Here is a 144,179-nt window from a genome sequence, read left to right on the forward strand (position 1 = left end):
TCATTACTATAATTATCATTAATATCAGTATTGTTATCATCATAATAAAATACGATTTCTATTACTACTAGTTCATTGACCCGTGAATTCACGGGTTGGCGAAGAAATCTAAATTATACTAATATTAGTGTTATTAACCCTTAGAAACCGGCCAAAAAATCAATTTCACTACACGTACAAACCGGCTAAAAAACTTGTTTCGTTTACCTACATAAACCAAATATGAAATTGTAGTGCATAAACAAAACCTAAAATTGACATTAGAACAAAACCTAAAGCATATCTATCTTCTAAATAACTGTTGTATTATCTAAGTAGCAAGTAACAGAAAGATATCTTGCATACTTGACATCTCAAGATCAAATGCCATCTCACTTAATATATTATACATTGTAATAAGAAAAGTTGCAAACAATTTTCTCCTTACCACATCAGAACTACACCAAGTTTTGACGCATAAAATGAAAATTAAACAGTTAGCACCATAATGTTTTTCGAGCATTCTGCATGCATAAACCTTATAAATCAATACATACATACAATACAAATATACCATGCTCTATTAAATGTTGAAAAGTGCATTATCTTTCGTGCTTTGCTCATACAAAACCCATCTTATATTATGTAGTCATATCTTCTAAGTTTACTTAATAGAAACTACAAAAAGATTTAATTAAACCACATTTAACTAACATTGACCATCTAAGAGTTTACAACTATGAAGAGAAAATAATTTAATATATACAATAACATCATGTATTAGCAAATGGGTCAAAGTGACAAACTAACCCAAAACAAAAACTACGATAAGATGAAATTTGAACAAATAAATCAAAATCAAGGATATGCCTATCCAGGTAATGTATTTGCAAAGCTATTAACAAAAGCACATGGTTAATAAAACATATAACAAAATCAAGCTTAATTACGCAAATCTATATCCATTATTTTTCTAGAAGTGGAATCTAATTCACATTGTATAAAGCTCATAACTCTTTAGGATGCTTAAGTAGGCACAATATTAACTTTTGAATCCAACAACTCTTTAGGATGCTTAAAATCTAACCAAAACATGTAGATGGAGATAAAATTAAGGAATGAACAGAGAACAATATTATACACTTGAAATCAAATGAAAATTTTCATCTACACATTTAAGCAAACAGCTGGTGTGCATCAATCGAGTGTTCATTTATAAGTAATTTATGCATAATCTTAACATCATTTTAACATAATAATTCGTAACTATCTGAATCTGAAAAAGGAAAAATTAGAAAACTTGATATTTACTGGTACTGATGTTTGAGCTAAGAGGTATATAATACTATTAAATTTTACAAGAAAATACTATTAAATACGATACAATTTTACACAAGATATTAAATTTTGCAAAGCTTCAATTCCCTTTTCATGCTTATTATTCTATGTTTAGTTCCGTATCTTCAACCATCAAAATTATTGCATAAGAATTTAACAATAATAAACTCTAAAAAGTTAAACACTAGCAAAGAAAAAAAGTTGAACTTTTTGAATTTGTACACATATAACAAATAACAATACCTCAGTCCAATTTCCTCAAAATCACAAATATTAGATCATTATAATCGAAACACAAAAAATGGTGAATTCACTTAAAAATGATTAAAGTGTAAACGAAAAAGAAGAATGATAAAAAAAAAGAGAGGAATGGTGATTTTCAAATGGTCTGGTTCAAATTGAAATTTTAAATTTTGAAAACTTATGGCAGTCAGATTTATTGGAGAATGGTGGTCAGAACCTAGAGTCATGCTTAGAAATCATTAAAAGTCTTAAATTTAAGGAAATTTTCTTATTTATATTAATCTTTAAATATTACATCATCAAATCTCATCTTACAACTCTAAAAGCACATATTACAACTTGTAGAAACACATAATGACCTCAGGCTTAAAAGCTGATTTTTGATCTTTAAGGAGATTATCCTTTCTGGGGATCTGATTCATTAGTCTTATCCAGCTAATTTGCATGGTGCCCCCCATTTTACGAGATAAATCCTTCTCATGGTTAGGATAAATCTGACCACTTGGCGACCCTGTTTAATGCTGAGGTCCGTGGATTTCCTGCTGATTTTAGTGATGACTTTTCTAGATTTTTTCGTCAACCTACAGCTGGTCTGGACGACAACTTCATGACCTAAATCAAGAAGCGCGTTTCTTTTTCGGAAGACTTTACTTCCTTTTAATGATGGAATTGATTCATCTTGTAGATCCATCTTTCTTACAGTAAATCAGGTAAAACTTTTTAGTTTAGTCCAAAGCAAAAGTATTTTCAGTTATTTGTTACAGATATATGTGACATATATTTAAGATAACTTGGTAAATTTTCCCACACTTGGCTTTTATTTTCCTTTTTATCGTCCTCTATTCCATTTTAAATGAATTTTAACATTTTGGTTTGTTTCTCAATTTATGTCCTTTCCGAGGTAACAATAATTTCGGTGTTAAAACCTAGTTTTATCGTTCATAAATATGTATAAACATGATTTTGAGTTCATTTAATTGAAAATTTTGTAAAATTTTACTAGAATTGGGTAGTCAGTATATAAGACTAGGGCTGTTCTTTATTATTAGAGAGCACTAGATTCTAATACAACTACTGCTTTACTAGCATTTTTAATGGTAACCAAGTGTTTAAGATAGAAATTATAAAATCCGAAAGAATTTAACCCCTTCCCACACTTAAGATCTTGCAATGCCCTCATTTGCAAGAAATCAGTAACAATTTAAATTATTGAGGGTGATTTGTGTGAAAATGATTAAATTTTTACCAAAGTTTCCAAATATATTGGCGTTTGTTTGCTGAATGATAAATGGTGCACATCATTTGTTCATTCCGTCTTGTTGTTATTTCACATATATTTTGCATCTTGTCGTCAAAATTAGTTGCTTTTGCTGAACTTAATGACAGTCTTTGAAAATGCGTCGTTTTACCCTGTTGTGTACATAAGATAAACTGCAAACATATATACATATTTTTGAAGTTTGGTATATTACCCCACATTCAAAAATTATTAAAATCTAAGAATAAAAATTAGAAAATTATAAAAACTATTACAATATTAACATAAGTATTAAACGTATCAACATTACAAATTACAAAATAAATAAAACTAAGTAGACTAGGGATGATATTGATACCAATAGGGGTTCCAGGCATAACCATAGGTGCTATAGAATGCTTCGGCAGGGTTATACGTAGGATACGGTGGTTGCATCTCTATAGACCAGGGAGGGAATATGGGTTTTGGTGTAGGAATATAGTTTCTACCTATATGTTGGCAATGAGCTATGATTTGGTTTTGATGAACTTGCCAATCTTCAAATGCTCTCTGTCTAGCATTTTCGTATTCCTGTGAAGCTATAAACCTTTGCATTTCTTGCATCTCATTTCCCCCTCCTACATTACCTTGCTGTTGGTTTCTCTCAACCTGTGGATGTCTACCATGGTATTGCACTGCGGCATTATTTCACCTCTTCAAAACTTTCGCACCATGGTATACATTTAAACCTATAGTATCGCGGGGTTCTGGTTCTTCTACTAATAATTCCCCCCGACTTATATCCACACCGAGATATTCAGCAATCAAAGTAATAAAAATACCACCTCCTATTATGCTATGTGGTCTCATCCCCCTAACCATAGCTGATAAATAGTAACCCACACAATAAGGTATACTTACAGCGCTTTGTGGGTCTCGAATACACATATGGTAAAACAAATCCTGTTCATTTACCTTTTCCTTGTTCTTACCTCTTTGTGTAATCGAATTAGCTAAAAACCTATGAATCACTCTTAATTCAGCTCTATCTATATCCAAATAAGAGTAATTTCCCCCTTTGAATCGGTGATGGCTTGTCATTTGACTCCATACACCATGTGTATCAAAATTTTCATCTATCTTTCTACCATTTAGTATCAACCCTCTACAATCGGCAGATGCTAACTCCTCAGGTGTATATATACGTAAAGCCTGAGCCATGTCTAGTAAAGACATGTGGCGCATCGAACCTCCTAACAAAAATCTAATAAAAGATCGATCGGTTAAACTAGCTACCCGATCATTCAACTCTATACTACACAACAATTCTTCACACCATACTTTATATACAGGTCTACGCATGGTGAATAAACGTACCCAGTCATTAAAAGTAGAATTACCATTCCTCTGTACAAGTAATTCTCTAATTGGCCCGGCCAATTCTACATCTTCTAAGGGTCCCCATTCTATGACCCTAGGTACCTCAATAACTTTGGAATGAAGAGTATGCAAACCCCTTTGATATTTTGGATAATCAATCTAAAGTCTGTCAAATCTCAGGTTCGGGTGCAACTCTTCCAAGTGCATATCAGAAAATGTCATGACTGGATGAGGTATATCCTGCTTGTAGTAGTTATCCACCTCCTGTTGTTCCGCATTCTCAGCAGGAGCATTGCGGGCTTGGGATGAAGATTCACCCCTTTTAGTCTGCAAAACACATCAAACACAATTTTTGTGCATCCAAATATGCATTAGTGTCGGCAAAATCATCAATCAAAATAATTACAATGACATGATCAATTTATATCAAACTTAAGCTCATTTTCACATTTTTATCAAATCTACACTTTTTCAAATAAGCATATACGAAAATGTTCGCCAAGTTCATAAGCATTCAACTCAAATAACATGTCAAAATAATCATTACTAGCAATTAAACAAGTCTCAAATGGCATTATCTTTCAAAAATCAAGTTCATGAATTTTAGACTTGAAAAAGTCCACTTTAATTCTCAAAATCATGTTTAGGCTCAAAGTTTGGATCATTTAACTACCTAAACATGTTACACTACTTAATTTAGCAACAATTCATAACAAAAATCGGCCATAACCTGTTTATATCAAAAAGCCCCAAATTTGCTCAAGAACACAAACCCTAGATTACTCAAAATTTGAAGTTTAAGGCTTCTAATCATGTTAAACAGCATCAATCTAGGTTATACAAGCATAATACATAAACAATTTAAGCATAATTACACTAAAAAGCATCAAAATCAAATTGGGGAAAAAATTGCTCAAGAACACTAATTTCGGATTAAATGGTGTTTAGGTGTAGAAAGTTACCGTTTTTCTTGAGTAATTCCTTGATAGCATCCTTCTAAACATGATTTTAGTAAAAGATTTGGTGATTAACGGTTAAAAATTGTGATTTTGGGGGTGTTTTTGGGGTTTTTTCGCAGTTTTTTTTCGGCTGTTCTTTGCTGTGTTTTACTTGTGGTGTGTGGACTGAGCTGTTTAGCTCGATTTTATGTTTTATGTATTTCGATCCTCCCGCGACTCGCGGAGATTAAACCTCCAAACTCCGCGAGTCGCGGAGTTTGGTTTTTTTTATATATATAATCTTTAACTTATAAAACAATTAAGTAATTAATTTTTAAAATTTTGTTTCCCTTGTTATTTAGGACGAGGTCGTTTCGGATCGATGTCCTAGTCCGTCCTTCGACAAAATTTTAAAATTTGTCTTTTTGTAGCGATTGTTTTAAAAGCTAAGATTTTTGGGTTTTTTTTATTGTTTTTGGCATACTTTAATTCAATAAGATTAAAAATAATGATAATAAAAGTTCTCGTCCCTCCGTTGGGTAAAGCAATTTCGGTTCAAAGACCTAGTCTTCAACTTACGACGAATTTTAAAAATCATATTTTTAACTAAATGAGATAAAGTAAATTTTTGTTTTTAAATTCACACAATTTAAATATAAAATTCAAAATTAATATTAAAATTCACACCAAACTTAATATTTAAAATGCATAAAATTAAAAATTCATATTTTAATAATTAAAAAAAAAATTCACACCAAACTTAATTTAAAAATTCATATTATAAATTCACACCAAACTTATATTAATTTTTCAAATATTTACAATTTTAAATATATTGTTTTTACAAAGTTTACAATATTAATTTAAGATTTAAATATTAATTTTAAAAATATGGTAAAAATAAAATTAAAAATCTTTTTGGCTTTTTATCCTACTTTAATCAATCAAATATTATCAAAAATATACGCCCCTCTTTTCGGTAAAGTAATTTCGGTTCCAAGACCTAATTTAACTCATGACGAATTTTTGAAATATTTTGGGTTGATTGATTAAAGATATTTATACCTTAAGAATAAACGTTAAATTTTGCAGTGATGTAATAAATTTTTTGAATGATATCAATAATTTCGGTCGCCAAACCTAATTTTATTCAATACCAATTTAATACTTTATAGCGAACAAATTAGCGTTTATTATCAAAAGGTTAAAAATAAAAAAAAAATAAAATAAAAACTGTACAAACATACCTGTGAAATAGATTTCTTAGTTATATGATCTATCCCATTCATAAGATAGTCGGTTTAATTGGTTTTCCATGGCTACATAGGCGTAACCTCGAGCATTCAGCGTCTTTTCTTCTAAACATATGAACGGTCCGTCTCTGCATAAAGTAACAAATTCGGTATTTGAATAGGTTTGATTATTTGAACATTTACCTCCATGTGACCATTTTCCACATTTGTAACATCTTTCTAGGTGTCGTGCTCTTCTTTTTGCTGCGGATTTTGATTTTCCTTTACCAAATTGTAACTTATTATCTTCGCATCTGGATTTTTTTCTAACTCCGTCCATTCTTTCTCTGATTACTGATACTATTTCACTCGGAAGTGTGTCATTATTACGTTTAGTGATCAAAGCGTGTAGCATTAGACCATGGTTTAGTTCACAGGCAGTCTTCATTTTGTAAAAACCTAAAAAAAATTAAAAATTCAGAATGGGGGGAGAAGACTAGTTCTTTAGGGTCTGCTAGGGAAAGACCATTCTGGTTCCATTTTCGAGAACTACATGAAAACAGACAATCTAACTCTAACAGAAATACATATTATCCTTTAAAGACTTGATTCTCCCCACATTTAGTCAGCTGTGGTATCGAAATTGTGATTAACTTCGTTGTTGACTTCCATCGGACCATGTATGTAATGTTTAACTCTGTGACCATTAACTTTAAATTCAATCCCATTTGAATTTATTAATTCTATCGTTCCGTATGGGAAAACTCTTTTGACTATGAATGGTCCAGACCATCTTGATTTCAATTTTCCAGGAAATAGCTTGAATCGTGAATTGAAAAGAAGAACTCTGTCTCCTTCTTTAAATTCTTTTGAACTTCTGATTCTTTTATCATGCCATTTCTTCGTTCTTTCTTTATAGATTAACGAATTTTCGTATGCTTCATGTCTTAATTCTTCTAATTCGTTTAGTTGACTTAATCGTAGACGTCCGGCTTCATGTAAATCAAGATTACATGTCTTCAAAGCCCAAAATGCTTTGTGTTCAATTTCTATTGGAAGATGACATGCTTTTCCATAAACAAGTCTAAAAGGTGTGGTTCCAATTGGAGTTTTGTAGGCTGTTCTAAAAGCCCAGAGTGCATCCTCCAATTTAATGGACCATTCCTTCGGATTTGATCCTACGGTTTTCTCTAGAATACGTTTTAAAGCTCGGTTAGTATTTTCAACTTGTCCACTTGTTTGTGGATGATATGCGGTGGAGATTTTATGAGTTACTCCATATCTTTTAAGAACTTTCTCAAGTTGATTATTACAGAAATGGGTACCCCGATCACTTATTAAAGCTTTCGGTGTTCCAAACCTTACAAAAAGACGTTTTAAAAAGTTGACTACAACTCGTGCATCGTTAGTTGGGAGAGCTTGTGCTTCCGCCCATTTAGATACATAATCAATGGCTACGAGTATATATAGATTATTATGAGATTTTGGAAATGGACCCATAAAGTCAATACCCCAAATGTCAAATACTTCACATACTTGGATAACATTTTGTGGCATTTCATCACGTTGACTTATTTTTCCAGCCCTTTGACAAGCATCACAGGATTTGCAAAGAAGGTGTGCGTCTTTGTAAATTGTAGGCCAATAGAATCCAGCATCATAAACTTTTCTTGCTGTTAGTTGAGGCCCATAATGCCCTCCTGTTGGTCCTGTGTGACAATGGTTTAATATTTTACTAGCTTCATCTCCAAATACACATCGGCGTATTATTCCATCTGGACAACTTTTAAACAGATGTGGATCTTCCCAAAAATAGTGTTTTATATCACTGAAGAATTTCTTTCGTCTTTGGTACGATAATCCTTTTTCAAGGAATCCACATACTAAGTAGTTTGCATAGTCTGCAAACCATGGAATTTCTTTATAATCTATCTTCAATAGATATTCATCAGGAAAGTTGTCTTGTATGGCCGATTCATTTAGAACTTCTAATTCGGGATTTTCAAGACGAGAAAGATGATCAGCGGCGAGATTTTCTGCTCCTCTTTTATCTCGGATTTCAATATCAAACTCTTGTAAGAGTAAGATCCAACGGATTAATCTTGGTTTATCATCTTGTTTTGAAAATAGGTATCTAAGAGCAGAATGGTCGGTATAGACCACCGTTTTTGCTAGAACGAGATATGATCGAAATTTGTTAAAAGCAAAGACAATAGCAAGGAGTTCTTTTTCAGTAGTTGTATAGTTCGTTTGTGCTCCTTGTAACGTCTTACTAGCATAATATATAGGTTGAAATCATTTTTCAATCCTTTGTCCTAAAACGGCTCCCATTGCAAAATCACTTGCATCGCACATTAGTTCAAATGGTAGATTCCAATTTGGTGTTATCATGATCGGCGCATTAGTGAGTTTTTCTTTAAGAATATTAAAAGATTTGATACACTCATCTGAAAAGATGAATGGAGCATCCTTTTCTAGGAGTTTATTCATAGGAGTGGCAATTTTAGAAAAATCTTTTATGAAACGTCGGTAAAAACCGGCATGCCCTAGAAAACTCCTAACTCCTCTAACATTGGTGGGATGTGGAAGTTTAGCAATTACATCTACTTTAGCTCTATCCACTTCAATTCCTTCTTTTGAAATTTTATGACCAAGAACGATGCCTTCTTTAACCATGAAATGACATTTCTCCCAATTAAGAACTAGATTTGATTATTCGCATCTAATAAGCATTCGTTCAAGATTAACTAGACATGATTCAAATGTATCACCGAAGACTGAAAAGTCATCCATGAAAACTTCCATGCATTCTTCAATCATGTCGTGAAAAATCGCCATCATACACCTTTGAAAGGTTGCAGGGGCGTTACAAAGTCCAAATGGCATGCGTTTGTAAGCAAAAGTACCATAAGGGCATGTGAATGTGGTTTTCTCTTGATCTTCGGGTGCTATTGGAATTTGAAAATATCCGGAAAATCCATCTAGAAAACAATAGTAACTATTTCCGGCTAATCTTTCCAACATTTGATCTATGAAAGGTAAGGGAAAGTGATCTTTTCTGGTGGCGTCATTTAATTTTCTATAATCAATACACACACGCCATCCTGTTACGGTTCTAGTAGGAATAAGCTCATTTTTCTCATTTGTAATGACAGTCATGCCACCCTTCTTAGGCACGCATTGAACTGGGCTTACCCATGGACTATCAGAGATTGGATAAATTAAACCTGCATCTAGCAGTTTAATAATCTCTTTCTTAACTACATCTTGCATATTAGGATTTAGTCTTCGTTGGCGTTGCACATACGTTTTATGACCTTCTTCCATAAGGATTTTATGTGTGCAATACGAAGGACTTATTCCTTTAATATCATGAATCTTCCATGCAATGGCTGGTTTATGAGCTTTCAACACAGAAATGAGTTGTGATTTCTCATTTTCAGTAAGAGAAGACGATATTATTACAGGTAATTCAGATTCACCATGTAAATAAGCGTATTCCAAATGGTTTGGAAGTGGCTTTAACTCTAGTTTCGAAGGTTCTTCTATCGATGATTTATATCGATATCTGTCTTCTTCTTTTAGCATTTGAATTTCTTCTGTTGTTGGTTCATATCCATTAGCTATAAGTGTAGCTAACATTTCAGCTTCATCAATTGGTTCATTACCTTCTCCTAAAGAACATTCTCCTGTTCCTTGTAATTCTGGGAATTCTTCTAATAATTCTGCATGTGCATCTATAGTTTGAATATAATAACATGTATCATCTGCAGATTGTGGTTGTTGCATTGCTCTATCAACTGAAAAGGTAACACTCTCATCCTCTATACTTAGGGTCAATTTCTTACCGAACACGTCTATCATTGCTTTAGCCGTGTTTAAGAATGGTCTTCCTAATATGAGAGGAACTTGAGAATCTTCTTCCATGTCCAGAACAACAAAATCTACTGGAAATACTAAAGTACCAACTTTAACTAGCATGTTCTCCATTATCCCTCTAGGATATTTTATTGATCTATCGGCTAGTTGTATGCTTATTCTGGTTGGTTTCAATTCTCCAAGGTCTAGTTTAGCGTATAGTGAATACGGCATTAAATTTATACTAGCACCTAAGTCTGCTAATGCTTCTATTGAACTAAGACTACCCAGAAAACATGGAATTGTGAAACTTCCTGGATCAGATAATTTTTCTGGTATCTTATTCAACAGCACTGCTGAACAATTAGCATTCATGGTAACGGCCGAGAGTTCTTCCATTTTCTTTCTATTTGAGATTAGATCTTTCAAGAATTTAGCATATCTAGGCATTCCTGAAATCACATCAATGAAAGGAAGATTTACATTTATCTGTTTAAACATATCCAAGAATTTGGATTGCTCGGCTTCAAGTTTCTCTTTCTTCATTTTACTCGGGTAAGGAAGTGGTGGTTGGTATGGTTTAACATAAGGTTTAGCCTTAGCTGTGTTATCTTCATTAACCTTTTCAACTACCGGTTCATTTTCCTTATCTTGATCAGGTTGTGGTTCTTGTGGAGCAGGAATAGCTTCATCAGAAGTTACAGGTATTTCAGGTGGTTTAAGTGTTGTACCACTTCTTGTGGTAATAGCTTTAGCTGTTTCATTCCGGGGGTTAGCATTTGTATCACTAGGTAGACTTCCCGGTTTTCTTTCACCTATTAAACTTGCTAGGTTACTTACTTCTTGTTCCAGATTTTGAATAGAAGCTTGTTGATTTCTAAATGCTTGAGCATTTTGTTCATTGGTTTGTTTCTGAGATGTGAAAAACTGCGTTTGAGTTTCAACTAGCTTCGTCATCATATCTTCTAAATTCGGCTTTTTATCATCGGTTTGTTGTGGTGGTTTGTTTTGAAAATTAGGTCTTTGCTGATTATAAGTATTATTGGATACTTGTTGATTACTAGGACCTTGTTGGTTGTTGTATAGAATATTTCTGTTATAATTCTGGTTTTGATTGTAAATTGGTCTTGGCGGTTGATAATTATTCTGATAATTATTTCCAGGCCTTTGGTTTATGTATGAAATATTCTCTCTTTGTTCCATTGTTAATTCAATACTGAGACAATCTTTTGTCAAATGTGGTCCTCCACACTGCTCACAACTAATTCGTATTGAGTGAATATCTTTAGTCATCTTTTCCATTCGTCTCTCCACAGCATCTATCTTTGCGGAAATGGAATCTAAGTCATGGCTAGAATCGGCTCTAGCTGCTTTAGATGATCTAACGATATCTTTTTCTTGGTGCCACTCATGTGAGTGGGAAGCAGTGTTATCAATAATTTTGTAAGCATCAGTTTCGGTTTTCTTCATAATAGAACCACCAGCTGCTATATCTATGTCTTTCCTTGTAGTGATGTCGCATCCTTGGTAGAATATTTGTACTATTTGACAGGTGTCTAAACCATGTTGCGGACATCCTCTTAACAACTTTCCATATCTTGTCCATGCCTCATATAGAGTTTCATTCGGCTTCTGTGTAAACGTAACAATTTCTGCTTGAAGTCTTACGGCTTTAGATGCCGGAAAGAATTGTTTAAGAAATTTTTCAACTAAAACGTCCCATGTATCGATAGCCCCTTCAGGTAACGATTCCAACCAATCTTTGGCTTCTCCCTTTAAAGTCCAGGGAAATAACATGAGATATATCTGTTCATCCTCCACTTCTCGGATTTTAAATAGTGTGCAGATCCTATTAAAGGTACGTAAATGTTCATTTGGATCTTCCTTCGGCGCACCACTAAATTGGCATTGATTAGTCACCATGTGTAGAATTTGTCCTTTGATTTCATAATCTAGCGCATTAATGTCTGGATGAGTAATTGCGTGACCTTGGCCAGTGCGTTTAGCTCTCATTCGGTCTTCCATACTTAAAGGTTCCAGATTCTCCATAATTGAATTTGTTGAATCGGAATCACTAGAGGATTCTGATTTAATGGTTCGTTCCTCAACAATCTCTGTTTGAATGATTGGTGGTTCCGGAGGAAAGTTTAGTGGTTCAGGATCTACGAATCGTTCCTGAATATTCTCCGGATTCTCAATTGTGAGGTCGGGTTCAAAAAATGGATTATCGGAAATTTGAACTGGAGTACTTGGTCGACTGGATGACGATTCTAAAGAAAAATCAACGGTGGTAATATTTGCTAAATGTCTTGATCTAGTTACAGGTGGTGAACGTACAAAAGGTGGTGAACGTCTTGCTCGGTGCATTCACTGAATATCCTATTAGTTTTTTAAAAGGAAAGAAAAATTATAATAAGTTATCCAATCAATAGACTTTTCTGATTTTGCCCACGTTTCGAATAGCCAAAAGATGCAGCAGAGGGGCAGGATTCGTTTGGTCTCAATATAATTGAGGACTGTTTGGCTCCAATAACCCGGTCCACGTACAAATTCAACTATTACTACGAACCAGAAAATTTTGATGTCTATCAATTTAACCACTTAAAATAAATTTTCGTAATTTTAAGAAATTTAGATAAGAAGTAGAATAAAAATCTATATCCTAAAAACTAGAATAGCGAGAAATAAGAAAGAAAAAGAGTTCGTCGGAAAAAGGTCGAAAAATAAAAGGTGACGGAAAAATAAAAGAAACTTATAAAACTTAAAAATACTTGACTAACCTAACCTTATTACTACAACTAACTTAAAATTATAATCGCAAATTGAGATTACTAATTGGAATGATAATTGATACATAGGTAAAAGTCGTCAAAAAATATTAAAGCTTACAGGAAAAACTATATCCCAAAATAACTTAAAAAGAAACTAAACTTAAAAAGGCGTCGCAAAATTCTAAAGCACCTAAATCTTAGTCTAAAGAAAAAGCACTTAAGGAATTCTACGGCAAAGACTAAAAATCTAGAAGTAAAAATAACTATGGCAAAAACTAAGTTTAAAACTAAATATGAGCTAAAAATACAAAAGTTACGCTAAAACGATTAAAAAGGGACAAAATATAAAAATATACAAAAAGTTGTAAAAAAATACAATTTTTATAAAAATATTATTTTTATATTATTTATTTATTAAAACTATTAATTTTACAATTTAATTAAACTAATTTAACTAAATAAAACAAATTAAATAAAAAGTAACTAAACTAATTAATAAATAAATAAAACCTATTTAGGGTTTTTAATTAAATAATAATAATAATAATAATTACACCGTAATTAATGCCTGATTAGGGCTTCTGTCGCGTGTCAGAGTACCTCCGCGACTTGCGGTATTGAAAGCATCAAACCCCGCGAGTCGCGGGGTTCAAATTTCAACTCTGGTACAGTTTTAATTTTTACGCGTTTTTTTTTATGTTTTCTAATTTTCTGTTTTTATATAAATAAAAGATATTTAAATAAAACTTATACTAAAATAAAAATAAAGAAACTTTATAAAACTTAAATATTTAACAAAATCTTAAAAATATTTATATTTTTGTTTTTCTTTTTATATTTTTGAATATTTAAAACGTATTTTTATAAAAACGACTTTTAATAAAAGTAAACTAAAAATCCTTTTTTTATATATTATATTAGCGTTGCGCTTCCGGCTTTTAAGAGATCCCCGGCAGCGGCGCCAAAAATACTTGATGTTTGAGCTAAGGGGTATAAAATACTATTAAATTTTACAAGGAAATACTATTAAATACGATACAATTTTACACAAGATATTTATTTATTTAGAGAATGGATATACTTAAACCTTGCTACAACACTTATAGGCAGTGTACCTAATCGTACAGTAGTGTAGTTTTTAGTAAGTCCGGTTCGTTCCACAGGGAAATCTTTAAACAAAGCTTAACGCTATATTAGTTTACTTTTATAAAAAATACAAATATATATATAAGTAATATTATTATTATAAAGGGGGGTTTTTACCGTTTAATGACCGGTTTGTCGATTTTAAAACTTTAGTCGCAGTTAAAACCAAATGTAAAATAATAAATAAATATAAGACTTAATTTAAAGCATAAAGTAAATAACGATAATGAAATTGCGAATAATAAAAGTGCGATAAAATAAACTTGCGATAATTAAAAAATGCGATAATTAGAAGTGCAATTAAATATAAAATAAAGGAAATTAAATATGAAATAAAAGAATTATGCTTATTTAAACTTCCGTAATCATGATGTTTGACGTGTTGATTTTAGTTTTATGCCCATGGGTTAATTGTCCTTTGTCCTGGATTATTTAATATGTCCATACGGATTTGTCCATAATAGTCCATCAGTCATAAATATAAAGAGCGAAAGCCTTCGTCAAATTATTCTTATTCCCGAAGTCAAATATTCCAACTAATTGGGGATTCGAATTGTAACAAGGTTTTAATACTTTGTTTAATGAATACACCAGGTTATCGACTGCGTGTAAACCAAGGTTTTACTACTTTGTTAACAATTACACCAATTACCCTTGAATGTAATTCACCCCTGTTTCAACAAGTCTATTAACTATTAATCCAGTTCCGTATCCGGTAAAATGAATAATTATTGGTATTTATAGATATCCCGCCCACCGTACCCAGTCAAGCGTATGTGGTTATATATAAATACGTCGAATTATAAGTTTGTATATTAAATTAACAAGGTATTGTTGAATTAATATAAAACCCATTAATAACCCATAGTCTAATTTCCACAAGTGTCGTTCTTTTATCCAAACCCCAATTATGGTACAAAGCCCAATTACCCAATTTTAGTAATTAGCCCAACATCATGATTACTTCGGATTAAATAAGCATAATAATAACTTAGCTACGAGACATTAAATTAAAAAGGTTGAACATAACTTACAATGATTAAAAATAGCGTAGCGTTACACGGACAGAATTTCGACTTACACCCTTACAACATTCGCTAACATACCCTTATTATTAGGATTTAAAATTAAAATTAAAATTAAAATTAAAATTATAATATATATATATATATATATATATATATATATATATATATATATATATATATATATATATATATATATATATATATATATTACGTATATATTGAGAGAAGAAGGAAAAAAGATGATAAAAATGATCAGAATTCGGTTTGCTTTATAGGGAGTTTCAAAACTTGGGGTTCCGCGACTCGCGGCCCTTTTGGCCTTCAAACTCCGCGAGTCGCGGAGATTGAAATTACAGCTCAGTCCCTTTTGGAGTCTTTCTTGCCGACGGTTTTAAATATTAATATAATATATAAATAATTATAAGAATTATTTAAATATTATATTATATTTATGTGCATAGTTGCCTTGTAATTTTTAGTCCGTTGCGTCGAGCGTTGAGAGTTGACTCTGGTCCCGGTTCCGGATTTTCGAACGTCCTTGCGTACAATTTAATATCTTGTACTTTGCGTTTTGAATCTTGTACTCTTGTAATTTCGAGACGTTTCTTATCAATAATTGGAACCTCTTTGATTGTCTTTTGTACTTTTGAGCTTTTTGGTCGTTTGCGTCTTCAATTCGTCGAATCTGTCTTTTGTCTTCACCTTTTATTATTTAAACGAATATTACTTGTAAATAGAACAATTGCAACTAAAAGCTTGTCTTTCTTGAGGAATAATGCTATGAAATATATATTCGTTTTTAGCATTATCAGGTACAAAAACCAAAGAGCATCAAATAGATCACCAACTAATTTGAAAGGTTGAATATAACATACCTGACTATAGAACAATTGATGTGTTTGAAGCTGTCTTCGATTAAGTGAGACACATTATCAAGCTTCAATTCCCTTTTCATGCTTATTATTCTATGTTTAGTTCCGTATCTTCAACCATCAAAATTATTGCATAAGAATTTAACAATAATAAACTCTAAAAAGTTAAACACTAACAAAGAAAAAAAGTTGAACTTTTTGAATTTGTACACATATAACAAATAACAATACCTCAGTCCAATTTCCTCAAAATCACAAATATTAGATCATTATAACCGAAACACAAAAAATGGTGAATTCACTTAAAAATGATTAAAGTGTAAACGAAAAAGAAGAATGATAAAAAAAAGAGAGGAATGGTGATTTTCAAATGGTCTGGTTTAAATTGAAATTTTAATTTTTGAAAACTTATGGCAGTCAGATTTATTGGAGAATGGTGGTCAGAACCTAGAGTCATGCTTAGAAATCATTAAAAGTCTTAAATTTAAGGAACTTTTCTTATTTATATTAATCTTTAAATATTACATCATCAAATCTCATCTTACAACTCTAAAAGCACATATTACAACTTGTAGAAACACATAATGACCTCATCTCAAACTCCCATTTATTAGATATAATAGATTATAAACGTTATTTTACCAAATAAATATTATTTATACGAAACTATACTTAGAAGTAATATTACATATAAATATGTATTAATCATATTAAAAATCTATATATATATATATATATATATATATATATAACAAATTAGGTATGTTTAAAATAATAAGTTATATATATTAATAAAATCATATAAATATTAATCTTTTTAAATATATACACAAAGTAAATATATATAATATATGAAATTATTCGATTACAAGTATATGTATTAATATACATATGAATGATATAGGTTCGTGAATCCGAGACCAACCTTGCACTTGTTCAATGACGACATATGTATTTTTACTACGAAATACAGTATTGTGAGTTTCATTACTCCCTTTTTAAATGCTTTTGAAATATATATTTTTGGGACTGAGAATACATGCGCTTTTATAAATGTTTGACGAAATAGACACAAGTAATTGAAACTACATTCTATGGTTGAATTATTAAGCCGAATATGCCCCTTTTAGCTTGGTAGCCTAAGAATTAGGGAACAGTACCCCTAATTGACGCGAATCCTAAAGATAGATCTATGGGCCTAACAAACCTCATCCGGGTTACGAATGCTTTAGTACTTCGATTATTATACAGACGAGAGGATTCTGTTTTGGGGATATTCTATATGCATTATGTTAATGTCGGTTACCAGGTGTTCACTATATGAATGATTTTACCTTAATTCAGACGAGAGGATTCTGCTTGAGGATTATGTTTATAAATTTACCTTAATGCAGACGAGAGGATTCTGCTTGAGGATTACGTTTATGAAAAATGAAAATCTTGTGGTCTATTATATTATATTATTGGAAATGATTTTACCTTTATGCGAACGAGAGGATTCTGCTATTGGAATTATGTTTAGTAAAAATCTTGTGGTTTATTAAAATAATAGAAATGAATGATTATGATAAACTAATGAACTCACCAACCTTTTGGTTGACACTTGAAAGCATGTTTATTCTCAGGTATTAAAGAAACCTTCCGCTGTGCATTTGCTCATTTTAAAGATATTACTTGGAGTCATTCATGGCATATTTCAAAAGACGTTGCATTCGAGTCGTTGAGTTCAACAAGATTATTATTAAGTAAATGACAGATTAGGTCATTTATAGTTTGGATATATTATGAAATGGTATGCATGCCTGTCAACTTTCAATGTAACGAAAGTTTGTCTTTTGAAAACGAATGCAATGTTTGTAAAATGTATCATATAGAGGTCAAATACCTCGCGATGTAATCAACTATTGTGAATCGTTTATAATGTATATGAACGGGTCCTTTCAACATGTTCTTCATCTCTGTTTTCTACTAACAACGAATCCATACTCTCTTTATCATATTTCATATAAACAGTCGTCTGCCCACAATTCTAATGAAGATTTTTATTATGGCCAAGTTTTAGATTATATGTTTTGATTATGGTGATGTTTTCATGGTTGATTTATGACTGATCCTGAATTCCTGAATAACCCGACCCGGTAGTCCCTACCCGAATACCAGTTACATGGTGAATAAAGTTTAAACTTGCTGAAAATTAATATATTTGTTTCCTAAATTATAGATTTAATTGCCACTGTAATCGCATCTTTAAATATGTAACATATCGGATTAAATTAATCCTTAGTAAATAGCCAGTTTTAAATTTCATCCTTATTTTTAGCAAAGTAAAACAAAAAATTTGCTAAAAAATGATGATATTAATAATGATAATTGCACGCGTTTAAACTTTTTAAACGGAATCAATTTGCCAAGAAAAATGAGAGACTTTCGTTGAGTTATACATTAGATATAGGAGAGAGTATCGATATCCATTTTGCATATTCACAACTATCAAAAATCTGCTATATCAACTATATATTACTTTTTCACATAAACCTACACCACTTAACCTAATCACCATGGAAAGCAGTAATTGCAAAATTAGAGTGATGGTCCACAACACATTGGAGAAGTATTATTATGTCAACAATCCAACAGTTGTGTCATTTAAGGGATCGTAATAGTTTGGGTCAGTTACTTCATGGTGGTTTTACCGACGTTGTTTCTGAGTTTATTGCAATAGATATTGACACGCATTGCGTTGATGATGTTTCTATTGTTACTGTTGATGATATTAATCAAGGTACGTTCGTTAGTTGTTTGCTTATATATGTTGCTTTGTTGGTAGCAAATGTCTTGCTGCATTTTTTTCTGTTACAATTTGATTCTTATGTATTTATAACATTGTTCGTTTTCAGGTGATCAACTTATGGTTTCTGCTTCGGTATCGAGTCAGAAATCTTCGATTAACCTGGAACATGTAGGTGAGTTATTCTACTCTGTTTTCTTATGTGTGGCAATCCTTTTTGATCTACATTAGTCACCGTTTGTTTCTGGTGTTCTTTTGTCGTTTTATACTGCTACTTTTTCATGGAAGGTTTTATGTTCTGAAAATGACTTCATTTTCTAGAATACCATATTTAGAAAGAAAGAAGTTTGACATGATGAAGTTTCATAGTTAACACTCGACTCTGAACAATATGAAATAATATACGGTTGTCAAAATTCTGAATGAAATTAAATATAAAAGTGTTAAAGATAGAATGAACTTAATTTAGTCAAATAGTGTCCCAGACAAAAACAAATGAGGATTAACTACAATTAGTACACAGAATATCTATATAAATACCGAAATATGTAATACATGTGCATAATCTTTGTTTCACATCTATTTGCATGTGTTGATTATGCTTTTAGCTGGCTATTTTCAGTTTCAAAGTTCTTTATTTGGGCCTGTATGGATGTACCCCTGATTCCTACATTGCTTTACATACGTTCTCGATTCAAGTATGTTTATAATAATTTTTAATTTCAAGATAGATTTAAAAGCTTTTGAATTTCAATACAAGTTTTCTAAGAAACGTGAACATGCCCCAGCTTTTGGCACATGAAAACAACTTAACCAGAAAACCCTTTAAAAGTATGAATTTGGGAAATCATTGGTTTGTACCCTGGAAATGTATCACCTTTTCAAGTAAATGGGAAACGGTATATTGTTAAGTGTGTTGTCTTATTGTGATTCTGTAGCAGGGTATATTGAAGATTGAGTACGCAGGGTTTCCTTTGATATGGAACAGGTGACTACCTTTTCGTGTTATTAAGCACTTCATAATGTATACGATTTTTTCAAAATGAACGGTCAAAGTGGTAAATAATAATTTCGTACATACCTGAGTTCAATGTTTTCTAAATTCAGTGTTTAACTTTAGGTTGTATTGTTGGTATATTTCAGAAAGATTGATGTCATGTTCACATTCAGCAACATACACATGTTGCCGAGTTACTGAAAATACTCATCTTATCTTCTAAGTTTTAAACAGTGATTGAGTATTGCTTTAAGTTAAACGGGTTATATGTTTTGAAGAAAATTTTATGCTAAAAATGATTCAGATGGGCCGAACTGCTTGGACAAATAAACGAGTTGGATGCCACTTCTCTTGTGGTGCTTCTAACACCCTAAATAAAGTATTAAAAGTTAATGATATATATTTAGGGGTATGGGTATGCAGTCAATACGGGTCCAAGTCAAATTGTGTACTTTATTTCAGAACAATGCTTCTTATTGCATCTTATGAGAATTCCGATATGAGCATTAGATGTGTTATTCTTTGTCTAATGTTGTTTTCTATTATTTAAGTATTAATATTAATATTATTTAATGTGTTTGTCTTTTGGTTAGTTTCCATGAGGTGTAGGCTGTGGAAGATTCACTTGGATTAAAAGGTTAGTAGTATATATCATACAATTTGCCATTGAAGTTTTGTAAGATCCTGTTTTCTTTTGGGTTTGGACGCCGTCCAACACTTTGGGACGTCGTCCTAGTTTGAATACCTGGACGCCGTCCAACGCTTTGGGACGCCGTCCCAGTTTGAAGACCTGGACGCCGTCCAACATTTTGGACGCCGTCCAGGATGGCTGGCAGGCATGTCTTTTTGTTTTTAAATATTTTAGATGGGTAAATTGGTAATTTCACTTGGTGGACGAATTAAAGGCCTTAGGATCAGTTTGGTGAGCTCATTACTTCATTTCTCAACCACCAAACATCATCCATTCATTCTAGAGAGAGAGGGGGTGGTTAAATGTGAGAAAGCTTAAATCGGGGAAGAAGAAGCTCATTTCGGGTTAGAACTTTGGAGTTAAAGTTGTTCATCTCCTCCTTAGCTACGTTTTGATTGTTGTGGTAAGCCCTAAACTTGATTACCTTAGTTTAATGTGTTTAAGGGTTAGGGTTTGGGTTAGTATTGCACATAAAACCCATTTGTGAGTAATTTAGGGTTTTTGGGTAAGTTTGGGTCATGAAGACCCAATTGGTGACTAACTTAGGGTTTTGAAAGGGTAAATGGTGTAAATGGGTCTTAAAGACCTAAGTAAATACTAATACACTTATAGTTAATGTTAGTGGGTGTGATTTGGGTTGTGGGTGACCCAAGTGGGTGTGTTGACCTAGAAATGGGTCAAATGGGTCTTTGATGACCTAGGTTGTCTTGCAAGTATGAAAACGAGTTAACTTTGTGGTTAAAAGTGTGTTAATACCTTAATTGGCTAAAGTTAGGGTTTTTGGTGAAGTTAACCCGTTATTAGGGTTAAAGGTGCAAAATGGGTCGGGATTGCACTTAGGGTCAAAAGACTCTAGATTGTTAAGTGAGTTGCTTGACCGACTTGAGTTGTGAATTGATTATGTGCTAAAATGTAATAGGTACGTTACATTGACGTTGCAAGTTCGGTTATCTTACACGAAGACTTTGAGGTGAGTGGAATAATTATATGCGTATGTATATAATGTATCTATTTGTTGTAGCGTGAAAGGTGTAGTGTCGAGGTGTTAAGACACCACGTTTCACGTGAAGAGTGTAGCATCGAGGTGTTAAGATGCCACTCGGGTGTAGCATCGAGGTGTTAAGATGCCACCTAGGAGTGTAGTGTCGAGGTGTTAAGACACCACTCCGTAAAATCATGAGTGTTGCATCGAGGTGTTAAGATGCCACTCGGGGTGATGTGCCGAGGTGTTAAGGTGCCACCCTAGGGGTTAGTGGTGCGAGGTGTTAAGTGCCCTAACGGATGTTACGAACACCGATGGCGTTTTCGCGAGCGCCGTTCCCTTGTACTATTGGTTAACCATGGTTATTTGTGTTGTAAGCATATTGTAGTATTCGAGTTACATTTATATGCAGATGTTATGCTACCTTGGGGGGTATTGGTGAATTATAGCTTGTTATTGCGACGATGAGCTAATGTTGTTTGCTAGCATGTTTGCGGTTGTGTAAGTGTATGCAAGTAGGTATAATTATATATGTATTCGTATAATTATTGCATTCACTAAGCTTTGCTTACCCTCTCGTTGTTTATTTTTTTTATAGGCTCGGGCATTGACAAGGGTAAAAGCGTCCAATTGGATTAGTGATCTCCCGCTTGTTTTGTTAGGGGATGCTTTTGGGTGTTAGCTTTTGGAGTTCGACCGAGATTGGGTAGTTTAACCCCAAACACCATGCTCTAGTGTCGTTTGGAACTTAAACTTATATTTGGTCGAAACTTTTATTTTTGAACGAAACTCGCAAAATGGGCGATGTGGGCCCGTTGATGTAAAACTTGATTTGATGATGAAAATCTCTTAGTTGCACTTATATTGACTTGTGGTAAAAAGGTTTCCGTTTGAAAGCGTCGGGAAGCGGGTTTTCTGCTCGTGTGAGTTGGACCCGTGATCAGTGGCTGGAAGGCCATTGGGACGCCGTCCCAATTCCATGGACGCCTTCCCAGTTGGTTGAGCTGGACGCCGTCCCACCCTTCTAAGCTGGACGCCGTCCAGGATTCTGGACGCCGTCCAGATGCACTGCCTTAAATTTTTTTTTTTTTTGGGTTTATGAAGTCGGGTTGTTACAAGTGGTATCAGAGCATGGTCTAAGGGATTTAGGCTACTTGAGATAGGTGCCTAGACTTAGACTTTATTGTGTGAGCGCCTTATGCGGGACTTGTAGGACTTTGGGTCTAATCGGGAATTGTTAGTGATTTGGTTTATGAGAATTAACCTTGTGCTAATTGTTTTGTGTTGTGTTTAGCAATCATCAAGCAAGACGGATGTTGTACTAGCAAGTGAATGCGACGTGCTCGCGTAACAACGAGTAGCTACCGTTGTTACGGGTGCAAATCGTGTTAAACAAGCAATGTATGACGATTGTTGAGAGAGATGGAGTAGTGTGGCATATATGTATATACATATGTAATTTGTCCTTTCGTTTTTGTGGTTTAACCTATTTCGTTTTATAGAATGAAGACGAGAAACGGTCCCGATCATGATAACGGAAGTACAAGCGAGGACGCCGAGTTTTCGGCCAAGGTTGAGGCCGTCTTTAAAAAGTTAAAAGGGGATTTTCTTACGGACGTCTGAAAGGTCTTTCAAGATTCGGTCGATGGGCAGGTGACCGATTTGATAAATGAACGAATGAAGGCCACTATCGAAGAGGCCCTTGACGCTAGGAATATCTACCCTCGCGGTGAAGGAGGTGAAGGAAGGCGGGACTTCCACTACAAGAACTTCAAGGATGCTCAACCCCCGATGTTTAATGGGGTGCGGGATCCTTTAAAAAGTACATGTTGGATCTCCGATATTGAGGGAGCTTTCCGTACCGCGGAATGTCCTCCCGAAAAGAAGGCGAGGTATGGTTCTAGCATGTTACGCGAAGAAGCTAAGTTGTGGTGGGACGATAAAATCAACTTGTATGGTGAAGAACAATGTATGGGCTTGACATGGGAGGAGTTCAAGAAAGAATTTTTCAGAGAATACCGAACTTCATCCGATCTCGATAGAATCCGGGACGAGTTGCACCATTTGCAACAAGGTTCCATGGATTTGGTTACCCTCAAGTCTACGTTCTTGGCAAAGACTCGTTTTTGCCCGGAATATGTGGGTGATGATAATAAGCTCATGAAGGATTTCTACCGTACTTTGAATGATGAGTACAAGGGGAAGATTAGTCGGGGTATGGCTAAGACTTTTGATGAATTGTTTGAGTTGGCTCGGGGTTTTGAGCCAGAGGTTCCAAGAAAGAGTGATTTCATGTTTTCCAAAAGAAAATTTGAAGGTTTTAGTTACTCTAACGCCTCAAGCAAGAAGAGCAAGAGCAAGAGGGGGGCCGAAAGTGTCAATAGTGCAAAGAAGGGCACTACCGGCGGGTTTTCTTATACGTGCTACAATTGTGGGCAACCGGGTCATATGGCTCGTGAGTGTCCGAAACCACGTTCCGGAAACAAAATCACTTGTTTTAATTGCGGCAAAGAGGGGCATAAGAAGCCGGAGTGTCCCGATTTGCGAAATGATAATGTAAAGCGGTTAGAGAAGGCGGCGGGTACGGCTAGGGGTCGCAACTATTTGATGACCAATGATGAAGCCAAACAATCGCACGAAGTTGTCTCAGGTACTTACATGGTTAATTCTAATCCGGCAAGGATTCTTTTCGATAGCGGTGCAAATTTGTCGTTTGTGTCTCCTAAATTTGTGCCTAAACTTAATAGACCGTTAGCTAAGTTAAGTCGTCCGATAGAAATCGAAATAGCGGACGGCAAAACGGTGCTAGTGGTTGATGTGTGTGAAAATTGTGATGTTGTTTTTGGTGCCGAAACCTTTAAAATTGATCTTATTCCAATGACCTTGGGCGACTTTGATATTGTCGTTGGTATGGATTGGCTCGATCGTTATAGAGCCGATATTGCATGCCATGATAAGTTTATTCGTGTGAAGACCCTAAGTGGGGGAGAGTTAATTATTCATGGTGATAAGCGAAGGAGACCGGTGCCGATATGCACTTTTGCACGGGCACGTCGTTTTGTTGTTACCGGTGGCATGGCTTTCCTTGCTCATGTTGTTGATACTCGCAATGAGCCACCACCTATTCGTGAAATTCCAGTTGTTAGTGAATTCGAAGACGTTTTTTCGAATGAATTACCGGGTGTTCCGGCGGAAAGACAAGTTGAGTTTCGTATTGAGTTGGTTCCGGGAGCTACTCCCATTGCTAAAACTCCTTATCGTTTAGCACCAACGGAAATGCAAGAGTTGTTAAATCAAACCCAAGAGTTGCTCGAGAAGGGTTTTATTCGACCGAGTGCTTCGCCATGGGGCGCTCCGGTGTTATTTGTGAAGAAGAAAGATGGTAGTATGCGTATGTGCATTGATTACCGTGAGTTGAATAAAGTGACGATCAAGAATCGTTATCCATTACCTAGGATTGACGATTTATTTGATCAACTTCAAGGTGCAACGTATTTCTCTAAGATCGACCTACGGTCCGGCTATCACCAAATGCGGGTCCGTGAGGAAGACATAGAGAAAACGGCTTTTCGAACGCGTTACGGGCATTATGAGTTTGTAGTTATGCCCTTTGGTCTTACGAATGCACCGGCGGCATTCATGGATCTTATGAACCGAGTGTGCCAACCTATGTTGGACAAGTCGGTAATAGTGTTCATTGACGACATACTAGTCTACTCGAAAAGTATGAACGAGCATGAACATCATTTGCGTGAAGTATTGAAGACGCTACGAAAGGAGAAGTTGTATGAAAAGTTCTCCAAATGTGAATTTTGGCTAAGGGAAGTTCAATTCCTTGGTCATATTGTGAACGAAAACGGTATTCAAGTAGATCCGGGTAAGATCGAGAAGGTGAAGAGTTGGGGACGACCGACTACGCCTACGGAAATCCGAAGTTTTCTCGGATTGGCCGGTTATTATCGTCGGTTTATCCAAGACTTTTCTAAGATTGCTTCTCCATTGACGAAATTGACAAGAAAGAATGCTAGGTTTAATTGGGAGAACGAGCAAGAAATTGCTTTTCAATTGTTAAAAGAGAAGTTGTGTCAAGCTCCGGTGTTAGTGTTACCGAAAGGTGTTGAAGACATGGTGGTTTATTGTGATGCTTCCTTAAATGGTCTCGGGTGTGTTCTAATGCAAAGAGGTAAAGTCATCGCTTATGCCTCTCGACAATTAAAGGAACATGAAACGAGATATCCGACTCATGATCTTGAGTTGGCGGCGGTTGTGCATGCGTTGAAAATTTGGCGCCATTACTTGTATGGTGTCAAGTGTACGATTTATTCGGATCATAAGAGTTTGAAACACCTCTTTAATCAACGAGATTTGAATTATCGCCAACGTAGGTGGATGGATGTGGTGAAAGACTACGATTGTGAGATACTTTATCATCCGGGTAAGGCGAATGTTGTCGCGGATGCGTTGAGTCGAAAGAGTCAACATCCGGCGATAAAAGGGGGGTCGTTACGTTTGATTATTACCAACGATTTTCTTGAAAAGCTTGGTGAGATTCAAATAGAGGCTTATGTTCACAACAAGCATACGGAGCGAATCGTGGGCCAATCGGAGTTTATTACTATGGGTCCGCGTGGTTTGTTGTCTTTCCAAGGAAGGGTGTGGGTGCCTAAGATGGGTGATTACCGACGAGTGCTACTTGATGAAGCACATAAGTCAAAATACTCCATTCATCCGGGCGCGACGAAAATGTATCTTGACTTGAAGAAAGATTATTGGTGGCCGGGCATGAAACGTGATGTTGTGAAGTATGTCGAGCAATGTGTCACGTGTTTACAAGTAAAGGCCGAACACCAAAAGCCGTATGGTAAGTTGCAACCGTTAGAAATCCCGAAATGGAAATGGGAGCACATTACCATGGATTTCATTACAAAGTTACCTAAAACGGCAAGAACCCAATTCGATTCGATTTGGGTTATAGTTGACCGTTTGACAAAAAGCGCTTTGTTTCTTCCCATTAAAGAAGCGATATCGTCGGAGACTTTGGCTAAGTTGTTTATCAAGGAAGTGGTCTCGCGACATGGGGTTCCTATATCTATTATTTCGGATCGAGATACCCGTTTTACATCTCGGTTTTGGGAAAAGTTTCATGAAGATATGGGCACGCAATTGAAGTTGAGCACGGCATATCATCCTCAAACGGACGGTCAAACCGAACGTACGAATCAAACTTTGGAAGATATGTTACGGGCGTGCATCATTGACTTTGGTGGTAGTTGGGATGAGCATTTGCCTTTGGTGGAATTCTCGTACAATAATAGTTATCATACTAGTATCGGGATGCCACCTTACGAAATGCTTTATGGGCGTAGGTGTCGAACTCCCGTTTGTTGGGGAGAAGTGGGTCAAAGAGAGATCGGGAGTACCGATTTGGTTTTAGAGACAAATAGCAAGATCGATTTGATTCGGGAACATTTGAAGAAGGCTCAAGATAGGCAAAAGTTGTATGCCGATAGACGTAGGCGATTGATTGAGTTCCAAGAAGGCAATATGGTGATGCTTAAGGTTTCGCCATGGAAGGGTATTATTCGATTTCGAAAACGGGGAAAGTTAGCTCCTCGGTTTATTGGGCCGTTCAAGGTTTCAGCTCGTGTTGGTAAAGTTACATATCGATTAGAATTACCAGAAGAGCTTGCGGGGATCCATAATACATTTCATGTTTCCCACCTCCGTAAGTGTCTTGCGGACGATTCCTCATGGATGCCTTTTGACGAGATCGAGCTAAACAACAAGTTAGAATATGTCGAGGAACCGATTGCTATCCTTGACGAGAAGGTGAAAATGTTGAGGAATAAAGAGGTGAGAACTTTCAAGGTTCAATGGCGGCGAAGTAAAGGTTTCGAGTTCACTTGGGAGCCCGAAGAGTTTGTCTTGGTTTATCTTCCTGCTTGTCATGCGGCGTGGATTGCGAGGTCGCAATCCGGTTCAAGTGGGGGAGAGTTGTAAGATCCTGTTTTCTTTTGGGTTTGGACGCCGTCCAACACTTTGGGACGCCGTCCTAGTTTGAATACCTGGACGCCGTCCAACGCTTTGGGACGCCATCCCAGTTTGAAGACCTGGACGCCGTCCAACATTTTGGACGCCGTCCAGGATGGCTAGCAGGCATGTCTTTTTGTTTTTAAATATTTTAGATGGGTAAATTGGTAATTTCACTTGGTGGACGAATTAAAGGCCTTAGGATCAGTTTGGTGAGCTCATTACTTCATTTCTCAACCACCAAACATCATCCATTCATTCTAGAGAGAGAGGGGGTGGTTAAGTGTGAGAAAGCTTAAATCGGGGAAGAAGAAGCTCATTTCGGGTTAGAACTCGGGAGTTAAAGTTGTTCATCTCCTCCTTAGCTACGTTTTGATTGTTGTGGTAAGCCCTAAACTTTATTACCTTAGTTTAATGTGTTTAAGGGTTAGGGTTTGGGTTAGTATTGCACATAAAACCCATTTGTGAGTAATTTGGGGTTTTTGGGTAAGTTTGGGTCATGAAGACCCAATTGGTGACTAACTTAGGGTTTTGAAAGGGTAAATGGTGTAAATGGGTCTTAAAGACCTAAGTAAATACTAATACACTTATAGTTAATGTTAGTGGGTGTGATTTGGGTTGTGGGTGACCCAAGTGGGCGTGTTGACCTAGAAATGGGTCAAATGGGTCTTTGATGACCTAGGTTGTTTTGCAAGTATGAAAACGAGTTAACTTTGTGGTTAAAAGTGTGTTAATACCTTAATTGGCTAAAGTTAGGGTTTTTGGTGAAGTTAACCCGTTATTAGGGTTAAAGGTGCAAAATGGGTCGGGATTGCACTTAGGGTCAAAAGACTCTAGATTGTTAAGTGAGTTGCTTGACCGACTTGAGTTGTGAATTGATTATGTGCTAAAATGTAATAGGTACGTTACATTGACGTTGCAAGTTCGGTTATCTTACACGAAGACTTTGAGGTGAGTGGAATAATTATATGCGTATGTATATAATGTATCTATTTGTTGTAGCGTGAAAGGTGTAGTGTCGAGGTGTTAAGACACCACGTTTCACGTGAATAGTGTAGCATCGAGGTGTTAAGATGCCACTCGGGTGTAGCATCGAGGTGTTAAGATGCCACCTAGGAGTGTAGTGTCGAGGTGTTAAGACACCACTCCATAAAATCATGAGTGTTGCATCGAGGTGTTAAGATGCCACTCGGGGTGATGTGCTGAGGTGTTAAGGTGCCACCCTAGGGGTTAGTGGTGCGAGGTGTTAAGTGCCCTAAAGGATGTTACGAACACCGATGGCGTTTTCGCGAGCGCCGTTCCCTTGTACTATTGGTTAACCATGGTTATTTGTGTTGTAAGCATATTGTAGTATTCGAGTTACATTTATATGCGGATGTTATGCTAGCTTGGGGGGTATTGGTGAATTATAGCTTGTTATTGCGACGATGAGCTTATAACGGTCCGTTCCTAATCCATTCGGACAACGTCCATATTGATTACAAACGAATTATAATAGTTGATAACATCGCGAGGTATTTGACCTCTATATGATACATTTTACAAACGTTGCATTTATTCTTAAAAAGACAATCTATCATTACATCAAAATTGATATGTTCGTCTAACATTTCACAATATCCAAATGACTTTATATTAGCCCTTAATGATCTTCAATGAATCTAATGCAACGTTCTTGTATCATGGCTTAAATGGTCCCAACTAGTATCCTTAATATGAGCTAATGCACAGCGGAAGTCTTAATTCGTACCTGAGAATAAACATGCTTTAAAGTGTCAACCAAAAGGTTGGTGAGTTCATAGGTTTAACATAACAACAGTTATCAGAAATTTCAATAGACCACAAGATTTCATAGTTATAAATATCTGTACACTCGCGAGTGTATAAAAGCATTCTAAGTGGTTGAGCACTTGGTAACCATACTTAACATTTAATCACGTCGCATATTCCCTTTAATATGAAATCTCACTACACTGTACCGAGTGTAGTCACAAAACGAAGTACTGTGCAACCGTTGAATACTGGTCGTCCAGCCCGGTTGGGGTTGTCAGGCCCGATAGATCTATCAACAGGATTCGCGTTTACAATACCGCTGTAAATATTAGTTACCAAGCTACAGGGAAGTATGCCAGTGGTACAACTCAACGTAGAATGTATTTTAAGTACTTGTGTCTATTTCGTAAACATTTATAAAAGCATCGCATGTATTCTCAGTCCCAAAAATATATATATTGCAAAAGCAATTAAAAAGGGAGCAAATGAAACTCACCAATTGTATTTTGTAGTAAAAATACATATAACATCATTGATAACTTATAAGGTTGGCCTTCGATTCACGAACATAATTAATTATATATTTATATATCGATTAATATCTAATTAACAAATAAAATCAAATTATAGTGTACCAATCCTAATGCTCGAGACTAATCTACAAAAGTTAAAAAGGTTGTATTTGACTCAAAATAATTTCCCAAAAATTTGTACATGCTTAAATATTATTGTTTTTACATTTTAAAATATTTTTACAAAATTTATCAATATATTTCTTTTAATAGAATTTTATATAAATATATTAAATAATAAAAAAAATGGCATTTTTTTTTATAATAACTACATTATTTTTATTTAAAACACTACTTTTAATGAATATGTTAATTTTAATAATAATAATTTAATAGTTTTAATAATAATAATAATCAAAATACTAATTTGTTAAAAATATGATTTGTTTTCATTTATCAAAAATAATCATAGCAATTATAGTAATAACATCTCTAAAAATTACTTTTAAATAAAAATGATATTTTTAACGTTGTTGATAATAATCTAATAATTTTAATAACAAATGCGATCAACATAATAGTTTGAAAATTTTAATAAGAATATTAATAAAATCGTAACTATAATAATTCAATAATAATATTGTTGATGATAACGTAAAAATAAAATATTCATTTTTATTAATTTGTACGAAAGTTCAATTGGCTATAACTTCAAATCTGTCCGTCGAATTTATTCGACATCTAAATGAAAAGTTTATAGTTTTTCGCCACCTTTCCAAAAACATATTATTCATATACCTTATCTTAACCGCAAAAGTAACTAATTCAGATTCTATCCTAAATATATTTTAACAAAAATAGATATAAAAATGTACACGATCCTAACCTCTCGAGCACTAGTCAGGGATACACTAAAAGTAAATTAAAAGTTAAGTTTAAAGTGCTCACGTATCAATATTGAGATTCAATATTGCAGGATATTATTCAGACGCAACGGAGATGACAAACACTGGTTTGTCTCACGAGCAAAACCCCCGATCCATACCCATTACTTCCATAATTTGACCCATAATCTTCTTAGTTTTATCCCACTCATAATCTTGTTTTGAAAATATTTGGGCAGAACCCCGTCATAGAATTATTAACACTCATAACACTTACTACTAATAAGATCATCATAATATTGATTTTGATAATATAAATCATAATATAATTAGTAGTATAGTTAATAATAAAAGTAGATATTATGATAAATTTTAGATAGATAAGTAGAAAGAAAATAGAAAAAGAAAGAGAAATAAAAGAAATAAATATGGAGTACTCATGTGTTTGTGTAAGTGTGCGTGTGTGATATATATATACATATATATTTAATATAATAATATAAATATAATATAATAATTAAAATAAAGTAATAATAAAATAATATAATAATATAAAATTTTTAAAACGTGTAAAATAAATAATATATAATAATTCAATTTTAAATCTTACGAATCTTTAGAATTTAAAAAGTTGTATTTCTCAAATACTTTAGGGGTATATTATGTAACTTATAATTAATAATTTCTATCATGTCATTTTCATGTGAATAGTAAATTAATTAATTTCATTTCATTTACTATTTATATAAATAGTAAATGAATTAATTTCGGTTCAACTATTTAAGCTATACATTGTTGTACGTTGTGCTTTACAAATTGTACATTTTTAATTTAACTTCGTTTCTTAAAAAAAATTACAAAAGTTATATCATAAAAATAAAATGACTTAATACGTAAAATTTTAATTTGAAATAGCATCGTTTAAGAAAGTAAATCGTATATATAAATCATGACGGTTTCGAGTTTTAAATTATAGGTTGTTCGTGAATCGTCAGGCAGGGTAAAAGGGTAACTAATCTTTCAGATATAGATTTCAGATTTTCTAGACTCAACATTGAGGTTTTTGCTTATCGTGTCGGATACATAAAGAGTTTAAGGTTTAAATTTGGTCGAAATTTCCGGGTCGTTACAGTACCCACCTGTTAAAGAAATTTCGTCCCCGAAATTTGGTAGAGGTTGTTATAGATAACAATGGAAATGTTTTCATGACGATTATGAGATGAAAATGAAGTTTTATCATTTTTGATAGATATGGATAAAACATTTCGATCATGTGAAGCGTACGAGCGAAGCTATTACAAAAGAGAGTGAAATGATTAAATATAGAATTGTTGTAACCGATGACGTGATTATGATCGATTTCCGGAATTTAAGGGTTTTGAGGAAAATCTTAGGTAATAAGATTTAGTTTTTGCGGCGATCAGGATCTTCTTTGATTTAACGCAGCAATCTGTTTTGATTTCTTTGTCGAATATTTCACTATAAATTTACCTCCTTCCCTTTCTTACTTCCCACATCTTCTATTCTTTCTCTTTAGTTCCTACTTTAAGACATTCGCTAAAATGCTCCATCCCATTCTAATCCTTGTTATATTTCTAACTTTCATATCTTTCATTCTTCTTTTTCATCTATCACCAGAAGAATCTATTCTCTTTTATCCTTTCCTTGGAATTATAATGTTTTTAATTCTCCCGTGCCTTTACGTTGCCATACGTATTGATATGCACGGTTTGTAGTTTCAGGGTTGTTGTTAGGTTTTATATCTTCCCTTATATTTCGATGTTCCTACTCCTATCCCTTAAAAATCATTGTCATCCACAGTTAATGCTCTCTCTTATTTGTTGTGGTTTATGTTCCCATTTCTATTCTGGTGTTTTGTCCCTACGTTTCTTCTTCCCGTCCTCGAACCAAGCGATTTGGAATGAATATAACTAATGCTATCAGAAAGAAATGGTAATGGCACGATTTTGATTGGTCAAATTACCAGGATATTTTGGAAAATTAGAACTATCAGGGTGATACGTTCTAATATGTTTGGAGATTGGATAGAATGTAAGAGCCGTGTAACATGGCACATGATGATGGTACTGTGAATCATCATGCTTCATTAGAAACTTAACATGACTTACTGTAATATAATGAAGTTGATCAAGTTTCATTATTTTATATTAATTCATGCATCAGTTCCCAACACTACTTCAAAACATTCATATTTTAAACTCGGAGATTTCAGAAGTTAGAAACTAACACAGTTTCTTTTATGTTGTAATGCAGATGTTACGGGGAGATAAATGATCGCAGATAGGAATAGTTGTGGAAATATCTCCAGAGATATGGAGAATATGTATAACGAAAGATATGAAGATATCTTATAATATCTAAGATAAGATGATGATGAAGAATATCATCTTGAAAAGTTTAAAAATAAGGAGTAGAGTTCTTACTAACGGTTTCAGCAGACGCTGGATCATTTGGATCCTTTAAAGACAGGTTCCGTTTTCACCATTTGTTTACGGCCTCCTTCATACTTTGCTCAATCCGTTTTCCAGTTCCAAACCTTCTCTTTTTCTCAGCTTTACCACCTTACTATTCTTTGTCATCAAACTTTTGACTGTTAAAGTCGTTTATGATCTTTGCTGCTTTATCAGCATTTTAAGAACTACTTCATAGTCCAGGGTGTTTTCCAGAAACTTCACATTCGAAATATGTAACTCTTAGGAATAGACGTTGTAGGTATGACGGAAGAATTTCTACGAGATTTTCGAAATTACTGATTGCGGATTTCGCCAAGAAGATAACGAGTTGCTGCTGGTGATGTTGTGATATATAAAAGATTCTCCGGTAATGACGGCGAAAGGACATGGTATAAATATTGAGGTTATAGTAGGAGTAGTCTTACTGAGAAGTCGAAGTGGTGCTGTGACAAAATTGGCTACTTTGGAAAGGAATTGTAGGGTTGTTTTCGCTAATAAATAGCATAGGATTCAACACGGTATGTGTTAAACTATGAATTTGGATTCGAGAGTTTGCAGGTGCATAAATATTTTCTTCTGTAGACGAGGTACAACGGGTTTGACTTCTCGATCGAAGTGTTTTCAAGTATCATGAAAAGTTGTGAATGCGATTTGTAATTGTCAAGATACGAATGAGGTTTATGATAGAATCAAGTGGCAAACTTGAATAATTGTTTATTTTCATATGTTATAGTCAGTATTTTAATTAATTTTTACTTGTCCATAGTTAGCAGTCTGTTAGTTCGATTGTCCAATAGTACAATAGTTAAATAATATATATATATATATGTATATAATATTCGAATTAAATAATACATATCGTGACCCGTGTACCGGTCTCGGTGTCGATCACAACTCAAAGTATATATATATTTTGGAATCAACTCCGACCCTGTATAGTCATCTCCCACCTTCACATATAGAGTGTCTACGATTGTTTCGAAATATATATATAGATGGGTCAATATGATAAGTCGAACCTTGTATACGTGTCCCGTTTATTTAAAGTGCGTAAAATAAATAAATATATATCATGACCCATGTACCGTGTTGTCTCAGAATTAATCCGTCGTATTGCGTACATGTGTCCCGACTTAAAAATGCATAAAAGTAAATAACAGAAATTAAATGACGATAAATAAAATTGCGAGAATGTAAATTGCGGAAATGTAAATTGCGATAAATTAAATGTTAATCAGTTAGCTGGGAACAGTTAGCCGGAACAGTTAGCGTGAAATTCTTAATAGATTTTCAATTAGTTAAATCGTGTGTTTCTAACAATTTTAATATATCCAATGTTTTCTTCATTATGCCACTTGTTGGATTCTGATAAGTCAAAATCCGAATATGAAATTTAAATGAGAATGGTTATTCTGGGATAAGCGGATACTAATATCGGTGGTTGTGAGTAGGATAATAGATAATCGTTGAATCAGATTCGAAGAATGTACAGTGTAACTTATTAATGTGAATTCTAATTATTCCTCGGGTGCTACCCACCCGTTAAAATATTCTCATCATTAACAGTTTGTACGAAAGAATTTTTAATTACAATCTTTATGAAAATATACTTGCATATATATTTTCTTCAGATGTAATTAGAAATTTAATGAGTCAATAGAATATTATACTCATTTGATTTATTGTTGGCACTTGATTACATGATCTCTAAAATATTAGAGATTACATAATTGCCCTGTCGAACGAAGATGTATGAGGTAAAACGTAAAGCGAAGGTAATCGATATAGAACGATATGTCGAACGAAAATTTAGTAGATAGAACAATACATAGAACGGTGAATATACTCAAGGTATAGTTTATGACATTGAGGTTTACGACGCGGTTGTGGCTGCTGCTGGTGTTTGTAACCGTCGCACATATTTTCCATAGCCGTCACACGAACGCGAAATTTGTTAACTTATACTTGTACACCGGAATGATTGGCGATTGAAGCGCGCAGATGTATAAAATTCGGAATATGAGATGGTATATAATTATGATGAGATATCCGTAAAAAGGGGAAAAGAAATGGTTTCTCGAACAAGTTCGTCGGTAAGTGTTTCAGGTTTATCGCCAAAAGAGTAATTTAGTGGATAGAAAGGTTCTCGATGTGAAATGATTTTCGGATGTCGTATGATATTCTAACTATATAGAATATCTATATATATTTCCAAAGATTTCATAGTCTTCAAAAGAATTTACGGCATATGTCAGGCAAATCTAGGATGCGCTAAGATATGAATTTCGTCTATACACTATCGATGCACTAAATGCAGTAAGACGTGTCTAGACTTAAGAATGCTAAGCAGGCAATTCCCTAAAGATGATAAGCAGATGATTTCCGACTAAAGTGATAAGCAAAACTTTTTTGACAGGCAGACACGGTCGAAGTCCAGACTCACTAATGTATCCTAACAGCTACCAGTTAGACACACTAATGGGTGACCTGGTTCGCTAAGACCAACGCTCTGATACCACCTATAACGGTCCGTTCCTAATCCATTCGGACAACGTCCATATTGATTACAAACGAATTATAATAGTTGATAACATCGCGAGGTATTTGACCTCTATATGATACATTTTACAAACGTTGCATTTATTCTTAAAAAGACAATCTATCATTACATCAAAATTGATATGTTCGTCTAACATTTCACAATATCCAAATGACTTTATATTAGCCCTTAATGATCTTCAATGAATCGAATGCAACGTTCTTGTATCATGGCTTAAATGGTCCCAACTAGTATCCTTAATATGAGCTAATGCACAGCGGAAGTCTTAATTCGTACCTGAGAATAAACATGCTTTAAAGTGTCAACCAAAAGGTTGGTGAGTTCATAGGTTTAACATAACAACAGTTATCAGAAATTTCAATAGACCACAAGATTTCATAGTTATAAATATCTGTACACTCGCGAGTGTATAAAAGCATTCTAAGTGGTTGAGCACTTGGTAACCATACTTAACATTTAATCACGTCGCATATTCCCTTTAATATGAAATCTCACTACACTGTACCGAGTGTAGTCACAAAACGAAGTACTGTGCAACCGTTGAATACTGGTCGTCCAGCCCGGTTGGGGTTGTCAGGCCCGATAGATCTATCAACAGGATTCGCGTTTACAATACCGCTGTAAATATTAGTTACCAAGCTACAGGGAAGTATGCCAGTGGTACAACTCAACGTAGAATGTATTTTAAGTACTTGTGTCTATTTCGTAAACATTTATAAAAGCATCGCATGTATTCTCAGTCCCAAAAATATATATATTGCAAAAGCAATTAAAAAGGGAGCAAATGAAACTCACCAATTGTATTTTGTAGTAAAAATACATATAACATCATTGATAACTTATAAGGTTGGCCTTCGATTCACGAACCTAATTAATTATATATTTATATATCGATTAATATCTAATTAACAAATAAAATCAAATTATAGTGTACCAATCCTAATGCTCGAGACTAATCTACAAAAGTTAAAAAGGTTGTATTTGACTCAAAATAATTTCCCAAAAATTTGTACATGCTTAAATATTATTGTTTTTACATTTTAAAATATTTTTACAAAATTTATCAATATATTTCTTTTAATAGAATTTTATATAAATATATTAAATAATAAAAAAAATGGCATTTTTTTTTATAATAACTACATTATTTTTATTTAAAACACTACTTTTAATGAATATGTTAATTTTAATAATAATAATTTAATAGTTTTAATAATAATAATAATCAAAATACTAATTTGTTAAAAATATGATTTGTTTTCATTTATCAAAAATAATCATAGCAATTATAGTAATAACATCTCTAAAAATTACTTTTAAATAAAAATGATATTTTTAACGTTGTTGATAATAATCTAATAATTTTAATAACAAATGCGATCAACATAATAGTTTGAAAATTTTAATAAGAATATTAATAAAATCGTAACTATAATAATTCAATAATAATATTGTTGATGATAACGTAAAAATAAAATATTCATTTTTATTAATTTGTACGAAAGTTCAATTGGCTATAACTTCAAATCTGTCCGTCGAATTTATTCGACATCTAAATGAAAAGTTTATAGTTTTTCGCCACCTTTCCAAAAACATATTATTCATATACCTTATCTTAACCGCAAAAGTAACTAATTCAGATTCTATCCTAAATATATTTTAACAAAAATAGATATAAAAATGTACACGATCCTAACCTCTCGAGCACTAGTCAGGGATACACTAAAAGTAAATTAAAAGTTAAGTTTAAAGTGCTCACGTATCAATATTGAGATTCAATATTGCAGGATATTATTCAGACGCAACGGAGATGACAAACACTGGTTTGTCTCACGAGCAAAACCCCCGATCCATACCCATTACTTCCATAATTTGACCCATAATCTTCTTAGTTTTATCCCACTCATAATCTTGTTTTGAAAATATTTGGGCAGAACCCCGTCATAGAATTATTAACACTCATAACACTTACTACTAATAAGATCATCATAATATTGATTTTGATAATATAAATCATAATATAATTAGTAGTATAGTTAATAATAAAAGTAGATATTATGATAAATTTTAGATAGATAAGTAGAAAGAAAATAGAAAAAGAAAGAGAAATAAAAGAAATAAATATGGAGTACTCATGTGTTTGTGTAAGTGTGCGTGTGTGATATATATATACATATATATTTAATATAATAATATAAATATAATATAATAATTAAAATAAAGTAATAATAAAATAATATAATAATATAAAATTTTTAAAACGTGTAAAATAAATAATATATAATAATTCAATTTTAAATCTTACGAATCTTTAGAATTTAAAAAGTTGTATTTCTCAAATACTTTAGGGGTATATTATGTAACTTATAATTAATAATTTCTATCATGTCATTTTCATGTGAATAGTAAATTAATTAATTTCATTTCATTTACTATTTATATAAATAGTAAATGAATTAATTTCGGTTCAACTATTTAAGCTATACATTGTTGTACGTTGTGCTTTACAAATTGTACATTTTTAATTTAACTTCGTTTCTTAAAAAAAATTACAAAAGTTATATCATAAAAATAAAATGACTTAATACGTAAAATTTTAATTTGAAATAGCATCGTTTAAGAAAGTAAATCGTATATATAAATCATGACGGTTTCGAGTTTTAAATTATAGGTTGTTCGTGAATCGTCAGGCAGGGTAAAAGGGTAACTAATCTTTCAGATATAGATTTCAGATTTTCTAGACTCAACATTGAGGTTTTTGCTTATCGTGTCGGATACATAAAGAGTTTAAGGTTTAAATTTGGTCGAAATTTCCGGGTCGTTACAGAGCTAATGTTGTTTGCTAGCATGTTTGCGGTTGTGTAAGTGTATGCAAGTAGGTATAATTATATATGTATTCGTATAATTATTGCATTCACTAAGCTTTGCTTACCCTCTTATTGTTTATTTTTTTTATAGGCTCGGGCATTGACAAGGGTAAGAGCGTCCAATTGGATTAGTGATCTCCCGCTTGTTTTGTTAGGGGATGCTTTTGGGTGTTAGCTTTTGGAGTTCGACCGAGATTGGGTAGTTTAACCCCAAACACCATGCTCTAGTGTCGTTTGGAACTTAAACTTATATTTGGTCGAAACTTTTATTTTTGAACGAAACTCGCAAAATGGGCGATGTGGGCCCGTTGATGTAAAACTTGATTTGATGATGAAAATCTCTTAGTTGCACTTATATTGACTTGTGGTAAAAAGGTTTCCGTTTGAAAGCGTCGGGAAGCGGGTTTTCCGCTCGTGTGAGTTGGACCCGTGATCAGTGGCTGGAAGGCCATTGGGACGCCGTCCCAATTCCTTGGATGCCGTCCCAGTTGGTTGAGCTGGACGCCGTCCCAAAACTCTGGACGCCGTCCCACCCTTCTGAGCTGGACGCCGTCCAGGATTCTGGACGCCGTCCAGATGCACTGCCTTAAAATATTTTTTTTTTTGGTACGCGTTTTTTTTTTGGGTTTATGAAGTCGGGTTGTTACAAGTTTCCATCAGGTCAATCATCATGAAGATAGACCATGGCTTAAAAATACTAAGTGGATGAATGATAGCTAGACAACCTTCATTTAGTGTTAAGTAAGAGATCGTCCTTACTACAAATGAAACATTTTTATTAATGCATTTTTCTTTTTCTTTGTTTAATGTAGTTAACTGAAATTATCCTTCTTCCTATTCTAAATAATTAACATTTTGTGATTATACATCACAATTGAAACTTGGTGAGATCTACATTGAACAAAAGTCGACTGAAACTTAGTGAAACAGAAAAAAAGGTTGACTTTAAAATAAGAAAAATGTTTCACTTTTAAACAAGAAAAAAGAACGTAATGTATCCCCAAGTTATGGTGATTGTTTGTTGGAAGTTGGCTTACATGATTACATATTACAGATGCTTTATAAACTGTTTTGAAAGATGAAGGATGGAAGGCATTATATAAAGTGCTGACACCTTCTTTTTCTGGTAATATATTAGATTGCTATTATATGTACATGTTTTGTTACATTAATTGTCACTTAAGAATTATCAAGATGGTCGACAGAGATGTGAGCTTATACGTGTATTTTTTCTAGATATTGTCTTATCTGATAACTTTTACTTTTTTAGATTAAGAATATCTCATTATAACGGGTTAATATCATGCTGCAAGTCACTTACCAGGCTATACCCTGTAAATAAACGGGTTCTGTAATAAAATTACCTGATGTTGAGTTTGATCATCTAGCATGGTGAAGTGAGGTAGATCTTTGTTCTTAGAAACTATTTTTTCGAAACATGCTTTTTTGAGTGGGTCGTTTTAGATAGTTAGAATGATAGGAACATGAAAGCTATAAATCTTATATGTACTTGGCACTGACTCCAGTTCTTTGTGATATTTATTGTTACTTTCATGTAAGCTTATAAATAATACTTTCACTACATATTTTCAAGATAATCTGCATGTCTCACAAAAGTAAAAATACCAATGGTCAATTGATGATTCTTCATGAAAAACAATCTAAGTGATTTCCCTTTCTATTTGATAAATGGTTTTGCAATTCACGTAGTAGTAATTTCTTTTAATATGATCAAGGGTATGGTTTGTATGATGAGCCTATCGAAGAATAGTATTATGTCATTCCGAGTTAATGCCATATTCATACCTATTGGTTCTGAATGGCGAGATTTCCTTGTATACATGTATGTAATTTATCTCTACTTATTTTCTAAAGAGTGACTAGCAACAAAACTCAATTTAAAAGTTTGGGGACCGGTCATGCCCTCGGATTGGTCCGGGCTTCCTCCATGACAGTAGTTGGGGCGAGTTATGCCACTACGGGAGATGAACGCGTAGGTGATTTAGTCCCCCTAGGTAAACTGAAATACAAAAAAAAAAAAAAACAAAGAGTGATTTAGATTACCTAGACCCGTTTGACATGTGTCAAAGAACTATATGGTTGAATATTGGTAGTTGCCACACATCTTTAATGAAGTCTGGTGTCTATAACTACGATTATGTTTCTCATTGCACAATGCATAAACTTTTAATTATTGATTTACTCTTTCTGCAAAAAAGGATCAAATGCCTTCGATATGGTATGCGTCTTCTTTAAAATTTACTTGGTTTTATTTGAGTCCTTATTTTTTAAAAATCATGTGCTCATTGTACTATTCTTCACTTATTGTTGATTCAGTTATAAACATATACATAAACATGGTTTTATATTGTTACATTGTAGTAGATGAATTAAAGAAATATTTGATGCTCCTTAGGGGAAGTGTGACACATCGTTTACATTTCACGTTGTGTACTAATGCTTCTATAATTTAACATATGTAAATGTGGGTAATGTTGGGAACAAACATCTGGATTTAGCTTCTTTTATATATATGTTATGTAGTTTGTTAGGTCCGATTACGTATGAATACCGTGTATATTGATATGAATATTGAGAGAATTAGTCAAATATACAATATTGACTAATTCCACAACTCTCTTGAACTCATTTAGGTACTTTGGCTATGTGTGATGGCTCACTTCCAAGGTTGCCTTGTGGGATATATATACCCCTCGTCTATATCCCACCTTTATAAGGCTTAGCACACAATCTATGCAATTTCCGGGGTTCTAACAATCTTCCCCTTTGCATTGTTTGTGTGCAAAAATTTAGCAACCTTACTAATTACATACAAAAGATCTAAAACTACAAGTCTAGTATTCGATTCATGTATGTAGCCGTTGTTGACGAACTTGAATTTCTTGAATTCTTGGAACTTCAACGGACTTCTTGAGAATCTTCTTCAAATTTACAAATTGCTGAAGATCTCGTACTTTCCCTTATATCTCCCCCTCAAAATGTGATTAACCCTTAAGCATATTTTGATCTGAGAGGGAAAGGGTATCAGAGCCTACGCAAAGATAATCGGCGTTGAATCTTCATGCATAGCTCCCCCTTGACTAATGCGGAAACTTAATCAAGGTATCAGAGTCAGGAATCGTGGTAAGCATGTGTTTACTCCCCTTAGAAAGAATAACCGGTGCTCCCCCTGGAAGTAAGAACACTTTCTCCCCCTTGACAAGTTACGTCGGTCAAGGTATATGATGTTTAACATCTCTTTGAAGAGCGGGTCCCATACTGAAGTATATGGAAATCGTAGTGAAGTTAAATCATCATCGTTTGAAATACCACTGGTAGGTATTATCAATTGCATATATGGATTCTTCACTCCACTTTGTCGGGACATTTGGTTTAGCTTTTGAGAATAGTTCCGGTGGAATTGAAGGGAATGAAGTTTTAGCCATATTCACGGATCTTGGTTTAAACTTGAGTAACTCTTGAAAAGAGTATTTGGTTGTTGTTGTTAAGGAAACGGGTGTGGTGCCAGCTTTGATTGACACTTGTTTCGGAAACTGAATCTTTGAAGTTTTAGAAACAAGGTCAACTTTGGTGCGAGGGGTTTTTCTCGGACCTATGGATGACTTCTTGGTTTTATGTGGAAACCAACCATATTGATCGCGATAACCCGTAATTTCTCCATTCTTTCTGTTTGTAGTTTTTAGAAACGGACGATTCACGTTGGTTTCGTAATCGGAATAAATCTTTTTGCTCGAGGAAAATGTTGTCTTTGGTTTAGGAACTGTAGGAGGAGTGGATTTCGTCTTGATGACCTTCTTCTCAACCGTTTGAGGAGAATTCGGAATCGTTGTCATTGATGCATCCACTACTGATATCGGATCAGTATTAACTCCTAGTGACACCATTTTAGGTTTCAGAATTGGTGTTGATTTAACATCTAACTCCTTTTGTAACTCAGACATGCGTTTCTCAAAGTGACACATTAATGTCCGATTTTGATTGCGAAGTTGAGTGATGATCTTTGAATCAAGCTCACGTTCTTTGGAAAGTATTAGTTTTTAAACAACCTGTGAATGAAGATCCTAAATAATGTGAGCGTTACTCTCATCTTTTTCTTTGTAAGTCTTTGCTTGACTCTCTAAGTCACTTTGAAGAGTAGCCACTTGCTTTTGAAGCTTTTCAGATTCAGATTTTCTGTATGCAACTTGAGATTTCAATTTATAGATTTGAGCTTGCACCTTGGAAATCTCTGAAGTTGTCGTTTGAACTTCTTGTTCTCGCATATGTTGAAGTTCTGTTTGAAGTTGTTGATGAAGTTTGTGTTGTACAAATATACAATTAGAACGTTCACTTTTGTTGTGGCATGAACAACCATATTCATAATGTGCAGTCTCTTCAACAAAGGATGGTTCTCGTAGAGTCATTAACAAAGCAATCGACTCAAGTTGTGTAGCTTTTGTATCTTCCACAAATCTGATAAAAGCACATTTTTCGGGAGTGTTGTAGTAACAAGAACATCTCTTGTCTCGATGCTTGAATCTCACAATGAAATCGGGTGTCATCATCACGAAATGTTGAATAATATCAAGTTTTATCGCCTTTTCTCCCCCTCAAAATATGATTCCGGTGAATCAAATTTTGTTTTTGAACGTTTCGTTAACTTTCGTTAAGTCCTAATTAATCTAGATTTGGTAAGGGACCACCCTTGTAAATTTTGAAACCTGACATGGACTAAAATTTTCAAATTATCACTCAGATTCGGTAAAGGACTTGTCTTGCAAAAATGTGAAACTTTTCAGGGACTGAAACTGAAACTTTGTCTCCTGATTACTAAGTAGACTCAGATTCGGTTGGGCTTTATGATTTATTGTGTCCACTATTAAAATTCGGTTGGGCCTTAGGCAGATTTGGTATATAGGACCAATGAGTGAATTGTATGAATCAGGAAAATAGATTCGGTTGGCCCAATGAGTAAGCTGATAGTCCAATCAAATATACCGAAGCTAGTACCGAGTGTTGTACCGAATCAGTAATGGAGTTAAATACCGAATGGATTACCGAATGAGATATCGAAGCCAAAATCAAGCCTGGATACCGAAGCTTATAACCAAATTATTATCTACCGAATCAGATAAATTGAAACTGAATCATCTATTCGATTTAAGAAGAAGCTGATACCGAATCAGTTTCAAGAATAATACCGAATGTGTTCATAACCGTCATCATCATCATGAATCCAATTCGATTTTGAGCAAAATTGAATAAATCAACCTCAAATCTCTTGCAATTAATTCCTTAACTAGCGATTAAGCATATGATGTGAGGATTTCATTTCAGAATAACAACATATTTAGATTCATCGATGAACAGAATCGGTTTTCCATGAAGAACACCAAAAATTTGAAGTTTCGATTGAGTGAGTTTTAGTATATGATTTCTTCACTAAATATGCTTCAAATGATTCGTCTAACGCTCGACTATCATTAAACAAACCTGAAAACAACTCGATCTTCTCAATTTAGTGATCTTTGACCTTTACAAAAAGTCAACATGATATGAATCCTTGATCAAATGTTGTTTATGATTCGAATTGAATGTTCAAGTAGCACAAACGAAGCACGAGAAACTTAAATCCACAAGCAATTTGTTCTATATCATGCCAAATCAAACTAGAGATCAAATGATTGAAGTATTATGCTCGACAAGGAAGAATCTGATAATTCATGAAAATTTTGATGTTTTTCAATATGAATATGTTGTTAATCTTTGATGATGAAGATCGATGAAATGATTGATGAAAAGATGAAGATTAGATGATATAAATCGATGTAGATCAGATGAGATAGATAGATTCGGTATTTTAATTTTTTTTCGGTCGATGGATGATAGGAGAGAGATAGAAAAGATGTGTTGACTGATCACGTGTACTGTATCTATCAGAATAATAGACTCGGTAATTTTGAAAAATAGGATTCGGTATACTATTTTTTTTTTATTTTGAATTTGTAATATGAAAATGAATTTAATTGAGATTTGGTTTCGGATAGAATTTCGGATTCGGTAAAAATTTTCGAGTTCGGTAAAAAATTTGATATGAAGATTCGAAGATTCGTTATGAATATTCGAAGATGTAAATGAAGATTGGATGAAGATTTGAAGATGTGTATGAAGATGGTTTGAAGATACACACGATATTCGTAGGGATCTCCTTTGTTTCGTTGAAGGTCCCGCTCTGATACCACGTGTTAGGTCCGATTACGTATGAATACTGTAATGACCCGGAAATTTTTGACCGAATTTAAACTATAATCTTTATATGTTTCCGACACGATAAGCAAAATCTGTAATGTTGAGTCTAGAAAGTTTGAAATCTATATTCAGGTAAACTTTTGCTTTTTGGTTAATGGTTGTCTAAAGTTGGTGCTTATGTTAGGATCCCATGCAACAATTGTGATTATGGTTAACAAAAATGCTAGTATGTTCCCTCTAATAAATGGGCATTTGTCTTACATTTATATGAGTCATAAACTTATTAAAATTGGGATAATTAGCTAGAGTAGGGTGGGCTTGAGTCCAACAAGGTAGAAAGTCCAACAAGACTAACTAGTGAACATAAGTAAATTACTAAGCGTAGTTAAGCAACCAAAAGCCCAAGTAATTGTTATTAGAAAATAACAATTAGTATTTCGTAGTCGTAATATTCTAATTACGACAAAAGTTAAACGTGTACCAACGGTCGTAAAAGCATTCGAGGATCAAGTTAAGTAACTAAGTACTTAATGGCACGTTGTATGGTATAAACGAAGATAATTAATCATGAAATAAGATCCCAGAATATAATATAGCTCAGTACGCACAAATACACAGTTTCGCAGAAAGTAACAAGCACAAAAGCAAGTCGAAAAAGTCGGGTCGTTACATTACCCACCTGTTAATGAAAATTTCGTCCCGAAATTTTAAGCTGAGGTAGACGGTAGAGTTTTGAAGAGGTGAGGATACTTCTGCATCATCTGATCCTCTTGTTCCCAAGTAAACTCAGGTCCTCGTTTAGCATTCCAACGAACTCGAACAATTGGAATCTTGTTGCATTTCAAGGTTTTGACCTCAAGGTCCATAATTTCAACAGGTTCTTCCACGAAGTGGAGTTTGTCATCAATCGTAAGCTCCTCAAGTGGTATGACAAGTTCTGGTTCAGCAAGACATTTCTTCAAATTTGACACGTGGAAAGTGGGATGAACTGCACTCAACTGAGTCGGAAGATCCAAACGGTAAGCAACGGGTCCAATACGCTCCAAGACTTCAAAAGGACCAATATTTCGCAGATTTAGCTTCCCACGCTTTTCGAAACGGATTACACCTTTCCAAGGTGCGACTTTCAACATCACTCGGTCACCTACTTGGAATTCGCGATCTTTACGCTTAAGATCGGCATAGCTCTTTTGACGATCGCGGGCTGTCTTGAGCCTCGCTTGAATTTGGACAATCTTATCGGTAGTTTCATGGACGAGTTCGGGTCCGGTGATTTGCTTTTCACCTACTTAGGCCCAACAGATAGGAGAATGACATCTACGGCCATACAAGGCTTTGAAAGATGCGGCCTTAATACTCACGTGATAGCTATTGTTGTAAGAGAATTCAGCTAGCGGCAAATGCTTCTCCCAAGCCTTTAATCAATTACACAAGCACGCAACATGTCCTCCAGGATTTGAATCGTGCGTTTGTTCTGTCCGTCGGTTTACGGGTGATACGCAGTACTCATATCTAAACGTGTTCCCAAAGCTTCTTGCAAAGAACGCCAAAATCTAGAAGCGAAACGGGCATATCGGTCTGAAATAATCGATAAGGGTACACCGTGTCGAGATACAACTTCCTTTATGTATAGTTGCGCGAGTTTCTCCATCGTATCAGTTTCCTTCATGGCTAGGAAGTGTGCAGATTTGGTAAGACGGTCAACGATAACCCAGATGGTATCATATCTGCCTACCGTCTTCGGTAGCTTCGTGATGAAGTCCATTTTTATTCCTTTCCACTTCCATTATGGGATTTTGGGTTGCTGAAGTAATCCGGATGGCCTCTGATGTTCGGCTTTGATCTTAGAACAAGTTAAACACTTTCTGACGTAAGTCGCAACATCCTTCTTGAGGTTTGGCCACCAATATTGAACCGTGAGGTCGTGGTACATCTTACCAGCTCCTGGATGAATCGAATACCTTGACTTATGAGCTTCATCTAGAATAAGGCTTCATAAATTCTCATAACTAGGCACCCAAATTCTTCCGGCAAAGTATCGGAGTCCAGTCTCCTTGACCTCGACTCGAGAAACGAGAATGTTCAAGTGCTCTTGAGCAATATTCTCCTCCTTGAGAGCTTCCTCTTGAGCTACACGGATTTGGATCGTGTGAATGGTGATGTTCAAGGCTCGAACACGAAGTGGTACCATTCTTTCCTTTCGGCTCAAGGTATCGGCTACAACATTTGCCTTTCCAGGGTGGTAGCGAAGTTCACAATCGTAGTTGTTCAATGTCTCGATCCACCGTCGCTGTCGCATATTCAATTGCTTCTGATCGAATATGTGTTGGAGGATCTTGTGATCGGTGAAGATAGTACTCTTGGTTCCATACAGATAGTGTCTCCACAGTTTGAGTGCAAAGACAACGGCTCCAAGCTCAAGATCGTGAGTAGTGTAGTTTCGCTCGTGAATCTTCAGTTGTCGAGAGGCGTAAGCAATAACCTTCTTCCGTTGCATCAATACACACCCAAAACCTTGCCGGGAGGCATCACAATACACAACGAAATCATCACTGCCTTCGGGAAGGGATAGAATAGGAGCGGTGGTCAACTTCTGCTTCAGGGTTTGGAATGCCGACTCTTGCTCGGTTTCTCAAACGAACTTCTTCCCTTTGTGAGTTAACGCTGACAAAGAACGCGTAATCAAAAAGAAACCTTAGATGAATCTATGATAATAACCGGCGAGGCCTAAAAATTGACGGATATGAGTAGGAGTAGTGGGGGTTTCCCACTTGATGATGGCTTCGATCTTAGCGGGATCAACCTTGATACCCTGATCGCTCACGATATGACCAAGAAATTGGACTTCCTTCAACCAAAATTCACACTTGGAGAATTTGGCATAGAGTTGCTCTTGTCTCAAGAGTTCAAGCATGACTCGAAGATGTTGCTCGTGTTCTTCTTCGCTTTTGGAATAGATGAGGATATCATCTATGAAGACGATAACGAACTTGTCCAGGTACGGCTTGCATACGCGATTCATGAGATCCATAAACATGCAGGTGCGTTAGTTAAACCGAATGGCATCACTAGAAACTCATAGTGACCATAACGGGTTCTAAACGCAGTCTTCAGCACATCGCTCTCCTTCACCCTCAACTGGTGATAACCTGATCGTAAATCAATCATGGAGTAAACGCTGGATCCTTGCAGCTGATCGAAAAGATCGTCAATCCTGGTAAGGGGATACCGATTCTTGATCTTCAACTTGTTCAGTTCACGATAATCAATACACATGCGGAAAGATCCATCCTTCTTCTTCACGAACAAAACAGGTGCACCCCAAGGTGATGAACTTGGTCAGATAAATCCACGGTCTAGCAGTTCCTACAGTTGACTCTGCAACTCTTGCAGTTCGGAAGGTACAAGTCGATAAGGTGTGCGAGCTACAGGTGCAGCTCCTAGCACTAGATCGATCTGAAACTCCATTGACCTCGGCGGCGGTAATCCTGGCAATTCTTCTGGAAAGACGTCGGGAAATTCGTTCACAATCTGTACTTCATCCACGCTTTTCTCCTCAGTTTCTAGTTTCTTCACGTGCGCCAAAACAGCAAAACGCCCATTTTTCATAACCTTTTGTGCCTTCATGCAACTAATAAGGTTCAGCTTTGGGCTACATCTATCTCCATAAATAATCAGTGGCTCACCATCTTCGCGAGGTATACGAAGAATCTTCTCACCACAGATAACTTCGGCTCTTACCTTGGACAACCAGTCTGTGACACCGCTAATTTTTTTTTTTTTAAATACGTGGCGGAAGAATAATATTAATTAAATACGATATCCACATTAACTATTGTTAATACAACTTGTGTCACGTGTCATCACAAGATACTTGTTTATACGGAGAAGACATATTTACAATAAGTTTACAAAAGATTATTGTTTTCATAAAGCAAGACAACATCAGAGTTGACTCCTGTCAAACATAACATCACCATGCCCGTCTTCTCCCAAAAGCAATATCTACAAGCTACAACCTGCAGGGAGGAGATGGAGGGGAGTTAGCACGAAGCTAAGTGAGTACGAATAACTACAGGCCATAGCATACAGAAGTGTTATACTAATCATGTCACATAGTCTAACACACAAACATCACCCAATAGTGCAGTCTATAGAGACTCCGGCGGTTCGGCCAAACGATTAACCTCCAGTTGATCGGGCTGGGGTTTACCGGAAGTTCCTCCTACATACCGTGCTGCATAAATCATCCACACGTGATGAACTCGTCATTCAAACATATACTACACGGATGCAAATAGGCTACCACATGAGGAACCCAACTCGCAGGTTGATCTCTCCTATCGAATTAGGCTACCACAAGATAGGGACGCACTGGGTTCCAACAGACAAGCATCAACCAACATGTAGTCATCAAACTAACTAATTACAATAATAAGTATATTTAACAAGCATGGCAATCATAATATAACATGCTACTATATACTATATTCTCCAGTCAGTCCCACTCACCGATTACCAGCAAACGAGAAGGTATTCAGCTATCTAATCACTGAACCTTCTCTGTCTCCTTTTTTCCTGAAAAAAACATATACACAAGTTAGTTTCTGTCCGTTAACCCCAAATAACACAATACAGAAATTTTTGTCAGAAAAGTGTCCGCTAAAATATTTTGCTTAACACTTATGCACTTTCAAAATAAATTTACATCAGATCATCAAAATACAAACGAGCAGCATAACGGTTAAAAATCAACACTTAGGTAAAATATTATGCCCCGGACACTCAGTCGGTCGACTGACTCTTACAGTCGGTCGACTGTCGACACAACCGGTCGACTGACCTTCCAGTCAGTCGATTCATTTGGTATTACATTAATCGGTCGAAGGTAAATCTCAGTCGGTCGGTTCACTCAACAGTCGGTCGGTTGTCTTCGTCAGTCGGCCGGTTCAACCCTCAGTCGGTCGACAGTCGGCCGACTGTGTTCATCTTCATCAGAAACTGAACAAAGGCTACGGACTTCACGATGAATCCTCAAATCTTGATCTAGAGCTCATTTTTAAACACCAAAATCGACCACAACTTGTTTGCTACTTGTTATAGACTCAAAACCCACAACAATTCGACCATAACAACACTTAAATTACTTGTTTTGACACAAATTTACACTTTTATGAAAACTAACACAAAACCTTAAATTTCACAAAGATTAGAGCATGGAAGCTTGTGATTCTTACCTTAAAAGAATCAGTGAATCACAAGGAACACAAAGATATGAACAATTTGAGCTCTAGATAAAGATTAAGGATTAGGGTTTGATTGTAGGTGGAAGGGAAGGTACGGTGTATGTGTGAGATGGTTCTGGAAAAAATGCAAGAGAGAGACAGCACTAGTCACTTAATTGGGTTTAATTCCCACACTGTGCGATACACGGGTATTTATCAGTTATCTGATATCTTTCGTACGTCATTTGGCAACCCAAACGGAGTCCAAATTAAATAAACAAACCTGTTTTGTGACCCTTGTCACAAACTAGTCCTAACCACATCATTAAATAATAATAAATATTAAATAAAAATAAAAGCATATAGTAACACAATACTAACTTAAGGGCAATATAGTAATCTTACAACTAGGCTCGATTGAGGATGTTACACAGTCCATACCGACTATCACATCAAAGCTTCCCAACTTAATGGGTATCAAATCAATCTCAAAATCCACACCAGCTAAGTTTATAAAACCTCCTCGGCCAATTTGGTCAACTTTCTCAAGTTTTCCATTGGCTACTTCGACAAGTATACTCTCATCCAAAGGCACTAACAACCAATCTATTTTAGAGCAAAAGTGTCTACATACATAACTCCTATCGGCACCGGTATCAAACAGGACAGAAGCAAACAGTTTATTGATAGTGAATGTACCTGTAACCAAGTCAGGATCTTCACGGGCATCTCTGGCATTCATGTTGAAGACTCTTCCACGTGCTGGCCCGCCATCCTTCTTCTTGTTAGGACATTCATTCTTGAAGTGGCCCTGCTGTTCACACTTAAAATGCTTCCTTGGTCCACTTGGGTTTGTCCTCACAGCTGGGGCGGTGATTTTACAATCTCTGCCGATGTGTCCAGTCCTTTTACACTTCTCCCACACTACGTTGCAGTATCCAGTGTGATGCTTGTAGCATGTCTTACACTAGGGAAGACTACCTTTGTAGTTAGGGTTAGAGCTAGGGTTCGGTTTAGGATTCCTCCAGTCATTGTTTCCCTTAAAATTCTCATACCTCTTAGTCAGGTTCTTGTCAAAACCTTTTCCCTTACTTCCGTCCCATTTACGTTTCCCATTACTAGCTCCCGATTCTGATTTTGCCTTCTCTGGCTCTTGGCGGGTAATTTGATTCATCAGGGTGTGCGCCATACGCATAGCTTCTGGGACATTCGCTAGTTTCGATGAAGTGACATTTCCTTGAATGTCCTTGGGGAGTCCCCACAGGTACCTCTCCATTCGTTTATACTCCGGAGTAACCATTGTAGGGCACATCAACGCTAACTCCAAGTACCTTCAGTTATAGCCATCAAGATCAGTTCCTACAACTTTCTATTCCGCTTCCATTTTCTGAATTTTGGTTCTGGGGCAGTACTCCTCGATCATAGCCCTCTTAAACTCCTCCCATGGTGTAGCATAAGCTTCGTCGATTCCTCGAGCCTTGGTGAGCGTATTCCACAAAGTCAAAGCGCCATCCGACAAAGTGCAGGATGCGAACTTAGTCTTATTCCCTTCTGAACTTAGTCTTATTCCCTTCGGATGCGAACTTGGGGGTTGGAATTCGCCATAGCTGCGGCTACTCGAGCGACTATCATCTCCTCAAGCTGTGCTGCGGTGGGGATTTCTCTTGGACCTCTTCCGTTAGCCATCGATCTTCCAAACAAAAATTTCGACTTAAGTCAAAATCCATTAACCAACAACGTCATGGAATACGGTAAACAACATGGAAGCATCACAGTACACGATAACTAAGCATGGCAAAAAGCAGCAGGTAGCACAGAAGCCAACATGTAATAAAATGCCGTACAATAGATCAACAACAGTAGTTCCATTCATAATAAGAAAATTGCATACAACGACATAAGGTTCGTACAATACATAAATGAAAAATAGGAAACTACAAACAAAAAACATAAAGAAATCTAATACAACGGTCCTAGGGCGAGGGTGGGTAAATGATGTCCATCAGGTGGGTCATCTTGTCCTCGAGCTCAGCTACCCGAGCAAGGAGGGCATGTACTTCCCTCGTCAGTTCTTCGACGATAGGAGATGCTGGTGGGACAGGTGGTGCAGATGGTGCAGATGGTCCAGATAATGCGGATGTAGTACTAGAAGTAGACGGTACTGAGTCGGCGACCTTATGCACAAATGGATCGGCAGGATATGGTACAACCCTTTTACGGGCGGTGACCCTAACCAACTGTCCATGTGCGTTCACGAACGGCTTTCTTCCATTAACCCCTAGAATAACAGTACTATCGAAGCGGTACCGCTTCTTCGGCGGGGTACAGGGTGGCTGCACGGGCTCCTCCTCGAAGTCCTCCTCAGAATCCTCCTTGAAATCCTCCTCACTGGTGTCATCGGATGATGATCCGTCTGAATCGTCGAAAGGTAGTGCGGGTACGTCACGGGCGGGAGAAAGCGTCTAGCCGGTGGTCATAAGTCGATATCTGCCAGGTGTAATCGGTACGACACGTTCGTTAGCGGTGCGTCTAGCCCAATGTCCATGCTCGTTACGGAAGGAACGTCTCCGTTTCCCTCAGGGATCACAGTGCTACTGGAATGGTGTTGTGGCTCCGGGAGTCTAGGGCTGAGTGGAGCTGGAATCTCCTCGGGATCCTTGTCTCCATCTGAGACATCCATCAGGTCAAGCGCGTGTCCACTATCTCTAGAAGATGAATCGCTGGAGTCGCTGGAGGGTAGTGGTGAGTCAGCAACTATAGTAGGCGAGGTAGCAGACGTATCTGAGTCGCTCTCGAAGTCAAAGGTCATGGGCAGCATGTCTGACATCTGAACAAGGAAAATAATTTTTTCCATGTCAGTAAGACATATAGCAAGCACGTAATCAGGCACTACATCATCCTAGCAGTACATAGCATGGCAATCGTAACAGTATTAAACAAAAGTAACATGCAATCAAGGACAGATAGTAGCATGCAGTAGCAAGAAAGTAGCAGCATACAGCAAGTTAACATAGCAGTAAAGGTAAGCAGTAGTGATGTGTTTTCTAGGGTGTATGAAACGGTTATCAGTTTTATATTATTTACTACAGAAAATCACCTAAATTAAACTAAAACACAAAAGGCAAGTATACCTATCGTGTAATAATATAGCTAAGGTAAAGTTCGGGAGGTCGATCCATGGACACTATTATTATGTGCTTTACTAGGTCAATTTAGTTAATTAAGTAATTAAACTAGATTTAGTAATATATAGTAATTATAGGTAACTTTTGGGGGATTTACCGTTTAACGACCGGTTTGTCTTTTTAGCTTTTCTTTTTAATTTAACAACAAGATAATAAATTTAAACTAGATTATAGCAATGTAGTAAATAAAAATTATTGCGGTAAATAAATATTACTTTAACTAAACGAGATGAAAATACAATAAAAGAGTATTATGCTTATTTAACTTCCGTAGTTACGATGTTTGACTTTTACTTTTTACTTTCTACCCTGGGTTAATTTTCCTTTGTACCCGTAGAATATTTAATATGTCCACCTGGAGTTGTCCAGTGCAGTCCTATAATTACAAGCATCAAATGCGAGTATCCTCGTCATTTTATCTTGTAACCACAGTTAAATATTCTAACTAATTACTATTTAGATGGTTTGACGCGGTTGTCACGTATGTCAATAATTACACCAGTTGTCACTGTATGTAACCCACCTTAATTTTAACTAGTCTTTTAACCGTTAATCCATTCACGTGTCCGTTTCAATGAATAATTTACCGTATATATAAATAACCCGTCTTCCTTGTCCGGTCAACGTATATGGTTATTTATGCATATAGTAAATTATAAGTAGTGGTAATTTAACAAGTTGTCACTTAATTATTTTACCATACTCATTAATAGTTAAAACCCCAATCTCCCTGAAGGTCGTTCTTTATCTAAATATTAACCGTTGTACAAATTAAATTAACTCATTTCCTATTTTTAATACACTAAATGGGGATCTTCTTTTTGGTATAATACACTAAAGTAGTCGACATCCACATATCAATGTATATAATACTCCATATAAATAATAATACTCCATATTTCAATGATCACTTTACCGAACTTTGACCATACTTCAATTCTTTTGTATTGAAAATATGGAAAGTAGTGTCCATTTTTTATATTTAATATTATTTTGGCTTTCTTTTGTGATGTATCATAAATCGTCTACTTATATGGATATTTTTGGGGTAGACATTCAAATCAAAGTTTTAGTGCTCTGAGTTACGAACGTCTGGGCTTTGGATTCACCTTTTTTCGAGTCCGGATGATTTAGTTATGATTTTTTTCGTGCATGCGAGCAAATTTCCATGTTATCAGTTTACGTCAGTGATCTTGTGATTTGTTGACTTGTACTTTGATGAATGATTTAGTTTGCAGCTTAACTCCCTTGTACACTTCACTTCTTCACTTGTACCTATTCATTTATGCTTTAAGAACTTGTACCTTTTGGAGTATAACTTGTACATAGAGCGTTTTTGACTGTTTTCTTCATTAATCTTCATTTTCGCACTCCGTCTTCACTTTTATTTATTTGTACAATTATAATGGAAATATAATACAATTACATATGAAAACCTATTATTTAGGAGAGATATTGCGACTAAATATATGTTCATTTTGAGCAATATCAAACTCCCCACACTTTGAACATTGCTTGTCCTCAAGCAATACAGAACTAAAAATACTCCGAAATAATAGGAAATCACACTTCACACGATTTATTCTTTTATTTTTCACACTCTATTTCACACTATATACAATGATGATGATTTAGTCTTTCAAGTCACGATACAAATTCCGTCAATTCATTTCAATACAACGAACAAGTTTCAAGTTAATGAAACTTAAGGGTCGTAGTTAAAGTCTTACGTGACTTAGAAAAATTTGGATCCTTAGGGAAAGTAGGAACCTGATGAAAAAGTTTTTTGTTTTGAAAATGCATGCTAGTTGTTACACTAGATACGTTTTGCGGATTAACCCATCACCGGTGTAAGTTTTCATAAACATTTTTGTGGGTTGTGGGTTTCGTATTTTCTTTTGATTTTAAGCTAAAAACTTTTGGTTTTGTGTACCCACTTGCTATCCCTGTGTTTGGAAAGCACACATCCAGTTTACTTGTTCCGTATATTACCTTACGGCAAACTACCGTCCGGTTGCAAAGGAGAGCGATGAACAAGAAACTGTTAAGGCTATGTTACATGAACATGCATAAAATCATGGTCAACATCGTGTCGGATGTAATTACTATTCTTGGTAGGAGAAATAGTAACGATCACCCTAGAAGTTTTTGGTCTGGCACAAGGTCCTGTCTCCGACCATGCTATGCAACCACCATTCTCACGGTTGACACCCGATTTAGTTCAGGTGATCTAATGAATTCCGTTGAATTCCTAGGATTTTACGTTCAACAGTAATGAACGTACTGAAAATAAGTTCTTTGAAAACAAATCGGTTTTATATTTTTTTTCAAAACATTTTCTCGGTCAAGTTCGAGTATAGATATCATCGAATTCCATGAGTTTGTAATTCTCAATCTTTAAGGTCAATATCAAGGATTGAGTAATATCAGGCTTAAATGCTAATTTTTAATCTTTAAGGAGAATATCCTTTCTGGGGATCTGATTCATCAGTCTTATCCAGCTGATTTGCAAGGCGTCCTCCCCATTTTACGTGATAAATCCTCTCATGGTTAGGATAAGTCCGACCACTTGGCGACCCTGTTTGATGCTGAGGTCCGTGGATTTCCAGCTGATTTTCGAGAAAACTTTACAAGGTTTTTCGTAGACTCTACAACCGGTCTGGACGACAACTTCTTGACCTAAATCAAGAAGCGCGTTTCTTTTTCGGAAGACTTTACTTCCTCTAGGATGGAATTGATTCATCCTAAAGACCTCGTGTATTAAAAGATTAATGTTTTTCTTAAGGAAAATAAGATTTTATGAACACATTTTGATCTTTTAAAAACATTTTGTACGAAGGGTCAGTTGGGTGCAATACTATCCCTTATAGTGTAGATCGCCCTTTTAGTTCTCCAATTGGCACATGTCTCGGTTTCAATCACTGTTCTTTATGGATTACAACAAAAGTACCTGCAAAACTTCGCACAAACATGTGATATACAGTTTTAAACAAATAGATTGGTTAATCTCCACACACTTGGCTTTTTCTTTGCCTTTTTATTCTCCTCTATTCTATTAAATAAATTCAACATTTGTGTTGTTTCTCAATTTATGTCCATTTTAGGTGACGATAGTTTCAGTAAATTTTACTTAATTTTACCGTTCATAAATATATATAAACATGATTTGAATTTATTTAGCAAGAAATTTTTAAATTTTTCACAAAATTTAAAGAATAAGCCAAGTGTATAAACCGAGAGAATTATAACCCCTCCCCACACTTGAGATCATGCAATGCCCTCATTTGTAATGAAATCAGTCAAAAATTAGAATTCACGAGGGCAAATAGTATAGAAAGGGAGTTAAAACCTCTTAGAGCTAGAAAGCCCTAACTTGCGCTGTTTGGAGTTGAATTGTTCTTTATTACCAATATCTTCTCTTGTTCACATGTTTCGTCAAAAATTAGTTACTTTTGCTGAACTTACTGTCAGTCTATGAACATGCCTTGTTTTACCTATTTTCACACAACAAACAAAACAAACAAACATGCACACAAAGACACACATTTTATTATTTTATTATTTTACAATACTTAAAATTAATAACTTGCAATAATAATAAAATGTGCGCCCCGTCCTTGGGTAGGGTAATTTTGGTTTTATCACCGATTCTTACCCGCGACAAATTGTTATAATTATCATTTCAAGTCGATACATAGAAAATAAAATCACAAAAAAGAATTAAATTTATTTTTGGTATACTTTAAATTAATAAGGATAAAATAACGACAACAAAATTCTCGCCCCACCCTTGGGTAAAGTAATTTCATTGTAAACACTTAATCTTAACTCGAGACCAATTTATAGCAATCGCCATTTTAAAGTTATTAATTAAAAGTAAATTTTTATCCCACTTAAGTCAAATTATCTTTAATAATAATAACAAAATTTTCCGTTCTAGCGTGATTTCAGCAGGAACTTAATTTCACTCATGAATATTTTGAAATCGTTATATTAAGTATTTGACTTAAGACATTTATATCTTCTCAATAAACGATATTCCCTAATTCAAAATTTAAACTTTTGTTTGATAACAGTAATTTCAGTTTTAGGTACCTAATTTTACCGATTACCAATTTAAACACTTAAATTAGAAGATTTATCGCTTGAAAGACGAAGATTAAATGCATTTAAACAAACAAACTTAAATTACAAATACATTTGTCTATTCAAAGAGACATACTTGTTTATCACACAATAGCATACTAAAATAAATCACACATTAAACTTGCACACTTGCACACTTGTGAGAATTTCAGAATCTCACAGAATTATCATCTTGAAAACGACCTGAGCGAATTGCTTCGAAAGCAAGTCGACCAAGTTGATTTTTCATAGCTTCATATGCGTACCCTCTCGGGTTTAGTAATTTTTCTTGGAAACACTTGACTGGCCCTTCTCGGCATAAAGTTACAAACTCGAAATTAGAATAAGTTTGATTCTTGGGGCATTTCCCTTCGTGGGACCACTTTTCGCACTTGTAACATTTTTTGAGTTGTTTTGCCCTTCGTTTTGTAGCAGATTTAGATGTACCTTGTGCGAAATTAACTTTGTTATGTTCTGCCCTTTTCTCTTTTCTAATAGCAGTCATTTTCTCCCTGATCTCCAACACCATATCAATTGGTAAGGTGTAGATCAGTGCGTATATGAGAAGAGAATGGTTTTGATCGACCGAAGTGCGCGACTTATGCATCTGAAAACAAATAGAAACAAAAATAAAACACACAAAAGAAAAGTAAAAATTTAGAATGGGGGGAGAAGACTAGTTCTTTAGGGTCTGCTAGGGAAAGACCAATCGGATTCCATTCTTGAAAAACTAAACAAGAACAGAATATCAAACACGAGATTTTTCTCTCTCTTGGAACATTCGACTCTCTCCACACTTAGTTAGCTGTGGTGTCGAACTTATGATTAAGATCATTATCAATCTCTCGTGGTCCATCAAAATAGTGTTTCAGTCTGTGTCCATTTACTTTGAATGGTTTATCATTTGAGTCCACTAATTCGACCGTTCCATAAGGTAAAACTCTTGTAACTATGAACGGTCCTGACCATCTAGATTTTAACTTTCCAAGAAATAGTTTAAATCTAGAATTGAATAGAAGGACAAGGTCTCCTTCATGAAACATTTTTTTAAACGTTTATCGTGCCATTTCTTTGTTTTTTCTTTGTAGATGAGTGAGTTTTCATATGCATCATGCCTTAACTCATCTAATTCGTTTAGCTGGTTTAAACGTAATCGTCCTGCTTCATGCAAATCAAGATTGCGTGTCATAAGAGCCCAAAATGCTTTATGCTCAATCTCAACCGGGAGATGACATGCTTTTCCGTAAACGAGTCAAAAAGGTGTGGTTCCAATTGGAGTTTTATAGGCTGTTCGAAAGGCCCAAAGAGCATCCTCCAATTTCATGGACCACTCCTTCGGATTTGCACCAACAGTTTTCTCCAGAATACGTTTTAATGCTCGGTTAGTGTTCTCAACTTGTCCACTTGTTTGTGGATGATAAGCTGTCGATATCTTATGAGTTACCCCATATCTTTTAAGAACTTTCTCAAGTTGAGTGTTGCAAAAATGTGTACCCCGATCACTTATCAAAGCTTTCGGTGTTCCGAACCGTACAAAAAGACGTTTCAAAAAGTTGACTACAACTCGTGCATCATTTGTTAGGAGAGCTTGCGCTTCCACCCATTTAGACACATAATCAATAGCAACGAGTATGTAGAGATTATTATGAGATTTTGGAAAAGGGCCCATGAAGTCAATGCCTCAAATGTCGAAAACTTCGCAAACTTGAATGACATTTTGTGGCATCTCATCGCGTTGACTTATTCTCCCGACCCTTTGACATGCATCACAGGATTTACAGAGAAGATGGGCATCCTTGAAAATAGAAGACCAATAGAATCCAGCCTCGTAGACCTTTCTTTCTGTGAGTTGAGGTCCGTAATGCCCTCCTGTAGGTCCTGTGTGACAATGGAGTAAGATTTATCTAGCTTCATTCCCAAATACGCACCTGCGTATTACTCCATTGAGACAATTTTTAAACAGATGTGGATCCTCCCAAAAGTAGTATTTAATGTCGCTAAAGAATTTCTTTCGTTTTTGATACGACAGTCCTTTTTCAAGAAATCCACATACTAAATAGTTCGCAATTGGTGCGAACCATGGTGGTTCTTCAATCTCAATCTTCATGAGATGTTCATCAGGAAAGTCATCTTGTATCGCGGATTCATCGAGAGTGTCTAGCTCAGGGTTCTCAAGGCGTGAAAGATGATCGGCGGCAAGATTTTCTGCTCCCTTTTTATCTCGAATTTCGATGTCAAACTCTTGCAAGAGTAAGATCCAACGAACTAAGCGTGGTTGAGCATCGTATTTTGAAAACAAGTACTTAAGAGCAGAATGATCGGTATAGACAACCGTTTTTGCTAAAACAAGATATGATCGAAATTTATCAAAAGAAAAGACTATAGCAAGGAGTTCCTTTTCAGTGGTTGTGTAGTTCGTTTGTGCTGCTTGTAAAGTCTTACTAGCATAGTAAATGGGTTTAAATCATTTTTCTATCCTTTGACCTAAAACGACTCCTATTGCAAAATCACTTGCATCACACATGAGCTCAAATGGAAGGGCCCAGTTTGGAGCTATCATGATTGGCGTATTGGTGAGCTCTTCTTTGAGAATGTTGAAAGATTTAATACATTCGTCCGAGAAGACAAATGGATTATCTTTTTCGAGGAGTTTGTTCATTGGAGTGGTAATTTTAGAAAAATCTTTAATGAATCGTTGGTAAAAACTGGCATGCCCTAGAAAACTCCTAACTCCTTTGACATTGGTAGGATGTGGAAGTTTAGTAATTACATCAACTTTTGCTTTATCCACTTCAATTCCTTCATTTGAGATTTAATGACCTAGAACGATGCCTTCTTTAACCATGAAATGGCATTTCTCCCAGTTAAGCACTAGATTTGATTTCTCGCATCTAATAAGCATTCGTTCAAGATTTGAAAGACACGACTTAAAAGAGTCACAGAAGACTGAAAAGTCATCCATGAAAACTTCCATGCATTATTCTATCATATCATGGAAAATCGCCATCATGCACCTTTGAAAGGTTGCAGGGGCATTGCAAAGTCCGAATGGCATGCGTTTGTACGCAAAAGTTCCATATGGGCATGTAAAGGTGGTTTTCTCTTGATCTTCATGTGCGATTGGGATTTGAAAATACCCTGAAAAACCATCAAGGAAACAATATTAACTGTTTCCTGCTAACCTTTCCAACATTTGATCGATGAAAGGTAAGGGAAAATGATCTTTTCTGGTGGTGTCATTTAATTTTCTATAATCAATGCAAACACGCCATCCAGTTACAATCCGAGTAGGAATAAGCTCATCCTTTTCATTTGTGATCACGGTAATGCCACCTTTCTTAGGTACGCATTGTACCGGGCTTACCCATGTACTATCAGAGATGTGATAAATTAAACCTGCATCAAGTAGTTTAATTATCTCTTTCTTCACCACATCTTGCATGTTAGGGTTTAGTCTTCGTTGACGTTGCACACAAGGTTTAAAATCATCTTCCATGAGAATTTTGTGTGTACAATATGAAGGACTTATACCCTTGATATCATGGATCTTCCATGCAATAGCTGATTTGTGGGCTTTTAACACGGAAATCAATTGAGATTTTTCGTTTTCAGAAAGGGAAGATGAGATGATTATAGGTGATTGAGATTCACCATGCAAATATGTGTATTCCAAATGGTTTGGAAGTGGCTTTAATTCCAATGTTGGTTGTTCTTCAATCGATGATTTGTACCTGTATCTGTCTTCCTCTTTCAGAACTTGAAGTTCTTATGTTGTTGGTTCGTATTCATTAGCCATGAGTGTAGCTAATAATTCAGCTTCATCAATTGGTTCTGTTCCTTCTCCTAAAGAACATTCACTTGTTCCTTGTAATTCTGGAAATTCTTGTAACAATTCTTTATGTTCATCTATAGTTTGCATATAATAGCACGCATCATCTGCAGATTGAGGTTGTTGCATGGCCTTATCAATAGAAAAGGTCACACTCTCGTCATCTATACTTAGGGTCAATTTCTTACCAAACACGTCTATTATTGCTCTAGCGGTGTTTAAGAATGGTCTTCCTAAGATAAGAGGAACTCGAGAATCTTCTTCCATATCTAGAATCACAAAATCTGCTGGGAATACTAAAGTACCAACTTTAACTAGCATATTCTCTATTATCCCTCTAGGATATTTGATTGATCGATCAGCTAGTTTTATGCTCATTCGTGTTGGTTTTAACTCTTCAAGGCCTAGTTTAACGTATAATGAATAAGGCATTAAGTTAATACTAGCACCTAAGTCTGCTAATGCTCTTATTGAATCAAGACTACCCATTAAACATGGAATTGTGAAACTTCCGGGGTCGGAGTGTTTTTGGGGTATTTTGTTCAATAATACTGCCGAACATGCATCATTCATTGTGACAGCTGAAAGTTCTTCCATTTTATTTCTGTTTGTGATCAGGTCTTTCAAAAACTTCGCATATCTTGGCATTCCTGAAATTACATCGATGAAAGGAAGATTGACGTTTATTTGTTTGAACATGCCAAGAAACTTTGACTGTTCAGCCTCGAGTCTTTCTTTTCTTTGTTTGCTCGGGTAAGAAAGAGGTGGTTGATATGGTTTAACGTATGGTTTAGGGCGTACTGAACCGTCTGGGATTTCAGCTTGTTGTTCATTGGCTTTCTCAATTACTGGTTTTGTCGCCTTCTCTGGTTCTGGTTGTGGTGGTGGAATAGGATAATCGGAAATGACTGGTATAACAGGTGGCGTAAGTGTTAAACCACTTCTGGTGGCAATTGCTTTGGCTGCCTCATTTCGAGGGTTGGTATTTGTGTCGCTCGGTAAACTCCCTGGCTTTCTTTCACCAATTAACCTTGCTAGGTTACTTACTTCTTGTTCCAAGTTTTAGATAGAAGCTTGTTGGTGTCTGAATGATTGCGAGTTTTGTTCATTAGTTTGTTTTTGAGATGCAACAAACTGTGCTTGGGATTCCATGAGCTTTGTCATCATTTCCTCCAGGTTTGGCTTTTTCTCGCCGGTTTGTGGTAGCTTATTAAGAAAACCAGGTCTTTGCTGATTACTAGGACCTTGTTGGTTATACGAGTTATTTTTGGGCCCATTTGGATTGTAAGGGGTGTTGTAAGGTCGGTTGAAATTATTCCTTGGCGGTTGATAATTATTTTGATAATTATTTCCCGGTCTTTGGTTTATGTAGGAAACATTCTTACTTTGTTCCATCGTTTGCTCAACACCGAAACAATCTTTCGTCAAATGTGGTCCTCCACACTGCTCACAACTGATTCGTATTGATTGAATATCTTTAGTCATCTTTTCCATTCGTCTCTTAAAAGTATCTAACTTTTCGAAAATGGAATCAAAGTCATGGCTAGAATCGGCTCTAGCCGCTTTAGATGAACGAAAAATATCTTTTTCTTGATGCCATTCATGTGAGTGGGAGGCTGTGTTATCAATAATTTTGTGAGCTTCAGTTGCGGTTTTCTTCATGATGGAACCACCAGCTGCTGTGTCGATGTCTTTTCGTGTAGCAATGTCGACACCTTGGTAGAATATTTGTACTATTTGATAAGTGTCTAAACCGTGTTGAGGACATCCTCTCAACAACTTTCTGAATCTTGTCCATGCCTCATATAATGTTTCATTTGGCTTTTGCGCGAACGTAACAATTTCTCCTTGAAGTCTCACGGCTTTAGATGCCGGAAAGAATCTTTTAAGAAATTTTTCAACTAAAACATCCCATGTATCAATCGCTCCTTCAGGTAACGATTCTAACCAATCTTTGGCTTCTCCCTTTAAAGTCCAGGGAAACAACATGAGATAGATCTGTTCATCCTCAACTTCTCTGATTTTAAGTAGAGTACAGATCCTATTAAAGGTTCGAAGATGTTCGTTTGGATCTTCTTTTGGCGTACCACTAAATTGGCATTGATTAGTTACCATGTGTAGGATTTGTCCTTTGATTTCATAATCTGGCGCATTAATGTCTGGTTGAGTAACGGCGTGACTTTGGCCTGTGCGTGTGGCTCTCATTCGATCTTCCATACTTAGAGGTTCCTGATTTTCCATGATTGAATTTGTTGAATCTGAATCACTAGAGGATTCTGATTTAATGGTTTCTTCCTCGACAACCTCTGGTTGAATGATTGGTGGTTCAGGAGGAATAATTAGTGGTTCAGGATCTCTGAATTGTCTTTGAATATCCTTCGGGTGCTCAATGATTGCTTATGGTTCAAAAGTCGGGTTTTTGGAAAGTTGAATCGGCGAGGACGCACGATTAGATGACGATCCTAACAAAAAAATTGTCGCAGTGAGATTAGTTAGATTCCTAGATCGTGTTACAGGTGGTGAACGTATTGGTGATTTTTTCAATTTGTACATTCATTACCTATTCAAAACTGCTTATTTAATTCTACCAATTTATCAAAAACATTTTTTTTTTCGAGATGTTTTTTTTTTTTTTTTTTTTTTTTTTTTTGGTTTTGTGACCTTTTTTTTATTACTTTTATCTTATATAACTTTTTTTTTAGAATGAGAGAAGGAAAAAAAAAATTAAATTTTTTATACCAAGTCACATGAGGAGCTAGTCACAAGTCAACATATTCCATGGACATCAATTACTTCCAAAAAGCTAGTTCCAATGCAGCTTGTATTTTTTTTATTTATATATATACCTTTTTTTTAATAAAAGTAGAAAATGAACTCGGTTTCACACACCTCTAGTGTGTGAAAAAAACGCTAATTGACTGTTCCTTTATGCATAAATGAAAGTATACAAGTCAACAAGCTCAAGGTACAAGAGATCGCGAATTGACTGGTAGATAGGAATGTTGGTTGAATCAAATGCACGTTCGATGGAAAAATAAAATAATAAACCAAATATAGTGGCAGACAAGAGTCACTTGAATTGGACTTTTGAGAAATGATATATTCTCTCAATTGAACAATTGAATGATACCAGATACTTGTGCTGTCAAGTTACCATTACAGTACCATTCACATTACAAAGTCTCAATTACTATTCCCAATTCACAAAAAAAAAAGAAATTGTAAATAGGTCCTATAAACTAGAGAAAAAAAACAATCTTTATGTCCTATAAACTACTTCGAGTCTTTTTTTTTTTAACTTTTATATACTACAAAATCTAACTTAGTTACCCTGTTAGACACCAAAAAGTATCCCCGGCAGCGGCGCCAAAAATTTGATGTGTTTTCTAGGGTGTATGAAACGGTTATCAGTTTTATATTATTTACTACAGGAAATCACCTAAATTAAACTAAAACACAAAATGCAAGTATACCTATCGTGTAATAATATAGCTATGGTAAAGTCCGGGAGGTCGATCCATGGACACTATTATTATGTGCTTTACTAGGTCAATTTAGTTAATTAAGTAATTAAACTAGATTTAGTAATATATACTAATTATAGGTAACATTGGGGGGATTTACCGTTTAACGACCGGTTTGTCTTTTTAACTTTTCTTTTTAATTTAAACAACAAGATAATAAATTTAAACTAGATTATAGTAATGAAGTAAATAAAAATTTCTACGGTAAATAAATATTACTTTAACTAAACGAGATGAAAATACAATAAAAAGAGTATTATGCTTATTTAACTTCCGTAGTTACGATGTTTGACTTTTACTTTTTACTTTTTACCCTGGGTTAATTTTCCTTTGTACCCGTAGAATATTTAATATGTCCACCTGGAGTTGTCCAGTGCAGTCCTATAATTACAAACATCAAATGCGAGTATCCTCGTCATTTTATCTTGTAACCACAGTTAAATATTCTAACTAATTACTATTTAGATGGTTTGACGCGGTTGTCACGTATGTCAATAATTACACCAGTTGTCACTGTATGTAACCCACCTTAATTTTAACTAGTCTTTTAACTTTAATCCATTCACGTGTCCGTTTCAATGAATAATTTACCGTATATATAAATAACCCGTCTTCCGTGTCCGGTCAACGTATATGGTTATTTATGCATATAGTAAATTATAAGTAGTGGTAATTTAACAAGTTGTCACTTAATTATTTTACCATACCCATTAATAGTTAAAACCCCAATCTCCCTGAAGGTCGTTCTTTATCTAAATATTAACCGTTGTACAAATTAAATTAACTCATTTCCTATTTTTAGTCAAACATCATAACTACTTGAGTTAAATAAGCATAATATTAATTTAGCTACTAAACATGGTAGAAAAATAAATAAAACTTACACAAAAGTTCTTAGCTTCCATTAATTCAATGTGGTAGCAAATTTCAAATTCAACACCCGTACAATATTAATTATAACACCCAAACTAATACTTAAAATTTAAACTTCGAAACATACGAACGGAGTAAAAATGAAAATAGTATGGAGTAATATTTTTCTCTGTCTCCTCTCTCTCAGCTCTCCCCCTGACTCCTTTGTCTCCAATATTAATACTCCGTAATTGAGATAAAACTTGGCCCAATATCCCCTTTTTAGTATATCTTCTGATAGTGCAAGTGAACTAGACCCCAATATCCCCTAAATTGTGAAATGGGGATCTTCTTTTTGGTATAATACACTAAAGTAGTCGACATCCACATATTAATGTATATAATACTCCATATAAATAATAATACTCCATATTTCAATGATCACTTTACCGAAGTTTGACCATACTTCAATTCTTTTGTATTGAAAATATGGAAAGTAGTGTCCATTTTTTATATTTAATATTATTTTGGCTTTCTTTTGTGATGTATCATAAATCATCGACTTATATGGATATTTTTGGGGTAGACATTCAAATCAAAGTTTTAGTGCTCTGAGTTACGAACGTCTGGGCTTTAGATTCACCTTTTTTCGAGTTCGGATGATTTAGTTATGATTTTTTTCGTGCTGGCTCGCAAATTTCCATGTTATCAGTTTATGTCAGTGATCTTGTGATTTTTTGACTTGTACTTTGATGAATGATTTAGTTTGCAGCTTAACTCCCTTGTACACTTCACTTCTTCACTTGTACCTATTCATTTATGCTTTAAGAACTTGTACCTTTTGGAGTATAACTTGTACATTGAGCGTATTTGACCGTTTTCTTCATTAATCTTCATTTTCGCACTCCGTCTTCACTTTTATTTATTTGTACAATTACAATGGAAATATAATACAATTACATATGAAAACCTATTATTTAGGAGAGATATTGCGACTAAATATATGTTCATTTTGAGCAATATCAAGTAGCATGCAGTAGTAGTAAGCAGTAACAAGTAAACGAGCAAGTTGTAGATTAGTCCTATTAGCGAATCCTACTCGGCTCAGTCAAGACCCACTAATGCAACCTAATTCCCTACAACCGATGCTCTGATACCAAATGTGACGCCCCGTACAAAACCATCATGTACGAATCGTCAACAACAGGTCCATTACACGGTATAATACTACATGCTGTTTTAAAACTAGTTTTGCATTCATGAAAATATAACGTTTTACAAAAGATAACGTGACACAAAGGTCGTTACAAAGTAATTATTCAAAATAACATAAGTTGCGAATGCAAAATAAAAGTTTCATGATTGAGACATCTCTAAGTAATGCAGCGGAAGTCTAACACAGCGAGTCTGTAACAGCAAGTCTATAACACCAAGACAGCAAGTCTAACAGCAGAAGCAACAACGTCTAAGCACCTGAGAAATACACGCTAAAAAGTTCAACACGAATGTTGGTGAGCTATAGTTTGTATTCAGTAATGTAATGTAGACCACAAGATTTCGTATTCAAAACAGTATGAAAAGTATATGCTTATCCGTGGGAACCCAGTAACTAACTTAACGTAATAATAATACCCCCTAAAAGTACACTTGGCGAGTGCGTATGTTCTTGAAGTATCAAACACCCGTTAAATGCTAGTGCGACTAGCCCGAGTGGGTATGTCAAATCCTATAGATCCATATCTAATATTCGCGTGCACCGGTTCAAAAACCAATGATTAAACGTTACCGTGCTAAGGGGAATCTTTGTACCGTTATATCACCCACACATATATAAAGTTTAAGTACTCGTGTCTAGTATGTAAAATATAAAAAGCGCATGTATTCTCAGTCCCAAAAATAATAAAGTAAAAAGGGAAGCTATAACTCACAGTGAATAAGCAGTAAAAGTCGATATGAAAAGTATGCAGGTAGTAAGTCGGTCCGAAAGGTCGTCAACCTAAGTCAAAGGTCACTAAGTCAGTATTTTGTCCCAAAAGGTTTAAAAGTACGTAAGTAAAGTCCTAAACATCATCATCGTCATCATCATTCGTAAAAGATAAAGTATGTTTTTAACAAGAATAGAGATCGAAACAAAAGGCTGACTTCGGACAGCTGCTATGACCTCTGTACAAAACAAAAAGATGCGTGGTCAGTGGTCAAGGCTCCGTATGTGAGTCCTCTAACCGCTGTCCAATTTCAGAACCTAAATCATCTTCGTTTGACCGTGGCGACGGTTTAAGTGCGAGTAGGTCAGAATTTTTTCAGCACGTAGTTACAAAGGCGTAGTGACTTTCGGAAGGCTATAAATCCTAAACCGTATATCGGATTTAGGCGAGGCCTAAACGAAAAGTCATCTACTCGAAACGAAATTTCTGAAAATCAATTTTTCAGAAGTACAGGAGTCTGATAAGACCCCGAAAAATAGCAAACAAATGCTCTGGTGGGTTTCTTGGTGCTTGATGCTCATCACGGTTCTCATCCTTGATGCTTGTAAGCTTCAAGTGTACAACTCTTTGATGTTTTAGCATCACTTTGACCAAGTTTCAACCATAAACACACAACTAAGAGTAAAAGCTATCATTCTACAAGTTTTGAACATCAAGGTTGCCTCTTTATTGCATAAACCCAATAAAGCTTCAATCTTTGTCCTTTTTACACAAGTTTATGCATCTTCATCATATGTGATGATGAAGACTTGATCTTTATCATCACAACAATCACAAAAAGGTTCCAAGTAAGTGAGATCTACAAAAATAACTTAGATCTCAAGTATTAAGAAAACCCTAAGCTAGAAAGCTTGGATCTTTACAAGATTAATGAGACCATAAGCTAGAAAGCTAAGATCTAATGAAAGTAATGAGACCATAAACTAAAAAGCTAAGATCTTTAACAAAATAATGAAACCCTAAGCTAAAAAGCTTGGATCTTTAATGTTCTTGAAGATCCTTAAAGCAAAAGACTAGATCTTCAAGTTACATGAAGATCATAAACACAAGTTTTGATCTTTATAACAAAATAAAGAAACCATAGGCTAGAAAATCTAGATCTAATAAGTAAATGAAGATTCAAAGCTAGAAATCTTGAATCTTTCATGTTCTTGAAGGATTCAAACCCAAGTTTGAATCTACAAGATATAACAAGATCAAAAAGCTAATAAGCTAGATCCTTTAATGATGATGATGATGATGATGATGTAGACATTAAGAAGAGAAGAAGAAGAAGAATAAGAAAAAAAATCTAAAACTTACACTTTTTAGAGTGAGAAAGACTAGAGAGAGAATTAGAGAGTAAGTGTGTGTAATTTGTGAATGAGATCAAGTGTGAAATGTGAGGAATTAGCATGGTATTTATAGAAGGTGATGGGGTGGCATGGTGGTGGTGGCCGTCGGCCATGGGGGGGACAATGGGGAAAAACTTTTGCTTTTTGGTTAATGATTGTCTAAAGTTGGTGCTTATGTTAGGATCCCATGCAACAATTGTGATTATGGTTAACAAAAATGCTAGTATGTTCCCTCTAATAAATGGGCATTTGTCTTACATTTATATGGGTCATAAACTTATTAAAATTAGGCTAATTAAATAGTCCATTAGCTAGAGTAGGGTGGGCTTGAGTCCAACAAGGTAGAAAGTCCAACAAGACTAACTAGTGAACATAATTAAATTACTAAGCGTAGTTAAGCAACCAAAAGCCCAAGTAATTGTTATTAGAAAATAACAATTAGTATTTCGTAGTCGTAATATTCCAATTACGACAAAAGTTAAACATGTACCAAAACATATAGCTCGTTCTCAACGTCAAGTGACACTAACGGTCGTAAAAGCATTCGAGGATCAAGTTAAGTAACTAAGTACTTAATGGTACATTGTATGGTATAAACAAAGGTAATTAATCATGAAATAAGATCCCAGAATATAATATAGCTCAGTACGCACAAATACGCAGTTTCGCAGAAAGTAACAAGCATAAAAGCAAGTCGAAAAAGTCGGGTCGTTACATTAAGCTAGTATAATATATAATATTATCAATAAAACGAAAGTACACAAAGCTTCTAGGCCATTAAAATATCAGGCCCAATAGTCAACACTAAGAAACAACACGAAGTATTATCACATTACCACACATTGACTTGAACAATTGGTTTTTCTCAAAGTCACGTGGAGAATTGAACTTATCGCTTCCTTTTTTACAGCATGCGACGTTCTTGGTTGTAGTTCCAATGTAAACATTCTTACCCTCAAACAGATTACTAATTCCAAAACAACCCGACTCCTCATCTCCCAAGACAACATGGTTGATCGGAAATTGTTCGTATTCTTCCAGATTCCGATCATCTTCATTAGGGTTTTTCGACGATGACTCATAGTAGAAGTCCAATGAATTATGACTTGATTCATCAGATCCGATTGTACCCAATCCCTCATCGGGGTTTGATTGGGTGTAATATCCCCAATCCGTCTGTTATGTATCCATGATTTCCAACTCATTGTTCGTGTTGGATCTTCTTTGAGGTTAACATATACGCGTTTAGGACCTATAACTAACATGACATTGACATCTATAGGTCCAAGTCTTTTGTGTGAATAAGCACGTTCCTGGTTATGAGATTTTGATTGCAGCCCAATTCAATGTTACAATTATTTGTGTCGTATATCTCACCCCCACCATCCGGCAATTGACCTGAAGGTGCTTTCCTTCCAACACCAAAATGGGACACCCTTGATATTTACCCAAACCAGTCTAGTTGATGACCAATATGACTTATCATATGCTCTAATGTTATTCATCCATTTTTTAAACAAGTGATCTTCCTGATTGAGAACATTCTTTATTAGTTCTTCATTTTCTCCAATAATCACGGTGTCAAGACCCTCACGATATTTGAAAGAGAAACCACTAAGATCTTCAATCTTACTAAGGTTATCAAGCTGGTCCAAGAGTTCAATATTTTTTAGCTCGCCAATTAGAGTTTTCCACATCAGTTCTTGAGTGATTGTATCTCATTGATGGTGATGCTTCTCACTTTTTCATGATTCTGAATCTTCTATTCTTCTCTCTTTAATGTTGGTTTATCACGTAAATCTCCTTTTCTTACTGATAGCATATCCCGCAAGTCATCAATGTCTTCCCACCAATTCTCTAAAGTTTCTGTTGTCACATTATGCATTCTTCATAGGAACATTCTTCATGGGTTCATCCTTATGGGTGGAGTTCTTGGGTTGGCTACCTTCGTCTTGTCTCTTTGGTCTTTCAATAGCTTTGAAGATTCTAATGGGCATGGAGTTGAAACAGATGTTGCTCAAAGAATTAAGAATCCTGTAGGATCTTTGACTCCATTAAACCGTACACAGTTGAATCGTTGGCCACTTTTTAACAGTTTCCCGGCCATGTGGATATCCTTTAGTTCACCATAAGCTTTGAAAGTTCTCCACAAACCAGTCACCTTTCAATTCTCCAGAAAGTTGAAAAACGTGAAAGATGTCCATCAATTTCCATTGTGCCTTGCTCGATGATCCTCATAGCCCTCATTGTACCGATCTCGATGAGATGACCCGTCCTAATACATAAGGACGAATACAATAACATATGGTTACATTGCGAGGTATTTGACCTCTACATGATACATTTTACAAACATTGCATTCGTTTTAAAAGACAAACTTTCATTTCATCGAAAGTTGACAGGCATGCATACCATTTCATAATATCCAAACTATGAATGACCTAATCTGTCATTTACTTAATAATAATCTTTATTGAACTCAACAACTTGAATGCAACGTCTTTTGAAATATGCCATGAATGACTCCAAGTAATATCTTTAAAATAAGCGAATGCACAGCGGAAGATTTCTTTAATACCTGAGAATAAACATGCTTTCAAGTGTCAACCAAAAGGTTGGTGAGTTCATTAGTTTATCATAATCATTCATTTTCATCATTTTAATAGACCACAAGATTTCCAGATATTTAATTGTACACGTAACCCGAGTACAAAATAATACGTGTAACCCGCGAATTAAAAATCATTCATATGGTGAACTCTTGATAATCGAACTAACAGGATGCATATATAATATCCCCATCATTTCGGGACTCTCATCGGATATGATAATCGAAGTACTAAAGCATTCGTAACCCGAATGGGACGTGTCAAGGTCCATAGATCTATCTTTAGGATTCGCGTCAATTAAGGGCCATTTCCCTAATTCTTAGGCTACCAAGCTAAAAAGGGGCATATTCGATTCGATAATCCAACCATAGAATGTAGTTTCGATTACTTGTGTCTATTTCGTAAAACATTTATAAAACAACGCATGTATTCTCAGTCCCAAAAATATATATAAAAAGGGAGTAATGAAACTCACAATACTGTATTTTGTAGTAAAAATACATATGACAACATTGAACAAATGAAAGATTGGCCTCGGATTCATGAACCTATATTAAGTATATATATTCATATATTGGTCAATATCTGTCTAACAATTTAGGTCAGGTCATAGTGTATCACAATTCTAATGCTCGAGATTATCATGCAAAAGTCAACAAAAGTCAATTTAACCCAAAATGATTTACAAAATCTATACATGTTTATTATATAACTTAAATATTCGTCTTATATATTTAAATATATTTATCAGGTTTTATTAAAGTAAATAATAAAAGTCATTTATTAAAATATATATATGATAAAAATATAGTTCTATATATCTTAAGTAACAAAATTTATAAAGCTCACTTAATATCATAAAAATATAGTGGTATGTATTATAAATGTAATTATATTACGTGTGATAAAAATATCTTTGTATCACATATTTATTTGATAATAATATTAATAATAATAATGAGTAAAAGTTGTATTATTTTGTGATAATAATAATATTAATTATAATAATAACAATATTTATATTTACTAATGATAATAATAATTTTGATAATTAATAATGATCTTTTATAATAATACTAATGTCATAATAATAATATTACTAATAATGATAAAAATATTATAATCATGTTAATGATAATAATAATATTAATAATATTGTTGTTATTAATAATACTAATAATAATAGAAATGATAATTTAAATGAAAATATAAGTTTTAAGATTTATAATGATATTTTCTAACAACTACGATAATTATAATAATAACGATACTTTTTAATATTAACTGTAGTAATAATAATATTTTATATAAATAATAATTCTATTCAAAATAATAATTTTTAATAATAATAATACTAAAATGATTATGATATTTTATAATAACAGTGATATTTCTATTTAAAAATAATAATTTTAATAAAAATGATGATTTTAATATTAATGATACTTTTAATAATAATAATGACGATAAAAATAATAAATGATAGTTTTGATAAAAGTATTAATTATTTTAATAATAATAATAATAATCATAATAATCATAATAATAATAATAATAATAATAATAATAATAATAATAATAATAATAATAATAATAATAATAATAATAATAATATTAGTATTATTGATTATTAGATAATAATAATAATAACGATAATAACGACGATAACGATAACGATAAAGATAACGATAACGATAATAATAATCATTTTAACAATAATACTTAAAATTATAGATAATTCAATTGACGATATCTTTTAATTCGTTCATCGAAATCATACGCTTTCTAAATGAAAAGTTATTAATTTTTCGTAAGCTTTCCAACGACATGCATATCATATACCTTATTTCAATAGCATATGTATTAAATTCATGATCTATCATAGACTATTTAATGACGAAATTTAACATACAAGCATGCATAATCATATCTACTCGAGCACTAGTCAGGGATACACTATTACTATATAAAAGATAAGATATGAATGCTCACGTATCAATATTGTGATTCAATATTGCAGGAAAGTACGTAGACGCAGCGAAAATGATAAACACTAGTTTGACTTCACGAGCATACCCCCGAACATTATCCATAACCTCCATAGCTATAACCCGTAATTTCCTTAGCTTTAACCCGCTCGAAAAACTTGTTTGAAATGACTCGAACATAACCTCGTCGTAGTATTTTATGTATAATACTAATAATAATAATACTAGTACTACTAATAATATGTTTGGATTAATAATAATAATTAATAATAAAATAAATAGGAAGTAATATAGAGATCAGAGGGAGAGATTGAATCTGTGTGTGTAAATCGAACTGAACACGATCGAATTTAAAGACATTTGCTGGTAACTCTCCTCATGCGATCGCATGAGAATATCATGGGGATGTCATGCGATCGCATGAGCCCCTTGGACAGCTAAGGTTCCTTGTTTTACTCTGTCGACACTCGATTTTTATTATTATATATATAATATATTTAATTTATATAATTAATTATATATTATATAATATTTACATACATTGTTAGTTTGTAAATTTTGTCCCGATGACTCGTACATTGTCACTCGACTTATGCCCTAGTTCCGGTTTTTCGAACGTCCTTTCGTACGCTTAGAAAACTTGTACTTTACGTTTCGTGGCGTGTACCTTTATCAATAATTAGACTTAATCATCAACAGATTATATTACCCAAAGTATAACATTTACATTTGAGTGTTGAGGTCATTTGCTTCTATAAATCAATGCCTCGTTATTTATCAAAGTATATTTAATGATATGATTTTAAATCCAAAACGTTTTATGAATTATTTTATTTTATCACTTTGTAAAATATAAATATATTTTCATTTAGAAATATAAACTTATATATTTTAGAAATATTTATTTACTAATATAATATTTAGTTTTTCAAGACTAATTATACTTCAAAGTTCGTTTTATAAAATTCAAACTCGTTTAAATAATAAAAGTTATTATATCAAATAATTTTTTTTAATATAATGAAAGTTAAATAATTAATTTATCAAGGGACACGAGGCAATCAATGTAAAGCATGCTTTTGAAAATTAAACGGGAATATCCACTAACTTTTGTCTATCGATAAATGACACTTTGTTCTTATTGAAAATCAACTTTACCAATTATTCCGAATATCGTTAAAAAGAACAGATTTCTTAAATCATAGTGGACCTTACTACAGAGACTCGTAATCATATTTCAATGTATCTGATAAATCGATCATTTGATATTATCTTCTAATTCCATCGATAAACATATTGAAACAAATACGTTCATGTAAAGTATTATACGTTTAATACTTTGTTAATATTCTCAAGTTATAATATATATACAGATATATATATATATATATATATATATATATATATATATATATATATATATATATATATATATATATACATATTCATATCCAATTAAATAATGGTTCGTGAATCGTCGAAATCTGGTCAAGGTTAAATGAATATACGAACACAGTTTAAAATTCTTGAGATTTAACTTAACCAACTATACTTATCGTGTCGAAATAATATAAAGATAGAGTTTAAATTTGATCGAAAATTTTCAGGTTGTCACACTCGATCCATTGCCCTGAATCCCTGTTTGAAGTTCCTACTAATATAATATTTAGTTTTTCAAGACTAATTATACTTCAAAGTTCGTTTTATAAAATTCAAACTCGTTTAAATAATAAAAGTTATTATATCAAATAATTTTTTTTAATATTATGAAAGTTAAATAATTAATTTATCAAGGGACACGAGGCAATCAATGTAAAGCATGCTTTTGAAAATTAAACGGGAATATCCACTAACTTTTGTCTATCGATAAATGACACTTTGTTTTTATTGAAAATCAACTTTACCAATTATTCCGAATATCGTTAAAAAGAACAGATTTCTTAAATCATAGTGGACCTTACTACAGAGACTCATAATCATATTTCAATGTATCTGATAAATCGATCATTTGATATTATCTTCTAATTCCATCGATAAACATATTGAAACAAATACGTTCATGTAAAGTATTATACGTTTAATACTTTGTTAATATTCTCAAGTTATAATATATATATACAGATATATATATATATATATATATATATATATATATATATATATATATATATATATATATATACATATTCATATCCAATTAAATAATGGTTCGTGAATCGTCGAAATCTGGTCAAGGTTAAATGAATATACGAACACAGTTTAAAATTCTTGAGATTTAACTTAACCAACTATACTTATCGTGTCGAAATAATATAAAGATAGAGTTTAAATTTAATCGGAAATTTTCGGGTTGTCACACTCGATCCATTGCCCTGAATCCCTGTTTGAAGTTCCTACATGCATGAAACTCCCCCCCCCCCCCTCTCTCTATTTTCTCTCTCACACATCTCTCTTCTAACATTTCTTGAAAACAATCTCAATATAATTTTTGTTAGATTTAACATATGTTTATTAAATCATTTTCAAATATCACTTAACTTCCTTTAATAACTCATTGTCACGTCAACGTCATATTTTTACTTCCTCGAAAAAAATTTCAAAGCTAAATAAAAACCGAATCACTATAATTCTTTAAATACTTCTATACTTCTATACTTAGAACAACTATAATTAAATTTAAAACTAAAAACACTCTTATGATTATTAATAGTATTGATCTTATGGCTCACAGTTTGATTGTAACACCCGATTGGAGTCAAGATGAACAAACGTGATGAATGAAAAACGGTCATTTGAGAATCTTCATAAAAGGTTTTCTGATTAAAGGGCGGAAAAGATTTTCATATCGGAGGGCAAGAACGTTATCATTCGGTGGACACTTAACCATTATTAAATCTATCCTAAGTAGCTACTGTTATACTTCTGATCTCTTTCGTACTCTAGCTTGTATCATTAATATACTTGAGAGTTTTCGCCGTCAATTTTTTTTAGGGCGCGTTAGGTGATTATTTTACAATAGATTGGATTGATTATAAGTCAAAATTATCTTCTTATGTGCACGGGGGTCTTAACACCGAGTCCTTAAAACGCATAAACTTGGACCTTCTTGGGAAATGATGGTGACGTTCCTAGGTAACACGAGAGGCTTTTTTGGTTCGGGCTATAAAAAACATTTATGAGAGGGGGGATGAGTTAGGGTTTACTGTTTTTCATAGTTTTGAAGATACAAAGGATCTTAGTTTAACATCATAAATACCGAATCTAAATTATCTAATATTGGCAAAGACTTTTGCAACTCTTTTGAGCTTCAGTTAAGGAATGGTAGTTACTTTCAGTTCTGGTTCGACAACTGGTGGGAAATTAACGGTTATGTTATCTGTAATACCCCCCAAATAGGGCCGGGGGTGAATATGACTTTTCCAATATCATCACACAGTTATATAAACGAGAACGACTTTAAATGAGACGTTTAATAAAATCAATAATTTAATTTGCAGCGGGAAATGAAATGTTTTACATGGTAAACCCAAATGTGATAAATGTTTAACAAATGCTAAAATATAAATAATGTGGACTCCAATGCAACATCAAGTAAGCAACATAGGGCAGCACATAAGCTATTTTTCACCTAAGACAAACATGCTTAAAATGTCAACACAATGGTTGAGTGAACATCATAGGTTTAATAGTTAATAAGTTTAGACCACAAGATTTATTTCAAAACATCAAAATATTCAATATGCCATGAGTTATAATATCGAGCTAAACATTAACCCCTGACACTGTACGGGTGTCGGTAATCATTATTATGTACCCCCTTGACGATCGGTCAATGGGTAGAGACGTCGCTCTCAATATGCCTACTCACAATAATTAAGCTTGCAACATTTTAATTCCAGCAATTAACGATATTATGGCGGGGATTTGCATGTAAAGATATAATCTATACAAGTTAACAAAAGTCTCATGAAGTTGCATATCAAAAAGTTTTGGCACTTGTGTCTAAATTGTAAATCATTTAAAAGTAAGCATGTGTCTCACCCCAAGATTTATAAAATACAATAAAATATGTAAAAAAAAAAGGGCTATGAGTTCACCTTAGTAGCACAGAAGAGTTATTCCACAAGAGAAATGAATTGAACGGAAGAACGTAATCAGGATCTCAACCTAGAGATAAAATGTACGACCAGATGTTGTCTAATAGACATAAGTATAGTAACTATACTAATGATAATGGTTTTCTAAAATAAATTCCATTTTAGGAAAGGTTACTATTTATGGAAAGTTTCCACTTTTAGTAACTTTCCAATTATAGAAAGTTCGGGCTATAATCTTTAGCAAGACGCTGTACAAGTTTCTCAAATCTCGTTGTTATCATACAAGTCACTCTGATGATCAGTTGTTACCGGGCGCCCAAGATTCTTGACCAGGATCTATGTCTTGGCATTCGAAATCCACAAGCGGTTCCCATAAGGCAACAAGGACCACCCTAGGCCATATGTAGCGGTGAGGTTCGTATATAGTGCACGTTATCTTTATTATAACCTTCACATATTATAGGTGTACAAACTTTTATTAAATAGCTAAGTTAATTATATATATTTAGTTACTATTAGTATTATATAACTATTAATAGTTTTATAATTATATATGCATTATTATTCAAGCTATAATTACGATCTTATGACTTGGATTAATTAATATTTATAATACTAATCACTATCATGCAATATATATATATATATATATATATATATATATATATATATATATATATATATATATATATATATATATATATATATATATATATAACATAATTGGTTATATTATTTGTTATTTAATTTACAAGATACTTATTAATATAGCACTTTATTAATCCAATATAATCCATACATACCTAAATAATTAAGTAAATACCTAATAATCATATACATAAGTAGAAAAATTTAAGAAAATATATTTATTACAATTTTGTATTTATATTTGTTTTTATTCTTGATTTAATCACAAAAAAAGTTTAATTCTACATAAAATACTAAATAAACCTAAATAATTATTTTTATAATTTTTATAAGTTTATTACAGTTTAATAACCTGTAGAAAAATATTTATAAAAAGATTTATTTATTTTTACATTTATTTTCTTATTTACCTTGTATTTACATAATAATAGAGTTTAATTATATAATAATTATTAATTCCACCCATAAATTAATTTTAATAATTTTCTCAGATCTAGAAAAAGTTTATAAACTCAGAAAAATTATTTATTTATTTCTATTTGCTATATATATTTTTATTACAAATTTCACCTTGTTTCTATTATTAAATAACACATAATTCGAATTTAATTTTTTATAAATTATATTCTGAACTAAATAATTAAATTAAATATCATACTTTACTAGAAAAATATTTGTATAAATTAAATAGCCTTTTTCTTATTTTTTTTTATAAATATATGTGTATACCGTATATATATATATATATATATATATATATATATATATATATACATAAAACTATTTTAATTAAATAAAATATTAAATCGAATTATTAATCAGTAAAATTATTTTTCCTAGATCTCATATTACTTATTAGTAATTAACATGCATAATTTATAATTTATTAAACTCAATACATATTATTATATATATATATATATTCGGCTGAATGTAAAAGACAAACAAATTAATAAAAATTGTTAAATCAACTCATAAATCTAAAAAATTAATTTTTATAAAACTTATTAATCATGAATCTAATTATCATGTATTTAGAAAAATTTTATGAAGTGAAAAATATTTTATTTGTTTTTGGTTTGGGGTTCGGCCGAAAAAAACAAGAAAAAGAAAAAGAAACCAAAAAAAAGAAAGAAAAAGAAGAAAAGAAAACTCACAATTTTTCTAGGATTTTGAGAGCTCCCAAAAATTTGATGTAAATATTATGAGGGATTAAAGCCTATTTATAGATTTTAATTACTTGGAGAGCAAGAAAAATACAATTTAATTAATTAATTAAAAAAATTCCTTTTTTATTTTCGGTCGACCTAGGCCTTTTTATTATTTTTTTATTTTTTTATTAAATGGAACAATCTAGAATATCTTGTATTTTATTTTATTTTATTTAATTATCATAATTTATTATATATCTATATATATATTTCGGTATATATATACATATATTTTTTATATTTAATTTACAAATTTACATTTGTAACCCATTACTTAATCATTTTATATATTTACTCATAATTATATTTTATTTACATTTTATTTACATTAATATAGATTATATACATTTTAAATACATAGTATATACATTTAATAATAATAATAATAATATTATTAGGGTTAGGGTTTGGGTTAGGGTTTAGTTCATTAATTACGAGTATTAATTACTTCATTTAATACGTACGGATAACAACCCTAATAATAATGTACGAAACAACAATGGAACCTTAGGGGCATTATAGTCATTACAGAGTGGAAAAATGAGGGTTGTTATAGTACATCCCAGTTAATTTAAACTTCGTCCTGAAGTTTCAGGAAGACTTCTCTGATGTATCAGCAATTGGAAAAAGATGAGGATATTTCTGCTTCATCTGGTCTTCACGTTCCCAGGTATACTCGGGGCCTCTTCGTGAATTCCAACGGATATTAACAATAGGAATAGAGCTTTGTTTCAAGCCTTTAACCTCACAATCCATAACCTCTATCGGTTCTTCAACAAAATGCATTTTATCATCAACGCGGATATTATCCAATGGAATAACAAGTGTATCATCAGCAAGACACTTTTTAAGATTTGAGACATGAAATACATCATGCACATTATTAAGCTCAGTGGGTAATTCTAATCGATATGCCACAGGACCAACTCTTTCAATAATCTTGAAAGGTCCAACATAACGTGGACTTAATTTGCTTCGCTTACCAAAACGAATGACGCCCTTCCAAGGGGATACTTTCAACATGACTTTATCACTAACTTGGAATTCTAAATCTTTCCGACGTTTATCAACATATTTTGTCAGCTGCGGGCAGTTTCTAATCGTTTCTTAATCTGAACGATCTTTTCGGTAGTTTCATGAATGATTTCGGGACCAGTTAACTGTCTGTCCTCTAATTCATCCCAAGACAATGGGGATCTATATTTTTGTCCGTATAAGGCTTCAAAAGGTGCAGCCTTAATACTTGAGTGATAGCTGTTATTGTAAGAAAATTCAACTAAAGGCAAGTGTCTATCCCAACCTTTGCCAAAATCGATAACACAAGCGCGTAGCATATCTTCCAACATTTGAATGGTTCATTCACTTTGACCATCAGTTTGTGGATGATAAGCTGTACTCATGTCGAGTTGAGTTCCAAGAGCAGATTGTAAAGTTTTCCAGAATCTAGAAACAAATCGACTGTCGCGATCAGAAATGATTGAGATAGGAACTCCATGACGTGAGACAATATCATTGATATAGAGTTGTGATAATTTCTCCATCTTGTCGGTTTCCTTGATCGGTAAGAAATGTGCAGATTTTGTAAGATGATCAACTATGACCCAGATAGTATCATTGCCGTTTGAAGTCTTGGGAAACTTAGTAACGAAATCTATAGTGATACATTTCCACTTCCACTGCGGAATATCCGGCTGTTGAAGCAAACTAGACGGCCTTTGATGCTCGGTCTTAACTTTTAAACAAGTAAGGCACTTGCTCACATAATCAGCAATGTCAGACTTTAGATTAAGCCACCAATAGAATTCTTTCACATCGTGATACATTTACTGGAGCCTGGGTGAATAGAATATCCAGTCTTATGCGCTTCATCCAAGACTAGTTCTCGAAGATTTCTGAAAATTGAGACCCAGATTCGATTATTGAAATACCTTGTTCCGTTTACCTTGAGTTCCAGTTATTTTTCGAGACCTTTCAGTCCCTCAAGTTGGACATTTTCTTCTTTCAATTCCTCAAGTTGTGCTTCACGAATTTGAGATGTAAGATCTGTACGAATACATATATTTAAAGCACGAACTCAGATCGGTTTGGCACGAACTCGGATCGGTTTGGCACGATCCTTTCTACTAAGGGCATCGGCTACTACATTCGCCTTTCCAGGATTATATCAAAGTTCATAATCATAGTCATTTAATAACTCAATCCAACGCCTCTGCCTCATGTTTAATTGCTTCCAATCAAAGATATGTTGAAGACTTTTATGATCGGTATACATCGTGATTCTAACCCCATAGAGGTAATGTCTCCACATCTTTAGTGCAAATACCACGGCTCCTAATTCCAGGTCATGTGTGGTATAGTTCTTCTCATGTTTCTTCAACTGTCTAAATGCATAGGCAATAACCTTTTCACGTTTCATCAAAACACATCCGAAACCTTGATTCGAGGCATCACAATAGACTACAAAATCTTCAGTACCTTCAGGTAATGACAGAATCGGGGCTGTGGTCAATTTATCCTTTAGAATCTTGAAAATAGATTCCTGTTCTTCGGACCACTCAAACTTCTTCCCCTTATGAGTTAGCTTGGTAAAAGGTTTAGCTAGAATAGAAAAATCATTGATGAACCTTCGGTAATAACCAGCAAGTCCCAAAAATTGGCGAATATGTTTCGCACTCTTAGGCACTTCCCAGTTTTGGATAGCGGTGATTTTTGCCGGATCGACATGTATTCCTTTACTATTAACTACATGTCCGAGAAATTGTACAGTTCGTAGCCAAAATTCACACTTGGAGAACTTAGCATACAGTTGTTCCTTCTTTAAGAGCTCTAGAATCAATCGCAAGTGTTGCTCATGCTCCTTCTTGCTCTTGGAGTAGATTATAATGTCATCGATAAAGACGATCACGAACTTGTCAAGATATGGTTTGCATACACGGTTCATAAGATCTATGAATACAGCAGGAGCATTGGTTAAACCAAAAGGCATGACAAGAAACTCATAATGTCCGTAATGAGTTCGGAAAGCAGTCTTAGAAACATCAGCTTCTTTGATTCTCAGTTGATGATAACCGGACCTAAGATCAATCTTCGAGTAGATGCTTGATCCTTACAGTTGGTCAAACAGGTCATCAATGCGCGGAAGTGGGTAACGATTCTTGATGGTTGGCTTTTTGAGTTCACGGTAATCAATACACATCCTCAACGTACCATCTTTCTTCTTGACGAAAAGTACAGGTGCTCCCCACGGAGACGAACTAGGGCGAATAAAAAGTTTTTCCAAAAGTTCTTGGAGTTGGTTAGATAATTCTTTCATCTCTGGTGAAGCTAAGCGGTATGGTGCTTTTGCAATAGGTGCAGCACCAGGGGTCAGATCAATCTGAAACTCAACCTGTCGTTGGGGAGGGAGACCAGGGAGTTCTTCAGGAAATACTTCAAGAAAAGTCTCTCACTACCGGTACATCTTCAATGCATTTTTCTTCCGATTCGACTTCCTTAACATGAGCCAAAATGGCTTGGTATCCCTTCATTAGATACTTGCGGGTCTTGATGCAAGAGATGATGTTGAGTTTGGAACCACTCATCTCCCCTTGAACAATTAAGGTTTCCCCATTCTCAAGAGGTATGTTAATGGTTTTCTCATAGCACATGATTGAAGCTCTTAATGGGCGTAACCAATCCATCCCTACGACTACATCAAAGCTCCATAATTCAACTGGCAATAGGTCGATCTTAAAGTGTTTGTCGGCTAAAACCAAATCACAGTTTTTATACACATTGTCTACTTTCATAACCTTACCATTTGCTACTTCTACAAGACGCTTAATTTCTAAGGCTTGTGGTTTTTCAGTGAATAAGGCACAAAATTCAGTAGACACATAACTTCTATCAGCACCAGAATCGAATAAAACAGTAGCATAGAAGTTGTTAACAAGAAACGTACCCGTAATCACTTCATCATCATCACGGGCTTCTTCAGTAGTCATCACAAACGCCCAACTTTTAGCATTAGAATTTCCCGTGTTACTCTTTTTCTTTGGACACTGGTTGCGGAAATGCCCTTTTTCACCACAGTCATAGCATGTAGGAACGATTGCGTTGGCTTTAGTTGCAGGAGTATCCGTTGGAGGAACTGCTGTGACGACCCGGAAATTTCCGAACAAATTTAAACTTAACCTTTTATGATTTCGAGATAAGCAAAGTCTGTTAGATTGAATCTCAAAGATTTTGAAACTATTTCTTATATCCATTTGACCTTTGACTATTCCCGATGATTCACGAACAATTATTTATAAATAAATATGTATATACATAGATAATGTGAGTATATGTATTAAATTGAAATTATAAAATATAATTTAAAAATAAGGATTAAATATATAAATTAAGATACAAAATAATTAAGTATTAATTTGAAATGAAGCTATATAAAAATCTAGATGATTTTTGTACATAATTGTTAATTGTATGTATATTACGACGTATAAATATTAAATATTCAATATATGTAACACATAATTATTAGTGAATACTAAATTATAATATTAATATATTTAATTACAATCTAGAAATATGAATGTTGTATTATTTACTTTCATTATTAATATTAGTATTAAAATTAATATTAACATTAGTATATCATTATTTAATATAATTGATACATCTAATTTGTGATATCATTTGATTAGTAGTAAAATTATAATTGTAAGTTATTATTATTATTATCTTTATCAATATAATTATTATAATTATTATTAAAAATAATACAAATTATTAATAGTATTATTAATAATAACATTATAAACACTATTGTAACTATTAGTATTATTATCTTAAATATTATTATGATAATTATCATTATCTGTACTTATATGCTATTATTATTAATAATATTTCAGTATTTTATGAATTATTATTATTATTATTAATATTAAACAAATATACAAAAGATTATATACAGAGAATTGGAATCAAATCTGTTACATGTAACTATCTAACTATGTTTAATTTGTCCTTCAATCACTAAACTAGTACAAATTACGAATTCAATCACAGATCAAACCAAAATCAGTTACATATCACAATCAAACTTTATTTAGTTTTGTTTTCTGCCTCTCTGATCTTGTTACATATCAAAATCATTACGTACAGAATCTGCTCCAATCTAAAATGTTGATCTCACTACAGAACGAAATGGGTTGCAGGTCACTATCCAGTTTTAAATTTTTCTCTTGGCTTCATTTTTCATTCGATTCTTCCTGTCTCTAATTTGTTATCCGTCAACTTCAACTCAATTAACAAACAAAGATTGTTACCCATTGCTACCATTACTTTTATTTATTCCTTGACCTTAATCTATGCTTGTCGACTGCATTCTGTTAGACATCGGATTCAATCACTACACAACAAATGACGATCGAATCTTAATGCTGTAGTAATTGATAATTAACATATTATATATACATTGTTGCAATTGAGATTGAAAAAGTGGGAGAAAAATTAAGATACATACATATATTACTTACACTCAAACCTTTACAGAGAGATATTTAAGAATCACCATCGAAGGCAACCATTCACTTCACACCATAAAAATGGCACTCACTTAATCCCATGAATGAGATCACAACCATGAATAACCCTTTTTGATTTTCTATTTTTCTGAGTTGATCGACCAAACAACTCATAGAACACCCATAACCTTAACAACACCACTTCACCACCCTTATTTCTTTTTATACCTATTCGAAGACAGCCAAAACCACTGCCACCTATCAAACCGTTTATCTCGTCTGTTTCGTTTTCAACTAACCACCCCAGCCAATGATTTCCCCGTGAGCAGCAACTAGGTATATAAACATTATAAGGTTTTATATATTAAAGAAAGGTTATAGAAGGAAGCATACCTAGTTGTTTTGAAACCACATACACTCAATTTAAATTCAATTTAAATATGTAGAGCTAGTGAGCTGTAGTTCCTCTTTGTTTAAGGTCAAAACCCATTTGATTTACTTAATTCGCATGCTGCATGATTCCATTCTTTTTTATTATTAACCGAACCCCACCTCCACTCAATTAACCGAAAACCCCACTTGGAATATAATTTGAAATAGTGGCATACATAAAGCTATTCAATTTTAAACATACGCAAGTTACTTGCTTTTAAAAATCTTCTTGGCCGACACCTTTATAAAAAAAATATAGAACTCCACTTGATTATTTTACTAAAGGCATAAAACAATGATGAACCACATGATATTATTTCGGTCCTTCTACTACTGTCGTTCCATAATTCATTTGCCAAACCATGCCACTTGTTGCTTTTTAACTTTGAACTCCTTTTTCAATTCGAATTCCATGTAGCAACAACCACGAAATTTTAATGGGGTTGTGTGGAGGTGAAATTTTAATACATTAAGGGTGTTATCAAATAAAAGTGGGATTAGACTCAAGTAATTGGCCGACCAAAAAGGGAAGTGTAGAGACATTTGGAAGATTATTTTATTTTTTTACAGGAAGCGTAAGGTTATATAAAAAAATGATAAAGAACGTGGGCTTTTAATGGATTTCCTCATCTTACTTGGGCCATCATTTTATTTCGGGCCATGTATCATGTTAGGCCGATTTCATTGTTGGGTTGTTATCATGCTGCAACTCTAGACTTAAGATTTACCAAAAGAGACGAGAGAATAAATTTGGATATGATAGAGATGATGTCATGACAATGATATACATAAGATAATGATAATGTTCATGATTATGATGTTATAGAAGGAAGAGGATAATAGGATTATGACTATAATTATGATTATGATGATCCTGATGAAGAAGAAGAAATATGAAACAAATAGTAATAGGGTTAGATATATTTGGGTTGTGTAGTAAAACAGAAATACATCAGATGGATCGGTGGTTTAGGAGTACTTTGGGTTAGCAGGAGGTCGCGGGTTCAAACCCTGGCTTGGGCATTTTTTTTTTAAAAAGAGCTACTCCTTTGAGGTAGTTATTACTAATACTCTTATTATTATTATTTAATTATTAATTTTTATTGTTATTATTATTATTATTATTATAAGTATTATTATTATTGTTAATATTATTATTACTATTATTAGCGAAAGGATTATTATTATAGATATTATAGTTATTACTATTATTATTGTTATCATTAAAATTATTAAAATCATTATCTTAACTATCATTAATAATAAAATTAATATTTTACAATTATTATTATTATTATCACCATTATTATCACTAATAGAATTAATAACAATATTACCTTTATTAATAAAATTAAGTATTATAATCATTATTATCTTTAACATATTTAATATAATTTTAGTATTGTTATAATTACTATTTTTAACAAACAAATGATATATATACATGTATATAAAGATACTTAATATATGACATAACAAAATTTATATTTTTATATACAAAATGAATATATAAAACATATACATATTAGTAATATAAATATGATATAACTAATAAATATATACATATATATTTGTTAAATTCCAAGCACATGGTTTAATATATATATACGAATGATATAGGTTCGTGAATCCGAGGCCAACCCTACATTTGTTTAATGTCGTCATATGTATTTTTACTACAAAATACAATATTGTGAGTTCATTTGCTCCCTTTTACTCTTTACATTTTTGGGACTGAGAATACATGCGCTGTTTTTATAACTGCTTTATTAAATGATTTTGAAATATATTTTGAACTGCGAATACATGAAATGCTTTTATAAATGTTTGACGAGATAGACTCAAGCAAAACATTCCTCGAATGAATTATTATGCAGACAGAAGTTCTGCGGATTATTATTGAATTATGTGGACATGATAATTGCCACCATTGAATTATGTGGACATGATAATTGCCACCATTAAATTATGTGGACATGATAATTGCCACAATTGAATTATGTGGACATGATAATTGCCACCAATTGATATGAATGTTATGTATCGAGAGAATGATTTTATACACAGGTTATGTGTATGTTATTTTGTGCACAATATATGTGTACGGTTACTAAGATTATGAAAAATGGTTTCGTACACGAGAAAGGTGTACTGTATTTAAAAGATATCGCATGTGCATTACATGTGGGTATAGGATTCGGGCCCATTTGTACCATGCAGGATTTAAATCTTGTGGTCTATCAAAATTACAGAATTTTATTGTTTTATGATAAACCTATGAACTCACCAACCTTTTGGTTGACACTTTAAAGCATGTTTATTCTCAGGTATGAAAGAAACCTTCCGCTGTGCATTTTCTCATTTACATGAAGTCGTTTATGGCATATAGAAGTCAGTTCATCGCGATGGTACCAGATGTTATTGTATTCTTTCAGGAGAATTTGGACGGGGTATGACATGTGGTATCAGAGCGGTGGTCTTAGCGAACCAGGTCTTGCATTAGTGTGTCTAACTGGTAGGTGTTAGGATGAATTAATGAGTCTGGACTTCGACCTAGTAGTTGTTAGGATACATTAATAAGTCTGGACTTGAACCTGGTCTGCATGTTAAAAGATTTGCTTATCATTCTTTATCGAAAAATATCTACCTATCATTTTTAGTCTCGACACATCTTATTGCAATTATTGCATAGATGGTGTACAGACGAATTCACATTCCAACACATTAGACCATGTCTGACACGTTTCCTTAATTCTCTTCATAATCTACGGGATCTTCTGTACTATATATGGGTATTCTATGTAGATAGAATATCATCCGATATCCGAGAATCATTTCATATCAAAAATCCTTTATCTAACCGTGTAAGATGAATTCTGCAACCAGTTCAAGTTCCTCGAATTCCGACAGCTCTTCCGATATGAATTTTCACTCGAGCTCCGAAAGCGGTGTAACCGGAATGGACCAACCAATTAGCCATCATCAATTCTGGATGAATTGGGGATGGGTTCGTAGTCGACTTAATCAGTGGAAACGAGAAGAAGGCGATCTTTTCCATCAATCAAATTTTCCTATTGGTGGAGAACCTGAAAGCACTTACCGACGAACCAGTTCGAAACACTATTTTCACCCTCATTACCAAGATATCTCGCAGCAACGACATAATATCTACAACTCTAAACCCCATTCAATCTACTCATTCCAACCGCCAATCATCCAGGAGTAATAGAAGAAGTCAAAGAGCTTCGCGCTCGAGTAGTGGCTTTGGAAATTATGATGCAAAGATTACCAGCTTCAACAACATCACCGACATCAACAGCACCACCAACAACAGCTCTAGTACCACCAACAACATCCGCATTCCAAGCCTCAACATCACACACCTAAACCTCTCAATCGGTACCTCGATCATAAACCTCGTTTGACATGGTGACTATGTAATTTCTAAACTTTTAGAGATTATGTATTTTAGTTCTAACGATAAGTCAAATGAGATTAATATTATATTAACTCATTAAATCCATGATTACATCTGAAGAAAATATATGTATAAATATTTTCATAAAGATTGTAGTTAAAAATTCTTTCGTACAAACTGTTAATGATGAAAATATTTTAACGGGTAGGTAATACCCGAGGAATATTTAAGATTTCACATTAATAAGTTACACTGTACGTTATCCGAATCTGATTCAACAGTCATTTCCTCTCCTACTTACATCCACAGATATACGAATTCGTTCTCCACAGAATAACCATTTTCATTCAATTTCATATTTGGATCTCGATCTATCAGAATTTAACAAATGGCATAATGAAGAAAACCTTGGACAAAATAAAAATTTATTAGAAACAAACAAATTAACTATGATAAATTTTGTTAAGAATCCACGCTAACAAAATTCTAGCTAACTGTTCCTATATGACTATATCCTTATAATATACTAGTTTTGGTTGAACTATTAGACTATTGGACTACCAACATTGGACTACTATCATTGGACAATTAAAAAGTATTAAAAGAGTAGGAAATATTAATTACAACACATTATGACTTAAAATATTGTTAATAAATTATATCTACTACAGTTAAATATTTCCTCAAGTTTGCCACTTGATTTCATCTTAAACCTCATTTGTATCTTGGCGATTACAATCTGCGTTCAAATCTTTTATGATTCTTAAAAACACCTCAATCGAGAGGATGAACCAACCGCACTTCATATACGGAAGAAAAGATTGATGCATATAGTTATGCACCTGAAAGCACTCGGAACATGAGTAAACGTTTAACACATATCTGTGCTAGCTCCTTTAGCATTGTTATTACCGAAAATAACTTTACAATCCTTCTCCAAATTAGCCAGTTTTGTCACAGCTCCAGCAAGTCAACTTCGATTTTTTGTTCGAAATAACCTTACTAAAACCTTGATTTATATACGTGCTCTTTTATTGTTATCGGAGAACCTTTTATATTTCATCATATTACCATTAGCGTTTAATCATCTAAAAACACAATTCTCTTGAACCCACCTCGGATTGATAATCGGTGATTCAGATATGGTAGCATTAAATGCAGAGGAAACAGCAAAATGGTAGATGGTCTAAACGGCCAAAAGTTCGATAATAAAGAATGGAATGTTGGGAACGCTCGATAGAAAATTTGGTACTGAAAAATGGATTGAGCTAACCATGAAGGAGACCAAGGGCAAATACAAGGACCAAACCCTATATACAAAGAATCCCGGTAATTCTGGATCCGATGAAATCTTTAGAGAATATCTTGCTCTGAAGTCATGTTAAAATCTTGCGGAAAGTTTTTCTCCATCAACTTTCAAACTTAGAAATCCCAAAATATCATCATAAATATCTTCGATATTTCTGAAGATATTTTCATAAATATTCTCATCCGAAATTATATACCTCTTCGTGCTATCTGTATTACCTTATATTGGAAACTTCTATAAAATCTAAGTATAAATTATGAATGAACTCTAGAGAAGTGTTGGGAATTGAAGCATGAGTTAATATAATATAATGACGCCCGGCCAACGTGATTATATTACAGTAAGTCATGCTGAGTTTCTAATGGAACATAATAAAGGTTCACAGATCATACCCTCATCATGTACCATGTTACATAACTCTTTCATTCTACTTAACCTCCGAATAGATCAAGAAAATATATTCTTGATAGTTCTTTCTTTCGTTATTTCTGGTAATTTACCAAATCAAATCGTGCTATTATGTTCCTTCCTACTTAGAACATTATGATCATTTGAAACTCTATATCTACGAATTCTGGACCATTATTCGTTTAATTTAGAAATGGGAAGAGAAAATAAGAGCATGGAACTCCGAAATATAAAGGAAAATATAAAGCCAATCACAAACACATAAATTACAAACCGTGTATATCAATGCGGATAGCAACATAAATACACGGGAGAATGAAAAATACTATAACCCCAAGGTAATAGTAGAAGTTAACAGATTCCTCCGGTGGTAGATGAAAAAGGAGGAAGACAGAAGCGATTGTCAGAAGAAGGACAAGGATCAGTACTGGATTAAGTATTTTTACAATCTTTAGAAGTATGGATTAAGGAAGAAAGTATAGGAATGGTGAGAATAATAAAATGGAGGGGGTAAATTTATAATGAAAGCATCCGACTGAGAAAATCGAGGCAGATGACCGCATTTAATTAAAGAGATCTTAATTTCCTTAATCACTGACAAATCAAATCTTATATAGATAACGAAGGTTTTCTTTGGAATCCCTTGAATTTCGGAATTCAACCATGACTAGTCAAAAGTTATGATGAAACTTTTCTTTCTTCATTTCACTCTTTTGTGAAAGCTTCACTCGTACTCTTCGAATAATTGAATTGTTTTATCTATATTACTCAAAGGTGATAAAATTCTATTTATCAACTCATATTCGTCATGAAAACATTTTTATCGTTAGCCATGACGACCACACTCAAATTTCGGGACGAAATTTCTTTAACGGGTAGGTACTGTGACGACCCGGAAATTTCCGAACAAATTTAAACTTAACCTTTTATGATTTTTAGATAAGCAAAGTCTGTTAGATTGAATCTCAAAGATTTTGAAACTATTTCTTATATCCATTTGACCTTTGACTATTTCCGACGATTCACGAACAATTAATTGTAAATAAATATGTATATACATAGATAATGTGAGTATATGTATTAAATTGAAATTATAAAATATAATTTAAAAATAAGGATTAAATATATAAATTAAGATACAAAATAATTAAGTATTAATTTGAAATGAAGCTATATAAAAATCTAGATGATTTTTGTACATAATTGTTAATTGTATGTATATTACCACGTATAAATATTAAATATTCAATATATGTAACACATAATTATTAGTGAATACTAAATTATAATATTAATATATTTAATTACAATCTAGAAATATGAATGTTGTATTATTTACTTTCATTATTAATATTAGTATTAAAATTAATATTAACATTAGTATATCATTATTTAATATAATTGATACATCTAATTTGTGATATCATTATAATTAGTAGTAAAATTATAATTGTAAGTTATTATTATTATTATCTTTATCAATATAATTATTATAATTATTATTATAAAATAATACAAATTATTAATAGTATTATTAATAATAACATTATAAACACTATTGTAACTATTAGTATTATTATCTTAAATATTATTATGATAATTATCATTATCTGTACTTATATGCTATTATTATTAATAATATTTCAGTATTTTATGAATTATTATTATTATTATTATTAATATTAAACAAATATACAAAAGATTATATACAGAGAATTGGAATCAAATCTGTTACATGTAACTATCTAACTATGTTTAATTTGTCCTTCAATCACTAAACTAGTACAAATTACGAATTCAATCACAGATCAAACCAAAATCAGTTGCATATCACAATCAAACTTTATTTAGTTTTGTTTTCTGCCTCTCTGATTTTGTTACATATCAAAATCATTATGTACAGAATCTGCTCCAATCTAAAATGTTGATCTCACTACAGAACGAAATGGGTTGCAGGTCACTATCCAGTTTTAAATTTTTCTCCTGGCTTCATTTTTCATTCGATTCTTCCTGTCTCTAATTTGTTATCTGTCAACTTCAACTCAATTAACAAACAAAGATTGTTACCCATCGCTACCATTACTTTTATTTATTCCTTGACCTTAATCTATGCTTGTCGATTGCATTCTGTTAGACGTCGGATTCAATCACTACACAACAAATGACGATCGAATCTTAATGCTGTAGTAATTGATAATTAACATATTATATATACATTGTTGCAATTGAGATTGAAAAAGAGGGAGAAAAATTAAGATACATACATATATTACTTACACTCAAACCTTTACAGAGAGATATTTAAGAATCACCATCGAAGGCAACCATTCACTTCACACCATAAAAACGGCACTCACTTAATCCCATGAATGAGATCACAACCATGAATAACCCTTTTTGATTTTCTATTTTTCTGAGTTGATTGACCAAACAACTCATAGAACACCCATCACCTTAACAACACCACTTTACCACCCTTGTTTCTGTTTATACCTATTCGAAGATAGCCGAAACCACTGCCACCTATCAAACTGTTTATCTCATCTGTTTCGTTTTCAACTAACCACCCCAGCCAACGATTTCCCCATGAGCAGCAACTAGGTATATAAACATTATAAGGTTTTATATATTAAAGAAAGGTTATAGAAGGAAGCATACCTAGTTGTTTTGAAACCACATACACTCAATTTAAATTCAATTTAAATATGTAGAGCTAGTGAGCTGTAGTTCCTCTTTGTTTAAGGTCAAAACCCATTTGATTTACTTAATTCGCATGCTGCATGATTCCATTCTTTTTTATTATTAACCGAACCCCACCTCCACTCAATTAACCAAAAACCCCACTTGGAATATAATTTGAAATAGTGGCATACATAAAGCTATTCAATTTTAAACATACGCAAGTTACTTGCATTTAAAAATCTTCTTGGCCGACACCTTTATAAAAAAAATATAGAACTCCACTTGATTATTTTACTAAAGGCATAAAACAATGATGAACCACATGATATTATTTCGGTCCTACTACTACTGTCGTTCCATAATTCATTTGCCAAACCATGCCACTTGTTGCTTTTTAACTTTGAACTCCTTTTTCAATTCGAATTCCATGTAGCAACAACCACAAAATTTTAATGGGGTTGTGTGGAGGTGAAATTTTAATACATTAAGGGTGTTATCAAATAAAAGTGGGATTAGACTCAAGTAATTGGCCGACCAAAAAGGGAAGTGTAGAGACATTTGGAAGATTATTTTATTTTTTTACAGGAAGCGTAAGGTTATATAAAAAAATGATAAAGAACGTGGGCTTTTAATGGATTTCCTCATCTTACTTGGGCCATCATTTTATTTCGGGCCATATTGTGAGTTCATTTGCTCCCTTTTACTCTTTACATTTTTGGGACTGAGAATACATGCTCTATTTTTATAACTGCTTTATTAAATGCTTTTGAAATATATTTTGAACTGCGAATACATGAAATGCTTTTATAAATGTTTGACGAGATAGACTCAAGCAAAACATTCCTCTAATGAATTATTATGCAGACAGAAGTTCTGCGGATTATTATTGAATTATGTGGACATGATAATTGCCACCATTGAATTATGTGGACATGATAATTGACACCATTGAATTATGTGGACATGATAATTGCCACCATTGAATTATGTGGACATGATAATTGCCACCAATTGATATGAATGTTATGTATCGAGAGAATGATTTTATACACAGGTTATGTGTATGTTATTTTGTGCACAAGATATGTGTACGGTTACTAAGATTATGAAAAATGGTTTCGTACACGAGAAAGGTGTACTGTATTTAAAAGATATCGCATGTGCATTACAGGTGGGTATAGGATTCGGGCCCATTTGTACCATGCAGGATTTAAATCTTGTGGTCTATCAAAATTACAGAATTTTATTGTTTTATGATAAACCTATGAACTCACCAACCTTTTGGTTGACACTTTAAAGCATGTTTATTCTCAGGTATGAAATAAACCTTCCGTTGTGCATTTGCTCATTTACATGGAGTCGTTTATGGCATATAGAAGTCAGTTCATCGCGATGGTACCAGATGTTATTGTATTCGTTCAGGAGAATTTGGACGGGGTATGACAACTGCAACTCTACAATTCTTGGCCATATGGCCAATCTTCTTACACTTGGTGCACTCAGCCTTGCACCACCCAGAATGGTGTTTCTCACAATGCTTACAGAAAGGTTGTTTCCCAGAATAACCTCCTTTTGAATTTTCGGCAACTTTCTTATTTGACCCTTGGTTCGATCCCTGAGCAGATTCAAATTTCCTTTTGCCCTCATTTGTTTTAGCCTCGGCATGTTTATTTGCCGTAGCTTTTCTCCTCTTAGCCATCATGAGGTTTTGAGCCATCAGTATCACCGCATCTAAAGTTTCCTTACTAGCAGCAATGACATTTCCCTGAATCTCTTCAGGAAGGCCTTCGATGTACCTCTTTATCTATTTCTGCTCAGATGGTACCATATCTGGGCATAAAGTAACCAACTCTATAAACCAAAATAGGTATAAGCTTCAATGTCGGTTCCTTTTGCCTTCAATTCCCAGAACTCAACTTCTAGCTTTTGAATTTGGTTTTGCGGATAGAATTTATCTGTCATCATTCGTTTCAGAACAGGCCATGGGATGGCATTTGCAGCATCTAGCCCTACAGTTTGGGCATAGCCATTCCACCATGTTAGAGCTAGGCTACTTAGCATGTAGGTGGCATACTTTACTCGGTCGACATCCGCACAGTTACAGATACGAAAGATGGATTCGAGCTTTTCGAACCAACGAGTCAGTTCTACAGCTTCCTCACTCCCCTTAAAGGACGGAGGCTTGCAATTCATAAACTCCTTATAGCTGCAAGAAGTAGGAGGATTTCCTTGGTTGTTCCCTTGATGGTTGTTAAGATTGCCTTGAGCGGCGGCCAACAGTTGTTGGAATTGTGCAGGAGTCAGAGAGACATTCGGGATATTGGTAGCACCTCGAGTTGACTGAGCCATCGTACTTCAATACATAAATATAGTATTAGTTGAAGAGTTCATAGTGCTAATAAATGATAAGTTTTATAAATGCACAAGGTTCATACAACAGATACAACCAAACAGATATATCCAAACAGATACGAATAAGGTATGATAGATGGTAGGAATAACAAGATGTAATCAAAATACTTGAATTAACCATAAAGACTACTAGTTTTACATGAATAAAAGAAAACCAATGTAACTTAGGCATATGCCTTTAAATAAACAACGGAAATGGAAATGAATGAGAATCCTAAGATCTAATCTTTCTTAGGTGACGGAGGCTTGAAATGATCCTTAATGTTGTAGTGACCCGAACTTTTCCATGTTTATATATATTAAACAAAATTGATATTTACAAGATTAAGTGTTTCCAACATATTAAGCAATCAAACTTGTTAAGACTTGATTAATTGAAATAGGTTTCATATAGACAATTGACCACCCAAGTTGACCGGTGATTCACGAACGTTAAAACTTGTAAAAACTATATGATGACATATATATGATTATATATATATATAGTTAACATGATATTATGATAAGTAAGTATCTCATTAGGTATTTTAACAATGAGTTATATACATAAAAATGAGACTATTGAATTTAAGAAACTCGAAAACGATATATATAACGATTATCGTTATATCAACGTCTTACTAAGTACATATGAATTATATTAAGATATTGATACACTTGGTTAATTATGTTAAATGATAAGTAAATATATCATTAAGTGTATTAACAAAGAACTACATATGTAAAAATAAGACTACTAACTTAATGATTTTGAAAAGAGACATATATGTAACGATTATCGTTGTAACGACATTTAACTGTATATATATCATAATAAGATATATTATATATCATAATATCATGATAATGTAACAATTTAACATCTTTTTAGATATAATAAACATTGGGTTAACAACATTTAACATGATCGTTAACTTAAAGGTTTCAAATCAACATTTACATGTAACGACTAACGATGACTTAACGACTCAGTTAAAATGTATATACATGTAGTGTTTTAATATGTATTCATACACTTTTGAAAGACTTCAAGACACTTATCAAAATACTTCTACTTAACAAAATGGCTTACAATTACATCCTCGTTCAGTTTCATCAACAATTCTACTCGTATGCACCCGTATTCGTACTCGTACAATACACAGATTTTAGATGTATGTACTATTGGTATATACACTCCAATGATCAGCTCTTAGCAGCCCATGTGAGTCACCTAATACATGTGGGAACCATTATTTGGCAACTAGCATGAAATATCTCATAAAATTACAAAAATATTAGTAATCATTCATGACTTATTTACATGTAAACAAAATTACACATCCTTTATATCTAATCCATATACCAATGACCAAAAACACCTACAAACACTTTAATTCTTCAATTTTCTTCATCTAATTGATCTCTCTCAAGTTCTATCTTCAAGTTCTAAGTATTCTTCATAAATTCTATAAGTTCTAGTTTCATAAAATCAAGAATACTTCCAAGTTTGCTAGCTTACTTCCAATCTTGTAAAGTGATCACCCAACCTCAAGAAATCTTTCTTATTTACAGTAAGATATCTTTCTAATATAAGGTAATACTCATATTTAAACTTTGATTCAATTTCTATAAATATAACAATCTTATTTCGAGTGGAAATCTTACTTGAACTTGTTTTCGTGTCATGATTCTGCTTCAAGAACTTTCAAGCCATCCAAGGATCCTTTAAAGCTAGATATATTTTTCTCATTTCCAATAGGTTTATCCACAAAACCTGAGGTAGTAATGATGTTCATAACATCATTCGATTCATATATATATAACTACCTTATTCGAAGGTTTAAACTTGAAATCACTAGAACATAGTTTAGTTAATTCTAAACTTGTTCGCAAACAAAAATTAATCCTTCTAACTTGACTTTTAAAATCAACTAAACACATGTTCTATATCTATATGGTATGCTAACTTAATGATTTAAAACCAAAAAACACGAAAAATACCGTAAAACCGGATATACGCCGTCGTAGTAACACCGCGGGCTGTTTTGGGTTAGCTAATTAAAAACTATGATAAACTTTGATTTAAAAGTTGTTCTTCTGGGAAAATGATTTTTCTTATGAACATGAAACTATATCCAAAAATCATAGTTAAACTCAAAGTGGAAGAATGTTTTCCAAAATGGTCATCTAGACGTCGTTCTTTCGACTGAAATGACTACCTTTACAAAAACGACTTGTAACCTGTATTTCTGACTATAAACTTATACTTTTTCCGTTTAGATTCACAAACTTAAGTTCAATATGAAACCATAGCAACTTGAAACACTCAAAACGGATTTAAAACGAAGAAGTTATGGGTAAAACAAGATTGGATATTTTTGCTTGTTGTAGCTACGTGAAAATTGGTAACAAATTTATATTAATCATATCCTAGCTAACTTATATTGTATTATACATGTATTCTAATATATTATGTAATCTTAGGATACCATAGACACGTATGCAAATGTTTTGACATATCATATCAACCCATGTATATATATTATTTGGAACAACCATAGACACTCTATATGCAGTAATGTTGGAGTTAGCTATACAGGGTTGAGGTTGATTCCAAAAATATATATACTTTGAGTTGTGATCTAGCCTGAGACGTGTATACACTGGGTTGTGGATTGATTCAAGATAATATATATCAATTTATTTCTGTACATCTAACTATGGACAACTAGTTATAAGTTACTAACGAGGACAGCTGACTTAATAAACTTAAAACATCAAAATATATTAAAAGTGTTGTAAATATATTTTGAACATATTTTGATATATATATATATACATATTTTTTATAGGTTCGTGAATCGACCAGTGGCCAAGTCTTACTTCCCGACGAAGTAAAAATCTGTGAAAGTGAGTTATAGTCCCACTTTTAAAATCTAATATTTTGGGATGAGAATACATGCAGTTTTATAAATGTTTTACGAAATAGACACAAGTAAATGAAACTACATTATATGGGTGAATGATCGAAGCTGAATATGCCCCTTTTTGCTTGGTAGCCTAAGAATTAGTAAACCGATCTACTAATTGACGCGAATCCTAAAGATAGATCTATTGGGCCTAACGAACCCCATCCAAAGTACCGGATGCTTTAGTACTTCGAATTCATTTTTTATCGTGTCCGAAGGATTTCCCGGAATGATAGGGGATATTCTTATATGCATCTTGTTAATGTCGGTTACCAGGTGTTCACCATATAAATGAATTTTTAACTCTATGTATGGGATGTATATTGAAATATGAAATCTTGTGGTCTATTATTATGATTTGATAATATATAGGTTAAACCTATAACTCACCAACATTTTTATTAACATTTTAAGCATGTTTATTCTCAGGTGATTATTAAGAGCTTCCGCTGTTGCATACTAAAATAAGGACATGTAAGACCCGTTTATTTGTTGTGTACATAAGTGTAATTAAGATACTTGAAGTGGGATTTTGTTGTACATATTCAAAAGAGGGACAGATTCTGATCTGGGGGATCTGCGCGCCGTGCAGGTATATGGCGTGCTGCGCCATATGCTGTGACAGCTCACCCTCCTTTTTAAATTAGATATTTTGGGGGTAAATTGGTAAAATCACATGGGGTTCGAATTTAAGGCCCTAAACCAGTTGTTGGGGCCTCATTAACTCCATTTCCACCTACTTCAACCTCATCCATTTAATTCCTAGAGAGAGAGTGATATTCTAGTGAGGGAAAACTCATTTTGGAGAAGAAGAGGAAGGAATCTTGCTTAAGCTCAAGTTATAGAGTTGTTCATCTACTTCCTAGCTACATTTTGAGTGTAGTGGTATGCTTTAATCTTAATTTCCTTGTTTAATTTGATTAAGGGTTAGGGTTTGGGGTAAATGATGAACTTAAAACCCATTTGTGGGCGAATTGGGTGATTTGGGTGAATTTGGGTCATGTAGACTCAAAGATGATTAACCTAGGGTTTTCAAAGTGTTAATTGATGTTTATGAACTTAAATAGGTTAGTTAATTACTAGCACACCTAGAGATAAGTAAATGGGTGTTGTGTGGGTTAGTGGATGACCCGAAATGGGTGTGTTGACCTTAAATTGGTCAAATGGGTCAAAGTGGACCTAAGTTAGTTAATGCTTGTGATTAATGCATAAACCTTGTTTTGAAATGTGTTTTAAACCTATCTTGGCTAATGTTAGGGTTTTGGTATGAGTTGACCCAACATTAGGGTTAAGGGTGCAAATGGGCTGAAATTGCACCTTGGGTCAAAATGGCTTTAGAATGGTTTAAGAATTGGTTGACCAATTTGAGTTTGTGATTGATAATGTGTATAATATGATAGGAACGTTACATTGAGGTCTTGCAAGCTCGGGTATCTTTTCAAAAGAGATTTTGAGGTGAGTGGAAAATCTATATATGTATGTATATGATTTACGTGCCGTATTAATGGTGTCACATAGCCGTTTTGTGACCATAGTTGTGAGACATAGCCATTTTGTCCACGTTATATATTTATGCACATAGCCGTGTTTGTGCATATAGTGGCGAGTAATAGCCGTGTATTACTCCCACGTTATTATCCGAGTTATCGTGCACATAGCCGTGTTTGTTTACATGATTGTGAGTAATAGCCGTGTTTTATTCACACGTTTATCAAGTGATGCCATAGCCATTTTTGGGAACACTTGGGGGTGATGCCATAGCCGTTTTTGGAACACATCGGGGGTTAGCATACCATAGTCGTTTTTGGGAGCTAACGGTTGTTATGAACACCGATGACTTGTTTCGCGAAGTCATTCCCTTGCGAAGATATTGGTTAACCATGGTTTATAGTTGTTGACCTTAGCATTTAATTATTATTATGAATATTATGCTATTGATGTTGCTAGCTGTACGAATTGACGATACTAGCTTGATTATTGAGACGTTATGCGTTTGTATGCGTTATATGATATCGTGGATGCGAGTAGGTAAGTTTTATATGCATGTATATATTTATTCTACTCACTAAGCGTTAGCTTACCCTCTCGTTTTTTAACATTTTATAGGTTCCGGCGTGGATAAGGGTAAGGGCATACGGTTGGATTAGAGATCCCGCTTATTGTTAGGGGACGCTTTTTGGATGTGTTAGCTTTTGGAGTTTGACCATGACTTGGGTAGTTTAATCCCAAACACCATGCTCATCGTGTCGTTTGGTACTTAAACTTTTTGGTGGTCGAAACTCACGTTATGTATTAAACTCGTAAAACGGCCGAAGTGGGCCCTGCTTTGTAAAACTTATTTTATGTTTGAATTGTGTTAGTTTTACATGTTAGAATATGTTGTTAAAAGCGTTTTGTCTAATTATGTCGGGAAGTGGCCGATCTTTTTCGTGTTTCATGACTTTTTGGACAGACCAGTTTGGCGCGCCGCGCCATGTGCTGTTCCAGCAAAAAAAAATTATTTGTTATTTTTACGCGGGTTGTTCGTGGTTTGGTTTGGGTTGTTACAAGTGGTATCAGAGCATGGTCTAAGGGATTTAGGTGACTTGAGATAGGCGCCTAGACTTAGACTTTTTGTGTGCGCGTTATGCGGGACTTGTAGGACTTTGGGTCGGATCGGGTTTTGGTTAGTGCATAGGTTTATGTGAACTAATCATGAGCTATGGTTTTGTGTGGTATGTGAAATTGTCAAGCGAGATAGACGTGGTACTAGTGATTTAATGCGATGTGCTCGCGTAACAATGATTAGCTACCATTGTTACGGGTTCAAATCGTGTCAAACAAGCGATGTACGACGAGTATCAAGCAAGATGGGGCGGTGTGGTATATGTATGCCATTCCTTTTCGTTTCGTTATTTAATCAATATGCATTCTTTAGAATGAAGACGGAAGATGGAACCGGGACAGACACGCCCATTCATGAGGGGAAGGATAAGTTAACCTTAAGGTTTGAGGTGGAGTTCGAACGTTATATCTTGATTTTCGCCGACAAGGTTAAACAAGTTCTCCAGGAGTCGTTCGAGGGAATAGTAACCGAGATGGTCCGAGACCAAGTGCCTAAGGTCGTGAAGGAAGAGTTACACAAGAGGTTTCCTAAACCTCAAGGTGACGGTGACGAAGGAGCAACTATGGGGATTAAATCTCATTCTCCAAAATTTGTTGATCACTCGTTGGGTAAGAGAAAGTTCGAATCAAAAGGTGCTCCTAGTAAGAGGGCGAGAAGTGCGCCCGAAAGTGTTGAAAAAGTGAAGAAGAGGAGTAAGGGAGGTTATGGGCCTACGTGCTTTAGGTGTGGAGGATGAGGTCATATGGCACGGGATTGTACGAGTGTACCTTTAAGCACGATCAAGTGCTTTATTTGCCAAAAGAAGGGACACCGAAAGTCGGAGTGTTCCGAACCATTTGTCGATCGGGTTAGGAGGTTAGAGCGTGACTATCTGATGATCAGTGAAGCGCGAGGGTCCAACGATGATGTTTCAGGTATTTTCGTCTTTGGTACAAATATGCCTTATTGTTGTTTATTATGTGCCGATGGATTCGTGTATATATTAGAGACTTAAACTTTGTTTTGAAATTTAATTAGTCTAAAGTAAACTCGGTGAAGATTCGGTATGTTGGTACTATTAACGATAGTGCACTAGGGTAGCGCTTGAGTCATTGACTCATGAGAATTCGACTTGGGGGTGAATGCATTCGTGTAAAACGTGGTATTGTTAGGTGTAGCATTCCTAATGGAATTACCCAATATTGATATTTGGGTTGACGGATGAAGGACTTAAGTTTCTAAGCATTCCTAGGGTGGAGTGAGGGGTTTGATTTTACCAACCTATATAATTGGGCTTTAGTGTTGGTTAATTAACGCGTGTTCATTTTGGTGTTGGAAGTTGGAGAACCGTAAGGTTCATAGGTTGGTTATGACGGAAGTCGATTAGTTGTGAGATTGGTAGCATCGGACGAATGGAACAGTGTGAGGTGACGTACGAATCGTGAGATACTAGACTGGTAAATTTCATCTCTCTAACGAGATGGATGTGCAAGATTGTCGGGGATGCGGACACAGACTTGACGGGAACAATTCAAGGACGTTGTTTGATGGCAAGGATGTGAGTAACGCAATTGTTATGATAACTTTGTTCACTCTCTTTCCGGAAGGTAAGAATAGGTGTGTTGTTGGTCGTAAAAAAATTTTGGGTGCAACGGGTCGAGTAAACCCACTGGTTGGAAAAGTCTACTCGACGGGTAGCAGCGTTCTTGATATACGAGTTATGTTAGCGTTAGGTCGTTGTTTAATTAATGCCAATGGAAGAAAGTGAGCGTCGGTTTTATGGTGAAATGAATTCGCGAGGAATCGTGGGCTATGATCGATGAGGAGATCGGTTGTATAGGTCGGTGTGTTGTGCCTTGACTCTGTTGTTTGAGTCTTCTGTTGTCTAGGCTTATTGCGTTGTGGTTTTGGGATCGTTAAGCTCGTTCAAGTGAGACCCGTAGGCTTTGTAGATTGCGCGTGTTATTGTTTTAGTATGCACCGGGTGTTGTATCACCATGTGGGAGTACGTGACGTGTAGACGTCTTATCGATAGTGTTGTGTTTTTAATTGTTAGCCGCGAGAGCTTAACCGAGCATATAGTGATGAGACCGTGTAGGGCGTAGTCCCAATTGTTTGTGTTGAGCTTTATGGTGAAACCAATTAGGCCGTAACATTCTTTAGATTTGTGTGACCGCGTGTAGTCAGTTGACGTGTGACACCAGGAGTAGACACCGTATGGGTCGAGTCTTTGGAGGCTTGGTGTTAGTAATTGGAGTTGGACAACGCAACGTCAGGTGCCTTCTTATACCTGCTAGTGCAACTTTTGACTTCGATGGTGTGATTGCTTTGATTTTGGGTACCGGTGAGAAACCCGAAGTTACAACTTTGGTATATTGTGATGTTAGCGGACGTAACACTTAACTGATTTGAAAGACCGAGGTTCGAATGTCTTATAGTGAGTCCTTAGAAGGACTATTGAGTATGACCAACGGAAAGGGTAATGTGGTAAGTCTCTTTGGGAGATAATTGACGTGTTCAACGAGCAAGGTAAGATCCCTCGGATAAGGGGTGTGCGTGCCGAATTCTATTCTAGGGAATTATTGTTGTGCCTATGCGCAACATGGGTGGTTCTTGGCTCGATAGTGTTAGCCGTATGGTTACCTTTTGGAATAGAGTAATGGGACTTTGAGGAAGGGTATTATGCCTCATTATCGTATACTTTGGGTGGTAGTTATACAATAGCCATTTTGGGTACTACGAGGTGATTACGTGTGTGTTTATTTGGGTTTACTCTAGGTTGACCGTGTTTGACTTATGATAGGTGATGAGTGATTTCCGGAAGGATTAGCTCTTCGTTAACCACTCTTGGTTATGATTGATGGTGAGCGGTTTCGGAAAGAACCATTATTTGTAGGTTTATGATGATTAATTGCCCGTATAAATTGTGCACATAGCCGTTTTGTGCACATGGTGGTGAGCAATAGCCGTTTTAGGACACTTGAGTTTTGTGTAAAATAACCTTCATGCGTCTAGTATTGAGAACTATTGGTTGTTTTATACGCCAATGGTGGGTTCGGGTGGACCATGTTCTGTGATTAGTGATGCGATAGCCGTGTTTCGCTCACATGTTGTTAAGGGGTGACAGTAGCCATTTTGTACACATTGGGTTTTGTGTTGCCATAGTCGTTTTGGACGTTAGCGGTTTTGGTCGCTTGCTTACGATGTTACGATAGCTGCGTACTAGCCGTGTTTGCGCACTACTAAGGATGTTAGGTAATAAGTTTAATCCGTAAGGATTCGCTTTTGTCCGGTTTTTCATCATTTTGGAGTCGTTGACTTTAGGTTGAGACTTGGTTGTTTTTAGCATTGTACTTGGTGAGGGTACGCTCAGGGATTGATATCTCGGTATGAGATCGATTGAGTTCTTCCCGATTGGAGTGATTGAGCAAATGTTTGTGCTGGGATTTGTGAATTTTATTAAATCGTGGGTGACGATTTGGTTATAAATGGTGGCTCTCATAGAAGGATTGCCTAGAGAAGTTGGGAGAATACGTGGCGATTTCGCGTATTCTAAGTGGTCGTTATAGACTTTGGATGTTGTATGTATTGCACGTTTCGGAATACGTGCAAATGTGTATTTAGTTTTTGGATTAATCTTCGGGTTAATGTGTAATGTGGTGGAATTCGGATTGTAACGTTTGTTGAGGACCATAGGGTGCGGTTCCGGGTGGTTAAGTGACGAGGATCACGAGGATGTGATCGATTCTAAATGGGGGAGAGTTGTAAGACCCGTTTATTTGTTGTATACATAAGTGTAATTAAGATACTTGAAGTGGGGTTTTGTTGTACATATTCAAAAGAGGTACAGATTCTGATCTGGGGGATCTGCGCGCCGCGCAGGTATATGGCGCGTCGCGCCATATGCTGTGACAGCTCACCCTCCTTTTTAAATTAGATATTTTGGGGGTAAATTGGTAAAATCACATGGGGTCCGACTTTAAGGCCCTAAACCAGTTGTTGGGGCCTCATTAACTCCATTTCCACCTACTTCAACCTCGTCCATTTAATTTCTAGAGAGAGAGTGATATTCTAGTGAGGGAAAACTCATTTTGGAGAAGAAGAAGAAGGAATCTTGCTTAAGCTCAAGTTATAGAATTGTTCATCTACTTCCTAGCTACATTTTGAGTGTAGTGGTATGCTTTAATCTTAATTTCCTTGTTTAATTTGATTAAGGGTTAGGGTTTGGGATAAATGATGAACTTAAAACCCATTTGTGGGCGAATTGAGTGATTTGGGTAAATTTGGGTCATGTAGACTCAAAGATGATTAACCTAGGGTTTTTAAAGTGTTAATTGATGTTTATGAACTTAAATAGGTTAGTTAATTACTAGCACACCTAGAGATAAGTAAATGGGCGTTGTGTGGGTTAGTGGATGACCCGAAATGGGTGTGTTGACCTTAAATTGGCCAAATGGGTCAAAGTGGACCTAAGTTAGTTAATGCTTGTGATTAATGCATAAACCTTGTTTTGAAATGTGTTTTAAACCTATATTGGCTAATGTTAGGGTTTTGGTATGAGTTGACCCAAAATTAGGGTTAAGGGTGCAAATGGGCTGAAATTGCACCTTGGGTCAAAATGGCTTTAGAATGGTTTAAGAATTGGTTGACCAACTTGAGTTTGTGATTGATAATGTGTATAATATAATAGGTACGTTACATTGAGGTCTTGCAAGCTCGGGTATCTTTTCACAAGAGATTTTGAGGTGAGTGGAAAATCTATATATGTATGTATATGATTTACGTGCCGTATTAATGGTGTCACATAGCCGTTTTGTGACCATAGTTGTGAGACATAGCCGTTTTGTCCACGTTATATATTTATGCACATAGCCGTGTTTGTGCATATAGTGGCGAGTAATAGCCGTGTTTTACTCTCACATTATTATCCGAGTTATCGTGCACATAGCCGTATTTGTGTACATGATTGTGAGTAATAGCCGTGTTTTACTCACACGTTGATCAAGTGATGCCATAGCCATTTTTGGGAACACTTGGGGGTGATGCCATAGCCGTTTTTGGAACACCTCGGGGGTTAGCATACCATAGCCGTTTTTGGGAGCTAACGGTTGTTATGAACATCGATGACTTATTTCACGAAGTCATTCCCTTGCGAAGATATTGGTTAACCGTGGTTTATAGTTGTTGACCTTAGCATTTAATTATTATTATGAATATTATGCTATTGATGTTGCTAGCTGTACGAATTGACGATACTGGCTTGATTATTGAGACGTTATGCATTTGTATGCGTTATATGATATCGTGGATGCGAGTAGGTAAGTTTTATATGCATGTATATATTTATTCTACTCACTAAGCGTTAGCTTACCCTCTCGTTGTTTAACATTTTATAGGTTCCGGCGTGGATAAGGGTAAGGGCATACGGTTGGATTAGAGATCCCGCTTATTGTTAGGGGACGTTTTTTTGATGTGTTAGCTTTTGGAGTTTGACCATGACTTGGGTAGTTTAATCCCAAACACCATGCTCATCGTGTCATTTGGTACTTAAACTTTTTGGTGGTCGAAACTCACGTTATGTATTAAACTCGTAAAACGGCCGAAGTGGGCCCCGCTTTGTAAAACTTATTTTATGTTTGAATTGTGTTAGTTTTACATGTTAGAATATGTTGTTAAAAGCGTTTTGTCTAATTATGTCGGGAAGTGGCCGATCTTTTTCGCGTTTCATGACTTTTTGGACAGACCAGTTTGGCGCGCCGCGCGGCCATATGGCGCGCCGCGCCATGTGCTGTTCCAGCAAAAAAAAATTATTTGTTATTTTTACGCGGGTTGTTCGTGGTTTGGTTTGGGTTTGTTACAGGACAAGATTTGGAGTCCATGCTTGTATGATATTATGTAAAAACTGCATTCAAGAAACTTATTTTTGATGTAATATATTCTTATTGTAAACTATTATGTAATGGTAGTGTGTAAACGGTATATTTTAGATTATCATTATTTGATAATCTACGTAATATTTTTTTTAAACCTTTATAGATAAAATAAAGGTTATGGTTGTTTTAAAAATGAATGCAGTCTTTGAAAAACGTCTCATATAGAGGTCAAAACCTCGCGACAAAATCAATTAATATGGAACGTTTATAATCAATATGAACGGGACATTTCAAATGTACCCCTTGAAGTACATTACAAACTTCTCTAATTCCACCAGTGCATAACGCTGGCGGTCGAGCTCTCTCTCTTGCCTAGCAAACATCACGGAGAACTTGTCATAGACCCTCTTCACATCACTGTTTGTATAGTCCATGCGCTTCTCCATCATAGCCAAGCGATCGCGGAATGTATCTCTCATGGTTTCAGTGCGACTTTGTAAATTCATGATATCGCACCGAACTAGAGCATGATCATATTCGGAGTAGACAAACTCAGAAGCTTTCGGCTTCTTGGATGAACTAGCATCATCAGTAGCGGGAGTCTCCGGCTCCTTCCTCTTAGGTGAGGGAGTCTTAGTAACAGGAGGTTCAACTTCTTCCTCGGAATCATCTTCTAAACTGCATATAACTCCAAGACCATCATAAGCCGAATTAGCCTCCTCATTAGCGGACTCTTGAACCTCTTCCTCTTCTTCGGGTTCGGACTCTTCCTCGAGTTCCCCCTCGGAATCATCCTCACCTTCAATGTGTTCTTCAATCTCTTCATCATCACCCTCATCATCCCCATCATAATCATTATGAGGTTCTTCCTTCACTGATGAGTGTGGTTAAGTGGCAGGCGTGTAGACCGGTGATGCGGGTGGAGTAGCCGGTCGGTAAATTGGAGATGCTGGTGGAGAAACGGGTCCATAATCTGGAGTGTGAACGGATCTTTCCATATCAGATTCTTCGGAGTCAGAAATAATGATCGGGTTATGGCTCGACATCCTAAAAGAAAGGAAAGAAAGAAAGTCAGAATGTTTCTAAGGTGGACGTAAAAGCACGGAATGGAATAATTAGGAAAGGCACTAAAATCTTATGACAGGAAAGGTTATAGTCCTATAGATTGCTAAGGCACCCTAACTAACACATAAGACACACATAAATGCAATCCTGGTTCTCTATAACAAACTGTGCTCTGATACCAATCTGTCATACCCCCCAAATAGGGTCGGGGGTAAATATGACTTTTCCAATATCATCACACAGTTATATAAACGAGAACGACTCTAAATGAGACGTTTAATAAAATCAATAATTTAATTTACAGTGAGAAACGAAATGTTTTACATGGTAAACCCAAATGTGATAAATGTTTAACAAATGCTAAAATATAAATAATGTGGACTCCAATGCAACAGCAAGCAAGCAACATAGGGTAGCACATAAGCTATTATTCACATGAGACAAACATGCTTAAAATGTCAACACAATGGTTGAGTGAACATCATAGGTTTAATAGTTAATAAGTTTAGACCACAAGATTTATTTCAAAACATCAAAATATTCAATATGCCATGAGTTATAATATCGAACTAAACATTAACCCCTGACACTGTACGGGTGTCGGTAATCATTATTATGTACCCCCTTGACGATCGGTCAATGGGTAAAGACGTCGCTCTCAATAGGCCTACTCACAATAATTAAGCTTGAAACATTTTAATTCTAGCAATTAACAATATTATGGCGGGGATTTGCATGTAAAGATATAATCAATATAAGTTAACAAAAGTCTCATGAAGTTGCATATCAAAAAGTTTAGGCATTTGTGTCTAAATTGTAAATCATATAAAAGTAAGCATGTGTCTGTAGTGACCCGAAATTTTCCATGTTTATATATATTAATTGAGATTGATATTTACATGATTAAATGTTTCCAACATGTTAAGCAATCAAACTTGTTAAGACTTGATTAATTGAAATAGGTTTCATATAGACAATTGACCACCCAAGTTGACCGGTGATTCACGAACGTTAAAACTTGTAAAAACTATATGATGACATATATATGGTTATATATATAGTTAACATGATATTATGATAAGTAAACATATCATTAATTATATTAACAATGAACTACATATGTAAAAACAAGACTACTAACTTAATGATTTTGAAACGAGACATATATGTAACGATTATCGTTGTAACGACATTTAATGTATATATATCATATTAAGAGATATTCGTACATCATAATATCATGATAATATAATAATTTAAAATCTCTTTTGATATTATAAACATTAGGTTAACAACATTTAACAAGATCGTTAACCTAAAGGTTTCAAAACAACATTTACATGTAACGACCAACGATGACTTAACGACTCAGTTAAAATGTATATACATGTAGTGTTTTAATATGTATTCATACACTTTTGAAAGACTTCAAGACACTTATCAAAATACTTCTACTTAACAAAAATGCTTACAATTACATCCTCGTTCAGTTTCATCAACAATTCTACTCGTATGCACCCGTATTCGTACTCGTACAATACATAGCTTTTAGATGTATGTACTATTGGTATATACACTCCAATGATCAGCTCTTAGCAGCCCATGTGAGTCACCTAACACATGTGGGAACCATCATTTGGCAACTAGCATGAAATATCTCATAAAATTACAAAAATATGAGTAATCATTCATGACTTATTTACATGAAAACAAAATAACATATCCTTTATATCTAATCCATACACCAACGACCAAAAACACCTACAAACACTTTCATTCTTCAATTTTATTCATCTAATTGATCTCTCTCAAGTTCTATCTTCAAGTTCTAAGTGTTCTTCATATATTCCAAAAGTTCTAGTTTCATACAATCAAGAATACTTTCAAGTTTGCTAGCTCACTTCCAATCTTGTAAGGTGATCATCCAACCTCAAGAAATCTTTGTTTCTTACAGTAGGTTATCATTCTAATACAAGATAATAATCATATTCAAACTTTGGTTCAATTTCTATAACTATAACAATCTTATTTTAAGTGATGATCATACTTGAACTTGTTTTCGTGTCATGATTCTGCTTCAAGAACTTCGAGCCATCCAAGGATCCATTGAAGCTAGATCCATTTTTCTCTTTTCCAGTAGGTTTATCCAAGGAACTTAAGGTAGTAATGATGTTCATAACATCATTCGATTCATACATATAAAGCTATCGTATTCGAAGGTTTAAACTTGTAATCACTAGAACATAGTTTAGTTAATTCTAAACTTGTTCGCAAACAAAAGTTAATCCTTCTAACTTGACTTTTAAAATAAACTAAACACATGTTCTATATCTATATGATATGCTAACTTAATGATTTAAAACCTGGAAACACGAAAAACACCGTAAAACCGGATTTACGCCGTCGTAGTAACACCGCGGGCTGTTTTGGGTTAGTTAATTAAAAACTATGATAAACTTTGATTTAAAAGTTGTTATTCTGAGAAAATGATTTTTATTATGAACATGAAACTATATCCAAAAATTATGGTTAAACTCAAAGTGGAAGTATGTTTTCTAAAATGGTCATCTAGACGTCGTTCTTTCGACTGAAATGACTACCTTTACAAAAACGACTTGTAACTTATTTTTCCGACTATAAACCTATACTTTTTCTGTTTAGATTCATAAAATAGGGTTCAATATGAAACCATAGCAATTTGATTCACTCAAAACGGATTTAAAATGAAGAAGTTATGGGTAAAACAAGATTGGATAATTTTTCTCATTTTAGCTACGTGAAAATTGGTAACAAATCTATTCCATCCATAACTTAATCAACTTGTATTGTATATTATGTAATCTTGAGATACCATAGACACGTATACAATGTTTCGACCTATCATGTCGACACATCTATATATATTTCAGAACAACCATAGACACTCTATATGTGAATGTTGGAGTTAGCTATACAGGGTTGAGGTTGATTCCAAAATATATATAGTTTGAGTTGTGATCAATACTGAGATACGTATACACTGGGTCGTGGATTGATTCAAGATAATATTTATCGATTTATTTCTGTACATCTAACTGTGGACAACTAGTTGTAGGTTACTAACGAGGACAGCTGACTTAATAAACTTAAAACATCAAAATATATTAAAAGTGTTGTAAATATATTTTGAACATACTTTGATATATATGTATATATTGTTATAGGTTCGTGAATCAACCAGTGGCCAAGTCTTACTTCCCGACGAAGTAAAAATCTGTGAAAGTGAGTTATAGTCCCACTTTTAAAATCTAATATTTTTGGGATGAGAATACATGCAGGTTTTATAAATGATTTACAAAATAGACACAAGTACGTGAAACTACATTCTATGGTTGAATTATCGAAATCGAATATGCCCCTTTTTATTAAGTCTGGTAATCTAAGAATTAGGGAACAGACACCCTAATTGACGCGAATCCTAAAGATAGATCTATTGGGCTTAACAAACCCCATCCAAAGTACCGGATGCTTTAGTACTTTGAAATTTATATCATATCCGAAGGGTGTCCCGGAATGATGGGGATATTCTTATATATGCATCTTGTTAATGTCGGTTACCAGGTGTTCACCATATGAATGATTTTTATCTCTATGTATGGGATGTGTATTGAAATATGAAATCTTGTGGTCTATTATTATGATTTGATATATATAGGTTAAACCTATAACTCACCAACATTTTTGTTGACGTTTTAAGCATGTTTATTCTCAGGTGATTATTAAGAGCTTCCGCTGTCACATACTTAAATAAGGACGAGATTTGGAGTCCATGCTTGTATGATATTGTGTAAAAACTGCATTCAAGAAACTTATTTTATTGTAACATATTTGTATTGTAAACCATTATGTAATGGTCGTGTGTAAACAGGATATTTTAGATTATCATTATTTGATGATCTACGTAAAGCTTTTTAAACCTTTATTGATGAAATAAAGGTTATGGTTTGTTTTAAAATGAATGCAGTCTTTGAAAAACGTCTCATATAGAGGTCAAAACCTCGCAACGAAATCAATTAATATGGAACGTTTTTAATCAATAAGAACGGGACATTTCAGTTGGTATCCGAGCGTTGGTCTTAGAGAACCAGAATTTTGCATTAGTGTGTCTTATCGAGTTTGTTAGGATGCATTAGTGAGTCTGGACTTCGACCGTGTTTACTTGAAAAATGATTGCTTAACAAATTTTGTTGGAAACTATATATTTTTAACATGTGAATATTATGTGATATATTAATCTCTTAACGCGTTTGATATTATGTGATAGATGTCTACCTCTAGAACAAGTCCCATTGACTTACCTAATAATAATGAAGAGTCAAATGTAAATTGGAATGATTCGTGGACTGAATCACAAGTTCCCGAAGAGGAACCGGAAGAAGAGTCGGAACCGGAAGAAGAATCGGAACCGAAAGAAGAATCGGAACCGGATGAAGAAATAGAACCGGTGGGGGAAATAATAAAACGGTTAAGTAAAAGAAAATCCTCAACCAACCGACCAAGGTTAATTATGGTCAATGGTGTTTCCGCCAAGGAAGCAAAATATTGGGAGGATTACCAATTCTCCGATGAATCGGATTCCGACGAGAATTCCGATGATGTTATAGAAATTACCCCAACTGAATTTAAAAAGGCAAGAGAAAATAATAAGGGAAAGGGCATAAAAATAGAGAAATCTAATTCCAACCCCGATGAACTTTATATGTATCGTCAACCCCCGAAGTCCTTAAGTTGTAACAATGACCCGGGAACCTCTAAACCACCAGGTTTTTCTAAACCAATGTGGATTACGACGGCTCGTATTAGGGGAACATCATATATCCCTAGAAACTTGGCAAAACGAACCAAAACCGAAGAAGAAGAAACAAGCGAGTCGGAATAAGATAGTTGTATTCGTGTGGTGTAATATATGTAATATAGTGTGCTTATGCTTTATGATATATGTAAAAATTGCTCGTATTAATAAGTATTTTTTTTTATGAATCTAACTCTTGTCTATTTTACAGTATAAAAACACAAAATGGATAGACAACCCAATATTTTAAGAGACCTACCCGGAGACATGATTGATGAAATCTTGTCTAGAGTCGGTCAGAATTCTTCGGCACAACTATTTAAGGCGAGATCAGTTTGTAAGACATTCGAAGAACGTTCCAAGAATGCCTTGGTTTATAAAAGGCTTTCGTTCGAAAGATGGGGGATATCACATTGGGAAATCCATAAGTTACGATGTGTTTACTTTGACGCATATATTGCGGGGAACCCAAATGCTATTTTACGCAATGGGTTAAGAAATTATTTTGACTCAATATATCCGAATATTGGACTTCTTGATTTAGAAAAAGCGGCTAACATGCAACATAAAGAAGCATGTTATGCTTACGGATTAGTAATGTTCGCTTCTCACCAAAGTGAGAACAAGAACATCGGGCTACAACTATTAAACAAAACGTTCCCACAAGTGACGGAGTCGGTAATTGGGGTAAGAAATGAGGTTTTTAGATTGTTACGGGACTGTTGGACATTACGTAACCCTCGCCCCTTTGACGACGTTACAACACGCTGTCTTATCAACGGCCATAACGGTTATGTTCCACAAGACCAAGGATGGGAAGTAATCCTAGTAAAACCAGAATGCATGACTTGTTTCTGGACGTATGAATTACGTGTCTTTATTACCTTTGCTGAACGACTTGTGTACTAGCTAGAATTATCTTCACAACCATCTTGTATCAAATTTATTGTGTGCTATATTTCATGCTATATGTAAAATAAGCGGTATTGTAAGTTTGTAAAATATTGTGTAAAAGTTTGAACGCGAAATATTATTATAATCAGTTTTTCATATAGAATTGTAGTAGTTGAATTGTATATTAGCTACTAAGTATGAACTTAACGGGTAGGTACTACCTGAATTTAAACTTATAAAACGCTAATATGAAAAAAAAGCTTTTATAAATGAGTTCATATTATGCTACGAAATACTATTAACTACTCTTAATATTCTGTATGATTAACTTGTTCCATTTGACTATTTTGAAGGAAATGGCACCGACTACTCGACACACCGTGAATATGAATGAAGAGGAATTCCGTACTTTTCTAGCTTCAAACATAGCCGCAGTACAGGCTGCGCTACATACCAACAATAACCTTGGATCTAGCAGTACAGGAAATCGTGTAGGATGCACCTACAAAGAATTTACTGCCTGCAAACCTTTGAAATTTGATGGAACCGAAGGACCGATCGGATTGAAACGGTGGACCGAGAAGGTCGAATCGGTGTTTGCCATAAGTAAGTGTACTGAAGAGGAAAAAGTGAAGTACGCTACGCATACCTTCACAGGTTCTGCGTTAACATGGTGGAATACCTATCTAGAGCAAGTGGGACAAGACGATGCGTACGCACTACCGTGGTCGGCATTCAAGCACTTGATGAACGAGAAGTACCGTCCCAGAACCGAGGTCAATAAGCTCAAGACAGAACTTAGAGGGTTACGAACCCAAGGATTTGATATTACCACGTACGAAAGACGATTCACAGAATTGTGCCTATTGTGTCCGGGAGCTTTCGAAGATGAGGAAGAGAAGATTGACATGTTTGTGAAAGGATTACCGGAAAGAATCCAAGAAGATATAAGTTCACACGAGCCCGCCTCCATACAACAGGCATGTAGAATGGCTCACAAACTAGTGAACCAGATTGAAGAAAGAATTAAAGAACAAACTGCTGAAGAGGCCAATGTGAAGCAAGTCAAAAGAAAGTTGGAGGAAAACGGTGATAAGAATCACCAATACAACAACAACAGTAATTACAACAATAATCGCAGCAATTATCCCAACAATCGCAACATCAATCGCAACTACAACAAACGGCCCAACAACAACAACAACAACAACAACAACAGCAACTACAACAATCATCCCAACAACAATAATAACCGCAATAACAACAACAATCAGAAGCAGCTATGCCAAAGGTGTGAAAAGTATCACTCGGGGTTCTGCACCAAATTTTGCAACAAGTGTAAAAGAAATGGTCATAGCGCGGCGAAGTGTGAGGTCTACGGACCAGGGGTTAATAGAACGAAAGGAACAAATGGTGTCGGAACGAGTAATGGCGGAGCAAGTAGTGTCGGAGCAAGTTATGCCAATGTAGTTTGTTATAAATGTGGAAAACCGGGCCACATTATTAGAAATTGCCCGAACCAGGAGAACACGAATGGACAAGGCCGCGGAAGAGTTTTTAATATTAATGCAGCAGAGGCACTAGAAGACCCGGAGCTTGTTACGGGTACGTTTCTTATTGACAATAAATCTGCTTATGTTTTATTTGATTCGGGTGCGGATAGAAGCTATATGAGTAGAGATTTTTGTGCTAAATTAAGTTGTCCATTGACGCCTTTGGATAGTAAATTTTTACTCGAATTAGCAAATGGTAAATTAATTTCAGCAGATAATATATGTCGGAATCGAGAAATTAAACTGGTTAGCGAAACATTTAAGATTGATTTGATACCAGTAGAGTTAGGGAGTTTTGATGTGATAATCGGTATGGACTGGTTGAAAGAAGTGAAAGCAGAGATCGTTTGTTACAAAAATGCAATTCGCATTATACGAGAAAACGGAAAACCCATAATGGTGTACGGAGAAAAGGGCAACACGAAGCTACATCTTATTAGTAATTTGAAGGCACAAAAACTAATAAGAAAAGGTTGCTATGCTGTTCTAGCACACGTCGAGAAAGTACAAACTGAAGAAAAGAGCATCAATGATGTTCCCATTGCAAAAGAATTTCCCGATGTATTTCCGAAAGAATTACCGGGATTACCCCCACATCGATCCGTTGAATTTCAAATAGATCTTGTACCAGGAGCTGCACCAATAGCTCGTGCTCCTTACAGACTCGCACCCAGCGAGATGAAAGAACTGCAAAGCCAATTACAAGAAATTTTAGAGCGTGGTTTCATTCGACCAAGCACATCACCGTGGGGAGCTCCTGTTTTGTTTGTCAAGAAGAAAGATGGTACATTCAGGTTGTGTATCGACTACCGAGAGTTGAACAAACTTACCATCAAGAACCGCTACCCACTACCAAGAATCGATGACTTATTTGATCAACTACAAGGCTCGTCTGTTTATTTAAAGATTGACTTACGTTCCGGGTATCATCAAATGCGGGTGAAAGAAGATGATATTCCAAAGACTTCTTTCAGAACACGTTACGGTCATTACGAGTTTATGGTCATGCCATTTGGTTTAACTAATGCACCAGCTGTGTTCATGGACCTTATGAACCGAGTGTGTGGACCATACCTTGACAAGTTTGTCATTGTTTTCATTGATGACATGCTTATTTACTCAAAGAATGACCAAGAACACGGTGAACATTTGAGAAAGGTGTTAGAAGTATTGAGGAAGGAAGAATTGTACGCTAAGTTTTCAAAGTGTGCATTTTGGTTGGAAGAAGTTCAATTCCTCGGTCACATAGTGAACAAAGAAGGTATTAAGGTGGATCCGGCAAAGATAGAAACTGTTGAAAAGTGGGAAACCCCGAAAACTCCGAAACACATACGCCAGTTTTTAGGACTAGCTGGTTACTACAGAAGGTTCATCCAAGACTTTTCCAGAATAGCAAAACCCTTAACTGCATTAACGCATAAAGGGAAGAAATTTGAATGGAATGATGAACAAGAGAAAGCGTTTCAGTTATTGAAGAAAAAGCTAACTACGGCACCTATATTGTCATTGCCTGAAGGGAATGATGATTTTGTGATTTATTGTGACGCATCAAAGCAAGGTCTCGGTTGTGTATTAATGCAACGAACAAAGGTGATTACTTATGCGTCTAGACAATTGAAGATTCACGAACAAAAATATACGACGCATGATTTGGAATTAGGCGCAGTTGTTTTTGCATTAAAGACTTGGAGGCACTACTTATATGGGGTTAAAAGTATTATATATACCGACCACAAAAGTCTTCAACACATATTTAATCAGAAACAACTGAATATGAGGCAGCGTAGGTGGATTGAATTATTGAATGATTACGACTTTGCGATTCGTTACCACCCGGGGAAGGCAAATGTGGTAGCTGATGCCTTGAGCAGGAAGGACAGAGAACCCATTCGAGTAAAATCTATGAATATAATGATTCATAATAACCTTACTACTCAAATAAAGGAGGCGCAACAAGGAGTTTTAAAAGAGGGAAATTTAAAGGATGAAATACCCAAAGGATCGGAGAAGCATCTTAATATTCGGGAAGACGGAACCCGGTATAGGGCTGAAAGGATTTGGGTACCAAAATTTGGAGATATGAGAGAAATGGTACTTAGAGAAGCTCATAAAACCAGATACTCAATACATCCTGGAACGGGGAAGATGTACAAGGATCTCAAGAAACATTTTTGGTGGCCGGGTATGAAAGCCGATGTTGCTAAATACGTAGGAGAATGTTTGACGTGTTCTAAGGTTAAAGCTGAGCATCAGAAACCATCAGGTCTACTTCAACAACCCGAAATCCCGGAATGGAAATGGGAAAACATTACCATGGATTTCATCACTAAATTGCCAAGGACTGCAAGTGGTTTTGATACTATTTGGGTAATAGTTGATCGTCTCACCAAATCAGCACACTTCCTGCCAATAAGAGAATATGACAAGATGGAGAAGTTAACACGACTGTATTTAAAGGAAGTCATCTCCAGACATGGAATACCAATCTCTATTATCTCTGATAGGGATGGCAGATTTATTTCAAGATTCTGGCAGACATTACAGCAAGCATTAGGAACTCGTCTAGACATGAGTACTGCCTATCATCCACAAACTGATGGGCAGAGCGAAAGGACGATACAAACGCTTGAAGACATGCTACGAGCATGTGTTATTGATTTCGGAAACAGTTGGGATCGACATCTACCGTTAGTAGAATTTTCCTACAACAACAGCTACCATTCAAGAATTGAGATGGCGCCGTTTGAAGCACTTTATGGTAGAAAGTGCAGGTCTCTGATTTGTTGGAGTGAAGTGGGGGATAGACAGATTACGGGTCCGGAGATTATACAAGAAACTACCGAGAAGATCATTCAAATTCAACAACGGTTGAAAACCGCCCAAAGTCGACAAAAGAGCTACGCTGACATTAAAAGAAAAGATATAGAATTTGAAATTGGAGAGATGGTCATGCTTAAAGTTGCACCTTGGAAAGGCGTTGTTCGATTTGGTAAACGAGGGAAATTAAATCCAAGGTATATTGGACCATTCAAGATTATTGATCGTGTCGGACCAGTAGCTTACCGACTTGAGTTACCTCAACAACTCGCGGCTGTACATAACACTTTCCACGTCTCGAATTTGAAGAAATGTTTTGCTAAAGAAGATCTCACTATTCCGTTAGATGAAATCCAAATCAACGAAAAACTTCAATTCATCGAAGAACCCTTCGAAATAATGGATCGTGAGGTTAAAAGACTTAAGCAAAACAAGATACCAATTGTTAAGGTTCGATGGAATGCTCGTAGAGGACCTGAGTTCACCTGGCAGCGTGAAGATCAGATGAAGAAGAAATACCCGCATCTATTTCCAGAAGATTCGTCAACACCTTCAACAGCTTAAAATTTCGGGACGAAATTTATTTAACGGGTAGGTACTGTAGTGACCCAAAATTTTCCATGTTTATATATATTAATTGAGATTGATATTTACATGATTAAATGTTTCCAACATGTTAAGCAATCAAACTTGTTAAGACTTGATTAATTGAAATAGGTTTCATATAGACAATTGACCACCCAAGTTGACCGGTGATTCACGAACGTTAAAACTTGTAAAAACTATATGATGACATATATATGGTTATATATATATTTAACATGATATTATGATAAGTAAACATATCATTAATTATATTAACAATGAACTACATATGTAAAAACAAGACTACTAACTTAATGATTTTGAAACGAGACATATATGTAACGATTATCGTTGTAACGACATTTAATGTATATATATCATATTAAGAGATATTCGTACATCATAATATCATGATAATATAATAATTTAAAATCTCTTTTGATATTATAAACATTGGGTTAACAACATTTAACAAGATCGTTAACCTAAAGGTTTCAAAACAACATTTACATGTAACGACTAACGATGACTTAACGACTCAGTTAAAATGTATATACATGTAGTGTTTTAATATGTATTCATACACTTTTGAAAGACTTCAAGACACTTATCAAAATACTTCTACTTAACAAAAATGCTTACAATTACATCCTCGTTCAGTTTCATCAACAATTCTACTCGTATGCACCCGTATTCGTACTCGTACAATACACAGCTTTTAGATGTATGTACTATTGGTATATACACTCAAATTATCAGCTCTTAGCAGCCCATGTGAGTCACCTAACACATGTGGGAACCATCATTTGGCAACTAGCATGAAATATCTCATAAAATTACAAAAATATGAGTAATCATTCATGACTTATTTACATGAAAACAAAATAACATATCCTTTATATCTAATCCATACACCAACGACCAAAAACACCTACAAACACTTTCATTCTTCAATTTTATTCATCTAATTGATCTCTCTCAAGTTCTATCTTCAAGTTCTAAGTGTTCTTCATAAATTCCAAAAGTTCTAGTTTCATACAATCAAGAATACTTTCAAGTTTGCTAGCTCACTTCCAATCTTGTAAGGTGATCATCCAACCTCAAGAAATCTTTGTTTCTTATAGTAGGTTATCATTCTAATACAAGGTAATAATCATATTCAAACTTTGGTTCAATTTCTATAACTATAACAATCTTATTTTAAGTGATGATCATACTTGAACTTATTTTCGTGTCATGATTCTGCTTCAAGAACTTCGAGCCATCCAAGGATCCATTGAAGCTAGATCCATTTTTCTCTTTTCCAGTAGGTTTATCCAAGGAACTTAAGGTAGTAATGATGTTCATAACATCATTCGATTCATACATATAAAGCTATCTTATTCGAAGGTTTAAACTTGTAATCACTAGAACATAGTTTAGTTAATTCTAAACTTGTTCGCAAACAAAAGTTAATCCTTCTAACTTGACTTTTAAAATAAACTAAACACATGTTCTATATCTATATGATATGCTAACTTAATGATTTAAAACCTGGAAACACGAAAAACACCGTAAAACCGGATTTACGCCGTCGTAGTAACACCGCGGGCTGTTTTGGGTTAGTTAATTAAAAACTATGATAAACTTTGATTTAAAAGTTGTTATTCTGAGAAAATGATTTTTATTATGAACATGAAACTATATCCAAAAATTATGGTTAAACTCAAAGTGGAAGTATGTTTTCTAAAATGGTCATCTAGACGTCGTTCTTTCGACTGAAATGACTACCTTTACAAAAACGACTTGTAACTTATTTTTCCGACTATAAACCTATACTTTTTCTGTTTAGATTCATAAAATAGGGTTCAATATGAAACCATAGCAATTTGATTCACTCAAAACGGATTTAAAATGAAGAAGTTATGGGTAAAACAAGATTGGATAATTTTTCTCATTTTAGCTACGTGAAAATTGGTAACAAATCTATTCCAACCATAACTTAATCAACTTGTATTGTATATTATGTAATCTTGAGATACCATAGACACGTATACAATGTTTCGACCTATCATGTCGACACATCTATATATATTTCGGAACAACCATAGACACTCTATATGTGAATGTTGGAGTTAGCTATACAGGGTTGAGGTTGATTCCAAAATATATATAGTTTGAGTTGTGATCAATACTGAGATACGTATACACTGGGTCGTGGATTGATTCAAGATAATATTTATCGATTTATTTCTGTACATCTAACTGTGGACAACTAGTTGTAGGTTACTAACGAGGACAGCTGACTTAATAAACTTAAAACATCAAAATATATTAAAAGTGTTGTAAATATATTTTGAACATACTTTGATATATATGTATATATTGTTATAGGTTCGTGAATCAACCAGTGGCCAAGTCTTACTTCCCGATGAAGTAAAAATCTGTGAAAGTGAGTTATAGTCCCACTTTTAAAATCTAATATTTTTGGGATGAGAATACATGCAGGTTTTATAAATGATTTACAAAATAGACACAAGTACGTGAAACTACATTCTATGGTTGAATTATCGAAATCGAATATGCCCCTTTTTATTAAGTCTGGTAATCTAAGAATTAGGGAACAGACACCCTAATTGACGCGAATCCTAAAGATAGATCTATTGGGCTTAACAAACCCCATCCAAAGTACCGGATGCTTTAGTACTTCGAAATTTATATCATATCCGAAGGGTGTCCCGGAATGATGGGGATATTCTTATATATGCATCTTGTTAATGTCGGTTACCAGGTGTTCACCATATGAATGATTTTTATCTCTATGTATGGGATGTGTATTGAAATATGAAATCTTGTGGTCTATTATTATGATTTGATATATATAGGTTAAACCTATAACTCACCAACATTTTTGTTGACGTTTTAAGCATGTTTATTCTCAGGTGATTATTAAGAGCTTCCGCTGTCGCATACTTAAATAAGGACGAGATTTGGAGTCCATGCTTGTATGATATTGTGTAAAAACTGCATTCAAGAAACTTATTTTATTGTAACATATTTGTATTGTAAACTATTATGTAATGGTCGTGTGTAAATAGGATATTTTAGATTATCATTATTTGATAATCTACGTAAAGCTTTTTAAACCTTTATTGATGAAATAAAGGTTATGGTTTGTTTTAAAATGAATGCAGTCTTTGAAAAACGTCTCATATAGAGGTCAAAACCTCGCAACGAAATCAATTAATATGGAACGTTTTTAATCAATAAGAACGGGACATTTCAGTGTCTCACCCCAAGATTTATAAAATACAATAAAATATGTAAAAACGGGGCTATGAGTTCACCTTAGTAGCACAGAAGAGTTATTCCACAAGAGAAAATGAATTGAACGGAAGAACGTGATCGGCATCTCAACCTAGAGATAGAATGTACGATCAGATGTTGTCTAATAGACATAAGTATATTAACTATACTAATGATAATGGTTTTCTAAAAGAAATTCCATTTTCGGAAAGGTTACTATTTATGGAAAGTTTCCACTTTTAGTAACTTTTCAATTATAGAAAGTTCGGACTATAATCTTTAGCAAGACGTTGTACAACTTTCTCAAATCTCGTTGCTATCATACAAGTCACTCTGATGATCAGTTGTTACCGGGCGCCTAGGATTCTTGACCAGAATCTATGTCTTGGCATTCGAAATCCACAAGCGGTTGCCATAAGGCAACAAGGACCACCCTAGGCCATATGTAGCGGTGAGGTTCGAATATAGTGCACGTTATCTTGATTATAACCTTCACATATTATATGTGTACAAACTTTTATTATATAGCTAAGTTAATTATATATATTTAGTTACTATTAGTATTATATAACTATTAATAGTTTTATAATTATATTTGCATTATTATTCAAGCTATAATTACAATCTTGTGACTTGGATTAATTAATATTTATAATACTAATCACTGTCATACAATATATATATACATATATATGTATATATATACATATATATGTATATATATATATACATATATATGTATATGTATATATATATATGTATATATATATATATGTATATATATATATATATATATATATGTATATATATATATATATATATATATATATATATATATATATATATATATATATATTTTTATAATATATACATATATATGTATATATATATATATACATATATATGTATATATATATATGTATATGTATATATATATATATATGTATATATATATATATATGTATATATATATATATATATATATATATAACATAATTGGTTATATTATTTGTTATTTAATTTACAAGATACTTATTAATATAGCACTTTATTAATCCAATATAATCCATAAATACCTAAATAATTAATTAAATACCTAAGAATCATATAAATAATTTTTATAATCTTAGTTGAAGATAAAAATCAGTAGAAAAATTTAAGAAAATATTTTTATTACAATTTTGTTGTTATATTTGTTTTTATTCTTGATTTAATCACAAAACAAGTTTAATTCTACATAAAATACTAAATAAACCTAAATAATTATTTTTATAATTTTTATAAGTTTTTTACAGTTTAATAACCTGTAGAAAAGTATTTATAAAAATATTTCTTTAATTTTACATTTATTTTCTTATTTACCTTCTATTTACATAATAATAGAGTTTAATTATATAATAATTAATAATTCGACCCATAAATTAATTTTTATAATTTTCTCAGATGTATACAAAGTTTATTAACTCAGAAAAATTATTTATTTATTTTTATTTACCATATATATTTTTATTACGAATTTCACCTTTTTTCTATTATTAAATAACACATAATTGGAATTTAATTTTTTATAAATTATATTCTGACCTAAATAATTAAATTAAATATCATACTTTACTGGAAAAATATTTTTATAATTTAAATAGCCTTTTTCCTATTTTTTTTATAAATATATGCGTATACCATATATATATATATATATATATATATATATATATATATATATATATATATTAAACTTTTTTAATTAAATAAAATATTAAATCATATTATTAATCAGTAAAATTATTTTTCCTAGATCTCATATTACTTATTAGTAATTAACATGCATAATTTATAATTTATTAAACTCAATACATAATTATATATATATATATATATATATATATATATATATATATATATATATATATATATATATATATATATATTCGGCCTAATGAAAAAGACAAATAAATTAATAAAAATTGTTAAATAAACTTATAAATCTGCAAAATTAATTTTTATAAAACTTATTAATCATGTATAGACTTCATTCAAGAACGCCGCCGCCCAGCTAATTATCATGCATTTAGAAAAATTTTATGAAGTGAAAAATATTTTATTTGTTTTTGGTTTGGGGTTCGGCCGAAAAAAAAAACAAGAAAAAGAAACCGAAAAAAAGGAAAGAAAAAGAAGAAAAGAAAACTCACAATTTGTCTAGGGTTTTGAGAGCTCCCAAAAATTTGATGTAAAAATTATGAGGGATTAAAGCCTATTTATAGATTTTAATTACTTGGAGAGCAAGAAAAATACAATTTAATTAATTAATTAAAAAAAATTCCTTTTTTATTTTCGGCCGACCTAGGCATTTTTCTTTTTTTTCTTTTTTTATTAAATGGAACAATCTAGAATATCTTATATTTTATTTTCTTTTATTTAATTATCATAATTTATTATATATTTATATATATATTTTGGTATATATATACATATATTTTTTATATTTAATTTACAAATTTACATTTGTAACCCATTACTTAATCATTTTATATATTTACTCATAATTATATTTTATTTACATTTTATTTACATTAATATAGATTAGAAAAAATTACGCCGTTGGTACCTGTGGTTTGTTCACATTTGCATCATAACACCCAAACTTTTATTTTTTCGTAGTTGGTACCTTAGTTTTGCTTAACTATCATGGTTGGCACCTCAACCCAACTGTCGTCAAAATTTAATGGTTAACCCCTCATATTATACAGTCATAAAAGAACAAGGGCTACTAGTGTAATACAGTAAAAGTTTAGGGATTTTTCTTGAAAAAAACTGCATGTGGTTAGAATTTTTTTTCATAAAGTTGGAAAATGTGTACGAGAAGATTTGTAGCTGGTGAACAAAAACATTGAAAGCAAACAATCAAAAACTCTAAAAATTCATCAAATCAAACAAATTAAAAATTGAAAGAAAAGAGCAAACCCTACTAATATGTGTCTTTTGAGAGAGACAGAACCATAGATTTAGTGAAATCGATGGGTTTACTGCATTTAAAATCATCCAAACTTTGTGAAGGACTATATCGGCCACCAGAAAAAGTCCACTACTGCACAACCATCTTCATCCCAATTTAGGTATATCTCACCAACCTAAAACTCCAATTTTACCCGTCAGTTATGTTGTTACGGCACATGTTGCTATGACCACTCTCTCTCATCACCGATATTTAAAGCCGCCACCACCTATTCCTTTGGTCACGATGATGATTCTAAAACACCAGCAACGTACGATGATGATGATTGATATTAGTTTCTGAATAATTTTAATGGATTATAGTCTGCGAATGATTTTAGAGGATAGTAGATAATAGTCTCTGTATATAATACGGAGTATTATAATGGATGATGAGTGTCAATGGTTTATCCATTTGATGGTAGCGATCGATGGGTGTAAATTTGATCAACTAGAAGTTTCTTGTAATTAAATATAAAAGTGCATTTTTATTTATATTTTTTTTTATAGTTTGTTGGTGGTTAATTACACATCCAGTTTAACCAGATTCATCTTTTTAGGAAAGTCCCTAAACTTTAATGTATTACACTAGTAGCTCTTGTTCTTTTATGACCGTATAATATGAGTGGTTAACTACTAAATTTTGACATCGGTTGAGTTAGGTGTCAACTATGATAGTTAAGCAAACATGAGGTACCAACTACGAAAAAATAAAAGTTTAGGTGTTATGATGCAAATGTGAACAAACCACAGGTACCAACGGCGTAATTTTTTCGATTGATTATATGCATTTTAAATACATAGTATATATATTTAATAATAATAATAATAATATTATTAGGGTTAGGGTTTAGTTCATTAATTACGAGTATTAATTACTTCATTTAATACGTATGGATAACAACCCTAATAATAATGTACGAAATAACAATGGAACCCTAGGGGCATTACAGTCATTATAGAGTGGAAAAATGAGGGTTGTTATATTATCGTTTCAATAGAATCTTCAGGATTGAAAGCTTTAAGTAGACTACAGTAAGGGAGCTGCTAAGCGGGTCAGACTCTAGATAGGTCTTTTCATGGCAGTGGATCAGACCTCTTTTTGGCGGGCTATTAGGTGATTTACAGGAATTAAAATGCTTGATTTCACCTATGCCTTTTCGTGACAGCAGCTCCGACAAGTATTTTGGTTTCCAGAATAATGTTTCTCACCACTCTCTCACTTGGTTCAAACGAAAAAGTGTGTTAGTTTCCCATCAAAAATTGATTTCTCTTATTAAATATCATCTTTCTCTCTTTAACTGTGAGGTATTTATTTTGATCTACAAAATATTCAATGCACTTAAATACTGATAATGAAATGACCCTTTAATTCAGATAGTATTGCTTGCATTGTTCACAATGAACATGTCATTAGTATTGGCACCAACAATATAAAAGTATGAATAAGGCAATGAGCCATGTTGTCGCGTTTTCTATTCATCATTGTGGCAGAAGCACTTAGTATAGCAATACATGATGCATAGGCATATGGGATCTTTAAATGCATCAAAATTGGTTCGTAAAACCTATCTTTAGCAACCTACAATATGTCGATGACGCCTGGTTCATTGGAGAATGGTCTGAAAACAATGTCATCAACTTAACTAACACCCCTAAATGCTTTAGGGATGCTTCATGTTTACACATAAACTTCTCAAAAAACAAAGTTTTTAACCTAGGCGTAAAACAAGAGGACATTTCAAAGATGGCACAATTACTTGAGTGCTCATCCAGTTTATCCCAATTAGTTATCTAGGTTTTCCGACCAGAATTAGAATGGACTCAATAGCGCATGGCGAAAAGTCATATCCAGATTGCTATCAAAGCTCAATCCATGGAAGGCAAAGTTGCTAACGATAGGTGGAAGAATTACATTGGCGAAGTCAGTGTTTGGGAGTCTCCCACTCTATTACATGTCTTTATTTAAAGCCCCAAACGACGTGATTCGGACATTGAAATCCTTGAGAGGAAATTTTCTATGGAATAACCTAGGCCGAAAAGGTATACCATAATAAGTTGGAAACAAACCAACTCGACCAAAAAATATGGAGGTTTGGGTATAGGTAGCCTTAAGGCAAAAAAACGTAAGTCTCATGTGCAAATGAAAAGGCCTTCGAGCGTATAAGTTTGAATTTTCTCTCCAACACGATGCACTGTTATGGTTTCGGTCAAAGATGGATTAAATGGATATACGCAAGCCTCTCATCAGCTTCCATCTCGGTTTTGGTCAATGTTTCACCTACTAGAGAATTCAAATCGGAATATGGTGTTCGCCAAGGAGACTCATTTTCTCTTTTTTTTGTTTATTATAGCAGCAAAGGGACTCAATATACGATCAAAGAGGGCTGTTTTGAATGGTTATATAAAAGGAATAGAGGTAAGTCAGGATAAAATCATGGTTTCACATCTTAAATACGCCGCTGACACTATATTTTTTGGAGAATGGAGCAAACGTAACGCGTCTAAGATTGCAAAACTATTATAATGTTTCGATGATCTCTCGGGTCTCAAAGTAAACTTTAAAAACAGTCTTTATGGAATAGGTGTTATAAAGATAAAGTTGAGGAAATGGCAAAACGCATTGAATGTTCGGCCGTCTCATTACCTTTTACTTATTTAGGAATGCCGATTGGTGTAAGGATGTGCAAAGCAACGTTGTGACAACCTATCATCGACAAGTTCAAGAAAAGATTATCCGATTGGAAAGCAAAGATATCTTTTGGAGGTCGACTAACAATGGTAAAATCTATCCTTAGTAGCTTACCAGTATATTTCCTTTCACTTTTTCTTGCATTTTATAGTACCATTAAAATACTTGAATCTTTCAGGCGAAACTTTGTGGGGGGGGGGGTAATGTATCAAACAAAAAAATTATGCCGCGTTAAATGGGATCAAGCTTTACTTTCTTACAAAAGATGGTTTAAACATAGGATCTTTATATGCTAAAAACCTATCCCTATTATGTAAGTGGTGGTGACGCTTTAAAGATGAACCTAACGTGTTCTTGTCCAAAATAATATCAAGTATATATGGAAAAGATGGTGAACTAGTTTATCTTAATATTTGCAGAATATCAAATGGTTCAAGCATTTGGAAGGTAATAATTAAAGCAGCTGGCAAGCAAGTGAATTGTGTCAACATAAGTTTCACCAACTCAATTGAAAAAAATATCGACAATGGCGAAACAACTAGCTTCTGGAAGGATACACGGATCGTGGGATGCAGTTTGCAATCAAAATTCGGAAGATTGATCATGTTGGAATCAAATCAAGATACAATCGCTGACAGGATGTGCTCAAATTTTTCTCATCAAACATTGATCGAAAATTGGGTTAGGCCTCAAAGAGGTCGAGCCCAATCTGAACTAATCGAGCTCACTATCTTATTTAGGTTTATCATCTCTCTGACATACAAGATTCGTGGACATGGAAATTAGACTCGGTCAGGATCTACGCTACAAACCTTTTGGCCTCGATCATCGATGACAAAAAGCTAGCCGCAACCGCTGTTGATACGGAAACAATACACAACAAAACTTTATCTCATATTGATATTTTTATATGGAGAGCAATCATGCGAAATATACCTATCCGATCACGAACTTGACAAACGATACATCGACTTAAACTCCCTCCTCTGCCCACTTTGTGATACAGAAGTCGAAACAATGGATCATATATTGGCTTCGTGCTCGAAAGTTAAACTTATAAGGACTCTTCTATTAAAATGGTGGAACTTCAATTCAATCGTCATATCTAATATTGAAGAAGCGTTCGTGAAAAAAATCAAATCGTGATAAACACCTCATTAGGAAAACCATATGGCAAGCTACTAAGTCGGTTTGTGGATACACGATTTAGAGAAATAGAAATAGTAAAATATTCTCGAACAAAGAATGATCATCTAATCGAATCATCTCGAATATCCAAACCCAAAGTTTCAATTGGATCTCTAAAAGACTCAAAAGGTCCTTCATCGAATGACACCAATGGTTGATAAATCATTCGTTCTTCACATCTTCAAATAATCAGAGGACTGGCATCAGTTGGAGTCGTGAAGCCCCAAACCACTTTCAATACACAGATGTAATTATTCACTGTGTATATTATATAGCCCATTTCTATTGCAACATTATCATGGGACATACTAGACTAATTTTCTCGCCCGGGCCATGGCCCATTATGTACATTGTAACGATATCATGTATTATTAATGAACTTTTTGCTTTAAAGAAAAGGGTCTTAGTAAGTATCACATATCACATATACTTATTAAATCTTAATTGGTTGGTTGAAATAGTAAATAGTAAATATTTATCTTAGGACAACAAGAGAGAAAGATAATGTTTACTTTGAAAACTTAATAGCACAATTTAGTACTTTTGTCTTTTATTTTTTATGTTTCTTAAATCACTACAATTTTAAAACGTAGGGTTTTTGACCTAACAATATCGAGGTAAGTGATCTATTTTGAAGTTAAGAGTTCGAGTTGTATGATTATTTATTCGTGATATAAATGTGTGAGTTTGTGGTAAAAAACTAAAAGATAGCTAACTAATTTCTCTTAAAGACAATGCACAAATAAAGCTAATGATTTCGTGACTAAAATTGGGCACCTGCTTTTTCTAAAAGTGCAGTCTCAGAAGATAAAATGTGCACTTCAAAATTGTCTTCAAAATCCCTTTAAAACATTTTATTAAACTAAATAAATAAAGAATATGAATCTCTTTAAGAGAACTATAAAGCTTGATGAATTTGAATCTTTCTAATAATATATATATATATATATATATATATATATATATATATATATATATATATATATATATATATATATATATATATATATATATATATATATATAGTGAAAGGATCCCTAGAGAACTAGAGTATGTAGAGAACCCATAGAACTCATAGATTGAACTTCAATCTATGTGGAGATTGAGCTTCAATCTATGGAAAAAAAAATACAAACTGGAAAAAAAAAACTGCAAAAAAAAAACAGCGAATCTGCACAGAAAAAAAAAGTGAATCTGCAAAAAAAAACTGCAAAAAAACTACAAAAAAGGTCAATCTGCACGCAGATTGACTCAATCTGCACAAAAAAAAAGTCAAATCTGCACAGAAAAAAGTCGATCTGCAAAAAAAAAAAAAACGCAGATTGACTCAATCTGCACGCAAATTGACTCAATCTGCATAAAAAAACTGAAAAAAAGTCGATCTGTAAAAAAAAAAAAAAAACTGGAAAAAAATCTGCAAAAAAAAAAAATCTGAACAGAAAAAAAAATCTGCAAAAAAAAAATAAATAAAAATAAAAATATGTGAATCTGCACGCAGATTTAGTGAATCTGCACGAGTTCCATGAGTTCTCTACTACCATGAGTTCTCCATGGATCCTCACCCTATATATATATATATATATATATATATATATATATATATATATATATATATATATATATATATATATTGCTTTACAGGAACTTTTAATTATGATATTTAGAGACCAAACAAGCAATATTAAGAGATTATAGAAATATGATATCTTGTTACTACTTTATGCATCTTGAAACCGATTGGGATTCCAAGGTAAGTGAAAGGTAGTACTCCCATTTCAATGGTCATAAACAATCATAAAAATATTTAGTTCGATCGTCTACATCGGATTAAAAATACCATTTTCTCCGGGTAGCATGAGTAGAGAACACTTTTTATGTTATATTAATTAGTTTCATGTAATATATGTGACATTATCCTGCTTCTCAAATCAACACTTAATATATGATCAAATATGATTAATAGAAACGGTAATTGGTTCGCCAAAGATGCACTCCTTTTCTTCTCGGTTAAGTTGGTTTGCTTTGAGCAAGTGGAGGAAAAGATTCTTAGAACATGCACGAGAGGGAAGAAAGCGTTTTTAGCCGCGGAGAAGTTTGGTGTCTCTTGAGACCTTTTCGTTATGGTTGTTGGTTTTTATTTTGTTTTGTCTTGTTGGTTGGGTTATTGTGTTTAGTTAATTAGTTTATAGTGTTAGACTTAGTTTGTTTTGGCTTCGTATGATTTGTTGTCTCTACTTAATTTCCTTTCACGGTTTCTTTGGTTGTGTAGTTGGCTCGGTTTGCCTCACCCATATTTTAGCTTTATATATTTGTTTGGTACTTTGGTTATCGGTTTTTGTTTGGCTTGTCGAGCCGTCTTTTGTTTGTATCGTTATTTTGATGGGTTCCTTCAAGTTCCTGAGTTATATAAGGTTTTTTTTCATCAAGTAAAAACAACATATAATTTAGTGTAACACTTATTCGTCCCCCACATTAAGCTTGCACATTGCTAATTATAACCTTTAAGACCACTCCCAGCGGTAAGGGGAGTGTCTTCCCAAGTTTCATCCGAGGGCGCCGATGGCATTGGTGCCTCCCTCCACCGCCCTGCACAACATCGCCCTCACTAATTTCATCGTATAGCATATTCGAGGACGTGCAACGGCTATGTTTTTAATTGTAACGAATACATTATTTGCAGCAATATATATATACACACACACACACACACACACACACACTATATACATAAACAAAACACTACAAACCCAAAACACTTCAAAATAAAAAACACACACTTCACACACACATCTTCAAAAATGTTGACAACTCCCCCGATGATCTTCTCGTTCGATGTTTATTACGGCAGTGAATTCGACTACATACGAAACCAAATTGTATGATTGCCAACGTGGTTCAAAAATTTCGTTTGAAGACATTGACATTCGAGACGTTTGTTTAGACGAGTTGGTTGAATTTGTGAAGAAAAATGTACCGTTTGAACATACATACGTGTTATATTATGACGACGACTGTATTTCGGAATTGTCCGCTCTCTACCTTCGTACCGAGGAACAACGTAACGGTATAAAAGAAACTATCATCTTCCATTCAAATCGAATTTCTGTGTATTTGAAATTTGATGATGGTGATGATTATGTATCATTTGACCCATATGAAGGTGATCCATCTCATCCCGATTCTCGATGGAAATAAATCGTAAATTTTAAGTTTTAGGATTTTAAAATAAAGTAGTAATTGTATTAGGACTTGCTAATTATCGTAATTTTTAATTTTTTAGCACTTCTAATAAATTTTAATCGTTTTTTTTATTAATTTAAGTGTGTTTTTATTTTAATAATAGTATTATTTATAAAAATGAATATATTATCGAAATTTAATAATAATAAAATTTAAGGAAGTATGTCATAGTTGACAATGTTGTGTTATGGGAGTGTTATGAGAGGAAGTGGTGAGGAACGAGAGAGAAAGCTGATGTGGCGCTGAAAAAGTGTTGAAGAGGGCGTCATGAATGGGATTGGTCAGTACTGATTATACTACTGTCAGTCTGTCACGTTTTAAGATTCAAATTTATCATATACCATCCGTTTTGTTATTTTCTCTTCATTTTTTATTTGTCAGCTTTGTTTGTTATATATGTAGAGGCCTAAAGAGTTCAATAATTTGTGTTGATATTGTATATTATTTCATAGGCTTTAATGAAAAATATTATATTATTTTACTCTTTCTTTTTTAGAATGATAAAATTACGACACATATTATCAGTATATACAATATACAATCACAATCACAAAAGTTATAATATTCAAATATCTAATACTTCACCTTAGTTTGTGGGGACAACCTACCATGCTAAGTAAAGTTACAAGCAGCAAGAAGAAACATATATATGTAGTGGCACAAATTTTAAATTTGTGTGGTTGTGAATTAGGTTCATTTGCGATGTAATTTCGGTAACACCATAATATAATTAAATGTTAGACAACGTGTAAGCAACTTATTCTGATGAAGTTTTTCTTATATTGTGTTTCTTATTCTGATGAAGTTTTTCTTCACATTGATAGTCAACTTATCTTTTTTAAACAAATCACGTTTAACACGTTTGTTTCAATAGTAACCAATTAAAGTTATACGGAGTAACATTTTTAACTATTGATACCTTTATCTTAAAATCTTGAATAAATAATTGAGTACTTAAATAATTGAGTACTTAAATTCCACACGAGAGGTGTTTTATGCGGCATAATCCGAAACAATGATTAAGGTTTAGGGTATAGAAAATTCATCACATTTGCTGGCCGATACAAAACATAAAACGTGATACATATTAAGTCCCCTGTATATATGGTGAATTGTACTCAGACTTGGTGTTAAATTAAGTCCTTTGTATGTTTATTCTCTAATTTAGATTGTATATGTATATTTGGAGGTGTAGTTCACATCTTGCAGACTACTTGGTGGATTCTCTTTACCGAGTAATATTTTGGTGAATTATACTCGACTTGGTGTTAAACTAAGTCCCTTGTATGTTTATTCTCCAATTTGCATTGTATTCTGGAGGTGTAGTTCGCATTTTGTAGAGTACTTGGTGTAATGGCCTTGTGACTTTGGAGTTAATAAACATAATCTGAGCTTTTAAAAAGAAACAAAGTACCCTTCATATTTAGTATTGTAGTTGTGTACGTTCAAAAACCACAAATCCTACAAATATAGAAGGTCCTGTAGTAAAATTTATCAGTGTTATATACAATTTAAAGATATTTGTTAAAAGAAATTCATAGATGGTGGGATCATGGGAACTCATGACCCATAGTGTAGATGCGCCATTTGCATATAGATTATTTTTATATTTACCTTCTTAATGAGATAATAATAATAATTCTCGTATTACGCGACATAATCAATATATATATATATATATATATATATATATATATATATATATATATATATGCGATTATTTTCTAAGATAAAATTGACGTTTACTTGTCAATATTTAAATGTTTGTAATCACTTAACGATAAACCGCTATCAACGAAAGTGGTATTGCTACCGTCTTCATTGTCTTTGGAAGACATCAAAATCAGTATGTATATGTAATTATTTTCTACGATTTAATTGCTGTTTAGTCGTTAAAATTTAAATTTTTGGAATCATTTACTCATAAGACCGTTTCCAATGATAATGGTGTTGCAACGGTTGTTCATTGTCTTTGTAAGACATCAATGACGCTACCATCATAATATTCTATCTTAAATGACATTCATGTCTTCCGACTTTCTCAAAAAGGATAAAAGCGTCGGAGGTGAAGGCTAGGCATGGTATAGTAACAAAAAAAATGTTTTTTACACTCGCTAATATAATTGTAAAAATATTAAACTACAATTACAACTATACTACACTACAATCACGGGAGGTCCGGAGGGGAAAATAAGGTGATCGACTGCTCGAGGCACAAGGTTTTCAAGGGCTCATATATATATATATATATATATATATATATATATATATATATATATATATATATATATATATATATATATATATATATATATATATATATATATATAGAGAGAGAGAGAGAGAGAGAGAGAGAGAGAGACATAATCGGAGATTTGAGAAAATGGTAACTAGGGAAACACAACTGAAGCAGCAAGGACGAAACACAATAGGCTCAAAAACAACAATCAAATACCCTAGAAAGAAGAAACAAAGTCAAGTAGCATTCTAGCAAAGCTCAAAAGACCTTCTTTTAAAATACTTATATTGTTTGTTAGAGCCTAAGGTCTTTTATTAAATCGTTTATATTATTTGTTACAGTCAAGAAACCTTTTTTCACCTCGTTCTAGATAATTAAATTCTCGAGACCAACTTCGACTACAATTACATTCATTACTTACCACAATTACAATTTACTCGCAATGTCTAAAAACAATCCAAAACTCATTTCTCACATTCAAACAATATGTTAAACATTTTACTCGAGTATATAGTTCTCAATTATTCACCAACTGATATATTTTACAACTCGCAACATGTTTACTCCATTCATACCTCTTTTTTTTAGAACGACAATTTTGGCATCAAATCCTCTCATTTGCCACCCACGCATCCGTTAGGAAGAAACTCATCGCATTCATCGCGCAAAGCGTGCCCGAAATGTTTTAGGTTAACTGTTTGCCCGCACAGAGTGAAGGATATCATAGACACAACCTTGGAGTAAACTTCCCCCCTCAGAATTTTGTTGAGAAATTACGGTCTCACTAATTCCCACCACCCAGCCCTACAATAATAGTAAAGAAATAAGAACAATCCACAACACAAGAATTTAACGTGAAAATTCCAAAACAGGAGAAAAACCACGGGCCTCCAAAGAGAGAAATACACTATATCACAAATTGTTACAATGGCATAGACAACTCTCTTAAGCCAACTACACTCTCCAAAGTATTTAACTAAAACAACTCACAAACAAGGGTAAGAGAGAAAGAAATAATTAAATACTTAAAGTGTATTGATTGGTGCAATTTGGAAATGAGGCTTAACACTCCTTTTATAACCAAGTCACCTCCCTCCCACTTCTTTCTCCCACCTATGTGGGATAACATCCATTCACAAATACAAAGCAACATATCCATTTCTTTTAACCAAAACTATAACCAACAAATCTCCATCTTTTGGATAGAAGAAGATAACCATGCTTCCACTTTGCAAAAGAAACCAACGTAGATGCTTCCTCGACGACAACTTCAAGATCCTCATCTTCATGCCGCTGACATTACCTCTAACCCAAGAAATAAAATTTGCATCTTCATCGAACATTGTCAAAACCCGACAATCATTGTCATAACAGACAATCATAACTCTAAACAGAATTATCATACTCCACCATAAAGAGTATAGCACTTAGAATATCACATTCCAAGCATTTCACCTCGGCACATGTTGTTGAACAACCAGCTAAAACTTTATGGTGCAACTTCCCTGTTTGGCTTTCCCGAAAGTCCCATCAGCTACAACATCAGTTTTCACCACACAACCTGCATCAACGCCAAACCAATGCCCATGTGTAATTGTGGAACCGCTAACGAACATCCCTTTCCATGGTGGCACGGACACACCATGAGGATGACATGATTTCAGAGGAATTCATCACTCTCGGTAACAACGGAGACATCATTAGCGCCTTTGGAACCATTTGCCGAATTAGCTCCACCTGGACAATTAACCCTTACATGCCCAGTCTTCACGCACCTCCAGCATACCAGATTCTTCCCGAAGTTTCTTTTCCGCCTATCCGAACATAATAGTACCATACTTTCTGATGACGAGACCCCGTTACCTTCCAGTCTTTTCTCCTCGGATAGGAGCTTGCTAGTAACGTCTTCAAACTTTAAAGTTCCTTTCCATACATCAAAATAGGTTTCATGTGCTCATAGGACGATGACAAAGATAATATCAACCGCAAAGCTTTATCTTCATCATCCACTTTAACTCCAATAGCTTCAAGTTCTGAAACAATACCATTAAGAATATTTAGATGATCTGAAATCTTTGAACCCCCATCCATACGCAGAGTATGAACTTGTTCTTTAAGACACAACTGATTTGAGATGCCCTTGCCCTGGTACAACTGCTCTAGTTTAACCCAAAGCTCATTTGCCGTTGATAACCCGTGCACATTTGCAAGCACGTTCTTTGCAATACACAAATGAATCGCACTTGCTGCCCTCAAATCCATATCATCCCATTCTTCTTCATCGAACTTACTGCTAGAATCACTGCCGGGAACAAAGGTGGGTTTACCTTTCAATGCCTTGCGTAACCCGGACTGAATCAACGCATCCTTGACTTGAACCTACCACAAGCCAAAATTGATCCTCCCATCAAATTTCTCTACATCAAACCTCATCGGACTGAACTTCGACATCGTATCCGTATCCTACGATGTGGTGACCCGTCCTAATCCTCCTGGACGAAGTCTTCAACATTTAGTTCCATTGTGAGGTACTGACTTAAATATGCCATGAACGACTCCATGTAATATGAGCAAGTGCACAGCGGAAGATTTCTTTCATACCTGAGAATAAACATGCTTAAAAGTGTCAACCAAAAGGTTGGTGAGTTCATAGGTTTATCATAACAATCATTTCAATATATTAACAGACCACAAGATTTCCGTTTATAAATATATGTACACTCGCAAGTGTATAAAAGTATTCTATAAGTTGTTGAGCGCTTTGGTAACTATACTTAACAATTAATGTGGCATATCCCCTTTATTATGAAATCTCCCTACACTGTACCAAGTGTAGTAAAAACGAAGTACTATGCAACCGTTTACGATACTAGAGCAACTAGCCCGGTTGGGGTTGTCAAACCCGATAGATCTATCAATAGGATTCACGCTTACACGTTCTTTCAACATGTAAATATTAGTTACCAAGCTATTAGGGAAGATATGTAAAGTGGTACAACTCAACGTAGAATATATTTGAAGTACTTGTGTCTATTTCGTCAAACATAAAAGCAGCGCATGTATTCTCAGCCCAAAAATATATATTGCAAAAGCAATTAAAAAGGGAGCAAATGAAACTCACTATACTGTAATTTGTAGTATAAATACATATGACGGTATTGAACAATGCAGGGTTGTCTTTGGATTCACGAACCTATATCATGTATATATATATTAACACATATAATTGAAGTCAAATAAATTTTATGTATTATTATTAATATAACTATTATTTTTAGTAATTCATGTGTTTCATTATTAACTTAAATATATTTACTTTATATACTTTAAATAAATAATTTATAAAATGTAGTTTTATTAAATATATTTTTATATAACTAACTTTTATAATAATAATATTAATAGTAATATTGATAATAATAATAATAATATAGTTGTAATAATAATAATAATAATGGTAAAAGTAATAATAATGATAGTGATAATATTAAAAATGATAAAAATATTAATAATAATATTAATACTAATACTAATAATAATGATATAAATAATAATTATGATAATAAAAATATTAATTTTAATAATAATGATAGTAAATAATAAAAAGTTATATTATTTTTACAATAAAAATTATAATTTTTATCCTAACTCTTAATACTAATAATACTCATTAATATTACTTGATAGTAATTAATGTGAATAATAATAACAATTGCAACAATACTAGTAATAATAATAAGTAATAAGTAAACTACCTCAATAAGTAGTCCTTAAAAAAATACCCAAGTCCAGGTTTGAACCCGCGACATCCCGCAAACCCGATAATATTCTTAACCATTGAGCTACCAGTTCGATCTTGGTTTAAACCCCATATTTATTTCATTTAACCCATCTTTCCAGCCTTAACTATATCTCTAACATAAAAAAAAAAAATGTCACCCCCAAGTCTCGAACCCGCGACCTCTCATAAATCAACACAAACACTTCTTAACCACTTGATCCGTTCCAATTTTCTGTTATAACTCCCGTCTCATATATGTATATCACCCGTATTATTTATTCTCTTGTTTCTCCTTCATTAATTTACACAGGCCCAAACCCAAAAATCAAAATCTGATAACAAGGCTTAATGGACCACATAACCCAAACAAATTGTAGCAAGAACTGAAGCCCAAGACTTAAAAACTTGATGGATTGATAAGCCTACGTAAATATACAAAACCCAAAGTGGTGTGTTTAGCCCAAGATGCATCAAACAATTAAAAAGGTATCGGTTGATTAAAAAAAATAGAAGCTGTAGCCTTGTACCAAAAAATACGCCACTTTCATCTTTAATAACATATTATACTTTTTGTTAAACAAGTGGGGTTTGTTTAAAAATGGGAATAATAGACACATGATTTTTTTTACATCTCAAAATATTTACATTTAAATTGAATCGGTGATAGTGATTTGTGGGGCTCGTATGGGACTAGAAAAACCAACACGTCATTCATGATAATCATCATCATTATCTTTTTCTTTTCATCATCAAAAGAAAAATATATATATTTACAACATTGGTTTGTTTGGCTTCGAACAAAAAAATAAGTAGTAGCAGCTGAGACTTCGAATGGGGTTGATGGTGGTTAATGGATGCCTTGTTCGTTGGACATAAACATAAAACGAAGGCAGTATCAGTATAGGAGGAGATCATAGGTGGTTTACAGGGTGGTTTTCGATGGGTTTGTATTGGGGTTGAACCGAAACAAGTATAGGGTGTTCTATGGAGGTGCTAAGGTGGTTATCAAGGAGGTGTGTGGTGTTTTGTCTCACAAAGGAAAACAGGAAAAGAAAGGAAAAAAAATGTAGGAGGTCGATGGTGGTGGGTTCGGGGTTGAAGGTGACGGTTGGTTTGGTGTTGAAGAAGGTGGTTTTAAGGGTGGCCGGATGTGGTGTAGTGAGGGTGGTGGTCATACGGTGGTGGTTTATGGCTGTCAATAGTAATAGCAAGATGGTAGTGATGATGTCGAGTGGCAGGAAGAAAAACAAACATGGTTGTGGTTCCTTATGCAATCTATATCGTGTGTGTATATATATATATATATATATATATATATATATATATATATATATATATATATATATATATATATATATATGTCTTAATAGATATATATTATACTTAATATAATAAACATAATATAATATAGAAACAATATATGGAATCCTAAAACTACAGTATAACAGCCGGGATTTTTAGCTGGATTCTACCGACAGTTTATTTGAGTATTATATCGCACTCCGTTGTTAATCAGTGGCGGATAAAAGTCTTTAGAATAATTCCAAATTTTTAAATTAACTATATTTATTTATTTTGGTCATTATGATATAAAATTCAATCATTAATTTATTAAATAAAAATTACATCAATTGTCCCTCTCATTTATGGGTAAAAATATAAAAAGTTCTAAAATTTAACAAACAGCTCCTAAATATATTTTTAATAAGTCTATAATTTATAGAACTCATTTTTGAATCACCGTTTATTTTAAAATCATATAAGTTTGAATTTAACTTGATTAATATCAATCGGAACATCAAACAAGTATTACAATCATTTAATATTTATTTTTAATATACTTTATTTATATATTGAGATATATTTTAAATAATAATTATCATAATATCCTATTTTTATTTTATTAATTTTTAATAACAATAACATATAATACTTCAAATTGTATTTCAAATTATTATTTATATATACATACACACATATCTATTTACAATTAATTGTTCGTGAATCGTCGATAACAGTCGAAGGTCAATTGAATATATGAAAATAGTTCAAAATTTTTGAGACTCAACCTAACAGGCTTTTCTTAACGTGTCAAAAATATAATATCGTATCGAGAGTTTGGCTTAAAATTAGTCGAAATTTTCCGGGTCGTCACAGTACCTACCCGTTAAAGAAATTTCGTCTCGAAATTTGAGTAAGGTCGTCATTACTAACAAATAGAATGTTTTCGTGATGAATATGAGTCGATAAATAGATTTTTATCATTATTGGTTAATATGGATAAACAATTCGATTACTTAAAGCGTACGAGTGAAGCCATCACAAAATAGTGAAATGAGAAAATAGAGATTTGTCTTATCTTCTGATGTAGTCACGGTGGATTTCCGAAATTCAAGGAAATTAAAGAAAATCTTCGTAATCTATATAAGATCTGATTCATCGGTGAAAAATGAAATTAAGATCTCTTTAATTAAATGCGGTCATCTGCTTCGACTGCTATGCCTGATATTTTACTATAAATTCATCTCCTCCGTTCCATTCTTCTCATTACTCTTATATTTTCTTCTTCAATTCATACTTCCAAAAGATTGTGAAATCGCTTAATCCAATTCTGATTCTTGATCTCATTCTGACTATCAGAATAATCGTCCTTCTATTCCAACTCCCACCGGAGGAATCTGTTTACTTCTACTTCGCTCTTGGGATTGTTCTATTTATAATTCTCTCGTGTCTTTATATTGCTATACGCATTGATATACACAGTTTGTAATTCTATGTTGTTGTCGTGCTTATATTCTCCTTTATATTTTTAAGCTTTATGCTTTTGTTTTCTTCCCGACTCAAAGTAAAGCGATCAAGACGTCTCAGATTTGTAGATATGAAGTTTCAAATGATCATAATATACTATGCAGAAAGGAAAGGTAATAACACGATTTGATTTATCAAATTACCAGAATATCCGGAGAAGATAGAACTATCAAGAAAATATGTTCTTGATATATTTAGAGGTTAAGTAGAATGAAAGAGTTATGTAACATGGTTCATGATAAAGGTATGATCTGTGATCCCTTATCACGTTTCATTAGAAACTCAGCATGACTTACTGTAATATAATCACGTTGGCCGAGATTCATTATATTATACTAACCCATGCTTCAATTCCCAACACTTCTCCACAATTCATTCATAATTTATACTTAGATTTTACAGAAGTTTCCAATATAATTGAATACAGAAAACACGAAGAGGTAGATAATTTCGGACAAAAATATTTATGAAAATATCCTCAGAAATATCGAAGATATTTATGATAATATTTTGGAATTTCTAAGTTCGAAGGTTGATGAAGAAAAATTTTCCGCAAGGTTTTAACATGACTTCGGAGCAAGATATTCTCTAAAGATTTCATCGGATCCAGAATTACCTGGATTCTTTGAATATAGGGTTTGGTCCTTGTATTTGTCCTTGGTCTCCTTCATGGTTTGCTCAATCCATTTCCAGTACCAAATTTTCTATCGAGTGTTCCCAACACTCCATTCTTTTATCATCACTTTTGGCCATTAAGACCATTTACTACATGTTGCTTCGTCAGCATTTTCAAAGTTAAAGGATCTGGATCATTGGTTATCAAACCGAGGGGTTTCAAGAGAATTGTGTTTTTAGATGATTAAACGCTGATGGTAATATGGTGGAATATAAAAGGTTCTCTGGTAACAATAAAAGAGCACGCATATATTTCAAGGTTATAATAAGGTTGTTTAGTACGAAAAGTCATTATTAACTTGCTGGAGTTGTGACAAAATTTACTACTTCGAAAGGGATTACCAAGTTATAATAACACAAAAGGAATTAGCACAACTACGTGTTAAACGTTTACTCAGGTTCCGAGTATTTTTAAGTGCATAACTATATGCATCGATCTTTTCTTCCATAGATGAAATGCGGTTGGTTCATCCTCTCGATTGAGGAGTTTTCAAGAATCATAGAAGGTTTAAACGCAGATTGTAATCGTTAAGATACAAAAGATAGTTTAAGATGAAATCAAGTGGCAAACTTGAAGAAATGTTTAGTTTCATATGGTTTAATCAATATTTTAATTTATTTTAATTGTCCAATGTTGGTAGTCCACAGTTCGTAGTACAGTTAGTAATTCAATAATTCGTATATAGTTTAATATATAATATTCGAATTAATTAATACGTATCATGACCCGTGTACATGTATCAGACTCGATCACAACTCAAAGTATATATATTATTTAAGAATCAACCTCAACCCTGTATAGCGAACTCGAACATTACAACATATAGAGTGTCTATGGTTATTCCAAATAATATATATAGATGCGTCGATATGATATGTCAAAATATTGTATATGTGTCCTGACATTTAAAGTGCATAAAATAAATAACAGAAATTAAATGACCATAAATAAAATTGCGAGAATTTGAATTGCAATAAATAAATTGCGATAATTAAATTGCGATAAATAAAATGTAATACGGAATTAACAGTTAGCTAGGAACAGTTAGCTAGGAATAGTTAGCGTGGATTCTTAACAAAATTTCTCATAATTAATTTGTTTGTTTCTAATAAATTTTATTTTGTTCAATGTTTTCTTCATTATGCCACTTGTTGGATTTTGATAGGTCAAAATCCAAATATAAAATTGAATGAAAATGATTATTCTGTGGTGAACGGATTCGTATATCTGTGGATGTAAGTAGGATAGTAAATGACTGTTGAATCAAATTGGAAGAACGTACAGTGCAACTTATTAATGTGAAATCTAAATATTTCTCGGGTATTACCTACCCGTTAAAATATCTTCACCATTAACAGTTTATACAAAAGAAATTTTAATTACAATCTTTATGAAAACATATATACATATATATTTTCTTCAGATGTAATCATGGATTTAATGAGTTAATATAGTATTAAACTCATTTGGTTTACCGTCAAAACTAGAATACATAATCTCTAAAACATTAGAGATTACATAATCACCATGAAGAACGAAGATAATTGATGTAGAACGATACGTAGAACAATGATTATACTCGAGGTACAGAATGAGATGTTGAGGCATGGTTTGTTGATGGTACTGGTGCTGTCGGTACCGATGTTGGTGATACTGTTGGTGCCGGTGATGTTGCTGACGTTGGTAAATTTTGCACCATATTCTACAAATTGATTACTCGAGCGCGAAGTTCGTTGACTTCTCCTATTATTCCGGGATGATTTTCGGTTCGGACGAGCGGATAAATATGATCTAGAATTTGGTATAGTATATAATCGTGACGAGATACTCTGGAAATGAGAGAGAAAATGGTGTTTCGAACAGGTTCGTCGGTAAGTGCTTCAGGTTCTTCGCCAAGAGGGCAATGTGGTGGATGAAAAGGATCACCTTCTTCTTGTCTCCAATGATTGAGGAGGCTACGAACCCAGCCCCAATTCATCCAGAATAGATGATGGCTAATCGGTTGATCCATTCCGGTTACACTGCTTTAGGATCTCGAGTGAAAATCCATATCAGAATAGTTATCGGAATCCAGCGAACTTGAACTGGTTGCGGAATTGATCTTGCACGGTTAGGTAAAGGATTTTATGAAATGATTTTTGGATATCAGATGATATTCTAATTACATAGAATATCTATGTATAGTACAGAAGATCCCGTAGATTACGGAGGAAATTAAGGAAACGTGTCAGATAAAGTCTACAGTAACAGATACGATAAGATCTAAATTTTGTCTCTACACTATTCATGCAATCAATGCAATAAGAAGTGTCTAGACTAAGAATGATAAGCAGGTAATTTCCTAAGGATGATAAGTAGATGATTTTCGACACGAAATGATAAGCAAAACTTTTGACATGCAGACATGGTCGAAGTCCAGACCCACTAATGCATCTAAACAACTATCAGTTAGACACACTAATGCAAGACCTGGTTCGCTAAGACCACCGCTCTGATACCACATGTGATGACCCG

At 33.9% G+C, this 144,179-nt stretch overlaps 1 non-coding gene across 1 annotated transcript; it reads left to right on the forward strand.

The window, feature by feature from the left end:
• Positions 1–62,943: 62,943 nt before the first annotated feature.
• On the forward strand, positions 62,944–63,050 carry LOC139865345 (small nucleolar RNA R71). Its single transcript, XR_011764871.1, has one exon. It is a non-coding gene; the product is annotated as a small nucleolar RNA R71 (small nucleolar RNA).
• Positions 63,051–144,179: the final 81,129 nt, after the last annotated feature.

This window comes from Rutidosis leptorrhynchoides, chromosome 8, assembly GCF_046630445.1.
Source record: "Rutidosis leptorrhynchoides isolate AG116_Rl617_1_P2 chromosome 8, CSIRO_AGI_Rlap_v1, whole genome shotgun sequence".
Classification (NCBI taxonomy): domain Eukaryota; kingdom Viridiplantae; phylum Streptophyta; class Magnoliopsida; order Asterales; family Asteraceae; genus Rutidosis; species Rutidosis leptorrhynchoides.